The sequence below is a fragment of the Pygocentrus nattereri genome, chromosome 17, assembly GCF_015220715.1.
Source record: "Pygocentrus nattereri isolate fPygNat1 chromosome 17, fPygNat1.pri, whole genome shotgun sequence".
NCBI classification, from domain to species: domain Eukaryota; kingdom Metazoa; phylum Chordata; class Actinopteri; order Characiformes; family Serrasalmidae; genus Pygocentrus; species Pygocentrus nattereri.
This window is the reverse complement of record NC_051227.1, coordinates 15,290,882-15,424,312: the sequence shown is the minus strand read 5'-3', so window position 1 is coordinate 15,424,312 and position 133,431 is coordinate 15,290,882. Positions and strand designations below refer to the sequence as shown.

General features: G+C 40.4%; 3 protein-coding genes across 5 annotated transcripts; 1 reads left to right on the top strand and 2 right to left on the bottom strand.

Moving 5' to 3' along the window:
- Positions 1-55,345: 55,345 nt before the first annotated feature.
- LOC108416649 lies at positions 55,346-69,250 on the bottom strand. Its single transcript, XM_037546516.1, has 11 exons — positions 69,239-69,250; positions 68,914-68,978; positions 67,327-67,677; positions 59,950-60,165; positions 59,539-59,874; positions 57,759-57,974; positions 56,479-56,621; positions 56,304-56,381; positions 56,128-56,205; positions 55,616-55,678; positions 55,346-55,517 (listed from the first exon to the last, which is right to left on the bottom strand). Exons 2-10 carry the CDS (start codon positions 68,963-68,965, stop codon positions 55,646-55,648), a joined length of 1,503 nt encoding a protein of 500 aa, XP_037402413.1. The 5' UTR covers positions 68,966-68,978; positions 69,239-69,250; the 3' UTR covers positions 55,346-55,517; positions 55,616-55,645.
- Positions 69,251-90,920: 21,670 nt separating this feature from the next.
- LOC108417295 lies at positions 90,921-108,981 on the bottom strand. The gene is made up of 13 exons (XM_037546608.1): positions 108,895-108,981; positions 107,954-108,044; positions 107,647-107,773; positions 101,640-101,704; positions 100,057-100,407; positions 95,810-96,025; positions 95,399-95,734; positions 93,630-93,845; positions 92,303-92,445; positions 92,128-92,205; positions 91,944-92,021; positions 91,432-91,494; positions 90,921-91,333 (listed from the first exon to the last, which is right to left on the bottom strand). The coding sequence occupies exons 3-12, from the start codon at positions 107,709-107,711 to the stop codon at positions 91,462-91,464; spliced, it is 1,581 nt and encodes a 526-aa protein (XP_037402505.1). The 5' UTR covers positions 107,712-107,773; positions 107,954-108,044; positions 108,895-108,981; the 3' UTR covers positions 90,921-91,333; positions 91,432-91,461.
- Positions 108,982-109,449: 468 nt separating this feature from the next.
- On the top strand, positions 109,450-128,958 carry LOC108432513. 3 transcript variants are annotated; one of them, XM_017706385.2, is made up of 10 exons: positions 109,450-109,513; positions 117,123-117,187; positions 119,204-119,554; positions 120,542-120,757; positions 120,833-121,168; positions 122,743-122,958; positions 123,422-123,506; positions 124,460-124,514; positions 124,640-124,809; positions 127,984-128,958. In XM_017706385.2, exons 2-10 carry the CDS (start codon positions 117,136-117,138, stop codon positions 128,051-128,053), a joined length of 1,551 nt encoding a protein of 516 aa, XP_017561874.1. In that variant the 5' UTR covers positions 109,450-109,513; positions 117,123-117,135; the 3' UTR covers positions 128,054-128,958. The 3 variants fall into 3 exon arrangements, with proteins under 3 accessions (XP_017561874.1, XP_017561873.1, XP_017561872.1); XM_017706384.2 differs by lacking the exon at positions 109,450-109,513 and adding an exon at positions 114,295-114,371 and having other exon boundaries at positions 123,425-123,506; XM_017706383.2 differs by lacking the exon at positions 109,450-109,513 and adding an exon at positions 114,295-114,371.
- Positions 128,959-133,431: the final 4,473 nt, after the last annotated feature.

Here is a 133,431-nt window from a genome sequence, read left to right as displayed (position 1 = left end):
TTTGCATTTTGCCAAAATCCCCCATTTTGGCACAGCTAGATATTTATCAGAGGTTTCGCATTTCGGTTCTGGCTAACAATATTGTGGTGAGAATAAAGAAGCTGTCCATGAAGACTGTCAGCTAGCTTGCCAATCATTAACAGTAAAAACACAAACATGACAATAGTGATCCCATCTAATCTAGCCTTCTAACTTACTATGTATCATTCTGCATTTCTATTATGCATCCATTTATAACCAGAAAAGTAGGAATTATATTGAATGTTATGCCTAGACTTTGCAGCCAAGCTTGCTGGAAAAGCCATCATATACCAGGATATGTTGTGTTTTGGATGCTGATCTGCTGGTCAACCACCACAACGATACTGAGTGACCAGTGAAGCCAGCACTAGACCAGCATAAACCAGCATACTGTTTGTTTTTCAGCAGGGAAACACGCCATGCTTTTTGTCAACTATGTATGTTTTTCTATATATCGCTGCTTTCAGAACAAACCCTCGCCATTTTTTTTTGTTTTTCAGTTTTTGACATAATTTGAAAACGTCTGTTGCCCATTATGGTGTGTGTAAAGTTCATGATGAATAAAGCAAATGAAACGGCCCAAAATGACTTACAAAAAAGTCTAGTTCCATTGACTTGCATCAAAAGTAAAGTAGGTTTTTTCCTTCTCCTGTAAAGTTATACATTTGGAAATACGAGGTTTTCTTCAGACAACAGCAATACACACACACACACACACACACACACACACACACATAAGTACACTATGTTTCTAAAAGTATTCACTCGTCTGTCTTCACACACATATGAAATTGAGTGACATCCCATTCTTAATTCATATGGTTCAATATTATGTCGGCCCACCCTTTGCAGCTATAACAGCTTCAACTCTTCTGGGAAGGCTTTCCACAAGGTTAGGAGTGTGTTTATGGGAATTCTTGACCATTCTTCCAGAAGCACATTTGTGAGTTCAGACACTGATGTTGGACGAGAAGGCCTGGCTCGCAGTCTCCGCTCTAATTCATCCCAAAGGTGTTCTATCGGGTTGACGTCAGGACTCTGTGCAGGCCAGTCACCTTCTTCCACACCAAACTGGCACATCCATGTCTTTATGGACCTTTCTTTGTGCACTGGTGGGCAGTCATGTTGGAACAGGAAGGGACCAGTTCTAAACTGTTCCCACAAAGTTGGGAGTATGAAATTGTCCAAAATCTCTTGGTGCTGAAGCTTTAAGAGTTCCTTTCACTGGAACTAAGGGGCCAAGCCAAACTCCTGAAAAACAACCCCACACCATAATCCCCCCTCCACCAAACTTTACATTTGGCACAATGCAGTCAGGCAAGAACCATTCTCCTGGCAACCGCCAAACCCAGACTCGTCTATTGGATTTCCAGATGGAGAAGCGTGATTGGTCACTCCAGAGAACACATCTCCACTGCTCTAGAGTCCAGTGGCAGCGCTTTACACCACTGCATTCCACGCTTTGCATTGTGCTTGGTGATGTGAGGCTTGGATGCAGCTGCTCGGCCATGGAAACCCATTCCATGAAGCTCTCTACGCTGTTCTTGAGCTGATCTGAAGACCACATGAAGTTTGGAGGTCTGTAGTGATTGACTCTGCAAAAAGTTGGTGACCTCTGTGCACTATGCCACTCAGCATCCGCTGACCCCGCTCTGTCATTTTACATGGCCGACCACTTCGCGGCTGAGCTGCTGTCGTTCCCAGTCGCTTCCACTTTGTTATAATACCACAATGACAGTTGACTGTAGAATATTTAGTAGTGAGGAAATTTCACGACTGCACTTGTTCCACAGGTGGCGTCCGATCACGGTACCACGCTGGAATTCACTGAGCTCCTGAGAGCGACCCATTCTTTCATTAATGTTTGTAGAAGCAGTCTGCAGGCCTAGGGGCTTGGTTTTATACACCTTTATAAACACAAATATTAAAGTGTTTTTATTGCTATTTTTTATTGTCGTACAGGATTGTTTGATATTCAGAAAACTGCAGTTGCCTGTTTAATCTCACTACCTTTGGAGAAGTGTGAATTTTTTTTACAGCAGGGGGATCTGACCCCTCCACTTCACCCCTCATTGCTCACTAGCAGCTCAGTACACACACAAAAAACAACAGATCAGCTCTACAGGGACGAAATATTTTATTTGATTATATTATATTCCGTCTCCTGCTTCCGTCTCCTGCTTCCAAAACTCAGCATTCGTTTCTACTGATAACAGTGTATCGTCCTCCTGGACCATATTCAGAGTTTATTAGTGAATTTGCTGATTTTTTAGTAGCAGTAACTCTTTCCTCTGATAGGATCGTTATTGCAGGCGACTTCAATATTCAATTTGAAAAGGATCAGGACCCACTAAAAATTGCTTTTAAATCAATTATAGATGCTCTAGGCCTCAATCAAAATATTATAGGCCCCACTCACCGATGTAGCCATACATTAGACTTAGTTCTGACAATGGGTATTGAAGCAGAGAATATAGTCAGTTTTTCACAAAATGACTCAATATCCGACCATTATTTAATCATGTTTGAAGTTGTTCTTAGTCAAGAAATCCTTCAGCCTCCCCGCTACAGTAACAAGCGTAAAATAACAACCTCAACAGCCAATTCGTTTATAAATAACCTCCCAGACTTAAACAGCTCCTCTCCGTCTAATGAAATAGATCTCGAACGCATAACTGAACATTTTCAATCTGTGCTCCGCTTTAACCTAGATAGTGTTGCGCCGATGAAAATAAAACCGATCAGGGATAAAAAGCTAGCCCCGTGGTATAATGACCACACGCGCACATTAAAACAAACAGCTCGTAACTTTGAACGTAAATGGCGACTCACTAAACTAGAATCCTTCCGACTTGAGTGGCAGCATAGTATGACGAACTATAAAAAAGCGCTAATTAAAACTAAATCACAGTACATCTCAGCTCTCATTGAAAAAAACAGAGACAACCCGAGATTTCTGTTCAGTACTGTGGCTAAACTTACTAAAAATCAAAAACAAACTAGCTCCGTTATCCCTGACACCATTAATAGTAACGATTTCATGAAGTTCTTAGATGATAAAATTAATAATATTAGACTAGAAATTCAGTCTCACTCACATAACATACCTATAGACATAGATGAATGCTGCACCAGCTCTGAGCCACACCTAGAGAATTTTATCCCAGTTATAGAAAAGGATTTGCTTAATATAATTAGCTCATTAAAATCGACGTCATGCTTATTAGATCCTGTACCTACACATCTATTTAAACAGGCACTGCCTAAGGTTGGGAACTCATTACTAGATATAGTCAATTCATCTCTCAGCTTGGGCTATGTACCTAATTCTCTCAAATTGGCAGTCATTAAGCCCATCATAAAAAAGCCAAATCTGGATCCCTGTGAGCTGGCTAATTATAGACCGATTTCCAATCTCCCCTTCATAGCCAAAATTCTTGAAAAAATAGTGTTTAAGCAGCTGTGCTCTTATTTACAAAACAATAGCATTCATGAAGTTTTCCAATCAGGATTCAGACAAAATCACAGCACAGAAACCGCCTTGCTAAGAGTAACAAATGACCTACTTTCTGCACTCGATAGGGGCAGCACTGCCATTCTTGTGCTCCTTGATCTCAGTGCTGCCTTTGACACTATAGATCACGCTATTTTGCTGAATAGATTAGAAAATCTTATAGGAATTAAAGGATCCGCCCTCACCTGGTTCAAATCCTATCTTAGTGATCGCTACCAGTGTGTTCATTTAAAGAATAAATGCTCTTATCAGTCTAGAGTTAAATATGGTGTCCCACAAGGGTCTATTCTGGGCCCAATACTCTTTACACTCTACATGCTACCGCTGGGTAAAATAATCCGTAGGCACGGTATTAACTTTCACTGTTATGCAGATGACACCCAACTTTACATATCAGCTAAACCCAATGAGGACCTCTGTCTAAACCAAATAACTGACTGTATTAGAGAAATAAGAAAGTGGATGACACTTAATTTTCTCCTACTAAATTCAGATAAAACTGAGGTCCTCCTACTAGGTCCCAAACTTGATAAAATCGATAATATTGTAGTAGAAATAGATGGTCACCAAATCATACCAGGAAAAACGGTGCGAAACTTAGGAGTCATTTTTGACTCAGTTCTTTCATTCGATGTGCATATATGCAGCATAGTTAAAACCGCATTCTTCCATCTACGTAATATAGCTAAACTCCGCAACATACTCTCTCATGCAGATGCTGAGAAGCTGGTGCATGCATTCATAACCTCTAGACTGGACTACTGCAATGCTTTGTTGGCTGGAAGTTCATGTAAATCTTTGAATAAGCTCCAGCTGGTTCAAAATGCAGCTGCTAGGGTGCTCACCAGAGCTAGAAAATTTGATCATATTACACCAATCCTCTCATCCCTACATTGGTTACCTGTTAAATTCCGTATAGACTATAAAATACTCCTTTTGACGTATAAATCTCTTAAAGGGCTGGCCCCGCAATATCTGGCGGAACTCCTTATCCCTTATAACCCGCCACGTACACTCCGCTCGCAAGAGGCCGGCTTATTATCAGTCCCGCGTATTAGAAAAAACAACGCATTAGGTAAAGCTTTCTCTTATAAAGCTCCGCAACTTTGGAATAATCTCCCTATTAATATACGGGACTCAGACACACTCTCAGTCTTTAAATCCAGACTCAAAACATTTCTTTTCGAACAAGCTTTTAGATAAATTTATCATAGCGGTTCTCTCTAGCTGTAGCCTGCAGCTATTCTACTATTGTCCAGTGCACACAAACTTAGTCTGTACTGTTGGTCTCCCTTTAACGATTTCTCTTACAGCTCACACACCAAACACAAACCCTGTTCTAATCATTATCTTTCTCTTTTTCCCCTCATGTCCTGAGCTGCTGTCTGGAGGTGTCCATCTAGGGTCCCTGTGCTTTTTCACAGGCGTGCCCCGCTCTTCAGCAAAGTATAAAACCATTCTAACCTCTTTTTCTTCCCTCCCACTCTGTTCTCTCTCTCTGTCTCTCTCGCATGCGTCGAGATGTTCGGTTGGCCTGTCTGGAGGTGCCGATTCGTGTTTGCAGCACTCTGGAATCGGCCCTGTCCCGCTCAACAGAGATTAACACAACTCTTCTAACCTATCTTTCTTCCCTCCCACTCCGTTCTCTCTCTCTATCTCTCTCACATGTGTCGAGATGCCCCGTTGGCCTGTCTGGAGGTGCCCCATTCGTGGTTCCAGCGTTCCAGCCATCTTTTTGCACTCTCTTTGTACTGTTGTTCTTGTTTCTGTTCTGTTTCTTCTGTGCGGGTCGACCCACGGGGGTTGGGTTCCTCGGACTGAGCCTTGGTCCCTTCTAAGGTTTCTTCCTCTTAAAGGGAGTTTTTCCTTACCACTGTAGTCACCACAAAATTGGCTTCACTGTGGTGATGCTCATAAGAGGCGTGGACCTGTTTTTCTGTAAAGCTGCTTTGTGACAACCTTGTTGTAAAAAGCGCTATATAAATAAACTTGAATTGAATTGAATTGAATATTTAATAAAAATATCTTGATTTCCATTCCATCAACAGAATAGCCACTAGGGGGCCTACAGAAAGAGACTAAAGTTTATCAAAGCTGAATTCGAGGTTATGATTCACACACAAATTTCCTCTGCAATTCAAAATTCCTGATTGCAGGTCTTTTCATTCATACTCTGTCAGAAACCAAGTGTGACTGAGGCTTTTCCTCTTCTAAGTAGGAAATAAGGACAGATAAAACTTCTCTAAATGTGTGTTTCATCGAGATTCGACCAAATGCAAGTACCTGCCATGTCTCTGACCTTATAGCCCCCACTCATTCGTCTGCTTGTGTATTTGCTTTGGCCACAGATTGCAGCAAAAAAAAAACTTTTAAGGCCGTGGAGAAAAATAAGCTGTCAGAACACTTCCAAAAATCTGTTGCAGTGTTTTATTACCTGATGATGGACTCCTTGGTATTGCACGGCAAACTCCCAATCCTTCAGACCGTCTGCGAGGCCATGGCTGTTAAATTTTTTGTTGAGCAGGAATGTTTACTTTCAAAACACGGTGTTTATGGCACGGGAAGCACTCGCTCCAGTTTAAGTGGCCGCAGGGTGTTTTCTGAACGCTCCACAAAGGCCTGTTTATGGGCCTGACAGCCCCCCTTGGCCTGCTGATTGCATGTGACCTCGGGTGACCTCAGAGACAGTAAGAGAAGTTGGGTTAGGACCTCACTGGAGGATCTTCTGGCTCTGTTATAGAGAAATTCTGGGTCATGACAATGATCAAGAATGAAAAACTCTGCTAATTGAGACAGATTCAATACACTGCTGTCAATATTTAATCACTGTCAACTTCAGAACTTTTAACATAATTTAACTTTTTTTTTACATTTCATAATGAATGGATCAACATAAATGACCCAAAAATAAGTGCAATGAAATCTTATGTATGCTAATTTACATTCATAGTTAAGATGATAGAAAGATTTTTCCTACTCCTGAAAAATTTACCAAAATGCTGAAAAGCTATAAGGTGTTGTAATGACAGTAACAATATATTAGTTTTATTGACACCTTCATACAGGTGTGGTCACAAAGCAGCTTTACAGAAATCCAGGTCTAAGACCCAGATGAGCCAGCTAAGGGCAACAGTGGGAAGAAAGCCTTGAAAGGAACCAAGACTCAAGGAACCCATCCCCTCTGTTTGACACTGATTAGTAAAACAATAATAAATGCAATATGAATAAAGAAAAAAAACAGCCTGTCATTTGAGTCTTTAGATTAACCATTGAAAACCCAATGACTACTGTTAGAGGCCTATTAGAGAAATTAGATGAGCATATTGGCACAGTGGGCATGATGAATTAATGAAAGACCATTTATGTTTTACCTTTGATGACTCGATGTATTGATGTAGACAATGCTTTGACTTTTGACAACTTGTTTTTGCTTTCATGATAAAAGAGCATCATAAGTACCACTGACGACAAAGATAGTTGTTTTACATTCTGGGGTCCATAAACATGCCTGTACTTCAAATATGTTGTTTTTGTATATGTTTCTATATCTTTGCAATAATACAACAGAGAAATACAGTTCAAACATTTCCTCACTCTGTAGAGTTGCCCTTTCCATTACATCTTGTCAGGTCATATGTGACTCACATCTGAAGTTATGAAGCAAAACGAGGGGCTGGCATGCATGTCATATGCCTCCCACCATATTTAAGTTTGAATAGGAAGAAAATTATTTAATCCACTCTATCAAGGACACGACCTCACTTACATACGTGCCCCAGTTACATCTTTTGACCACCACTGGTGCTTCAATTTCAAACACTGGCATGCATTTAATGAACTGAATGCTTGAAGCAATGTCAGATAGCAAGAGCCACTAAGCAGTGGTCAGAAGCTGGGAAAATTAGGCTGTGGGCATAATGTTTGACTGACAATAATAAAGCAACAGCAGAAAACAACTCAAATTTCATTTATCATAAATGTTCCATCTCCAGTGGACAAATCCATGGTGGTAGAACTGGTTCCAAAGAGCAGGTGAGCAGGAATACCTGACTGAGGCAGACTGCAACAGCTTGCACGGGCAGCAATCTCATGATGAGTGTTGGAGTCACTCAGGCAAGGCTGACTGGCACGCGTCATGGTACTACACCTATTAAGGTTTTTCCTAGAACCGTACATCTAAGCCAAGTATAACAGCCTTATTTTTTTATAATACAAACTGTCTATTCAAGTGCCAAACAAGCAATTGCACCAGAATCAGCCATGAAACTAATGAAACTAAGCTAATTTGTGAACCTCCAATCCATCATTCGTCCTGGCCATATGACCAAACGGACAACTGAACTGTTTCCACTAAGACGGGTGTTTCCCAACGAGCCCCATCTGATCCTCGCACTTAAATCATTTGTCCATATTAAAATTCCAGTCATTATTCTAATAATGGATGCCTTTCATGTGGCCTCTCCCCTCGAGCTAGGCCTGTTCCCTCCAATTTGCGATGGAACCTTTACGATCCAAACGGGTTTCTGAGTCAGACCTTTTCCAAATACTGCCATCCTCTAAGGACTCCTCTAAAAAGCTGGATGTTCACTTTGGAGCAGGAGCCGTTTCCTTTTCCAACAGCTATTTTTTGACACAACCTCCTTTGGACATTTATATTCAGGTCAATGGGCCTTGAAGGCTTTTCACTCAGCAGTGTAAGTCACTTGTTGGAGGTTCTCTAACGACACGTGCAGAAAGTTGGACTGATGGAATCCACTGCTCTGCATCAAAACATCCTTTTGACTTAGAAGTGAGTCAACATTTCTCATTAATTCTTAAAACGCTGCAGTCACGTGCTATGGTCACCAAGCACTGGAGATCTGCCATCCTGCAGGGTTCGGTTCAAACAAGTTCAAACCACTGAGACAAGTTTGGTGTCAAACGTTTGCTTCTTTAGTTTTGCACTGTAGCTATGAGGCTAACAGGTATTGGAACCTAACACTCCATTAATTCGCATTGGCAGAATTCAGACTCCCAGACAGCTGATACTAAAAACAGTGTTAAACGGTGTCTGAAACCACATAAGCAAGTCTCACTTGCTTAACAACCTGCAGTTTTATTCAAGTGGGTGATGAATTAGGCATGCAGCTAGCACTATGCTAATTATGTTTCCATGAAAAGATCTCTAGAAGGAAGTTCGGTGACAACTGCACTAGCCATATCAGCAATGTTCTTATTAAATCTGTTCATGCATCTGATCTATCCATACACCGTAAAACCTAATAACTCATTCTTTCGGGGTTTATTTGTTAATATTACTAATATACATCTAGTAATGTTGCTGCTGTTGGAACAAAACCTCATATCTCCAAAATGGTAATTATAAAGTCCAACAGACATTTTCTCATTATGTCAAAAACTGAAAAACAGCAAAAAGGAAATATGAGGTTTTGTTCCAATACCAGTGATGTAGTATTACTTGTACATTCCTAAGTTACTGAGGTAAATCTAGTTAAGATCAGTCCTAAAGGTTGAAGAGTCTGTTTCCCCAAAAACTTTCTCATTTATAAACATAATTCTCTTTGCAAATGTTATTTTTATTCTGGAATGTTCTCTCATGTTAAATGTGAAGTTTGGATGCATTTCACATGTTGTTATTCTCACCATGATTTTGTGTTCAGGTTTATCAGTTTAGCATGTAGCCGTGAATGCTAACAGAGCAGCAAACATGCTTTAAGCTACTAGAGTCCTATGTCAACATAAATGATGAACTAACCTAACTTTGTGTAAATAGAGCACAATATAGAAATATGTCCACATATGCAGTCGTGACTGACGCAGCTTTTTTCTGAATTTCTACAAACACCATTTCATTTTATAGTAAATTAGTCTGGGCTGGTTTATGTTTATGAACAGAGGCCTAAAGATCAACATAGTAAAGGAGCTCATCTGTGATCCTGAGTTTAAAACCAGTTTTTATTAAACTTAAACTTGGAACTAAGTTGTAAATAAATCTTAAACTGAAACTTTGCTTGTGTGTAAAAGTGATTTCAGAGCCACTCGGTTCTCCCTGATGGAAACTGTTTACCTTCAGTGTTTTGTGTTCATGATCATTTTAATAGACGTCAGCGTCACTAATTAATGACGTTCTATTAAAAGACTGGTTTACCAAGAGAGACGCTGGAGGACTTTCACCTGAAATGAGTTCATGAAGCGAGTCTTGTTATAAAAATGATAACAGGACATCAGAGCCATAATTACTCTTTTAGTACTTTTACTTTTGATTCTTAAGTACATTTGATTGTAAATACTTTAGTACTTTTACTAAAGTGGAGGTCTAAAGGGAGGAACTTATACTTTTACTGGAGTGATATTTTACCTTGAGTGTCTCTACTTTAACTCAAGTACATGATTTGTGTACTTTGTCCATGACTGATTTTCTTCAGTAATGCAGATGGAACATATTCCAATGGAAATGTATGCGTTTGTAGTTTAGCAAAGTGGTTTTATTGCGTTAGAAAGCTATTTTTGTACACATTGTACAACTTTCTTGACATGAATAAAGGTGCAGTCTGTTTTATCTCGGTATCTCATCTTTAGGGAAAGGTATGTATTGTTTTTCACAGCAGGGGGATCTCAACCCTCCCCTTTCATCCTTCATTGCTCACTAGCAGCTCAACACACAGTCACAAGAGTAGCGTCCTACTTCAACTGATAACAGAGTCATGGCAATCAAATATTTAAGTTTGTTAATTATTCCGTTTTGGTGCAATGGCCACTAGGGGGGGGCTGCAGAAAGAGGCTTTATAAAGTGAGCGACACTTTCTTATTAGGTTATGAAAGGACACATAGGACCTTAACCGAGCTCAGTGTTGGGGAAAGGGGAGCGACACTGCAGTCACTGTAAAAGCCCCCATGGTGTCTTTTTTGCCCTGCCCACTAAACTCCCCCCAACCCCCCATGGCTCTGCATCCATCTCACCTTTCAGCTCACTGACCCCAAGTGCTTCCAGATGTCCTCCGGCTGTGACCTGCACCCCTCCAACCACACCACCCACCACCCCCCCACCCCTCCCTCCGTAGCGCACTGACAGGGTCTCCCTGTGGACGGACAGCTCTACGGATGACAAGCAAGCACCTCACCCCATCAACCCCACATCTGGAGCACATTAGAGAGGAGACAGTCAGAGAGAGAGAGAGAGAGAGAGAGAGAGAGAAGGAGAGCGAGCAAAAAAACTGGTAAAAGCCCAGAATTGTTTTTATCTACTCTGAAGGCTACTTTTAAAAATGTTGATTATTGTTGACTTGAGTAATTTTTCATTGAGATTTTTTGCCCCTACATGGTCACATACTTTTCTCCTACATTTGAACATCCACATGCATTTAATACACTTGAAACAATTACTACACTGCACTGTGTTCAAGAAAACTTTATATACATTTCATAACACCCAAAGTTATTTACACAAGAATTCTCCTTAGTAAAGCATTGACCTACAGAATGTGGCCTTCTGAAGCAGCAGCACATGAGCCTAAGGCCACCATGTCCAATGGAACTGTGTTCTCTACAGTGGTGGAGCTCCATCCAGGACCTTTGGAATGAGTTGGAGATCCAGAACTGATCATCCAACATCAGTACCTAGCCCAATCCTCAATCAAATCCTCACAGCAATGTTCCAACATCTAGTGTAAAGCCTTCCCAGAAAAGTAAAGCAAAGGGGAACAAACTCTCCATTAAGACCCCTCATTTCAGAGGAAAGCCTGGATGAGTAGATGTCTGAAACCTCTGGACGTGTAAAGTGTATCAGTACAGTTAGGAAATCATCAGATGTTGGTTGCAGGTCATGCACAACGCTGCTTGCAGATTTTCTCATGATTTCATTCTTACGAAATCCAGCCGACTCCACAAATTTCATGAAGTCAGGCACTGGAGGCCAACGCCAAAGAGCATACCTGTGTTGATAGTTGCAGTCCTGTGGAACTCATCTACAATCGTTCCTCATCTACAGTCGAAGTCTTTCTCTCCACAGTCTGTCTTATCTCGGTATGGCCATCTTTGGGGAAAGGTATGTTTTGTTTTTCACAGCAGGGGGATCTCAATCTTCCTCTTTCACGCCTCATTGCTCACTACCAGCTCAACACACCGCCACAAGAGCAGCATCCTACTTCAACTGATAAAAGAGTCACGACGATCAAATATTTAAGTTACGTTAATTATTCCATTTTGGTGCAATGGCCACTTAGCAGTTCTTCATGAAGTCAGGCACAGGCCAACGCTGAAGAGCATAACTGTGTTGGGCCCTGTGCCAGCCCTGACCATGTAATGGGTTCATTTCTAATTAGATTTTTAATTGAATGATCTTCTCCTTTCATTCAAATCATCCTCCCTGTAACGTGGAGCAAGGAGGGGATGCATACGTTGAGATAAGTGAGTTTTATTTTTGGGCAAATCCAGGGTCATGGTCAAGACAGTCCAGGTTCAGATATCCTATTCGGAGAGCAGAAATGACAGACATAATGAAAAAGAAACACCGGAAAAACAGAGTACGAAGGCCAGAGGAACAAAGACCAAACAAAACAATTCAGATCATATATCAAACATACAAACAATCAAACTTCAAACATGAATCATATCAAACAAAGACCAGCAAGAAACTCAGGAAAACACAGGGCTTAAATACAAGGGTTAATGAGGGACAGGCGAAAACACAGGAGGGAACAATCAGGGGCGGATTCACAAAACAAGAGGCCGGTTTAAAAACCAAAACGAAGAAGCACATGGACAGGACTGGGAAGTAAACACAACACGAGCACATGGACAGGACAGTTAGGGGCCAATCATGACACTCACACAGTCATACAGGACAACCCTAAACTCGGTCAGTATCTCTCAGTGTTGCACAGATACTGATACCATATCAGCATCAACACCGATAATCAGTACTGAAATCAGTGGTGGAGACCACCAGTACCATGAAACATGTTCTGATGGGCTTGTATGCTGCTCAGTGATGAGGGGCAAATTAGCTAAAATTGTCAATACCAACACATTCAGTAATGTTTCGGAAGTGACCGTGTCAGTAGTGACCATTTCGGTAGTGGGGATTGTAGCTCATTTTGAGGAGAACTCAAAACGCAGCCAGTACATGACCAGCAAACACAGCTTTGAACAGCTGTACACACATAAAATCATAACATTGCGGCATCGGCATAGAAGAAAACATGGGAAACATATTGCTTTGAAAAATGCTCTTTTATTTACACAGCAGCAGGGAAGATCCAACCCTCAGCCCTGCTGAACAGCCTTGAAGCAGTGTAGACCACCTTCAGTCACACATATGCAGTCCATGGTGACCACTAAACCTACCCAAACAGACCCACAGTCTGGAACAGAACCTCACACACAATATATGTACACGTCTCCAAGCCCACAACAACAACTACTTACAGATTTAGGTCTCTCTCACCACTGCCACAGTGGTACCCATGGTGCTCTGCTCTCACTTTTCCTCATGGCCATGCCTCCCTCCTGTAAATGGCCAAACAAGCCAGTAGAGGAATCTTACAATATTTTTCCTTAAAACACAAAAAAGGTCATTTGATTCCAGAAAATGTTTCAGTAGTGACAATTCTTAATGTTCCACACTGACTTTCAGACTTTCATAAGACAGTATATTTTGGCATAAGACTGAATACTTTTGCATAAGACTGCACATTTTTTTGCATAAGACGGTATATTTTTTGGCATAAGACTGTAAACTTTTGCATAAGACAGTATTTTTTGGCATAATACTTTTGCAAAAGGCAGTATGTTTTGGCATAAGACTGTATACTTTCGCATAAGACTATGTTTTGGCATAAGACTGAATATTTTTGCATAAGACAGTATGTTTTGGCATAAGACTGTATATTTCTTGGCATAAGACTATATTTTTGCATAAGATAGTATTTTTTGGCGTAAGACGGTATAATTTTGGGTATAAGACAGTATTTTTTGGCATAAAACGGTATAATTTTGGGTATAAGACAGTATTTTTTGGCATAAGACGGTATAATTTTGGGTATAAGACAATATTTCTTGGTATAAGATTATATGTACATTCAGTCCTTTAGCGACATCACTGCAGTGTTTACTAACGCAGCGCTCCAGTTATTTGGCAGCTAAGACCCCTTTAGTTACCCCAGACAGAAACACACGAGAAGCTGAGGATCGGCGTCTCAATCTGTCCTCAGACAACCTCGCGCTTTCTCCGCGTTTTCCAAACTGCTGGCAGAGAGTGATGTTGAAGCTGACATCTCCAGCTAATCACGCCTTCTGGAACAGTTCTGCACAAATCTGAGAGACTCTGCATCAAAGCAAAGAAACTGGCTCAGGCTGGAGTATCCCAGAATGCACTGAGAGCAGGAAACAGCCTGGACTGGCAACCCCCACCGGCACAGGACTTTAATATTCTCACTGAAAACTTACAGCAGTGTGGCTGTCACGTTAGAGAGCCTGTCACGGCTCAGCGTATGTAAATGTGCTATAGAACATCGAGCAATCAGTCAGTGACGCTTAGGCTGAGCGGTGTGTTGAGAAAAGTGTGTTTCTAACGGGGAACAAAAGCAGCACTATTCATTATCAGAGAGGTTTATCACCTTGGAAATGTTGAAAAAGTGTAAAAAGATGGTTCTTCAAGGCTTCTTTCATGAAGAAAATGGTTCTCTATAGAACAATGAACTCTCAGAGAACCCCCTGCATGATTTAAGGGTTCTTTGCATTGTTAAATGGCTCTTCAGTTTAATCGAGAATGTGCTGTATATGGTTCTATATAGAGCCTTTTTTGAAAAGGGCTCTGTATGGCACCAGAAAGGGTTCTTCTATTCTTACAGGCTTGATATCGTCTTTTTGGTGCTATACAGAAGCCTTCTCAAAAAGGTTCTATATAGAACCATCTACAGCACATTCTCCACCAATCTGGAGAATGCTTTAGCAATGCAAAGGACCCTTTAATCAGGCAAAGGATTCCCTGAGTGTTCATCTCTATAGAACCATTTTCTTTACTGAAGAACCATCTTTTTTAAGAGTGTAGTTTAGAAACCAACAGGGGCAATTTGTGCAAAAGTTTCAGTAACACTTTCTGTAAATACCATATCTACATAACAACCTATGTATGAACACGTTCATAACATGCTATAATGCATTCATAAGGCATCAAAAACATGGCTATAAATATTCATAAAAGTGCATTAAACTTTTAAAAATATTCAATTCAATTCAAGTTTATTTGTATAGCGCTTTTTACAACGATGTTGTCACAAAGCAGCTTTACAGAAGTTTGAAAACACACAGTTACAACATATATCCCCCAGTGAGGAAGCCAGAGGCGACGGTGGCAAGGAAAAACTCCCTCAGTCTGGAGGAAGAAACCTTGGGAGGAACCAAGACTCACAAGGGGAGACCCGTCCTCCTCTGGTCAAACAGTGTTTACAATTTAATAAGCTAAATACCAGATAAAAGCTAAGAGGATCTCTGTTTGAAGTCTGGATGGTCAAGCTTTAGAAACTGCACTGGTAGAGGCAGTCTCTGACTGAGGCGGTCTCTGACTGAGGCGGTCTCTGACTGAGGCGGTCTCTGACTGAGGCGGTCTCTGACTGAGTCTTTATGAAAAGTGGGAGTGAGCTGAAACAGTCTCATCCCATCTCAGTGCCGGTACATCTGGATGGTACAGTGATGTAATTGAGGGTGTTGCAGTTGGCACAAATCAACAGGAGAGTGGGCTGGTGATGGTGAGGAGGAGGCCCTGATGATATAGTCTGCTCGTTATTATGTATTATGAATTGTTAACATACTCTGTTAGAAATAAAGGTACTATGCAGGTACATGATTCATTCATCAAGGTACAAACAATGTAAGTGTACCTTCAAAGGTACAACAGTGGTTTTAAGGTCCAATGGTATACCTTACATGAGTTTTTCCTAGTTGAAAAGTAGATATTTGTACCTTTTCATAGCCAAACGTTTTAAATCAGAACAATAAAATAAAAGTCCTGGAGGCGAGACGGGGTGTGTGGAGTCAGTACAGTTTAGAAAATATAACTTCAATGGATTCTGGTACAGTTCAGGTATATTCCCTGATTAAAGGTACTGAGATGTAGCACTGAGGGTACCACCACAGTGACAAGAGGGGTACTGCCCCAGTGACAGTGTCATACCTTTTTTTTTGAGAGTGTAGTGCATTATAAGTAGAGTTTATAACATGTTATAAAAGCTTGTTGTTTGTATTTATCAGCTCTATGTAAAGTGAAGCATGTTTAAGGCTCAATCCCAGTTCACCCCTCGCCCCTACCACGTAGCCCTAACCCTCCGTTCACATCTATGGTGTAGGGTGACCCGATTCTTGTTGAGATAGAGGGGCAGGGTGAAGTGTTGGGGCTATGTGACCCTCCAAACGAAGGTTTTTCAGAGGCTCCAAACAGAAAGTTATGAGAAAAAAAGGAAAAACCAGTTAGATGGCTGAACAAGAGACCAAAGAAAGCCACAAATCTGAGAATTTTCTCTGTTAAAATATTACAATAACCACTGTTTTATCTTAGTTTAATGTAGTTTCAATGTATTATGGTCCTTTTCTTTTCATGACTGCTGCACTATTTAAGGTGAAACCATTCCTATTGGTCATTTGCCATAAATTGTCAATAATACATAAATGATAGCTGGTGTTGTGAGTTTTTGATCTGGCAGTGAAGGCCTGCTATTTTAAAGCTGGATTTAAGCTCCAGACAGTAATGTTTTACCCAAAAAATGTGTTTCCAATTGGTTTCACTTCATTATTATAAACCAGATAAAGTGCTGTTTTAGGCCTGATCACAGCTCTGAACAGTCAAACTCCTAACAGCCCTCACTCTTAAAGACCCGGCCTTCACTCTTTCTACCTCACCCCGAGTAGAGGAAACAACACAACACTAAAACTCCAGGAGAAGGAAAACAGGTTGAGGCTGAACAGGGCCATGAGAGAGTTTTTCTAACAAAGTAGCCACACCATAAATCCGCACCACGAGCCAGTGGAAGGAAGCAGCGATATTATGCATCTGTCCCCGAGGCCCTACACCTTCCTCCCAGCGCTGATTAAGAAAACTCATTCATAAAGCTGGGGAACAGGGCCTGCCATTGTGAGGCCTTATCATAACTCAACATTTTCAATACAATCAGCGCCAAGGGCTAAACTCACTGATTTACTGATTTACACCTCAAAGCCAGACGCTCAGCACCACTGCAAGGGTGCCTAGCAGCTCACGCTACGATTGTCCTTTGAAAAAGTTAATTTAGCTGCTAAATCTGAGTCACTTCACACATAGATAGATAGATAGATAGATAGATAGATAGATAGATAGATAGATAGATAGATAGATAGATAGATAGATAGATAGATAGACAGACAGACAGACAGACAGATAGATAGATAGATAGATAGATAGATAGACTGACACTGAGATAGATAGATAGATAGATAGATAGATAGACAGACAGACAGACAGACAGACAGACAGACAGACAGATAGATAGATAGATAGATAGATAGATAGATAGATAGATAGATAGATAGATAGATAGACTGACACTGAGATAGATAGATAGATAGATAGATAGATAGATAGATAGATAGATAGATAGATAGATAGATAGACTGACACTGAGATAGATAGATAGATAGATAGATAGATAGATAGATAGATAGATAGATAGATAGACTGACACTGAGATAGATAGATAGATAGATAGATAGATAGATAGATAGATAGATAGATAGATAGATAGATAGACTGACACTGAGATAGATAGATAGATAGATAGATAGATAGATAGATAGATAGATAGATAGATAGATAGATAGATAGACTGACACTGAGATAGATAGATAGATAGATAGATAGATAGATAGATAGATAGATAGATAGATAGATAGATAGATAGATAGACAGACTGACACTGAGATAGATAGATAGATAGATAGATAGATAGATAGATAGATAGATAGATAGATAGATAGATAGACTGACACTGAGATAGATAGATAGATAGATAGATAGATAGATAGATAGATAGATAGATAGATAGATAGATAGATAGATAGATAGACAGATAACTATAAATGCTAAAATGAAAGTGAGTGTTTATACATGATCCTCAGAACTGTTGAAATATTGAAATGTGATGTTAAATTTGTTTCAGGTGTATTTACAATGCAAAATAAAATAAAGTAAAACTGCCAGTGTCTGTTTCTCACTTTAGACCCTGCACACAGTTATTATAACATGTCTCTGCGTTTGGTGCAAAGTGCAAATATTTTCATTGTATTATGATAAATTTGCCCTTTTAGAAACTGCAGTCATATTTAGTAAAATAGCTTCATTTTCTATAAATATAACATTTCATTTGATGTCCAGTGAGCAGGACAGAGAACAGGCTTGGCTTGTCAAATGTAAACTGGGACATGAAAGGCTAATGTAATGATTGTTTTAAATTAGTCGTGCTGATAAGAGAAGCAGTCCTGTGTTAGAGAGTGGTGGGTCAACCCCGAGCTCACCGACACAATCTGCCTTCAATTTTCTCTGCCTGTGGAAGTGGACCCTGGAGTTTACTTTCCCAATTAGCCATTAGCAGCAGTAAAAGGCCAGGAGATTCCTGCTGATAGAGGGGGCCACTTTACACTGAGAACGCCGGAAAAAAAAGAGTTTTCACGTGTCTAACTGTCTGGCAGATTCCGAGATGAACATGTTTGGGAATTGGTATTAGTACTCATACAAACAAATAAACTTCATATTTTCATATCGCTGTTTTCAGAAGAAAAGCTTGTACCTCCAAAATGATAACTTTACAGGAGAAGGAAAAAAAACTACTTTACTCATGTAAGTCAATGGAACCAGACATCCTACCAAGTCATTTTGGGCCGTTTCTTTTGGTGCATTCATCAGGAAATTTACACACAATGTAAAGAACAACATGCATTTTCAAATGATGTCAAAAACTGAAAAACTGCAAAAATGGAGATCTGAGGTTTTGTTCCGACTGTGGCGGTATATTTGTCCTGAATTTTATAAACGGATGACTAATTAGCATTACTACAAATTCAGTAACACTACAAACGTCAACACAAGTCTTATTCCCAAATCTGGAGCACAGATATTGCATCCAAAAGTAAAAACACTGAATAAATGCATTAATTACTCTGATCTGGCCTCTGGAGCAAAAACTCAGCAGAGGAAAAAACATCTGAATCATCTGTTTCGAATATGCTGGCCATGGCACTGAATAGTATTTTTATGACTCTCTCTCTCTCTCTCTCTCTCTCTCTCTCTCTCTGTCTCTCTCTCTGTCTCTCTCTCTCTCTCTCTGTCTCTCTCTCTCTCTCTCTCTCTCTCTGTCTCTCTCTCTCTCTCTCTCTCTCTGTCTCTCTCTCTCTCTGTCTCTCTCTCTGTCTCTCTCTCTCTCTCTCTGTCTGACTCTCTCTCTCTGTCTCTCTCTCTCTGTCTCTCTCTCTGTCTCTCTCTCTGTCTCTCTCTCTCTGTCTCTCTGTCTCTCTCTCTCTGTCTCTCTCTCTGTCTCTCTCTCTCTCTCTCTCTCTCTCTGTCTCTCTCTCTCTCTCTCTCTCTCTGTCTCTCTCTCTCTCTCTCTGTCTCTCTCTCTCTCTCTCTCTCTCTGTCTCTCTCTCTCTCTCTGTCTCTCTCTCTGTCTCTCTCTCTCTGTCTCTCTCTCTGTCTCTCTCTCTGTCTCTCTCTCTCTGTCTCTCTGTCTCTATCTCTCTCTGTCTCTCTCTCTCTCTCTCTGTCTCTCTCTCTGTCTCTCTCTCTCTCTCTCTCTGGTTTTGATTAGGCCTGATTAAAGGACCTGCCAGCACGCTTCACAAACACGCTGGCCAACAGTGCTGCCAAATCATCCAACTGGATTCCACTGCGCATGTGTGTTTTATTTACATGCTAGATTTACAAGATTCCCTAATTCATATTCCAGTCTGCCCTAATTAAGACGAGGGCTCTGGGCTCTGAAAGGCCGCGCAGGGGACGGCAGCGTCAGAGCGGCTCTGACTGATTGTGAGCTGAAGTTGCGCTCGGCTGCATGCGACTCTGAAGAGTTTATGAGAAACGGCCTGACTGAGTGAATATAGCTTCAGCAGCCGGGATCCACACGGCCAAATAGCTTTTAATGGTTATTTAATCTTTTCTTTTGGTTTTATGATGAAGTATATAGAATGACATTTCTGGCCTTCACTGGAGTTGACTGGGGGCTTGAGAAAGCATGGTAAACGCTAGCAAATGGTAAATTTGGCACCCCCAGGACATGAAATCCATAACGTACAATTCATAACTCAGTGTGTTTTTAATCTTTTATATGGTTTTATGATTGAGTTTCACTCTAGTCATTCTGGCATGTTGGACAAATGGGATATATGGGGCTTATTTTGTCAGAAAACATGCTAAATGTTCTCTGTACAGTAAAAAAATAGAATTTATAATTCATACTTTGGCGTTACTTCATCTTTTCAGTAGTTTTATGATTATGTTTCGGATGATATTTCTGTCATGTTGAAAAATGGATCTAGGGAGCTTCATTAGCCTCAGAAGAAGCTAAATATTAGCATATGGCAAATTCTGCATCTGAGGGACATGAAAGGAATCATGACAATGGGATTCATAATTGAATGTGATTTCATTTTTACATGGTTTTATTATTGAGTTTCATTTCGTCCATTCCGGCATGTTGAAAGAAAGGGAATTATGGGGGGCTTCGTCTGCCTCAGGAGAGATGCTAAATGCTAGAAAATGGAAAGTGTTGTTTCTCTAAGAAGTGAACATTTTTGTTCCTAATTCATAATTTTGTGTTATTTAGTTTTTTTTTAGTAGTTTTGTGACTAAATTTAGAATGACTGTTCACAACTGGCATGTTGAACAAAAAAAATGGAACACAGGGGGGCTTCATTTGTCACAAAAGGTGTGGGGGGGGGGGGGGGGGGGTGTTAATATCTCCAGCTGTCTAATTGATTTCTGCAGATTCTGAGAGAGGAAAGAACAAGATAACTACACTTTTGCACATGTTTGAAAATTATCCTCACTATATATATATATATATATATATGTGTGGGTGTGTGTGTGTGTGGGTGTGTGTGTGTGTGTGTGGGGGTGTGTGTGTGTGTGTGTGTGTGTGTGTAGCACTATTGTCGGAAGAAAACTACAACTCCAAAGTGGTAACTTTACAGGAGAAGGAAAAACATACTGTAATTTTAACGTAAGTCAATGGAACTTTGCACACAATGTAAAGAGCAACAGGTGCTTTGAAATTATGTCAAAAACGGAAAAATGTCAAAAATGGTATAGTACATATGTAGAACACTATATGTATATCGCTGTTGTCGGAAGAAATCTCCAAAATGGTAACTTTACAGGAGAAGCAAAAAACAGCCATTACTCTTAATGTAAGTCAATGGAACCAGACATTTTTCCAAGTGGCTTTGGGTTAGTTTGTTTAGTCCATTCATCACAAAATGTACAGACAAAAGAGGCAACTTTACAGGAGAACATTCACAACTTTAATGTAAGGTAATGTAAAGAGATTGTATTGACAGCAATATTGTTTAAAAATGCAAATATGTGGTGGCATCTTTGGATTGAGAATATACTAAGTGGTCACTTTATATCACTTCTGAATGTCTGGAACATGAAAATAACTGTCACAATTGGCCCCTCCCAGTCATCCATGTGCTTTTGTTTTGCTTCTTTGTTTTTCCCTGTCCTGCCCCCTTGTTTTCAGACCATGCCCTTGATTGCAGCACTTGTGTTTATCACCTGTGTCGTATTAACCCTTGTTGTCTCTCTATTTAAGGACTGTGTTTTTCCCTAGTTGTTTGCTGGTCTTTGTACTGTATGTATTGTATTGTTGGGTGTTTGTTCTGCTGGTCTCCATTGTGTGCTTAGTCTGTGTTTCTTTTTGTCATGTCTGTTCCCCGGTCGGTGTTGGCTCTCTGACCCTGGAATGTTTTGCCCCTAATAAATCTCTCTTCTCTTTGCATATGTGTCCGCCTCATCATTACTCCCCGGCATTACAATGTCATTCATAATTCATAACTTAACATTTAAAAAAATTTTTATTTGGTTTCATGAGAAGGTTCAGAATGACTGTACTGGCATGTTGAAAAATGGAAATATGAAGACTTAGAATATTTACATTTATTTTTACAGCATTTAGCAGACGCTCTTATCCGGAAGTGCTTTGTCTATCTAGAGAAATTATCTGTGCTAGTTTCCAGTAGGTTAGAGAGAAAGTTAGTCCTGAGCTCAGACACTGTTAGAAACAAAAAGTTACTGTTTCTCTAGAATGTGGCCTCATAAGACTCTGAATGATTGCAACTTGTGAATTCTGCTTGTCTGGAACCTCACAATCATATAATCATCATAGTATAATCATCATTTATTCATCATTTACTTCATAGTTTCATCTTTTCTTTCACTTTAATGATTAGAATGAATGTTCTGGTATGTTGAAAAAAGAAAGAATAAATGTGGGGCTTGTTCTGCCTGAGAATATACTAGCTGTTAGCAAACAGCTCATTCTTTATGAAAGTGTAATTCAGTGTGATGGTTTGGCCTGGCTGTTGCTATGACAGCGCATCCCCCTCTTTCTCCTTACCTCGCTGGGTTTTCGGCCGAAAGTGCTGATGGAGTCGAACGGGCTTGCCTTGCAGTGGAAAGAATTCCCCCCTTAAATCTGGAAACTCTGACTACCATGTAAGTGGAATAGCTGCAAGACCACTTAAAGGGTGGGGAGTGGGGGCTCAGGTTTTTGTTTTTCATTATGTTGCTAGTTCACTGAATGACTAAAGAGTCGTCCCAGCTCAGCCTCGCCACCGCAGAGGAAGAGGATGCGAGGGCAGCGCGTTTTCCCACGCCGAAAACACTCACCAGCGAGCTGGAGTGACCTCATCGAGGCCTTATGTTGAGGTTTACTGTAGGTTTATCTGATGTTCCGCTGCAGCTGGTTCAGACAAAACAGTCTGATTGGCTGAAATGCACATATTGTTGTATCTGATAACATCACCATAACTTCATTTTTATTTGATCATAATTCAAATCTGCACATCATCAGTTGCTAAGCAACAACATCCTTTGCTTTACTCTGATATTTAAAGTATATATTTAAAATAGTCAACGTCTCTTTGCTATTTTATTAAATATTTTGGCAAAAATTCTGTGTAAAAACAATAGAGCTCGACATCATGTGTTATGGACTATAACATCACAGCTGTGATCATCTGCTGCAAACAAAGCACAATATGTCACAATGTGTCTTACTTTGTGCTGATGCCACAATATTGCAACATTGATTGAAGAGCCCACTTTGAAAGTATAACCCTGCTACTGAAATTATAGACAAAATGATTCATTAAAAAATAAGTTGAAGTAAATCAGTAGAATGCCCTTAACGTCCTTGTGCCATTAGCATGGATGCTAACTAACCACAAGTTGTGTATTTGCTACTTTTGTACTTTTAGCTTTTAGTTACTCATCTGAGCCACCACCAGAAAACAAATCTTGTGGAAAATGATCTATTATATAAAAAATCGAGTATATGTTTTAGGAGTTACGAGTGCAAATGGCATCCTAATGGCAAGATTAGGTGGGGGGGAGGGGGGTGTTGGGGGTGGGGGAATTGTGGTGAATTTGTTTTTTGTTTTTTTTGCTGAGCTGTTTCTTTAAGAGAGCAGCAGTTTGGCCTTGGCGCCGGCTGCCATGCTGTTCAGTGGAGATCAGCGCTATCATCTTTCAGGCTGCCCTCAGTGGGGATGGATGAGGAATGCCGTGCATTTCCCCTCTCGGCTGGCTCGGCCTGCATCCCGCTGCCATATGCAGCTCTCCTCAGCCTCCGTACACCTCACCCATCATGCCAGGTCGTTCGACTGCACTGAAATAAATGATGCACTGAACTTATTTACTTCAAGCTGATTTCTTAGCATAAACAAAATGACCTGCCAATACAGTGAGATTCACTCGATTAAACAGCTCCCATATGCAAAAGTCAAGAAAGGTCTATGAATACGTGAAACAATTGTATAATATTCTTACAACAGTTTCAAAATGAGAAAGATTAGGTATGAACTTGGTTTAAGACGATTGCATAAGCTTTTTTATACAGTATATACCCAGTTAGCAAAATGTATCTGGCCCATTCTAATATCTTAACCTAATATGTCTAATATCTATCAACCAACACTCACGGATGTAAGCCAGAATCGGCCCAGAACTGTCTGCTATCTGGGAACTGCATTGATGTGGAAATGAACGCAGTCATTGAAATCAATAAATTCCAGGCATCTCTTTTTCCATTTGGGCTCCACTGCACATGGTGTTTATTTACATGCTAGATTACAAGATTCCTGAATTTAGATTGCAGCCTGCCCTAATTAAAGGGACACTCCAGCCAAAATGACAAATTTAGCTACATCTGCTGTACACTTCCTCACCTCCTACAGAAGTGCCACAGCTTTTGGGTTGAGATTTTCAGGTTTAAAGACCATGGAAATCCCCCTTTCAAGATGTGAGAACTTCTTTGGGTGGACTTTTGAAATGGATTCCGTTTGTTTTCATTAGTTGGCTAATGCAGGAAGGAGATAGATAGCTAATGTTACTGCTAGGAAGTAGACGACCTCACTAATAACAGTAGTAAAATGATTACAGTGGAGAGAATTGATTAATTAAACGACAGAATTAACTTATGAGATGCACAACAAGGTAAAAGCTAAAGTAGCCTGGCGTTCTAGACACCTGGGGTAACATGTTGTGACTCTGTGTTGAACTGCTAGTGAGCATTAGTCCATTTTGTGCTGAATGTTGATAGAATCTCTGAGGTCAGAGTTACACTAATGCTAGCCTGGATGTATTTTAATCGCCTATAGATCAGCAACTAGGCTAGCAGTCAGGATTGATTGACACTCTAGAGATTCCCAAAGGTTGTATATTTGCACAATGCATGCTGGGTATTGTAGTGAGAGAATGCTGATTAACAGAAGCATGAAAACATTATTATAAATTCAGTCGAACTGATGAGGCTGTGGGATATTATTTTGCAAGTCAAAGCTCGAGAACGATGGTTCTTTAAAGGAATGGTTCTATTTAAGATCATTTCACATCATAACATTGTGTGCTGGAGGTTGGGGAACCGGCCCTGTGACTGGAAGGCTGCCGGTTTGATCCCCAGTGCCAACAGTACATGACTGAAGTGCCCTTGAGCAAGACACCTAACCCCCAACTGCTCCCCGGGCGACATGGATAGGGCTGCCCCCGCTCCGGACAAGTGTTCTCACTATCCCCTAGTGTGTGAGCTCACTAGTGTGCAAGTATGTGGGTGTTTCACTGCACGGATGGGTTAAATGCGGAGGTCCAATTCCTCTGTGTGCAAACACAATTGGCTAATGGTTCTGAATTCAGATTGATGGGGAATTTTTGAAAATGGTTCTATATAGCACCAAAAATCATTCTGCTATTGTTACAAGCTTAACATACCCTAAATAAAGAAAATAGTTCGATATAGCACCTTGAACACTTACAGAACCCTTTGCATGATAAAAGGATCCTTTTGGACTCGGAAACGGTTCTTCAGATTGATGGAGGACGTGTTGTATATGGTTCTGTATAGAACCTTTTTTAAATGAGTTTTATATAGCACCAATACAGGTTCTTCTTTCACAAAGCAAAGTGTTCTTTTTAATGTTCATGGTTCTACACAGAACAGAAGAAACTTCTTGTTTAATTCTGTGGACAATTAAAAATTCTTTGGGCTACGTTTTCAAATAAGTTCTACATAGAATAAGACACAGCACATTATCTGTCAATCTGAGGAACCATTTCGCATGCAGAGACCAATTAAGAGTGAATGGTTCTACCCAGAACACTCTAAACAGAACCATTCATGTTACTAAAGAGCCCTTTTTTGACAGTGTAGGTTTAAGACAAAAACAGTCCTTTCAAGCTGAGGCTCTGAAAGGCCGTGCAGGGGAATCCAGTGTCAGAGCGGCTCTGAGTGATTGTGAGCTGAAGCTGTTTGCGTGTAACTCAGAATAGTTTGAGAGAAATAGCCTTACTGAAATAATACAGCTTTAGTAAGGAAACCCACACAGCCAAATAGCTTTTTAGGGTTACTTAATCTGTTCTTTTGGTTTTATGATTAAGTATAGAATCGCTCTGGTGTTCTAAGAACAGGGAAGCCTTGGGGGTTTCTTTTGCCTCAGATCATGCTAAATGTGAAATACTGTTGTTTTGGGAAGGAGAAGGTACACCGGCCAGCTTTCAGGCAACGTTTTTTTTTTTTTGGTGACTTGGCAGAGATGCTAATGAGGAGAGTATAAAATATTGACTTAAAGAGTACATGAAGGATTATGGGGGTGCAGAGTTAGACACAGGGTTATGCTTTTCACTTTGAGGAGACTTTGAATGTCTGGAGCTCTATAGAGCAAGTATTAGGAAACTGCCATTGAGTTTTTCATAGGCCTATAGCAGGGGTCAGCCACATGCAGCGCCCAATCTTTTACTGCCTTGTTGTGGCTCCACAGAACCAGATTTTTAAATACAAATAAAATAATTATAGTAAAAATAAAGCTCTGCTGATTGTTCAACACAGTTTAACAATAAATGGTCTTAAACGCTGGAGTTCATGTAGAACTGCTAATTCACCCCTTTAACAATGAAGGTTGGCGCACAGATTGCTGGTCACCATAGCAACACAGACAAGAATTTCACTGAGCTGGTAGATAATTGAACGTCAAAGAGAAAGATCTTAGACAAACCTCGATCATTTGTAGACGAATGGACTTATTTGCATTTATAATCACTCCAGCTGGTTTCCTGATATATTTGATCTGCAACGAGAAACTGTCAAACACTAAAAAGTCCCAGGGCTGAAGTCAGTTTCTTGTTCAAATTTGCATTCTGGCGCTTCAGGCACCATTTAAGGTAGAATGGGAAAGTCTGAACAAGAAGCTGGTGAATGAAAAGATGACTTGGCCTCGTAAAAACTCAAACATTGAGAGATATTTTACAAGAAACTGTTCTACTTTTAAGGAAAAGTTTCCTGCCAGAGATGTGAGAAACACAGCTATAGCTGAGCTACAGCTTAAAGCAAAATAAGTCTGCATTTTTATATTATACTTTTTAGACTATACTAGGACATCAGCACCTACTGAGACATATTTATAGCCAAGATTACTTTAATAAAATGGACGTAAAATGTTGTGGCTCTCAAGGTGGTTTGATTTTTGTTAAAAGAACAAAATGGCCCTTCTCAACGTTTGGGTTGCCTATCCCTGACCTATAGTCACAGGACAAGGAGTTTCCTTAGTCTACAGGTAACTGAAGTTACCACTCTCTTCACGTCTAACACCCACCTACTCCAACACCACCACATTGAACCCTCCCAGGTCTCCCTCGCTGTTAGGCCTTGAATTTAGAATTTTCTTACATGTTGTTTAATGATTTCTCACTCGCAGCCAGGCCTGTTTTTAAATGCTTCTCTGTCCTGAAAAAAGACAAACCTGTTCACTTCAATATGCTGAATATGTCCAGGTTTTTCTGCTGGAAATACTTGGCGCTGGTTTAACCCACTTCTTGCTAAAACAACAGCAATCACAACAGCAGCAGAGTCCAAGAATAAGAGCTTCTGCAGTGAATCTAAGCGTTTGAGCTTGAAGCTAAGCAGCTTTACTTTAGATGGTTTCTCAGCTGAAGAGAAGCAGAGGGTGGAGGGTTTGTGCGATTAAGAGGGATGAAGGAATAAACTTTGTCATATGGAGGGGAAGAATCTTTGTGCCAGCGTCTCACTGCTGCTGAATAATGTTACACTGAAGGCAGTTCATGCTTTAAAGTTGGTGCTGCAGCCACTTTCAGTGGAAGATTTTTCATGCTTCTCCTCGAAAGCTGTCAGCATCTGAGAAAACCGCTCGTTCAGTGGAGCTGGTCATTATGGATCTACAATGGTGCTACTGCTCAGACACCCCCTGCTGGTTGTGTGCATGTTTACATTTTTGCCAGCTAGTTTATTGTTAGCATGCTGTTACCACCTCCAGCTGACATGGCTCATCTAGCTTTTTGGTTATAGTTATTTTTACATATCTCTGTTCTTTCTCTCCGTAGACGTTGATTTTTATTGTACTCTGATAACTGTGAAGGAATTCTTAGATGAAGAATATTGATTTTACTCAGCTTGGACTAAGAATTGTTGGTGTGTTTGGTGCTCTCCAAAATTCTGGACACATCCTCCACATCCTCCTTGGCAGCTATGATAAAGATGAAGTGACACACCTTTCCACAGTTTTTTTGAGGATAATAATTGTCTGCAAGGCAATAGCAGAATTTCTTTTACCTGGCATTTATGTATTTCCGTTTCTTGTGAAATTTTATAATTACATGTTTGTTCAAAACAGCTGTTTTTTCTAGATTATCATTAATATCAGCCAAAGGTATTTTCAAATGTATTTGTAAAATAATCTGTATACTTTGTTCTTTACCCATCTATTGACTGAATTCAGCAACTGCCCAATCACCGCCATTATAAGTGAGCTTAGAGTCAATATATTATATCTTTTTCTAAATAAATATTGATTTTCTAAATCAGTATTGTCAGTATTGATGAATTATACAGACATAGCAGTTAGGGACTGTGTAGTGATTTCATGCCTTTATTGTTTGGTGCAGACCAATCAAGCTTCTTTAGTTCAATCTATTTTGACAGGTGTGAACACTTCACCCGTACTCAGGTCTGCACGAAACAACTGAACCACTGTCCAGCTAAAATCCCAAGTCTTGGTCCTGGTTCAGGTTGTTGCTGGTGGGAACACATTTTTGTGATGGCTAAGGAGGGATTTCAACATCAGAGCATGTTTTCCATTTGGCAATGGCGCTGCACTGTTCACATAATCTGCTTGTTTTAATGTTTGACTTTTTACAGACACTCATTCTCACAGCACGCAATTACACAACAGCGAAGATATGCGTTTGATTTTGGCATATGGAGCACGGAATGCATTTCTGACCAAACAGCGACCTGATTGGTTAAACTGGAGTTCAAAAAGAAGCAGAGATCAGATAAGATTTATTTTAATTTTATTTTTAATAATATTTATTGTTATTGCTTTGATTGTAATACAGATAGACATCAAGTGTCTCTATTTACTATTTTACTAGTGGCAAATTGACTCAGCTTGTGTATCACTTCTACGTTTTTGACCACTAAACAAACATCCGCATGCATAATTTGCTACATTCGGCTGTTGAAACAACGTGAAACCAACCAAACCAAGCGAAAAAGACACAACGTCACAAAAACCCAAACTCTGGTTTGGACTTTAGCAAACAAACAAAGGGTGAAAACAGCCTGAAAAGCCCTGAAAATGCAGAGTTAGAACCAGAGGATTGTGTGTGATATGCAGGGTCTGTTAAATACAGGACTGGAGTTAACGATGAACAGACTGTGTGGTCAGCTGCACGAAATAAAGAACACATTTTTTATTGATCACAGTCACACAGTGATGAACATTTTAGAGGATGGTCATTTTTAAGCCCTTTGCGGATACGTTTATGAGCACATCTTCATAAAAGAGATTTAGTGCTGTGTGGAGGCCGTAGGCTGGTGATTTGAGCAGCAGCTGTCTAAACACAGCGGAGAGAGGAAGGTGTGAGTGACTCAATGCTACGATTCTCCACACTGCGCTGTAGAGCTACTGCAGCAGCAGCAGGTGCAGCTCCAGGGCGCTGTCTCAGCGAGGATACAGTCCCAATTTAAAGCCTTTTTAGAGAGGTTTATTAGTGTTGCGGTAACACTTTCTATGAATGTCACGTTTGTAAGCATCTATAAACACATTTACAGCATATTAAAATGCATTCATAAGGCATTCATTAGTGAACATACACACTAGGGGGCAGTGAGCACACTTGCCTGGAGTGGTGGGCAGCCCTATCCACCCAGGGAGCAGTTAAGGGGTTAGGTGTCTTGCTCAAGGGCACGTCAGTCGTGGACTTTCAGCCAAGGGGATCGAACCAGCAACCTTCCGGTCACAAGGCTGGTTCCCTAACCTCCAGCCCACGACTGCCCCCATAACCATACATTATGAATTGTTTATACATGTTATACTGTCAGTGCCTGTGGTGTTGTAGCTGTAGTAATCAGAACTGGGGAGGCTGTAGACATCAACAAATTTACTACCATGCTAACATGAACACATAATTAACATTACACAACAAAAGGAACTATACTCACTCCATCCTAATAGTGCAGCCATTCCAAAATGCACAAAATAAATCATCTGAGATTAATAAGACTCTGGAGTTGGTACTTTGATATTATCTTGTGAGCCAGACTAAGGTCCTTTCAGTTCAATGAGATTTTTTATGTGCATTAGGTAAAGCTTCTCCAGCCTGGCAACAGTTGCTACAAAAGAAGAGATATTTCTGGTCGCAGAATGGCTGGCTGTATAATAATCAATGGGAAATGAATACATGGCTTATTTTAATATTTAATTATCTTCATTATTTCATTATTATTACTCGATCTGTCCTCCATGGCAGTGATTCAGCCAGAGTCTGTTCATTCACACTGATCATAACAGCAAAGACTCTTTTCACAGGATAAATTCCCAATTCGTTCCAATCTCGGCCTTTGAAGACCATTTGAACACTGAGAGTAGAATTGTGCCTTCCGCTCCAGCCATATGGCACCAACATGGTCTGAAGAGTGTCCTCGTGCTGCGCATTGGAAATATGACCACGTATGGCGACGCAGCCTGAGCCTCGGGCCTCAGGAATGCTCCACCATGTCCTGTTGAGGTAAACACCCTGGAGCTGGTGTTTTTCCCAGGCTCTGCTGCATGAAGAGATGTGTGTTAGGGGAAAGAACTGCCAGTTTTCATCACATCACCTCCACCACGGACAGTTGGCTGGACATACATGCTTGTCTTGGGCAGTCACGCTGTAGGAGTACCAAGTCAGACAGTCAGTACAGACTAGTTGATACTGATACTGATTCAGCACTGCAGGGTTCTGAGGATCTGGTGGGACTGTTATGTAGCTGATGATCTATGTATATTTCTATCTATCTATCTATATAGGCAAAACTATTGGGATGCCCCTCTTAATTATTGAGTTCAGGTGTTTCAGCCTCACCCCCTGATAACAGGTGGATAAAAATAAAGCTCATAGCCTTGCAATAGGCACACACTGGCAATAGACTGGATCATACTGAAGAGCTCGGTGACTTTAAACATGGCACTATCATAGGATGCCACCTCTGCCACAAGTCAGTTTGTAAAGTTTCTGTGCTGATAGATCTGCCCCTGTCAACTGTAAGTGTTATTGTTGTAAAATGGAAGCGTGTAAGAGCAACAACAGCTCAGCAACGAAGTGGTAGACAACATGAAATTGCAGAGTGGGGCCGTCAAGTGCTGAAGCACAGTGTCTATCCTCTGTTGAATCACTCATTAAAGAGTTCCAAATAGCATCTGGAAGCACATCAGCAAAAGAACTGCATATTAGGAGCTTCACAAAATGGGTTGTTATGGCTGAGCAGCTACACACAAGCCTAAGATCAAAATGCACAATGCAAAACGTTCGGTGGGGGGAGGGTGGGGTGGGGCGCGTAGGGGGTCTGTCAGTCTGATGGACGAGTCTGGATTTGGTGAACAGTGCCTGACAGTCAATTGTGTGCTTCCAAATTTGTGTGAACAGTAAGGGAAACAATCTTTTCTGTTCCAGCCTGACTGAGCCCCAGTGCGCAAAGCAGCTCCATAAAGGCCTGACTGAGTGAGTTTGGTGTGGAAGAACTTCACCGACCCTCACAGAGTCCTGACCTCAATCCGACAGATGACCTAGAATGGAGAATGTGAGCCAGGCCCTCTCATCCAACATCAGTGCCTGACCTCACAAGTGCTCTTATGGATGAATGGAAAAACTCCCTGACTCTCCAAAATCTTGTAGAAGCTTCCCAGAAGAGTGGAAGCTATTATAACTGCAAAGCAGGACCAACTTCATATTAATGCCTATGAAATTAGAGTGGGATTCATAGAAGCTATTGTAGGTGTAACGTGTAGGTGCCTCAATACTTTTGTCTATCTCTCTATCTATCTATCTATCTATCTATCTATCTATCTATCTATCTATCTATCTATCTATCTATCTATCTATCTATCTCAAGAGCACACAGGATAAAACTGCTTTGTGAGTGCTAAACATTAAGCATGGCAAAAATATGGCCTGAAGATGTGGGCTCTACGTTGTTTTTTGAAAGCGTTTGCATAACTCCTCAGATGATCTCGCTCTCCTTCTGTTCTTAATCATGTGTAATGAGTTTATGCTGTAAATGTTTAGGGCCTGTAAGATGCTTGATTGCTGCCAGTGTGGCTGTGATTGTGCCCTGTGGGACTGCCCTCAAATAAAAACCACAGCATCATTATCATCTCCCACAGGTTTTACCCAATCCCTTCTACCCCTCCACCCTGTCCCAAGGGATTCCCCCTTCCTTTTCACACTCATGCACTGCTTGCCTTTTTTCCTAACAAGAGTTCAAATGTGTCTCATAATGTGTGTTAAGCAAAAGCCAATAGTCAAACATTTCTCCTCATCTCTGAGGTTTTGCTCTGGTCAGGCTGCAACCAAGCAAAAGATACCACACTAAGGAGAGGAACATTTATCAGTTCATCCCTAAAGGCCGCTGGAATCATACACATTTACTAAAAGTCCAAGAGTGCATGCTGATGCAGTTTTTCTTCTGAAACTAAGGAAACTGACAGGGAGCTGGTCCAACCCTTTGTCTCTACTCTTCTACTCTTTGAAATTGAGTGCTATATATATCTAAGTGTTATATTATATACTCAAATTATCCTAGTGCTTTGCTGTGAGCATTTGGCTGAATTCAGCAACAATAGTTCTGGCTTACAAACACAACTCCAACTCACCCACAAGGTGTTCAATGGAGCTCCATCACTCGCTGAAGGTGTTCCATCACTCCCACTCATCCCCAAAGGTGTTCAGTGGTGCTCCATCACTCCAACTCATCCTCAAAGGTGTTAAATGGAGCTCCATTACTCCAACTCATCCTCACAGGTGCTCATTGGAGCTCCATCCCTCCAACTCATCCTTAAAGATGTTGAATGGAGCTCCATCTCTCCAAATCATCCTCAAAGGTGCTCAATGGAGATGAATCATTCTAACTCATCCTCAAAAGTGTTCAAATGGCACTGAGCTTACTGGAGTTGACTCTAATTCAACTCCTGCTGCTTTAGTTGATGCAATCGCCATGGATACAAGGATGTGACAATTAAAGCATCCTAAATGTAAACAAACCCAAATTTTTCTTGCCAGCTAATGTCATGTGTGCGTCACTGTACATTCCTTTTGATAAATCGTAAAACATGAAGTCACATCAATTCCTGTGTGTTTGCTAATTCAGCAAGACATCAGACTATCAGAGTCATTGGCCAAGACTCAACTCCAACTCCCAGATGAAGTTGACTCTCCATCATTAATTTACTGGAGCTCCAACACTCCAGTTCATCGCAAAGGTGGTCAATAGTGCTTCATAACATGTTTCTGCTGCTCCACAGTCATGCGAAGACATTACGGCAATGCCATTCTGCTGTAGCTCACAGGAGCATCAGTGATCAATCCAATGCAAAATAACAAGCCTTTCATTTCAGAAAAATCTTCAGTTTGAAGGACAGAATGAAGTGCTACATGTATGAAGTGTGGTGTTTGAAGGAGAGCTAGCATGGTTGGCTAGCATGTAGTTTCAACAGCAAGTATACACCTAACATTCTAGCTATTACAGCTGAAGTTCCCAGCTAAGCTAGATAACGTTTAACAAGTTTAGTAAATGACATTCCTGTAAATCTTACTAAAGCCTCATCCCGATCATCTGGATCAGATAACGCGCTACAGGCTAGCCAACTTACTTAGTCTCTTTCCTTTAAACACCTCATTTGCTGTGTGTGGCGCCTTGTTCTGTCCAGTCTAAAGGTTTTTCGCGATTAAGAGCCTGTTATTTGATGCTGAGCTGAACCTTACAGGTTTTTAGTGGAGGTTACTTTGTGCAATGCAATCTCTTCTGAAGACCTCGGACACCAGAGGCTCAAGACAAGGCCATGAAGTGCCCTTTCACTGCTCGGTTTTGGGGTCTTCTGATCTAGCACACTAATTCGACTCACAAGCGGGTTGTTAATGGACTAACGAATTTAATGAGGTGTAAATTATGGCGTGCAGAAGGAAGCCTAATGAAACATCTCAATGTAAAGGCAACTTTATTTTAGTTTCTTGTTACTTTTCTCTTGCCAAAGTGACCCATTCTCTTTGCCATGTAAGGGTTTAACCAGCCCACTATGTACTGACCAAGCTAGGTGGAGAAGGCAGGCATGCAGCTGATATAAAAATTTTTTTCATTTTGGTCTAAATTCCTCTCTCAAACCTCAATTACAATTTGGCATGTGAGTAACACATGTTCCAACTAAACTGTAGTCCATTTCAGTACAGAAGAGGTGCGGGCAGCTGTCCAGCACAACAAGCCAAAACCTGAAAAAGTAAGTATAATAACGCTAGCGCCACCCACTGTTTTACTGTAGGTGATGAGGACATCAAAAGATAATTCAAACAATGGAGCTGGCTTGACTTCAGGTACCATTAATCCTCAGCTATAACCACAGAGTGCAGGCAGAATGGGACAATTATGATTGAACAAATGGCAATTGGCAAAAGCCTGATGGCATTTGGGACTATATAAATGGAAAATGCTTGCAGGGTGTATGAGTTGTTTTAACAACTTTCATGGTGTGTGCTGCCCCAAATTGCTCTGAAATATAACTCAGGTGTCTTGAGGAAAGAAGTAAAAGAGCAGCTGATTTAATAAAAAAGCAGGGCTGACTCTGAAAATGTAGCTGCTGCCAAATATCAGACTAACAGATGCAGAAGGGCCAACACTATATTGAATTATTCTGACAATAAAGAAAACTGGGACTAATGGCTTCATTAGTGGCGCATGGTTTACTTTAGTGAGCGGGCCAGGCCTTCAGGGGCTGTCCAGTATTATTTCACAAAGCACATTAGAAATACTGACCTGCAGCACTGCATGCTAATACAGCTAACAGGATTCTTCCTGTACTGTCCTCATTATAAACAGATCAGACCTACTGAGGAGCGAATCAGAATTCTGGTTTGATCTTTTAAACCGAAACACTCTGTTCTAAAGAAACTGAGCCACAATTGTTCACAGTGGTGGTGATAGGAACCAGACGTCCACCTCTAAAAGCTCCCTCACAGAAAAATTATACGAAATGGTTATGCATATGCTGCCCAATGCCTGAGACGTTGTTATATGGTAGGTTTGCAAGAAGTTTTGGCCGACAGTGGAGGTGGAGGGATACATGCAGGTGGAAGGATGCATGCAGGGTGTTGTGAGGCAAAATAAACCCCAAATAAACTCACTTCTTAGATTTAGCACTATTTTTCCATGATCAACATTGCACATAAAACTCAGGTTCACTGGTGGTTTTGGATAGTAAATAAAATGAATATAATTATGCAGCAATCTCTGGTTCCTATCACCACCACTGTAAAGAAAATTTGAGTTGGTATTTTTCTGTTATGAACCAATCCACATCAAACCACTCTGAATAACTTTGTTTACATCCCAAAGATTAAATTATTTAGGAATTGAGACAAATTGTTGGAATGCCTCTTTAAAGTACAGTAGTTATTATTACGGTACACAATTGCTGTCAGGATGTCATGCAATTACAAGTTATGAAGCTTTATGAGTTAAATTGGTGGTCATAATTTTGAGAACATCTTTATCTTTTAGAGCTTCTTAGCCACGCTATGTGAACTGCAGTGGGAACTTCTAGCCCTGGGGTTGGTAACATGCTCCAGAGCAGCATGTGACTCTTTTACTGCCCTGTTGTGGCTCCACAGAATCAGATTAGTAGGTAATAATAAAATAATCCTCCTTTACAGTAAAATAAAGCTCTGCTGATCGTTCAGCACAGTTTAACAATAAATGACCTCAAACGCTGGAGTTAATGAAGAACTGCTGATTCCCCCTTTAACCATGAAGATCAGTGCAGACTGCTGGTCACCATAGCAACACAGACAACAATCTCACCCAGCTAGCGGCTACGAAACGGCAAAAAGAGAGATTTAAGACAAACATGGATAATTTGGAGAGAAATGGACTTATTTGTGTTTTTGAGCACTCAACTGGTTTCCTGAGAAACTGTTAAACACTACAAAGCCACAAGGCTGAAGTTTCTCATTTGCCAGCTTCTTGTTTGAATTCACCAGTTCCACCTTAAATAGGGCAACAGTTACATTCTGGCACTCAACAAGAAGCTGGTGAATGAGAAGTGACTTCAGCCTTGAAAAAAATCAAACATTGAAAGACATTTTACAAGAAACTGTTCTACTTTTGCAAAAAAAGTTTCCTGCCAGAGATGCAAGATAAGTGGCTTTAGCTAAGCTTAAAGCAGAGCAAAGTGAGTCTGTGCTTTAATTTATATTATATTGTTTAATCTTCACTAGTGCATCAGCACATACTCAGACATATTTACCGTCAAGATGTTAAAATAGACATAAAATGTGGCTGCCAAGGCAGTATGATTTTTGTAGAAGGGACAAAATCTCTTAACATTTGGGTTGCCGACCCCTGTTCTGGTGAGTATTTTTTGGAGTATAAAATAAACACAAGTTTAAAATCCCCTGGTCTTTCATAAAAACAGAATCCCTCAGTTTTTTTACAGTGCTCACCACATTACAGTTAACCTTAAACAATCCATTTTGCTGAATCCAATCAGAAATAGCTAACAGTGGTTTTTCTAAATGCTGTTCCAATTAGTGGTAATTGCTCCGTAATAGGACGCAGATGAGCATATGTTTTCCATTTGATTTTCTAAGCTTTAAGACAAAGGTGTTATTAATAAATAAATTGGTGGGATTTTCCCATGGGTACATGCTCGCGATGTTGTACATGACAGAGCGAAGGAGGAGATGGATGGATATGAAATATGTTTCAAATTAAACGCTGAGTCTGTTCCAGCTTAGAGTAAATAACCACAGGATGCATTAGCCCATTAGCTCTCTGCGCTCAGGTTTGACCACCACCAGTGCCAGAAATTCCACCCATGACCACATGCAACTGCCGAGAGTGAAACGCAATTACACTCATAGAATATATGTGATTAAATTAACAGAGAATACTTTAAAAAACAAAATGAAGGACACATTTTTAACATTGCAGTTCTAGATATGAAGGTAGAAAACTGACCAACGGCAAGATTTTTACCCCAAAAACATCTTTTGACTATTACAAAACTAAGGGTGAAAAAGTTCTGTTATAACTGAGTAAGAACAATAGGCCACATTCTTTATTGTAAACGCAAGACTCTTCTGCATCTGATGGCCTGTTCTTGCCACCTTGTGGGCAAAAGATGTGCAGCAAGCATGACTTCATTAAACATTCACCAGTCTTGACTAAAGTCAACCTGAAACTATACGTTGTTAGTTTGTGTCCCTCGTCATGTTAAGCACAATTCATCAGATCATTTACAAGACTAGTTTTCTGTAATCTTCCATCAAAATATAATAACTACAATATAATGAACCTCCACATGTCTTATGAGTTTTATATGGAATGTTGATGATGGTAAAACTTACCATCATAAATCTTTGGGGTCATTGTTGTTTTACAATGTCCTGCATGAACCACACAACTATAAATTAATTTTAAAAGACATATTTTAGGCCAAAAACTTCTCAAAACTATCGTAAAACAGCGTCTCAGTCATCAGGCAGTGAATTCGTAACCATTTCATGTAGGAACTTTCTGTGAGGATCTTTTAGAGGGGGGCGTCTGGTTCCTATCACCACCACTGTGAGCAGTTCTGACTTGGTGAGTTTCTCTAGAACAGAACGTTTCACACCAAACCGGTCTAAATGAGTTTTGTTTATAAGATCATTTACTGATGCAGAAATTTTGAAACATCAGTGGAATTGCCCTTTAACAGTGCACCTCATGTCTCTCTGTAATATGGAGGATGTGCTGTAGCTTTGGTTCTGTATAAAAAAAAAGGGTTCTTCCATTGTTAATGAAGTTTAATATTTGTTTAATTGTTGTTTAAATAGAGCCATATAGAACACATTCCCATTCATTTGAAAAACACTTTCATGATGCAAAGAACCTTATAACCATGCAAAGGGTTTTTAACTGTTTATGGTTCTATATAGAACCATTTTCTTTACTAAAAACCCTCGAAGAACTCTCTTCTTTAAGTGTGTACAGCACATATTTCTGGACCACTCCAACTTCTCCCAAAGGTGCTTGATGGAGCTCCATCAGTCTAGAGAACATCATTTCCACTGCTCCACAGCTTAGTGCTTCTAGCCCATGCTTGGCATGGTGCATGGTGACCCCAGGCTCATGTGTGGCTGCTCCAGAGCATTTGCAGGACACCATGAACTTTTGACTCGCAAAGATTCGCAAATCTCCCGGCTCTTGGCAAAGAACTGACTGCCTCGCTTCCACACTAACATGCATCCAGGCCACATAAATGTTTGCAAAATGACTTTTGACTAGAGGCTGGCCTCACATCAGGAGCATGAAGGCTCCCTTTGAAAGCAGCACTACCTGATCTGTCCTGAATTTGGACCTGAATCCTCAACTTAATGTTGTTATTTATCTTCTGATCTCTTTAAGTACCCAATAGTTGACATTTTAACTTGGCCAGATTAGCCTCATTACACAAATACAAGCCTTCCTTATAAAGTCCTGGAGCACAAACATTGAAGCCAGAGGCAAGTCTCATTTATTAGGGTTTGACTGATAGCCTCCAATCATCCAGAGTCTTGAATCTTCACTGGGCCTCTTTTAACATGTTGGATGTAACTGGTGCCTACATAACACTAACATATTCATCGACTGCCAGTGAGACAGCTCGCAGTCAGCTCAGGTTTTGGGCCCAGCGAGGCCTGAGCACAGTGATAAATAGCAGTATTTAGGGGTCACACATGCAGCTACATCATAAGAGACAAGGTAAGGAAAATGCATTAAACTCTTATACATGATATTCCATTGTTTTCTATGGAACGGCAACGGAAAATTCTGCCAATAGGCTGCAGAACGTTCCATCAAGATTTTCAATTTCCCATCCCAACAACAGCAGTGGAACAAACAGGATGTTTTTTGGGAGCCATGGACAGAGCTAGTTTAACACCAAAAAAACTGCAAAAACTCTGGAGGGCACCCACGAGTGAGTCCTCGTTGAATGGGCATACATGGAGCTAAATGGATAAAAATAAAAATCAAGCATTTCTTGCCATTCATGTGGGAACATACATTCATTCTGGAAAAGGAAAATGAAACATTCCATTAAAAATCTATGAAAACTTACCAGTTTCTCTGACTATTTGTTGCCATCGAAGCATCAGCACCACTATGGTAAGTGAGTTAGCAGTCAGCCAACACTGCAGCAGCCAGCCAAATATGGGACCCCCAAATACCCGGAGATATTTCACCCACTGGCATTTCTTAACCAGCCATGAACCTTATAATGTTAACATTACACAGGTTTCACCATTGAAACAATTACACATCACTCTCATCATCCATGCTTTCATTCAGGGCATTCACCACTCGGAGAGAGGGAGTGAGAGTGAGAGAGTGAGAGAGTGAAAATGCATGCATGTCTCAAATAGCAGAAAAAAGGCAAATCTACTACACTGTAAAACAACGATCGTTTAACTCACTGGAGAAAGTACACTGTGTGAACTCATTATTAAGTGTCACGCCTTGTACAAACTTTCAGAAAGAAACGGACTACATCACCCAGACTCCCAGACTTCTTAACCTCCTTCTGGCTTGGACTTGGATAAAGACTACAATGCCGACAACACTAACGGGGATCACATGACGGATGACGAGCATAGGCCGACGTATCACCGCTCACAGTCCCCTGATTACTAAACACTGTCACCTGTGTGTGATTGTCACATGTTGTGTTTAGGTAGCTTATAAGCCCGGGCTTTAGACTCAGTCAGTGCGAGGTATTGCTTCCCAAAGAACCTACTGAGCGGTTTATTCTGAATGTGTTTGATGCTTTTGACCATTTGCCTGTTTACTCACTCTCCGATTTTTGCTTATCCCTTTTGTACCTTTGCCCTGGACTTTTGCTCTGTGTGTTTGGACCATTTTGCCTGCCTTTCTGACTATGTTTTCAGCCTTGCCCTATTGTTACGGTCGTCTTGTGTTATGATCACTATTGTGATCCTGCTTCGCCTTCTGGTTTTGACCCACGCCTGTTATTCAACAACGTTTACCTTCCATGATAATAAATCCAATACTTTGGGTTTTCACTGCCCACGTCTGATATCTGCTGATTCGTTACATTAAGGTACAGTAACATTAAAACTAAAGGAAGCCACGTTACTTCCTTTAAGCAAAAACTCCAAATTAGTTTTTACAGAGCTCATAAACAATCACTTATTGTTTCTGTGTTAGCAGAAGGTGTGGAAGAGCTGTGTCACGATTGGCCCCTCCCAGTTATCCATGTGCTTGTGTTTTGATTTCAGTCTTCCATGTGCTTTTGTTTACTTGTCCATGTGCTTTAGTTTTTCTTCCCAGTCCGGGCCCCTTGTTTTCGGACTCTACCCTTGATTGTAACCACCTGTTTACCCATGTGTTCATTTTTCCCTGTTCGATCTGTGTTGGCTCTATGACCCTGGACTGTGTTGAACCGGAATTTGGATTTGCCCATGATAAATCTTGCTTGTCTTCGCACAAGCATGACTGCCTCCTCATCACTCCTACACATTACAAGCTGACTGGTTAAACATCTGTGTTCATTTGTTTGTTTTCTTTATTTTTGTAACAGTGTTTTCACTCTTCTTTTATTTCTGATTTTGTTTACAAGACATGCTAATCAACATTCTTAAATTGCTGCATATTTTACCTATGTGTAAATTTGCATATTAAATTTGAGAAGTAGCAACTGCACATTTGGCCGGTATACTATATATAATACTGGCCGGTGATTTCTAGACTGAGCCCCTGATCTTTATGTGCCCAGGTAACGCACCTAGCTGGTGCTAAAACAATAGGGCTCAGTTTCCCAAAAGCTGTTAGCATTAATTGCACTGGGAGACAGAGTGTTCAGTGCAGTGCTCGCTCTACCATTTAAGAATCATCTTTGTGAAACCAAGCCAAGATAAGGATTTTCTGCACAGTAATTCTGATTCCGCACAAGGGGGCACTATTGGCTCTCAGGCAGCATTTTTGCTATAACAGAGAGGAAAGCACCCTAAACCAGCAGAAGCTTGCAAATGCGCATTAGAGCTAGTTCATGAGGAGCATGGCCACTTCCTATTTCTCCCATTATATCAAAAACTGGATTTCACAAAAAAAAAATTAATAAATCTTACCAGTATATTTTTGATTTTCTACAGCAAACGGGTTTTGGGCAGCAGAACACGGGCTTTACTGCTACTGAGCGCTGATTGGTTGGTGAGCCGAGCAGCTTATTGGCTATTCACACTCACTGATGTCATGGATGTACATGAGGTGCCCTTTTAAACTCCTATAGCTCAAGTTTCAAAGCTGTAAAAATATAACAGCAGTGTTGAAATGTTTTATGCTTTTCTGTGTTCAGGAAATGATTTCATTCTTTTAGATTAAAAATGTTTAAGCATTTATAAACTATGATTTTGGTCAAATGCTCCTGTTTAACCCTTGTTTGGACTCGCTTGGGTGCGCCCTCTAGTGTCTGAGAAACCCGGAAGACATTACATAGCAGCAATTTTCTGTGCACATATGGTTACAGTCACAAATTTCAAAATGGGTGGAGAAATACTTTCTAAGCTAAAGGCAAAGCTTAGAGTTATTTAATATATGATTCAGGCTAAAGCTGGCAAGAGCAGTAAGACCACCGCAGGAGGAGCCTCTGAATCCAAAGGCATCTTTGAGCTGATGTTTTTCTGCTTTAAGCAGGCAAACTGTATAATCCTAAATCATTGCTGGCTTAATGTGCTGCACTGGAGCCCCAAACTAAACAGCATCTGGGCATTTTGTGCTTCTGAGGCCCTTATTTAAGTTGGGAAATGTATTCAATCTTGCACACACCACACACCAAGGACTGTTCATGAAATTTTGAAGAGAACTATCAGGACCACGAGGACTTTACGACACATTTGAATGGAGAAATGTACACTACAGTAGTATCACACTACAGAAACTTCCAGGTAACATTAAATATCTGCACTTAATCTGCACTGCTATAGTTTAGACAAATAAATAGCAAATAAATGCTAAGCATGATTTATAAAGCAATCACAGGCATATTACAGAATTTACTAACTAATTAATTGCAAATATTAAGTAAAAGGCTACTTACAGCCAACTGACCATCTCATGCCTCCACAAAAAGTCCTCCACAGTGATACAAAACTCTTAGTGGCTGTACAAAAACGTCTAGATCAAAAGACTCTGATCTCTCTGTGTGCTTTACAAGTCAATTAAAACAGCTTGATGCTACTTTTAAACATTACAGTTTAAAGCTCATTAACTTCTCAATTTTTCAACTTGTTTAATCCAAGGACTCATATTATTATTACATGTAGTCAAATCGACAATCTATTCATTAGAATGTGACAAAATCATTATGCAACTATTCTGTTTGTTGATTGTCGAATGTAATTCAATCTTGACTATGCTGTTACACTTTTTGCAAAAGCAGAAAAAAGTTAAAGAGGTGTTTTAAAAAACTGCATTGGTTTTACTGAGTAAAAAAAACACATGGGCTGAAATGTTTTCCTCATAAACTGGACTGAAAGCAGAAACCTGAAAGATCCCTCAAGATTTATCACACCAGGGTCATCAGAAGGGCACAAAACATCATCAGGGACAGTATACACCCCCAGCACAGACTCTTCACACTCCTACCTTCAGGCAGACGTTACGGGAGTGTGAAGTCCAGGACAACTAGACTGACCAACAGTTTCTATTCACAGGCCATCAGGCTGGTGAACACCTCACTAACTACCTCTTCCCCCCTCCCAATCTGACCTGATTTAACCTTGCACTCAACAACTGCACCTTACCTGCACTGTACTGCTGCTGTTAGAACAATACTGTTTACATCTATTACTGTACAGAGTAATATTGTTTACTGTTTACTGTTTACATCTGTTTTCATCTGTCACTTGATGCACTTTATGAACAGCTGCTACACTTATTTGCACATACACACGTGTAACTTTAATTTTATTTCAACTTTGCACATACTGTACACTTTTTGCTTTTACCTTTTACTACGTTTTTTTAGAGTTATTCTTATATTTTCTTTTTTTTAATTCTCTTAAGTGTATATATGGTGAATGGAGGAACAGCAAAGTAAGAATTTCATTGTACAGTGCAACTGCCTGTTCTGCTGTGCACATGACAATAAAACTCTTGAGTCTTGAATGGACACACTTTAAACTGAACAATATCGCCCCCCACTGGACATTAAGACACTTGCACTGATCTGGAGAGACAGGCTGCTGAGCTAAGCTGAGCTGAGGAAATCAGGTGCAGATTCAGAGACAGATCCCTGCCACATGAACTGAAAGAAAAGCAAAAGAAGAATCCACAAACCAATACATACACCCAAAACTGAAGAGGATTTCCTTCTGCTTACACGCTGTTCACTCAATGTTACACAATCATCGCAACCAGCAGAGACGTTGGCCTGATCCCACTTCACCCCTCACCCCTGCCACTTAGACCTACCCCTCTATTTTGCATGTTCATGTCTAGGGGGTAGGGTGTCCCGGTTCTTGTTGAAATAGAGGGGTAGGGTAATGTGCTGAGGCTACATGACCCTCCAAATTACAGTAATCATTGTACTGTCTTAGTTTGATGCTGTTTCAATGTATTATGGCCTTTTTCTTTATAAAAAGCTTAGAAGATGCTTATTGTATGCTGATGTCTTGGTAGCGAACTAGCTAACTTTCCTGTTCCGCATAAAATTATATTTTTAAGGTAGAAAGGCTTCATATCACTAAAGAATTAGGGGTGGGTGGTAATAAATAACTGCCCCCCTCTTTGAAGGCGTAGGATGCCCTAAATGTAACTAAAGCCCAGCAGTGAGGAGCTGAACTTTCCCCTCCTCTGCTGTCACTGCAGACGGGCAGGGTCGCCTACAGAGCAGCGCTGGTAGCTGTTAATGAAGTGATGCTCTTTTTATTTGAGGCTCCCATTTCATAGAGAAGATTTTATTATCTATTTAGTATTATTGTATTATTCTTGGACTTGCAAACTGGCCATGTTGTTCTTAGATTATAAAAGTGTGTACTAAAACTTTGGGCTTGCTGGTGGACACTTGTCATTTAAGGGGTTAGGCTATATTCAGTATCTGTTAACACAAATTACAGGCCCAAGGTTACTTATGTTGGGCAATAGTGTGTAATAAAACTTTGGGACCACTGGTAAACCCTGGGCATTCAAGGGGTTAACCACTTTATTTACTTTATTTATTTAACTGTTGTATTAAAGTAGTAGAACAATCGAGGAGTGTGTTATCACCAATACCATCACGCCTGTGATGATCTACAGCCACCAAATCACAGCCATGATGTTATTTCACAATCAAACACTCCCTCTCGGGTTCTGCTGCTTAAACAGTCAATCAGCACTTTTCTCTTTGACTGTCATCATTTGTTCTTTGGGTTCTGTATTTGTGGACGTTTATTGGTGGCTTTAAGCTTCACTAATTAAAGCCTTCAACAGTTCCTGTACTGGCAGATTATAATTAATATTAGAATAATAGACGCTTTAAAAAATCAATCACGTAAAGCCTGTACTGTTCTGGTACCAAGCTCCTACATTTCTGAAGTCATACACTCTTGTTTTAAAAAGTGTTATGTGTGTAATAATACCTATTTAAATGTTCATAGATGTTTATGCCTGGTGTTATAAGATGTTATGTAGATCATACGGCACCTTATAAATGCATTTTGGGTACATTATGATTACAGGACTCATTGGAAGATTTACCAAAGCAGCTTAGAAAGCAGTGCTTAAGACATTCGCATCATGCATGAGAAGGGGTTGGGCAGGGCTTTGCAGATGGTTGAGAATATTCTGGAAAGACGTTTCCTTCTTCTTGAAGGGCATCACTGTCGATTCTCTCCATAGAGCTGGAACAGAAAACGTGATCAGAACATCAGAACCGCAGCAACTTAACATAAACAAAACATTTAGAAGAACAAAAAGTGAGATTATGAGGCACGTTTGAACTTTAAGCTAATGAAATACTTGGTCATGACTGTGTCCAGGTGGGTGACGCACCAGTGGACTTGACATCATGTGTAGAGATGTCATCAGTGCTATGAGACTCAGCTTGTTCAGCGTTCTTGAGCAATGCCAGAGGATCCTCTGGTTCTCAAGAGGTTCTGAAGGGTACACTCAAACACTTGTTTGAGCTGCTCTCCTGGGCTTCAAAACTCGTACTTGTTTCTGGCATATCTTGATCAAGGACTGTCAGTGAAGCTGATAGAGCAGTTCTATCTGAGGATCCTGGTTTGAGACTCAAAACATGTTGGAACATCATTTTCATAAATTCATCCATAAAATCATTCACCTGCCCTGATGGGACCTGGATAAGATCCCGCTGTCGATTGTTCCTGTACCAGGAAGTTTTTAGAACTGAGTCTAAGGAACTCTTGCAAACCTGCGATGGTCCAATCATGGTTCGTACAAAGGTGAATGTTGAATTGTCATGTCCAAGAAAGCATCTCATCTTATCAGATATGAGATGTTGCTGCTGAGATTGAGGCTGGGTGACTGCTCCAATGTGAGAAGCGGAACCAACCTCCAAAATGTTTGTCCTATTTAAGGTGGGGAGTCAGAGTAGCCATGTGTCTTTTTGTTCCTTTTGTTTCTAGGTTTAGTTTTTCATCATTAGTAGTTTTGTGCTCTTCTCTGAAGATCACCACCTCAATTTGTTTCAGCTTTTTTTTTCATATGAATTTTGAACATTTTTTCTATGGGAAACCTGATTTGGTCAGTTAGTCTGGCACTTGTTAGTAGGGTTTTTCATAAGGAACACCTGATTTGGTCAGTTAGTCTGGCACTTGTTAGTAGGGTTTTTTGTATGAGACGCCTGATTTGGTCAGTTACTCTGGCACTTGTTAGTAGGGTTTTTCGTAAGGGACACCTGATTTGGTCAGTTAGTCTGGCACTTAGTAGGGTTTTTTGTATGAGACGCCTGATTCGGTCAGTTACTCTGGCACTTGTTAGTAGGGTTTTTCGTAAGGGACACCTGATTTGGTCAGTTAGTCTGGCACTTGTTAGTAGGGTTTTCTGTATGAGACGCCTGATTCGGTCAGTTACTCTGGCACTTGTTAGTAGGGTTTTTCGTAAGGGACACCTGATTTGGTCAGTTAGTCTGGTACTTGTTAGTAGGGTTTTTTGTATGAGACGCCTGATTCGGTCAGTTACTCTGGCACTTGTTAGTAGGGTTTTTCGTAAGGGACACCTGATTCAGTCAGTTACTCTGGCACTTGTTAGTAGGGTTTTTTGTAAGGGCCAGCTGATTCAGTCAGTTACTCTGGCACTTGTTAGTAGGGTTTTCCATAAGGGACACCTGATTTGGTCAGTTACTCTGGCACTTGTTAGTAGGGTTTTTAATATGGGACACCTGATTCAGTCAGTTACTCTGGCACTTGTTAGTAGGGTTTTTCGTAAGGGACACCTGATTTGGTCAGTTAGTCTGGCACTTGTTAGTAGGGTTTTTTTGTATGAGATGCCTCATTCGGTCAGTTACTCTGGCACTTGTTAGTAGGGTTTTTCGTAAGGGACACCTGATTTGGTCAGTTAGTCTGGTACTTGTTAGTAGGGTTTTTTGTATGAGACGCCTGATTCGGTCAGTTACTCTGGCACTTGTTAGTAGGGTTTTTTGTAAGGGACACCTGATTCAGTCAGTTACTCTGGCACTTAGTAGGGTTTTCCGTAAGGGACACCTGATTTGGTCAGTTAGTCTGGCACTTGTTAGTAGGGTTTTTAATATGGGACACCTGATTCAGTCAGTTACTCTGGCACTTGTTAGTAGGGTTTTTCGTAAGGGACACCTGATTTGGTCAGTTAGTCTGGCACTTGTTAGTAGGGTTTTTCGTAAGGGACACCTGATTTGGTCAGTTAGTCTGGCACTTGTTAGTAGGGTTTTTTGTATGAGATGCCTGATTCGGTCAGTTAGTCTGGCACATGCTGTGGGATTTGCTTTTATATCAGGTAGGTCTGATTTGGTCAGATGACATTATTTTTGTAGGGTCCTTCATCTGATTCGGTCATCTGACATTTGTTTGTGTGTGTCATTGTTGGCCTTCATAGGATCAATACCCACTTCATTCTTAATTTGTATGTACTCCTTGTTTGCGCTTGTGGAGACCAGCTTTGTTCCCACAGTTGAATAAAAATGCATTCAGTGATCATAATTTTCACACAGTAGTTACTGAATTGTAATCTTTAGTTTATAAATCTGAGATTTTAAGGGTTCAACCAAAGTATATTTCTGTAGCTCAGACGGCAAATGTTTTCATACACTATTATAAAACTGTTACACTGAAAATATACAGCACATCGGGTTACTAAATCATAAATATTAGAACTGACCACAAATACAGAACCCAAAGAACAAATGATAACAATTAAAGAGAAAAGTGTTGATTGACTGTATGTACATAGCCATTAGCAGGGGATTCTTATCAGAACTGAAGGCCCCCACCATCTAAAACACTTTTTAAAGTGTTGTTTACATGATCTGTCAAAGAAAAAATAAAGTAATTACAATGCAAAATAAAACTACAAACCAAGTAATCTCTTATTTGCATACATGTATATATTATGGTGCCTCTGCATTAACGCTGACCATTGTTAGTCCTGACCTTCTAAAACACTTTTTGTTTAACATGATCAGTCAAAAAATAACAATACAGTTAATATACAGAACTATAGAGCCAATCATTCTGAGTTAATCTTCATTAATGTACACAGAGTAGTGGATCTGCAGTGCTTCTAACTGAATCACTGATGTTTGAAGAAATGAGAAAACCCTGAAGGACACATTTTATGAAAGAACCTTTTGAGGTCCTGCACTGTAAAAAGTGGGACTGAGGTTAGTTAATATTTATTAAATAACTAATAGTATCCGATACATAATAAAAAAGATTATGGTCAGTCAGAAATCAAACTGAGCTGAATCCAATACATTTGAATGACTTATTAATTAGCTGTGATGCATTGAGCAGAATTTACTTATGTTTAATCAGGAACAACAACAATGCAGAAAATCGATAGATTTCACTCATTGGGAGGTCATTGGTTTTAATCACCTCAAACTTCTGCCCAGCACATTTTGTGTCTCATGGACACCCAGGACTACACGTTTCAGGGGTCAGTCCTCCAACGTCCTGAAGGTAAGACCTTTTTAATTATTGCTAGGAAACAAACAATTTCCAAGTAGGTCGCTGTAGCAGTTGCCATTTCTTTTAAGTTACTGCAGCTACCAACCATCAAACTTCCTGTGCTGTAAGTCTGATTTTGCTCTAACAGTTATAGTATAAAACATTTCACTATTCAGTAAAATCATAGCATCGTTTCCAACAGAAACAAGATGTTAAAATATGGTGTATGTTTGTTAACTAATGTTTATTTCAAGGTAAAACATCTATGTTTAATTATACTGTCATTTACTGTAATTTTATGTACCATCCTTGTAAATCTGACTCTTAATGTGCTGCATGCAATGGAAAACTAAAACTACTAGAAAGATGCATTTCTTGAAGAAAGTCAAACGACTGCTGTGCAGCAATGTTAGCAATCATTTGTGAATGCCAGTGTTTATTAGGTCAGTGTAAGGGTGTTTTAGATGGTTGCTAGGGTTCTTAAGTGGTTGGTCTAGGTGGTATCTACAATAATCTAACTTGCTAAACATTAGGACAACTCAAAAAATACAGTTGGTCCAACTTTCTCATGATGATTTAATGGACTCGTCAACCTTTACTGTGTTAATGCTGCCTCACTGCATCGCAGCGGACATGGCAAAGAGTCAGCACTGGCATATTGGAATCAGCCTGGGTACAGATGTGGGTGAGGCTCTGTAATTGAAAGCAAAAAATCATAGGAAGATTCCACCCATATTGAGGTGAGCAGATCACACCCGTATTGAGCTCTGAGCCGTCACCAACGTTTCACCATGGAGGCGGGAACTGCGTGCCTAGAGGCATTTCTTGTAACTTCAGAGGATTTAAAATGCATTTGGGTGAGCAAATGATTGGTTTATTTGACGTAGCAGTAGTTTTTCACAGTGACATGAGCAACGGTGGGAGGAGGAGGAGGATGACGGTGCTGGTGTTGTGCCGAATTCCAACTCACCCGGCAGAAACCGAATCCCCCTCGTGTGCACGCGCTTCACGTAAACATGTGGACGTTATGGACTGCCCACCTGCACACATTTCTCAGGTTATTTCTATGTGCAAATAATGCTTTATATTTAATTTCCCTTACAACAAGCAACACAACAGGATCTAAAGCCAAACTGCCAGCTGGGGGCGGTGACGGGGAGGCCGAGCAGCAAGCTCTCGTTCCCTCTCTGCTCCAGCGCGTTTTAAAAAGAGCTGAGCGGGAAAAAGGGAGAGAGAGAGAGAGAGAGAGAGAGAGAGAGAGAGAGAGAGAGAGAGAGAAAGAGAGAGAGAGAGAAAGAGAGGGACCAGAACAGAAACAGAGACAGAGTAAAAAGACTGAAAAGTCGAGCTGTTTGATCCATCCCAGAAAAAGGATTTTTCCAAATATGGTAGGATTTTAATGTTCAGTGAATTTATTAAGATATTAATTTATTGATGTTAATTCTATCCTCAGTTTCTCAAAACTACAAAGAATTCATATAAAACCTTAAAATTCTAAGCCCACAGTGCACAAAAAACCCAGGTAAGGAGAGGTACCTGTAACTTTCAGAATGACTCCAGGTTTACCAAAGAATCCTTCAGTGTTGGAAGCAAATCTAAAGTGATATTCTTCTTTCTCACGTCTCTCATTCTCAGACTGCAGTTTCCCTGTTTGTCCCCGAGAAACTCTACTCGACCAGCAAACCGCTCGTCCAGACTCAGATCCTTCGGGTTCCCTCCAGACTCGTAATGCCAGAAAGCTTCATAAACTGTGAGACGACTGGGATGTGAGTAAGTGCAGAGAAAGTCCACTGATGATCCCTCCACAGCACACAGTCTTCTGTCTGAGTAGCTCACATTCCAACAGTTCTCACCAAAAACGCCTATAAAAGTAAATCATTACTTTTTTATTTGAATCAGATCATAAATATAAAGATATAAACAGCTCTCATACTCATACGGTGCTGAAATAGATTTCATGGCTTCCTGTGACAACAGAGCAGGATGAAGCCCAAGTGCTCTGGCTGGTTTTCCATTCGATTCCTCCTCCAGTTTTATGCCAGTTGTAATGGGGTTCAGAAGTCAAATCGTAGGACGTGATACAGGTCAGTTCTCTCTGATTTACAGGGACAGGACGCACCATCACCTGCAGGTCTGAGCATAAATAATATTATAGATACAGAAAACAAACATGAAGATCCCTAGATCACACAAGCCCTTCCGCCACAAAAAGGGCTTTGTCGTAACGGAAGGGCTTGTGTGGTCTAGGGATCTTCAGAGCTAAGTCGTCGTGAGCAATATGCTCCTGGTAGGGTCTCCCAGGGCGAACAGGTCTGGACCCAGACTAACACGATCCAAAAACCCACCATGAAAAACGAGCACAGAAAACCATGTACCCTGCCCGGGAGAGCGTCACCAGGACCTACCCCTGGAGCCAGGCCTGGGGGTAGTGTCCCCCGGTGAGCACCTGGTGGGCGGGCAGCCCACATAACCCAGCCAGGCTCAGCCCGAAGAGGCAACGTGGGGGGACCATGTGGGCCCACCACCTGTAAGGTCCAGCATGGGGAGCGGTGCAGTGCTAAACAGGCAGTGGGAGATTGCAGGGGGGCCCTTGGCGGCCTAGGCCCTAGCGGCAGAAACTGGCTCTTGGCATGTGGAATGTAACCTCACTGGGGGGGGTAGGAGCCGGAGCTTGTGTGGGAGGTTGAGAGGTACCAAATAGATATAGTTGGGCTCATCTCCACCCACAGTGTTGGCTCTGGAACCAAACTCCTTGATAGGGGTTGGTCCTTCTCCTACTCAGGGGGTGCACAGGGGGAGATGCGCCGGGCAAGAGTAGGGATACTCACAAGTCCCCAGCTGGCGGCTGTGCTGTTGGAGTTTGTCCTAGTGTATGAGAGGGTCGCCTCAATGCAAATTAAAATCACAGAGAGGAAAACTCTGACTGTTGTGTGTGCTTATGCACCAAATAACAGGTCAGAGTATTTGGCCTTCTTGGAGTGAGTGGGTGGGGTTCTGGAAAGGGTCCCGCCTACAGACTCCATAGTCTTACTGGGGGACTTCAATGCTCATGTTGGCAATGACTGGGAGACCTGGAGAGGCGTGTTTGGGAAGGCCTGTGCGTTCTAAACCCGAATGGTGAATTGTTATTGGACTTCTGTGCCAGGCATGGATTGTCCATAACGAACACCAGGATGTTCATAAGTGTACATGGTACCAGAGCTCCTTGGGTCTGAGGTCAATGATTGACTTTGTTGTCATTTCATCTGACTTGGGGCCATATGTTCTGGACACTAGGGTGAAGAGAGGTGCTGAGCTGTCAACTGATCACCATCTGGTGGTGAGTTTGATCAGATGGCAAAGAAGACTGATGGTCAGACCCGGCAGGCCCAAACGAATAGCACAAGCACATTAGTGAGGTCAGGTACTGATGTTGGTTGATCAGCTCTGGATCACAACTCACTCCAAAGGTATTTGACTTCATCACTCCAGAGCACGCAGCTCCACTGCTCCACAGCCCATTGCTGAGGGGCTTTATACCCCTTCAGCCCACGCTTGGCATTGGGCATGGTGACCTTAGACCTTTCCTATAACTTTTGGCACATCAGTTTAAAATAAAATTTGCTTTTGTCTTCCCTGGAAACCATTCTTTATAGAAATAAATACTTTCTTAATACATTACTGCCACCTTTTTAGATGATTTTAGATGCTTTTTTAGACTTTGAATATCTTTGTAGAAACATTTATTAAAGTATAAAATAGATAAAAAATAAATAAAAAAATAAAATAAATAAAATACATTTCTAATATAATGCTCTAACATAAAGCTATATAAAGGTATTTAAAACAGTTCTGAAAACACTCTCATAACATTCCAATAAATACTGGTTCATTTATTAGGAGCTAAAATGGATAAAGAGAAAATAAATAAATAACTAGAATAAAGAGTTCTTTCCCTTCCAGAACTTTACCTTCCAGAAAGAGAGAGAGAAAGGAAGATAGAGAGAGAGAGAGAGAGAGAGAGAGAGAGAGAGAGAACTACCCACATAACTTAATGTAAAACATAATATACATCAATGTAAAATTCACACTTGCTGTAGTAAGAAGCAAACTCACTTGAGTTCACTTTGTAGACCTTCATGGTGTAGATAAGAGATGCAACCTTTCTGATGAAAACAAAATAATGTGCAACATGTGACTTCATGTAATGCATTTTGATATTATATAAATATGTAAACATAACTACTGCATTAAGTGAGGAGGACTTGGCAGGTAAGGTTTTTGTACCTCTACATTATGCCCTCACACACAAGTATTAGAAGGAGTTTCATGACTGGTTTTTACCTCGGGGCTCTTAAAACACACACACACACACACACACACACACACACACACACACACATCTTATAAACTGTTTCTCCCTCAGGGTCGTGGGGGGAGCTGGAGCCTATCCCAGCTGTCATCGGACAGAAGGCAGGATACACCCTGGAGAGGTCACTGGGCCATCACAGGGCGCTTTTAAAATAGTGCTTAAAAAATAAAAGGAAATAATTGGCCTAATTAGTCTGGGAGGTTTTCATCATTTCTGTTCTATCCAATCATCCATCCATCCATCCAATCAACCTTAGTCAATAATCTTTACACCAGCCTCTTAGGCACCTAAGCAAGTAATGTTAAGCTAACTACACAAAATAATTACTGAATTCCTAAACAGCCAGGAAGGTAAAACCGTGTTCAAAACTAAAGCTAGTGTACTTTTGTCACGATTGGCCCCTCCCAGTCCTGTCCATGTGTATTTGTTTTGGTTTTCTAGTCCTAGCCCCTTGTTTCACGACTCCAACCCTGATTGTCTCCACCTGTGTTTGCACCTGTCCCTTGTTACCCTTATGTATTGAAGCCCTGTGTTTTCCCCGGTCTGGTGACTGGTCTTTGTTTGATTGTATTGTTTTCTTTGTTTGCTTTGTTTGAATCTCTGTCTGTGCTGTTGGTTGTACTGGTGTTTGTTTGATTCTGGTTTATTTCATGTCTGGTCCCCGATCTATCCATGTTGGCTCTATGACCCTGGACTGTCTTGACCCTGATTTTGGATTTGTCCTTAACAAATCTCGCCTATCTCAGCAGGTTCGTCCACCTCCTTGCTCCCCGTTACAACTTTACATCAGCTTGGAGTCCATCTGAAGCTGCCACATGAAGAGACGACTGTCTTTGCTCAGAAGTGAGGGCATCAAAATAACAACAAAATCTATAATATGAGGTGATCAGTAGTAAGTACTGGTTGATGTGCTAATTCAATGGTTCTTAACCCTGGTCCTAGAGGCCCTTTGTCCTACACTTTTGAATGTTTTGCCTGCTCCCACACCTGATCCAACTAATCCGCTCATTAACAGCGCATTATTGAGTAAAAGTGGGTGTTAAAGCAGGAGAAGTACTAAAATGTGCAGGCAGGGAACTACCAGGACCATTCTTGAGAGACATTGTACTGGTCTATCCTATCAGTAGTATTCACACCAGCCTTGGAAACATCTAATTAAATAAATTACAGTAAATTTTCATTGGCCTTTCAATCACCCTGGAAGGCAATGGTGTTATCTGTCAGTCTCCAATCAAACCTCCAAACTTTCTAATCAGCCTATGAGGCGGCAATTCTTCCCATCAGCTTTGCAACATGGCACCTTTTACATCATCCTTGAAATGAATCACATAATGATGTTAAGCAACAATGTGAGATGATAACTGGCCATCTGATCATCCTTGGAGGCATCTTCCGTGAACCACGTTATCAGTTTGATTAGTTTATTAACCAAAAATCCACCCAGAGAACCAGAATGAACTTGTCTGCAAGTTGCACAAATACACTATAAGCACTAATGTATAAGATTATTTTGGCTGGTTTAAATTTTTTTATAGAATTACAAGAATATAGAACTATTGGCTGTTCTTTAGATTACACAAAGGTTGTAGGAAATGAACTGAACAATATAAACCTTTAAAATGTATGAAAAGCAGAAAATACATTCTTCTTTGTTGTTTCATGAATGCAGTTCAATATGATGTTCAGAAAAACAGAATCAAACATTCAGCACTGAAACAGAAGAATATGTCAAAAGCTAAATGGAATATAGAAGGAAATATTCATGTTTATTAATGGAAAAACTTTCAGTCTACAATATGTGGTCAAAAGCATGTGGACACCTGACCATAGACATAGATGAGCATCTTGGACATCCTATTCCAAAACTGTGGGAATTAATATGACCCTTTGTGACTATAAGATTTTGCAGTGTGTTTGTGGGATTTTGTGCCCATTCAGTCAAAAGAGCATTTGTGAGGTCAGACACTGATGATAAACAAGAAGATCTGGCTTCAGAGGATAGGAGATTTTTATGTGCTACTCGCTTCAACACTCGGCAGCCCCACTCTGTGAGTTTGCATGGTCTAGCACTTCATAGCTTAGCTGTTGTTTTTCCTGTTCCATTTCGCAATAACAGGACTTACAGTAGTCTGGGGCAGATCTAGCAGAGCAGAAATGTCACAGACTGACTTGTGGCAAAGGTGGCATCTTATAACAGTGCCATGTTTAAAGTCACTGAACTCATCAGTTTGATCCATTCTACTGCCAGTGTTTGTCTATGGAGACTGCATGACTATGTGCTTTAATTTATACACTTGTTAGGAATGAGTGTTCCTGAAATACCTGAACTCATTAATTGGGAGTGCCCACATACTTTTGGCTGTATAGTGTGAATTTATGTAAAGATGTTTTGAGTAATTTTGTAGCATTTCTGTTGGTCCATTTGTCATAAAATGTTCACACAACATAAAGGACAGCTATTATTTTCAAATTACAAATATTTTAAAATAAAAAAATAAACATTTATAAAAATAAGATGAAATGGTTTGTTCCAAAAATAACAATATGCTGAATTGGCAAATGTTGCACAGCTTATGTTCTTTGCTCATAAACATGGCAGCTGAAATTAAGACAATGGAAAAAAAAATAGCAAATAATAACAATATAAGAGACATTATGAAACAAGAAAGACAAAGGAAAAAGAAAACTCACTAAAAAGAACAGAAAATGAAACCATTACATTCAGCAAAGCTAAAATGTACAGCTGTATTTTAAACACTGAATACTGCACACTGTGGCTTAGTCTTTCAGGCACCACCTCATGGTTTGATTAACATTCCAGTTGGAATATAATTTATTTCAGCTAAAACAAAACTGTATGAATGAATTCAATGAAAACCCAAATGGCTGCCTGCAGATTTTAGCAATCAGGGCTCTGAGATGTGTTTATGGTGAGATTTTAGTAATTGTGATGAGATTATTTCATACATATATGAAATGTCATCTGCAGAGCTTTTATCATTATCATATATCAATTATATATTTAAATGTATTTATTTAGAAGACACTCTTATCAATGGTGGCTTATAAAATGCACACAATGGAATCCAAAGTGATACAAAGTACCCAGAATATCTGTAATGATCTTCTTAATAAATACAAATGCAGACTTGATGTACAGTCTCTGCTGAGTCTGTCTGTCAATAAAGAAAGGAAAAGAGTGTTGATTTAATGAGCGCTCCAGTTAAAAAGTTAACAAAAGTCTGAGTAATGCATATACACCATGTACACTTACCCTGAGAGTCTCATAATAACAATGTAGGATTCAACGCCAATTATTACGAGAGCCAGTACAATGCTGAAAAATAAAAGAACATTAGAGCTTAGAGAGATAATGAATGCTCACTATATATATATATAATTGTAAAAAATGAAGTCTTAAAACTTAAAAAACAGTTATTAACAATATGTTATTAATAGGCTATAAACATTAAACTCAGATCTGCCAAACCAAGGATGAAGTTAGTTTTTCTAGATTTAATAATATGTTGCACACAATCTTAAAAGCGTATGAGGCACTGTCTGGCTTTTTATTAGCACATTCTGCAGAATAGAAAACACAATTAGCTCCATTTAAAACCTTATGCAGCCTTTCAGTCACATCATTTCAGACTCAGTGTGAACAATGTCATTACTATTTATGTGTACTTTAAAAAAATGTATTCATGAATAAAAACTGCAAATAATGAAATCAAGCCTCTAAAATGAGCAAAATAAACACCCCTTTTAAGACCGCTGCAGACTTACTGTCAGGGTGTCATAATCAGACTCCAGGGTTGCAGGGTTGAGGGTTGAGTATGTGTCACTGGGAGCGCCTGTAACATTCTACAGAAGAAAACATGGATCTGAACACTCTGCATATTAATAGTTACACACACACACACACACACACACACACACACACACACACACTGCAGACTTACTGTCAGAGTGTCGTAATCTGAGGAGGACATGGTAACCGGGTTCAGAGCTGTGTATGTATCGTCTCCAGGCTTCGGAGTCTTTCAGATAGAGATCAGGAGAACAGTTTCAGTCTTTATTCACAGGCCTTACTTTATCTTTATGTTCATAAACGTAGAAAGTAAAATATATCAGTACCTGGACAGCCATGTCTCGCTCTGCGGTTCTCCTCCTCCTGACCACAAAACACTTCCACACTGATCCAATGATTATTACAATGACTATTACGGCCACAATGGTCACAGCGATGAGCATCAGCATTATACTGCGTTCTAGACCTGCTGAAACCCAATCAATTACAGTGGGTGAAAAGCTGAGGATAAACAAATGTTATTGGCTTTGCATTGTGAGTGAAAATACATTATTGAACAATGCAATAATTTTTTTTAAAGTTTTTGCAAAGTATAGTAATTCTAGTCTTTCATCGTTCAGTATTCTCACCCTGTTTGCCTTATGATTATGGATTTGCATGGATTTGCATAGTTTTGCTGTGGTATTGCATTTGCCAGAACAGAGTAAAAACTGATCATCCATAACATTAAACTGCTTCATTTAAATGACATATTTTTGCTGTACCTTTTAATGGATTGTCACATATGCACACGTATAGACACACAATGCATACTAATACATCTATTGTGAATAAATACATATATGTGCATACAGTATCTATGAGACCCAATGCTGTTGCCAAACAGTGGATTCTCTTGCAGTCTACAAATTGAAGAGTCTTTGTGAAGCCACTAAGTGAGCACTAATCTAAGTACTAGTATTGAAATTCATTAACTTTGTATCTTTCTTTGTACATATCAGCAATGGCTTTTGTGTCTGGAAGTGTCTGAGCTGAAGGGTAGTTTGGACTTATTTGTACAAAGCACTCAACCCAGTGTGATGCAAGTGAAGTAAGCATTAAGTGACAAAGCAATCGTGATTTTTTGATTCCACTCTGCGTTATTTCACGATCCAAAAAAAAAAAAGAATAGTTTGCTTACATGGTCACTAAATAAGTGAACGCAGTACACATTTACATCCCTCAATAGATTTTCATCCATCTAACAACTGATAAATGTTAAACGGTGCTACTAACTAGGAGGGAGGAGCTGATTAGCATTAGCTTAGCTAGCATGAAGCAGGTAAAGAGAGTGAAAAAAAGTTGAGAACTTCTAAACTTCTCAAATGATAAGCAGATATTTTACATATTAACAGTTTAAATAAAAATGACATGAAGAAAACTACTTACCAGTAATGTGGTAGGTACAGTGGAACAGAGTGAATTCAATCAGATTTACTTTTTTTACTTTTATACTAATATAATAAATATAAACTATAATATTTCATAGTATATATACATATATAAAACTTTATAGATAATACTTTTTATAGTATTCTGCCCAACTCTTGAGTACATGTTGACCTACCTCTGCTTCCTAAAGCACAAGAATACTGGCGTATATCTTCACTGCTCGCTGACTCCAGGTAGAGCTTGTTGTATTTGGTGGGTTTGTTGGTTACAGGCTCTCTGTTCTTGGACCAGATGTAAGTGGGGTTGTTGGGCACAGTGCAGGTGGAGCTACAGGACAGTGTTATGGTCTGACTTTGTGATGGACTGCTTGGACCTGAACTCACCTGAAGGTCTGAAAATAGAGAAATATTTTTCACATTTTTCAAACTTCATATTCTGACATATTGTGGGTTTAGAATTTCTAGCTTCCATGTGACAGAGTTATTGGGTTATGCACATGTAATCAATTGATGCCAATTATTGTTGATGTGGTGAAAATTTTGATCAGGTTTAATAAATGTCCTCTTTTATTTCTCATTTCTTTTTGAGCATTTTAATGTTTTTGTTATTCCTGTTCTCAATTATTTATGTACTGTATTTATATACATTATGTAATACACTATGAAACCTCAGTTTGAAGTGCTTTTCTCTCAATAATTCTCATCTGAAATTTTTTCAATTTTGTAGATTCGACTCAGAAAATATTTGTAAATACTTATAAATTAAATGTATATGATGTGTGGTGCTACACTGTAGTAGGTATTCTGAATTAGTCCTTTATATGTATCTACTTTTCAAACATTTTAAGCATTAATGAGAAGAGAGTTTGCATCTGAAACAGTTTGGTGAGGTTCTATTGCAGTTTGGGTTTGTTAGCAGAAGCAACTTTAATTCTCAACACAATCAAGGCTAATTTACATCAAAGGCATTTCTGAAGTCTTTTTAGTGTTTCACCTGATGAAACAGACACGCTTCGATTTTAATCAGTGGAAAAGTTTCCATCCAAATGATTTTTTAGAATGGAAAATGTTTTAACGCTTTAAATAGTTTGTCGATGTAGGTTATGGTCACATAAGTTGCAGGTAATATTTTATTTTAGTGTCATGTGACAGATTTTCCCTCTTAAAACAAACTCATAGAGCATGCAGGAGAGGCAGAGCTGCACTGAGGAGGAGACAAGCGCTTTTAAAAGGAAGAGAGAGAGCAGAACAGACTACAGCCTTTCTGAATGGAGAGCTGAAACAGAGAAACAGGATCTGTCACATAAAAATAATAAAATAAGCAGAATGTGCTTGTCAGTTGGTCAGTAGGTATGACAAAGTCAGAACAAGAGTTTCACAAGTTGATGGAAATGCATGTCTAACATCCAAAAAACCCCACAAAACCTAATGTCCTGCTTATTTTTCACTCACAGTTTCAATAGTGTTCACAACTCTATTTAAAATCTTAACCTGCTAAAATGTGTTGATTGTGGTGGTCTGGTATTTGCAGAGCAGTGAAGGCTACATTCTCTCTGATACTGTTCAATTAGAGAAAAATGAGAAAATAGCTGATATTCCTGCCTGAAGCTGTGACGCGGCGGTGCTGAGTTGGAGGCGGTGTAGATTGGACGCCCAGTATTTGGCTTTACTTATGCTGCGCTTACACGATGCCGGTGTGTTTTATCTGGTGTACATTCAAATTAAGAGCCCTCAAAATTAAATGGCACCATCTGTGTTTGTTCCATCCCAGAAAATGGATTTTTACAAATAAGGTAGGATTTTAATGTTCAGTGACTTTATCAAGATAGGAAACTTAATTCTATCCTCAGTTTCTCAAAATTCCAATGAATTCATATAAAACCTTAAAATTCTAAGCCCACAGTGCACACATAGCCCACAACCCACCAAAAATCTAACTTGGACAAGGAGAGGTACCTGTAACATTCAGAATGACTCCAGGTTTACCAAAGAATCCGTCAGTGTTGGTAATAAATCTAAAGTGATATTCTCCAGAGTCGTTCTTTCTCACGTCTCTCATTCTCAGACTGCAGTTTCCCTGTTTGTCCCCGAGAAACTCTACTCGACCAGCAAACCGCTCGTCCAGACTCAGATCCTTCGGGTTCGTTCCAGGCTCGTAATGCCAGAAAGCTTCATTAACTGTGAGACGACTGGGATGTGAGTAAGTGCAGAGAAAGTCCACTGATGATCCCTCCACAGCACACAGTCTTCTGTCTGAGTAGCTCACATTCCAACAGTTCTCACCAAAAACGCCTGTAAACATAAAACATTACCGTTTTATTTGAATCAGATCATAAATATGAAGTTATAAACAGCTCTCGTACTCACACACACTGCTGGAGTAGATTTCATGGCTTCCTGTGACAACAGAGCAGGAGTAACTGCCAGGATCACTGGATGAAACCCAAGTGCTCTGGCTGGTTTTCCCACTGATTCTTCCTCCATTTTTAGACCAGTAATAAGATGCAGAAGTCAAAGTGCAGGACGTGATACAGGTCAGTTTTCTCGGCTGTACAGTGTCAGGATCCACCCTCACCTGCAGGTCTGAGCAGAAATCATATTATAGATACAGAAGAACAAACATGTACATTTCTGTGTAAAAGTCAGAGACCGCTCTTCATTCATTTAACCTCCAGTCAAAACACCCAGCGAGTACAAATGATTCACTTTTCAGCATCAGGAAAAAAGCAGAAAACATCTATTTAACAAAACATTAAACAGAAGCTCCAAACTGAAAATAAAGTACATTTTTCCAGTATTTACTGTGTCCACTCTTGACCTTTCTTTATTTCCATGCTTGGTGTAAAGCTGAGAGTTCAGTCTTAGAAGTTAGCTGCACTTTCTGTGACTCTCAGTAACACCAGCTACAAACTTAAACTCTCATCAGTGCATTTCACACCTCAGATGTCCAGTTTTCATGTTTAGGGTGTAGATTTGGTCTGTCCAGTCGGGGAGACGAATGTTGGAAGGCTTGAAATAAAAAACTGCACATTTTAATGCACATTTTAATTTTAACATTGTGGGGGAAAAGAAAGCAAAACAAATATATGTCCTATTTTATTTTATTGGCCCCACTTTGTTAAGTGTCTGTAATAACCATGTAGCTACATGTGAATAACATATGCAGCAGCAATGTAACTACTAATGATTTAGTCATTGTTACAGAAGTACACTTTATGTAATTACACACATGGATCAACTTATGATTACACAAGTATATCTTAATAGTTGTTACAGCCAATTCTCTTTCATGTAATTACACAAGGGTAATAACACAAATATAACATTATTACAACAACATGGAACAGCAGCTTTTTTAGAAGTTCCTTTTTCCCAGCAGTAAAAGGAAGTGTGTAATAACTTATATTAAAACACTGGATCTGCCAGCTTTCCTAACATTTAGACAGCATTTATGTTGCTAGTGCTGTGACACTGTAAGCAGTTTCAGCTTTAAACCATTATGTAATGTGACAAAACAGCAGACGCGCCCTCATCTTAAAATGTATTTCACTTTTAGGACATTTATTAAATGTGTTGCATTTGCCCAGTAAAGCAGTGTCTATATTACCACTCCATTATTACACAGTACCTATATATCAACTACACAGGAACTGTCCACTTATTATAAAGTGTAACTTTAACACTGCACTACAGGAAAGTTCCTGAGTAGAAGATACACTTGTGTAATTACATGAGGCTGTACTTCTGTAATCCATAACACTGTAACATTGACTAAATCACCAGTAGTTACAGTGTTGTTGCATATGTTATCCATGTGAAACTACACAGTTATTAGAGACACTCAATATAAAGTTTTTCCAATATGTTAAACTCAGCAAGTAAATACAAACTGTGCATTAACATTTGCAGAAAATTGTAATTTTTAAATGCATATTTAAGTCCCTGCAGAGGACTTAATGCATTTATTTATATTCAGTTAGAAAATCAACAACAACTTGGAATTTCACTAGAGGTGTTCAAATGTTCGCATACAGCTCTTTTTACAAAAATGCTTTCGTATTGATAAATGATAAATTATTATAATCGTGTAAGTCAACAAGTGACTGCAGCACAGAAAATAAGTGTTGCAAACAGTGTCGTTTATAAAAAGGCAGGTCAGTGCTTGATTTATGGATTCGGTTGCACTTTTGCAAATTTGCAAACCTAGGCTCCAAGTGTGATTTTAGAGGTGTTTCACACACACTAATAGTAATAATATAATAATAATAATCTTTATTTGTATAGCACCTTTCATACATACATGCAACTCAAAGTGCTTTACAGAATAAATAAAAAGAAAACAAAGATAAGCAAAACACATTAAAAGAAATAAAGATAGAAGGAAACAAAATAAAATAATGAAATAAACTGAAAAAGATAAAATGAAAAAGATAGAACAGACAAAAGTTTCTTAACTAAAAGCAGATCTAAACAGGAAGGTTTTAAGATTACTCTTGAAGCTGTACAGGGATGTAATGCCTCTTAGCTCCTCAGGAAGAGATTTCCAAAGCTTTGGGCCATAGTGGCTAAAAGCACCCTCGCCAATCTTTAACCGGGTTTTAGGAATCACCAGTAGATTACTGTTTGAAGACCTGAGAGACCTGACAGTTACATATCTCACCATCATTTCACTGAGGTAAAGAGGAGCAAGACTATGAAGACATTTAAAAACCATCACCAGAACCTTAAAATCTATTCTAAAACTGACAGGTAACCAGTGCAGTGAGTGGAGTGCAGGTGTAATATGATCTCTCTTTCTTCTCCGGGTCAAGACCCTTGCAGCAGCATTCTGAACTCGCTGTAGGTGAGAGATAGAGCTCTTTGGGAGAGCAGATAAAACAGCATTGCAATAATCTATCCTTGATGTGATAAATGCATGGACAAGTTTTTCACTATCAGCAGGAGAGAGCATATCTCGGACCTTAGCGATGTTTCTAAGGTGAAAATAAGCTGTCTTGCATGTAGTCATGATGTGTGATTTAAAGCTGAGCTCATTATCAAAAGTGACACCCAAGTTCTTAACACATTGTTTGGCCTTCAGATTCATTTGATTTAAATAAGTCTGAACATCATGCTTTTGTGAATCACTGCCAATAACAAGAACCTCTGTCTTCTCTCTATTTAATTGCAGAAAATTGTCGGACATCCATGTCTGTATATCACCTATGCACTCAAACAGTGAGCTAATTGATTTTAGGGCTTTAGGTTCTAAAGAAATATTGATGATAACTAATACCATGTTTGTTAATGATATGCGGTTATGGAAGCATATATAGGTTGAACAGTAAAGGCCCAAGAATTGATCCTTGGGGGACGCCACAAGTTATTTTTTGACGTGTGGAGGAAGAGGTACCTAATGCAACATAGTAATCGCGCCCAGTTAGATACGATCTAAACCAGTCTAAGACTAAGCCACTAAGGCCTACCCAGCTCTGTAGTCGATCAATAAGTATTTCATGATCAACAGTGTCAAAAGCAGCACTTAAATCTAGGAGAAAAAGGACTGAGAGTTTGCCTGCATCTTTATTCAATCTAAGGTCATTTACTACCCTAACTAGTGCTGTTTCAGTGCTATGGAGAGCTCTGAAACCGGACTGAAAAGTGTCATTTATTTGGTTTACTTTAACATAATCATTCAACTGGGTTGACACAACTTTTTCAATGATTTTGCTAAGAAAAGGAAGGTTAGATATAAGTCGATAATTATTGAGAAATGTGGAATCAAGATTTCTGTTCTTTAGTAGTGGTTTAACCATTGCAGTTTTAAGAATATTAGGGAATTCTCCCAGTTGCAGAGACTGATTAACAATCATTAGAACTTCATTAGATAATGAGCTCAGAACCTGCTTGAAAAAGTATGTTGGTAAAGGGTCCAGTTCACATGTAGACGATTTAAGTGATGAAATCACGTCAAATAGTGTTACCATGTCAATTTCCTTGAAATAAGACATATTACAGTTAGGATGACTAACTGATATCAGGGCTGGTAGTCTATTAGTGCTTGTTGCTATATTCTGCCTTAAATTAGTAATCTTGTCCCTAAAAAAATATGCAAACTCATCACATTTTTCAACTGAAACGGATTCAGGGAAGACATGGGAGGTGGGGTTTACTAGCCGATCTATACTTCTGAACAGGGCAGCTGAGTTATTACTGGTTGAGTCGATTAAGGTAGAGTAATAGTTTTTCCGTGCTGATTTCACTTCACTGTTGTAAATCTGCAATGTTGTTTTAGATATCAAAATGTACTACCAATTTTGACCTTCGCCAACGTCTCTCAGCCTGCCTGCAGTCTTGCCTGAGTTTTATAATACATGTAGTGTTTCTCCAGGGCATTTTAATTCTTCCAAAAATTGTTTTAGTTACTTTTGGTGCCACAACATCAATACAGCTCCTAACTCTGTGTGTGAATGTTTCAACTAACTCATTCCCATTTTCTGAGAGGGGAGGGAGGGACTGTATCATGTCTGTGAAGGCCACGGCACTGCCAGCACTGAGATAACGCTTGGTTATTGTGCGCTTTTCACGGAGTGTTCTAATAGATAATAACATATTGAAAAATACACCAAAATGATCAGAGATTGCAACATCAGTAATTTCACTATTATTAACATCTATGCGTTTAGAGATGATCAAATCCTAGGTGTGGCCGTGCCTATGAGTTGGACCTGATACATGTTGTGTGAGACCAAAAGAGTTAAGCATCCTCATGAATTCTGAAGTGACTGGATTTGTGGGTATATCCATGTGAATATTAAAATCCCCAGTAATTAAAACATAATCAAAATCAATTAAAATCCTAGAAAGCATTTCTGCAAAATCTTCAAGAAAGTCTGTATGTAGTCTGGGAGGATGGTATATAACAATCAATAGAACTGGATAAGTACTGTTCAGTTGTACTGCTAGATATTCAAACGTAGATTGTTCCCCTAGTGAGATCTGCTTACAGCAGAATGCTTTATGGTAAAAACAAGCAACACCACCACCTCTCTTATTTACTCTAGAGACATTAAAATAGTTAAAATTGGAAGGAGAAGCTTCATTTAGTACTATTGCTCCGTTACCATCAAGCCAAGTCTCTGTTAGAAAAAGGAAGTCCAGACAGTAATCTTCAATTAATTTAGCTATGATAAAAGACTTGTTTGTGAGTGAGCAGACATTTAATAAGGAGACTTTCAGGACTTGATGTGGTTGGTCAACAAAGCTTACATTACTTGTGCATTTCACCGGGATCAGATTTTGTTTGTTACAATGTCTTGTACTACTACGTTTTCTTCTGACTACATTTTTATTCCGAATCTGAGAGCCATGCAACCGGCTATTTACAAGAACTGGAATGTAGCACTGACTAGGAGCATGGACTCCAGAGTGTCAGACCTGCGAATTCACTGAGTGTGCAGGAGAAGTAGGTGAGTTCCTACAAGACTGCAGACTGTAGTGTTGCAGAGATTCTCTGACAGGAGATGGTGAACTCCTGTAACTGACATTACTGCTGGCGGTTGGGTGCAGGTTCCGCATGTGAGTGATGCCATACAGTAGATTATCCACAAGCATTTGAGTCCCAGCCTTTAGTGTGTGCTCACTGCCCCCTACACTAGGGGGCAGTGAACACACACTTGCCCAGAGCGGTGGGCAGCCCTATCCACGGCGCCCAGGGAGCAGTTGGGGGATAGGTGTCTTGCTCAAGGACACCTCAGTCATGGACTGTCGGCCCTGGGGATCGAACCAGCAGGATCCCTAACAGGGCCAGATCCCTAACCTCCAGCCCACGAATGCCTCAGTTTAGCTGTCTGCATGCCATGCCCATGGCTGTGTTGTCTCAGACATGACATTTTATTAAGTTTATTAAATTAATCTGTTTGCCACTTATGTTTGCATGACTTACAGTTACATTACCAGCCCACTAATTACTGCCTCCCTCTGAGTACAGGCCCACATATGCTTCTGTCCAATAAATTACATTAGTTACTAGGGCTGTCATTGAATGTTCTAAATTCAGTTATGTAATTGAATTTTTAAAAATAAACACATTTAATTATGAAAATTATTATTCAAGTGTGAAACAAAGCAGTATCACATGGGTCTGGGTCGCTGAGCTGAACAGGTCACAAAACATCTTTCATGATTTAAGATGAAATGTAGGCCCAGTTGAAAGTAATGCATACTTCATAATTGATGGCTGAGAGTTCACAACCCAACTCAGCCAGAGTGAGTGATCTGCACTCAGAGCGATCTAAAATCTTTCTTTGTTTGAAAATCGTCCACTTCAAAGAAGAACATAAAGACCAGTAGATGGCAGAATTGTGGAACCTTGAGATCAAGTTATATGTGAGCTGTTTGAGTTAGTTAGCCTCACATTCCAGCGCTCAAACATTAAGCAAAATGGGTGAAAAAGTCTAATGCCTGAGTTTAACGATCCAGTCAAAAGCAAAGATTTACATCTTTATTGAACCTTTTTCCCTTTCCATGGTTGCAGTGTTGTTTGGGGTTGATGAATGTCGCTCTCGAGGACTTGATTTGTGAAATCATGTTGCCAGCATCAAATTCAAAATGGGCATATATTTTTCAAAAAACAATACAGTTTCTCACTTTCAACATTTGATATGTGTCTTTGTGCTATTTTTAATCAAACAGGGTTTAAAAGAGCGTTTACATGATTTGTACGCTATTGCATTCTGTTTTTATTTACACTTTGCACAATGTCTCAGCTTTTTTGGAAACAGGGTTGTAGATCTGTAACTCAAATGAGTTTGTCATAAGCCATTTTTACATGCAGCCTAATAATTGGTGAATAATCTGGCTAACAGCTCAATCAGAATAGAATATGTCCATGCTTGGAATTCAATTTACATCCAGTTGAACAAGGTGGGCAATCCTGTAAATAATCAGTTAAATAGAAGAATAATATCCGTGTAAACGCCTGTATCTGATTACATTCCCCATCGGAAAGTTTAGTCCGTTCTGTATAGTAAAAAGTTTATGGCCTTCAACACGGCGGAGCAGAAACTGGTCTGTAGAGGAGACGAAGTTTATGCTCTGATCTTTTAAGACGGCGGTGGGACGGACGTCCAGCTTATGTCTCTCAGAACACGATGTCTTCCTCTCGGCCTTCTTTAATAAGGACATGTGAAGGATGTTTTCCTGAGTCTGACATTATTTTAAAGCTATTAAGAACACAAGCACTGCTCACTGCTGCTCATCGTTTAAGGTAGAAAGGAAGAACAAGGGAAGAGAAAATGAAATGAAAAGGTGAGTAATGTAATAATTATGCATAGGTAAAAAATAGCAATGAGTTGGTGAAATAAATACATGAAAAACAAAAGGATAATTTAACAGTTGATGTAATACATAATTATTTCACTGTGATGAATAAGTGATGTAGGTCATTTTGATGCTAGTAACGGTACTGTATTTAAATATTTCTGTAAATGTTTCTGTTTATTTAGAGTTTCTGTTTATTTAGAGTTTAACATAAATAAAACATAAAATGTAAAATGTGTCTTAACATTTGCACAGGCCACATTTTAAATTCAGTAAATAAACAATGTGTGTATTAAAATGTACAAAAAAAAACATCATTTGAACTGTGCACACGACTCTATATGCTATATGCCACTATGATGTCTTATCACTTCAATTTCAAAAAATATTCTATCAAATCCGCTGTATAAATAATTCAACATTAAAACTAAATTAGTTAATTACCTGTAACTGTCAGTCTGAATGCCGAGCTGTTAGATCTCTCTCCTCCTCCTGTGATGACCATGAGCTGATATTCTCCTGAGTCTCTCTCTCTCAGGTCTGTTATTGTGAGAGTGGAGCTGGACTGAGTCTCAGTGTATCTCACTCGTCCTGCGTAGTCTGAGTCTAAAGCTAAATCCTCTGGATCGTCCTCATTCCTCCATTTAGCCCTTTCTTTGGGGCTGAACCAGAAGATCTGCTGAGGTTTGATGGTGGTTGAATAAGAGCAGATCAGGTGCACTGCTGATTCTCTCAGAGCGCAGACAGTCTGAGGCCTGCAGGACATGGTCACTCTCTGACCCAGAGAACCTGAAACTGAAACACATATCTCACCAATCTGAGCTCCTCACAGACTTACACTGTAGAACTGACTCTAATTCTGATTATTTCTACTCTCAGTAACTGCAGCCCTTCATCTTGATGAAGCTCTTCTGTCTCTGCTACATACGAATGGGTCTGAACCTTCAATCACAAGAACTAGTAAAACTGTCACATTGGCCTTTGATAAATATGTGTGTAAAATCACATTTCACTGCAATTATAATACATCTAGTCTTATTAGCATCTGAAGTTTGTTAGGCCATGTTCTGCTGTTTTTAAAGTAACTGCAAATAAATATTAACTGTACAACTGTAAAAAGCTTTAGCTATTAACTGCCTTTGATCTTGTTTTATTAATAATTTAAACCATTCTGACAGGAGGTGACTAAAAAAGTAAGAGGAGAGCCACATTTACAGCAAATATGCATAACTCTACCCATTTAAGAAATCAGCTGTTTCTACATCATACAGCGCATCCCTGAAATGCAGCCAACACAGCATGATGCATTCAAACCCTGCAGCAAATGCAGCGCGCACGAAGTTTAGTTTCACGTTGGTCGTTTTTTTTTCGCCTGCCCCATAGATGCATGTAAAATAATAATGGGTTTAGTGGGGCATTGCCTCTGACACCAGGCCTGCACTCAGTGCTGTTGCCAGATTGGGCAAGATCCCCGGTTGAGCATTTCAGTGCATCTTGTTTTGAAAATAATTATTTGTTATATGATGTTTGCCCTGTACCTTATTAAGAAAAAATCATTTATGCTACGACTATTAATAATAATCCAAAGAATAACAGGCAGCTGGGTGGCACAGTGAGTAGCGCCGACATGCAGTCAGGTGAACTGGGGATACTAAATTGCCCTTAGGTGTGTGTGTGTGTGCGTGTGTGATTGTACACTTGTGTGTCTGCCCTGTGATAGACTAACGACCTGCCCAGGGTTTATCCTGCCTTCCGCCCACAGAGTCCAGAGATAGGCTCCATGACCCATGAGGATAAGCGGCTTAGGTGGTGAGTGAGTAATAATGACACCACATTAACAATAATAAAGTACTTAAATATTTAAATATGCTTATGTATGTGATATAAAGCAGGAAGCATAGGACTTTATAAAGGCAGGTTACACAGCACATGTGTTACTAAGAATGTAGTAAATGTAATCTTTGTTAAACATTAAACACACTGGACTCAGCAAAATTACACAGCAGTTCAGTGAAAGCAGAATAATCCTACCTGGAATAAACAGCAGAATGATCAGTGACAGGACTCCACATCTGAAGCACATGATTCCACCTGACCTGATCAGTACAAACAGAAAATGGACTTTTATGTTCTGTGTTGGGGACAAAGGAGTCAAGATAGCAGGAGACAAGTATGAGCTGTGTGTTTTAATGTAGTTCATGATGAAGAGATGGACACAGAAAAACAGAAACAAACAAAAGATAAACAGGAAACTAATCTGAGACTGGAAGAAACTACTAAACAAACAACACAGCAGTGCTGCTGGAGTTTTTAAACACTGTGTCCACTCACTGTCCACTCTATTAGACACTCCTACCTTGTCGGTCCACCTTGTAGATGTAAAGTCAGAGACGACAGCTCATCTGCTGCTGCACAGTTTGTGCTGGTCATCCTCTAGTCATTCATCAGTGGTCACAGGACGCCGCCCACAGGACGCTGTTGGCTGGATATTTTTGGTTAGTGGACTATTCTCAGTCCAGCAGCGACACTGAGGTGTTTAAAAACTCCAGCAGCACTGCTGTGTCTGATCCACTCAGACCAGCACAACACACACAAACACACCACCACCACGTCAGTGTTACTGCAGTGCTGAGAATGACCCACCACCCAAATAGTACCTGCTCTGTGAGGGTCCATGGGGGTCCTGACCACTGAAGAAAAGGGTAACTCTTATGCTCCTATATAGTAAGTGGAGCTGATAAAATGGACAGTGAGTGTTAAAATGTAATGAAGTGGCTGGTCAGTGTACAACTCTGAACATACTTTATAATTCTAAGCTACGCACTCATCTAGGCAACTTCTACAAAAGTGGCTAATGCTACAAACCCGTCTGAACACTTCCAGTTAACAGAGCAAAACCACAAACCATCACACAACACTGTGCAGAAACGTTTCCGTTTCAGCCCAAATTCACAGCTCTACTGTATTTACCACACAGCAACATGAACTACAGGTCAGAGCAGCTAAAAACACTGAGACTGAAGGTGGATTACACCAACAAAGATTAAACAGGCCTTAGAGCTTATCAATGATTTATTAATTTAGGTTTTATTTTAAATTAAGTTGCACCATTTAATTTTAAACAAATCTGTCATTAAAGCCTTAAACATCCATTCATTTTAGTTGTATGCCATGATGGATCCGGCAGTATAAACAAACAGCAACTACATTACTCTGCACACTAATTATTGTCTATGTTTCATGGGGGCCGCCCGATGACTGCTGGGATAGGCTCCTGCACCCCCCGCGACCCTGACGGAGAAGCAGCTTAGAAAATGGATGGATGGATGGGTCCTGTATGTTATTCTACAGTTATTCTGCGGTTTTACTGTAAACATTTTTCTTAACCCCTTTAAAGTCTCAAACTAATTACATACTATGGCTTATTATTCAGTAACTACAGGGCCTTCAATGCAAACTGGCTGAGCTGCTCTTGGGTTACAGAAGGCCTCTTTTTCACTGCAGCGCTGAACGGTTTTGAGCACAGAGGTTAACTGTTCCAGTGGCGTTTCTAAACGAACACAGTTTGACGTGGAACTCTTTAAAACCAGGCTGAGCCCGTTTTTTTCTCAGCACAGTTAGCTAAACATACTCTGGGCCGCAGAACTGTCCAGTGGGATGAGGTAATGACGTAGCTATTCGCTGATTGGGTCTATGTTTGTCAGTAATGTGGCACAGCATCATTCTGCATCATTTCAAACTTCAGAACGATCAAATAAGTTCAGTTTCCTCACATGGACGGCAAATAAATGAAAGCAGTTCATGATTTTGAAACCCACCATTCAATAAACTCACCACAGAACGGGTTCGATTCTGACTAACAGAATCTTTGCTGGTACAAATTTAGAAAGTACTGACTCAACTCTGAGGAAGGGAAGTTGAGCGACCAATGTTAGAGGAACAGAAAGCCAAAACTAAACCTCTTCTCTGGTGTCTGGAGCTGGAACCTCCTAATTAGCTATGCTAATGTTAGCCAGCTCCTCTCTCCTAGTTAACTTGGCATAGCTGAAGAGATTCAAACACCCAGTGCAGGTTTGGTTCCACCAATTGGTGCTCTGCTATCATTAAACATAGATGATAAACTATATCTATAAACGAACCTGTTCTGTAGAGCTTCAAGCTGTAGCCTGCTAGGCTAAGCTAACACTGTGCATGGTACCTCCCATTGCAGTATGTGCTCATTTCTAGCAAACTGCTGATCACAAACACCTGTGAGGATAAAGACTCACCTCAGAGCACAAAATCGATTAATGCTGCTGCTGAAGTGAAAATAAAATGTTCTGTGGTGCTTTGAGTGGGACCCTGCCAGATGGTGCTAATGCTAATGTAGTTAGTTATCCGGCTACAGGTGAAGCCCACCGCAGTACAGGCTGTTCCAGTAACAGATGCTCAAATACCACCTGTTTAGAGTATAAAGAAGATGAGAGCATGTTGAGAGAACAGATGGAAACCGAAACTGTAACTGGTCTCACAAGTCCAGGCCAGTGCGGAACGGCCCAGTACCACTCTGAAAACCATTTAGCTCAATGGTGGAAAAGCAGCCAAAGTGTGCAGTGAAACTTTGGGCCCACTGGTGGGCTCTGGCCATTTAAGGGGTAAAATCTAAAGCCTAGCGCTGAATATTATTAGAGCAGCCTGTTAGCCTGTTAGATAGCTGCCAACAGTTCAGCCTAAATTAACTAGTTCAACACTACCACATTGTCACCTGCATATTTAGTCTGTTAAACACATTTTGTAAAATTAAACCATCTAAACTGGAAGTTTAATCCCTGAATAAAGTTTAATTCTGAAGTTAGAGTATTGGGGCAACAGGATTAAATTGAATCTAGATTTACTATTAAAATAATACAGCACTTAGTTTTTTGTTTAAATGTAATCCTGATTATTTTTAAACTAGGTTTAAAGAAACAGGATTAATAGAAAAGCTTTGGTTTGATCTTAATTCTTGTTCTATGTGGAAATCCTTTATCAAAGACCTGCAGTTTTAACACTGTTGGTTTCATTATGTATCAATAATAACAGAAAGAAAAGCATTTTGCATTTTACTGAACTCAATTCATCTTGACCACTGCCACCAACCACCAATCAACTCATACATACACTGACCCCAGTGGCCAAACGGTTGCATTGAGCTGTGTTTAGAACATTAAAGTCAAGAATATTCGGGTTCAACACAGTTCCTCACAGTTTTAAAGCAGAATGCAGACAGTAAAGAAAATGTTACTTACATTCAAACTTTCATCACTTTCCTGAGCTGAGCTGTGAAGATGTCTGTGAGCATATTCTCTGTCTAGTGTTATTATGGGGGAGCGCCTTGACGTCCAGCTCTGACTTCCTTCCTTTCTATTAAGAAAAAAAACTTCCCTCCAGTTACAGTTTCTTTATTGCTGCCATAAAATTAATCAGCCTAATTTATACTAGCGATTCTAGACTTATATAAAAACAATACGTGAAGAATGCAAAGCCTGCATGTTTGTCTAATCATATGTTAAAATTGGAAATGAGGTCATAGCATGTTTTTACCAGAGTGTAACAGCCAGTGGGTTTGATGCAGAATCCTCTGCTATGTCCAGTCAATGTATTAGTCTAATCTGAGACACATCCACCTGAAGAGCTAAATAAGAGAAGAAATGTTCATTTTTACATCTCATAGTCAGTCGTAGTTGTGGTAGTAGTCATAGTAGTAGTAATAATAGTAGTAGTAGTATTGGTGGTGGTGGCAGTAGTAGTAGAAGTAGTAATAATAGTAGTAGTAGTAGTAGTGGTACAAGTGGTAGTAGTGGTGGGAGTAATGGTAGTAGTAGTAGTAGTGGTTGTAGTGGTAGTAGTAGTGGTGGTAGTAGTGGTAGTGGTGGTAGTAGTGGTAGTGGTAGTAGTGGTGGTAGTAGTGGTGGTAGTAGTGGTAGTGGTAGTAGTGGTGGTAGTAGTGGTGGTAGTAGTGGTGGTGGTAGTGGTAGTAGTGGTAGTAGTAGTAGTAGTAGTAGTGGTAGTAGTGGTGGTAGTGGTAGTAGTGGTAGTAGTAGTGGTGGTAGTAGTGGTAGTAGTGGTGGTAGTAGTAGCAGTAGCAGTAGCAGTAGTAGTGGTAGTAGTGGTAGTGGTGGTAGTAGTGGTAGTAGTGGTAATGGTAGTAGTAATAGTAATGGTAGTGGTGGTAGTGGTGGTAGTAGTAGTGGTAGTGGTAGTAGTGGTGGTACTGAGACATTTTATGCACCAAACATTGGAGAATTGGTGTTTTTTGTTAAAAATTATAATAAATCACAATATGCATTATACATGCATTTAAATATAAATAATATATGCATTAATAAATTAGTGGTTTAATGCAGAGGGATTGGATGAGTCTAACACACTAGTGCTTATTGATCTCCATTCCAGCTCCAGATGATTTTCACTGGGGCTGCAGGCGGATCAGGTCAATTATACCTCTCAGTGCTGAAGTCTCAGGATCCACCCTCTCCTGAATTTCTGCATCACATCATGTCATAAATTCCAGCAAACCCCAGATCTGATATGTGTAAAAAGCCAAAAGTTTGTTTTTATTTATCTGCAAGAGTCATGTTAGCTCACATGCGGCTGAAAGAATGGTTCACATGCTGATACAAATAGTTTGACCACAGTGTTGACCACACTGCTGCTGCTTCTGTTACAGAAACATGACCCTAGAGGTATGAAGAGGGTGAAGTGTTGTGAAGCATAATTGTTGTGAAGTGATGTCACTTTTTAAGTGATGGTTCAGTAAAATTGAGTAAATTTAATACATGTTTACATGTGGTTTTGCGATCTAGACTGTGTTCATTATTTCTGCTCTTTCTTTTTATTAATAACTGTTAAATAATAACTGATTTATTAATAACTGCAAAAAGGGCAAATGTAAATAGGGCATTTTTCATAAAATGTGCCATAATTATTTTTTTTTCCAGTTCGTTAGAAACAGTAGGGAAGTGTGGGGGCGATTGCAACAAAGCTTATTCCTCCAGTCAGAAACTTGTTAGAGTGATGACACTCATACAGGACATGCTCACCACCCTCCTACCACCAGAAAGACAGAAGACACCATCTTCATCTGCTGCTGCTTCATTGAAAGAAACTTGTTTGGAGGTAAGAAAGCGATTTTTTTCATGAGCTGTACTTTTGCCGTTGTGCCCCGAGCTTTTAGATGGATCAATCTAAACTTACTTAGCTTGAATCATTGTTTTGTTGACTTTTAAAGTGACAAGGTGTCAGAATACATGCTCCATGTTGCAGCCGTTTCCTGGGTTGGGGTCGGTTGCAACATCTGACTTATTACATTCAAATAAAAATTGTGATTGATATGTCATACGTAATCATCTTTAAATGGTATACCTAAATAAAAGATAGATGCAGGTTTAATTTACAGCCCCATTGCTTTGCAGAATGTAAATAAAAATAGGACGCTATGATGTGCAAATTATATGTACCATATTTTAAAGTACAATACTACAAACACAACATATCAAATGTTGAACTTTTTTTTTTTGAAATGTTGAATTTTTTAGTTTTTTGAAAAATATTTGCCCATTTTGAATTTGATGCCAACAACACGTTTCAAAAAAGTTGGGACGGGGGCCTGTTTACCGCTGTGTTTCATCACCTCTTCTTTAACAACACTCTGTGTTTGGGAGCTCAAGAGAATTTAAATGAAAGAAATGAAAATGTTGATTCGTTGGACTGCAGGACACTTTTCCACTTCCCCAGAGTCCATTTTAAATGGAAGAGAGGAGGTGGCAGCATTTCTGGATCCTGTTTATATTTGGCCTCATCTTTGCATTTTAGAGCTTTAACTTGTGTTTGTGGATGCAGTGATGAACTGTGTTCACAGACAGTGGTTTTCTGAAGTGTTTCTGGGTCCATGCAGTGATTTCCACTACAGAATCATGTCTGTTTTTAATGCAGTGTTGTCTGAGGGCCCAAAGATCATGGGCAACAAATGCTGGTTTTTGGCCTCGTCCCTTACATACAGAGATTTCTCTGAATTCACTGAATCTTTCGATGTTATTATGTACCGTAGGAGATGAAAAGCAGAAGTTCTTTGATATTTTACATTGAGTCACATTCTTCTTGAATTGTTGCACAATTTGATCTTCACAGAGTGGTGAACCCCCCCTCATCTTTACTTCTGAAAGACTCCGGCTCTCTGAGATGTTCTTGTTACTGACTTGTTGACAATTAACCACCAGTTGTTTCTTTTAGCATTACACACCTTTACCAGCCTTTTGTTGCCCCATCCCACCTTTTTTAGAGTGTGTTGTTGGCATCAAATTCAAACAGGGCAAATATTTGATAATAAACAATAAAAATGTTCAGTTTTGAACTTTGTACTTTGTACTATTTTCAATTAAATATAGGATTTAAATGATTTGCACATCATTGCATTTTGTTTTTATTTACATTTTTGCACAGCGCCCCAACTTTTTTGGAAATATTGCATAAAAATTTCATTAAAATTATGTTTGTCTAGTCCAAATAGTTCTGAGTAACTGAGAGGAATGCAAAAAGTTTTGCGGCTGTCCAGAGTGTCCCCTGATTGTCTATTAAAATGTGAAAAGGTGTGTTTTCAGCAGAGGGTGTGTTAACTTAAACTGATCAGGCATAACATTCTGTCCATGTTTCTACGCTTATTGTCCATTTTATCAGCTCCACTTACTGTATAGCTGCACTTTGTAGTTCTACAGTTACAGACTGTAGTCCATCTGTTTCTCTGATACTTTGTTACCCCCTTTTACCCTGTTCTTCAGTGGTCAGGACCCCCATGGACCCTCACAGAGAGGGTACTATCTGGGTGGTGGATCATTCTCAGCACTGCAGTAACACTGATGTGGTGGTGGTGTGTTAGTGTTTGTTGTGCTGGTCTGAGTGGATCAGACACAACAGTGCTGCTGGAGTTTTTAAACACTGTGTCCACTCACTGTCCACTCTATTAGACACTCCTACCTTGTCAGTCCACCTTGTAGATGTAAAGTCAGAGATGATATCTCATCTGCTGCTGTACAGTTTGTGTTGGTCATCCTCTAGTCTGTCATCAGTGGTCACAGGACGCTGCCCACAGGACGCTGTTGGCTGGATATTTTTGATTGGTGGACTATTCTCTGTCCATGCTTTCAAGGTGAAGGTAGGGTTACATCAGGGATCAGCTTTGAGCCCCTTCTTGTTTGCAATGGTGATGGACAGGTTGACAGATGAGGTCAGGCAGGAGGCTCTATGGACCATGATGTTTGCAGATGACATTGTAATCTGTGGTGAGAGTAGAGAGCAGGTGGAAGAGAATCTGGAGAGGTAGATGTTTGCACTGGAGAGGAGAGGAATGAAGGTCAGTAGAGACAAGACGGTATACATGTGTGTGAATGAGAGGGAGGCAGGTGGAAAGGTGAAGATGCAAGGAGTAGAGGTCGTAAAGGTGGATGACTTCAAATATCTTGGGTCAACCATCCAGAGCAATGGACAGTGTAGAAAAGAGGTGAAGAAGAGGGTGCAGGCAGGATGGAGTGGGTGGAGACGGGTGTCAGGGCTGATGTGTGACAGAAGGATAGCAGCAAGAGTGAAAGGGAAGGTTTACAAGACAGTAGTGCGTCCTGCTATGATGTATGGTTTGGAGACTGTGGCTCTGTCTAAAAGACAGGAGGCTGAGCTGGAGGTGGCGGAGATGAAGATGCTGAGATTTTCGTTGGGAGTGACAAGGATGAACAAGATTAGAAATGAGCAGATCAGAGGGACAGTGAAGGTGGAGCAGTTTGGAGATAAAGCCAGAGAGGCCAGGAAGAAGAAGAAGAGGACTATTCTCTGTCCAGCAGCGACAGGGAGGTCTACAGCATGCTTGGTTATGATCTCCCATCCTCTATTGTTCACATGCTGCAGTCATGGATACTAGAAGGAAGCAGCTAAAGCTTATTGAAAGTTTCACTCTATAAAGTCAGTGTTTAAAGCATTAAATAGAATCTGAACAGTAAAACTAGTCAGCCCTTATTTACAGTGTGCACACCTAAGAAGTTAGAAGTTAGTTATTGAGCTATAGCCGTAGAGTTATAAACAATAAAGGTCTAAACAATTAACTTTATATACACAGCTCAAAAAATAAAGGGAACACTTAAACAACACAATATAACTCCAAGTAAATCAAACTTCTGTGAAATCAAACTGTCCACTTAGGAAGCAACACTGATTGACAATCAATTTCACAGCTGTTGTGCAAATGGAACAGACAACAGGTGGAAATTGTTGGCAATTAGCAAGACACACTCAAACTCAGTCAGAAATCAAACTGAGCTGAATCCAATACATTTGAATGACTTATTAATTAGCTGTGATGCATTGAGCAGAATTTACTTCTGTTTAATCAGGAACAACAGCAATGCAGAAAATCGATAGATTTCACTCATTGGGAGGTCATTGGTTTTAATCACCTCAAACTTCTGCCCAGCACATTTTGTGTCTCATGGACACCCAGGACTACACGTTTCAGGGGTCAGTCCTCCAACGTCCTGAAGGTAAGACCTTTTTAATTATTGCTAGGAAACAAACAATTTCCAAGTAGGTCGCTGTAGCAGTTGCCATTTCTTTTAAGTTACTGCAGCTACCAACCATCAAACTTCCTGTGCTGTAAGTCTGATTTTGCTCTAACATTTATAGTATAAAACATTTCACTATTCAGTAAAATCATAGCATCGTTTCCAACAGAAACAAGATGTTAAAATATGGTGTATGTTTGTTAACTAATGTTTATTTCAAGGTAAAACATCTATGTTTAATTATACTGTACTTTACTGTAATTTTATGTACCATCCTTGTAAATCTGACTCTTAATGTGCTGCATGCAATGGAAAACTAAAACTACTAGAAAGATGCATTTCTTGAAGAAAGTCAAACGACTGCTGTGCAGCAATGTTAGCAATCATTTGTGAATGCCAGTGTTTATTAGGTCAGTGTAAGGGTGTTTTAGATGGTTGCTAGGGTTCTTAAGTGGTTGGTCTAGGTGGTATCTACAATAATCTAACTTGCTAAACATTAGGACAACTCAAAAAATACAGTTGGTCCAACTTTCTCATGATGATATAATGGACTCGTCAACCTTTACTGTGTTAATGCTGTCTCACTGCATCGCAGCGGACATGGCAAAGAGTCAGCACTGGCACATTGGAATCAGCCTGGGTACAGATGTGGGTGAGGCTCTGTAATTGAAAGCAAAAAATCATAGGAAGATTCCACCCATATTGAGGTGAGCAGATCACACCTGTATTGAGCTCTGAGCCGTCACCAACGTTTCACCGTGGAGGCGGGAACTGCGTGCCTAGAGGCATTTCTTGTAACTTCAAAGGATTTAAAATGCATTTGGGTGAGCAAATGATTGGTTTATTTGACGTAGCAGTAGTTTTTTTCAATCAGATATTTTTGAAACATGAACCTAGAATTTGTGAATGTTGAACTCGTATGTCAAAACAAAAATAAGCTGTGACGTGGTGGTGCTGAGTGGGAGGCAGTGTGGATTGGACAGAGCATATTTGGCTTTGCTTACTGTGGCCTGCGCCCACCCAGAACATCAAGTGACGGTGAACCGTGTCAAGGACAGCGGGGAGAGAGCAGGATTTACAGGATCTAAAGCCAAACTGCCAGCTGGGGGGCGGTGACGGGGAGGCCGAGCAGCAAGCTCTCGTTCCCTCTCTGCTCCAGCGCGTTTTAAAAAGATCTGAGCGGGAACAGGGAGAGAGAGAGAGAGAGAGAGAGAGAGAGAGAGAGAGAGTGAAAGGGTTAACTCTGCTCTAACTCTGCTCTAAGCAGACTTTGCAGCAAGCATAGCTACTGTCCTTGGCAGTTTGCACAAACAACTTGCTCTTCTTATCGGGACAACATTCTGTCCAGAACCATTTGTTCTCTTTTGTAGGTAAGATTGTCGTACACAGAGCAGAAGCCCCCCTCCTTTGGGCAGTTCCGGTGGTCCGTGAGTGTCAGCTTAGCATTTCATGACTGTTAGACAACTTATTTGGGTCCACCCTGTTTGCTTGTACGCAACAGGGCAGGACGTGTTTGTATAACAGAAGGAGTGCCCTTCTTTCTTTGTGCAGAAGACTTAATAAACTCTTTGATTGATTACGAGAGTCGTTCTGTCTTCCTGCACCGAGCGCGCTCGCTGCGACTGAGACTTTCCACAGGACAGGTGATCCACTCTCTGGTTCCTCTTCATAAACGGACCAAAAATGGCCGGTCCTTTCAAATGGTGACCTCCGACGTGTTCTCTTCACCCAGGTAAGTCCAATTAATCTTTTTCGGACCTCTGCCTGGTTGTCGAGATCACCTGAGTGTTCAGAGCGAACCGACCCAGCCCTGTCAGGTGGGCAGGAGTACAAGAGTGAGAGTATAGAGGGTACATTTAAACCTAAGCGCTTAGTGGGAGACAGGGAACGTCCTATAGTGGAAACTCTCAGTACAGCTCTCACTGTATTTTTCCATACTGGGCACGTCGTTCCAACCAGAGCCGGAAGAGACACCGGCTGCATGGATGCGTAGATGTAATTTGGGCTATTATGTTGATCCATTTTTGTCCAACCTAGCTGGTTGGACCGAAAGTAATCCGCAAATACCCGCATACCCCAGGGAGGGCACTTTCGATGCGTGCTATTTGGGTTCCGCACATCGCATGATTAATGAGGGTATAGGGGATCCCGGATGAGACCTATCTTACATGAATGAAAGCTATAAATCGTGGTATGACATGAAAAAGGTGTGGGATGAACTGAAGAAACTCTCTTTATGTATGTGAAGTTTGGTTTTACGCCATCTGCGCTCAGCCTTTCTGCATTCTCTCTTTTGGGTCTGTGCTGCTACAGTGATGATATCAGCGGTACTTGTTTCCAAAACAAGCATGGACCCTGTGTCCCAATTATCTCTCCCATTCCAGTTCGTATCAGAAGCAGAAAGAACAAGGAGTTTAGGTCAGATATTGTGAATACATCCAACCTGCAGTATGTTGGAGGTAACTCACAGTCTTTGAAACAAAGTGCACAGGTTATTAAGTTAGCTCTACTGAATATCAGATCTCTTACAAATAAGTCTTATATAATTAATGATTTAATTACAACTCACAGGCTTGATTTCATGCTTTTAACAGAGACATTAAACTCATATAGTGCTGATATTGTGTTAACTGAGACGGCTCCACCAAACTTTAACTTTTTAAATGTTTCATGCACCGGCAAGAAAGGTGGAGGTGTAGCAATGCTGTTTAATGATACTTTCCAATGCAAGCAGTTACCACTTGGTGATTTCACATCTTTTGAATATTTAGGTGCGATTTTAAAAGGGGCACAAAGAATATTATTAGTAACTGTCTACGGACCTCCAAGGTACAATGCTAATTTTATTGATGACTTCACAGATATGTTATCTTTTATTTCTACTGAATTTGATCATTTTGTTGGTGATTTTAACATTCATATTGATAATCACAAGGATAATTACGCCAAAGAACTCTATGATGTACTTGAATCTTTTGAACTTTCTCAGCATGCGACTGGAAGCACACATTGCCATGGTCACACTTTGGATGTGGTTATCTCAAAGGGTCTTAACATTTCAGCCTCTATTAAGGATGTTGCATTGTCTGATCACTACTGTGTATTTTTTGAAATATGGACTTCAATCCACAGCAGTGCCAGGCAAGTTAGGTTTAAGAAAAGACAGATAAATGACAGCACAGCTGCACTTTTTGTTACCAAAATGTGCTCTTCACCTTGCCAATCATCTGGCTCATGACCTTCCTGTTGTGTCTCTCAATGTATCTGGTGTTGATTATAATTTTCTTATTGATACCGGCGCCACGCTCTCTTCGCTCGGACCCAGTTACGAGGGGCCTTTATCATCTAGAATCACTAGCTCTGTGGGTATTGCAGGACAGCCCTTCTCATCTCCGTATACACCCCCTCTTCAGGTTGTGTGCGATGCAGTGCGATTTACTCATTCTTTCGTGTTCATGCCAGATTGTCCCTTTAATCTTATGGGGCGGGATTTAATGAGTAAACTTGGTCTATCCCTGTCCTTTTCTGGTTCGCGCATGACCGTGTCCACGGGAGATTTCAATCGCGATCTCAACATAGCCAATAAATCCTTTAAATCACCCGTGTCCGCTCTGTTGTCTGTCTCACACCCCCCAGAGGTTCCTGAGCCTCTGCGTTCCATACCACACACTGTTTGGGCTGCACATAAGGATGATGTTGGCAGGGTTGATTGTAAACCATATGAGGCTACTCTAAAAAGCCCCACTCCTGTTTATGTTAAACAATACCCTTTGCCCGAGCACAAACTGTGTGGTATAGACTCTATTCTACAGAAACTTCTTTCTCTAGGTGCTGTCCTCCCATGTCAAAGTGCGTATAACACACCGATTAACTCAGTCCCCAGGCCGGACGGTTCTTGGCGATTCACTCAAGATTTTCTACGCCTTAATGACGCCGTCGTGCCTATCGCCCCAATTGTGCCTGACGTCTCTTCGATATTGACCTCGATTCCGTGTCAACACACATTTTTTACTGTTTTAGACGTTAGTTCTGCTTTTTTCAGCATTCCTGTTGAACCCGACACCCAGCCGATTTTCGCTTTCACTCATCGCCAACGCCAATACACGTGGTCTCGTTTGCCGCAAGGTTTCTGCGACTCGCCTGCGGCGTTCGCCACGTCACTCCGAGACCTCATTTCTGACCTTTCCCTCCCCGGGGGTGCTGTGCTCCTGCAGTATGCAGATGACCTTCTGATTTCGGCCCCTGACAGCTCCACGTGCACTGAGGCATCTAAACTGGTCCTCATGCGCTTGGCTACCCTGGGCTTCAAGGTTTCACTAAAGAAACTGCAGTTCTGCCTGGGTCCAATATCTGGGTCATGAACTATCTCAAGGTCAACGCCTCCTCTCCGCTGACCGAGTGTCATACATCACGCAGCTTCCCAAGCCCGCCACCAAGCAGACTATGATGTCTTTCCTCGGCCTCATCAATTACTGCAGACAGTGGATTCCTGACTGCTCCGCGCATGACAAAACACTGCGTGCCTCCTTCACTCACGAACAGGCCATGACTCATCGCTTCACATGGACTACAGCAATGAACTGTGCATATTCTGCTCTACTGTCCTCACTGCAGTCTGCACCAGCCTTGGGCCTGCCCAACTACGCTCTGCCATTTCACCTGTGGGTGTCGGAGTCGGGGGGCACTGCTGCTGCGGTTCTGGCTCAGCCCCACGGGGGAGGTTTGCGCCCTTGCGCATATTATTCTAAAACATTAGACGTTACGGCCCGAGGCCTTCCGTCCTGTCTCCGAGCGGTCGCGGCATGCGCGCTAATGGTACAGGATGCTGAAAAAATCGTTTTAGGTCATGACTTGAACTTACACACCTCTCATCAGGTCTGTCAGCTCCTAAATAACTGTTCTACACAGCACTTGTCTGCTCAGTGACGTGCAGGCTATGAGAACATTTTGTTGAACACCGAAAACCTCACTGTGCGTCCGCACTCCTCATTAGATTCTGTCTCTTCCGCTTTAATGCGTTTACTTCTGTTACCACACGACGCCTCCAGTCCCACTCTAGACGTGCATGACTGCGAGACCCGTCTGGCCGGTGAAACCTCTATTCGCCCTGACGTGTCTTCCACCCCGTTGCCTTCTGGCCTTGCATTTTATGTTGATGGATCATGTTCCAAGCCATCATCGGATGGCTCAAGACCAAGATGTCACTATATACATGGACAGCCGTTATGCTTTCGCCGTAGTTCATCATTTTGGGAGAATCTGGCATCAACGCGGTTTCGTTACTACTGATAACAAACCCATTTCCCATGCGTCGCTTATCGAGGACCTGATCAGGGCTAGCTTCCTGCCCTCCCGACTGGCCATTGTTAAAGTTCGCGCTCACCAGCGTAGTAGCGACCCCGACTCTGTTGGTAACAATACCGCCGACTCTGCCGCGAAACGCAGAGCTCTTCATGGCCCCCCTTGCCCTTTTATGAACTCGGCTTCCTTCTCCTGTGCTGCACTCACGGTTGACTTACTTCCTGGTCTTGATTTTGACTGTATTCAGGCCACCGCCTCGGACTCTGATATCAAGCATTGGCTGTCATCGGGCTACGATCCAGCCGTCAAACCGCTGCGCGACGCCCGCACATTGTGTTCCGTTCCTCGTTCCCGATTTTCATGGTATTTCGCATCGGGAACGAAGAGGGCTAAAGCATGACATGTCCGAATTGTTTTGCATTCACAATTTGAACTCTGCTGTTGATCGCATATTAGACCGTTGTCTTACATGTGTCTTACAGAATAACCCAAAACTGGCCGGACCGCACCAAGATCTTCCTAAACCGGAAACACCTTTCCAAGAATGGCAAATCGATTTCACACACATGACGATTGTAGGGCCGTACAAATATTTACTGGTCTTAGTAGATAAATTTTTCGTTGGACAGAGGCGTTCCCATGCAGTAAAGAAAATGCAAATACAGTTGTGACAAAACTATGCCAAGAAATCATACCGCGTTACGGTGTCCCCTTAGGAATAGACTCCGACAAAGGCACACCGTTCACCTCCAAAGTCACACAGATGCTCGCGAAGCACCTGAGCATAGACTGGGCTTTCCACATCCCCTATCACCCTCAATCCTCGGGTATGGTCGAAAAGTTACGAAAAGCCATGCAGACGCAGAATATCACCAATTGGGTGAAGGTTTTACCTGTAGTTTTGGCCAAACTGCGGATGGCGCGCACAGACACTCTGGGTGGTCTGTCGCCGTATGAAATTGTCATGGGACGTCCGTTCCCCCTCCCATGGCGTCAGAAAACGGCTCTGGGGGGAACGGCGGACTTGGATGTGCGTCGCAGCGAGTACACCGCAGGGTTGTTAACTGTTCTGAATGAATACTGGGAGAGGGACAACCAAACTATCACAGACCCTCCCAAGGTCCCAACTCATGCTTTTAAGCCGGGCGATCAGGTATTGGTCAAGAAATTTGAGAGAAAGGGTTTTTCAGACTCCCCTTTCTCTGAACCCACTCCTGTACTCGCTGTCACACGCACGGGGGTATTAACCGATCTTTTTCCACAGTGGATTCATGCCTCCAGATGTCAGTCAGCCCCGCAGTGATGTATATACATGGTAGACGTCTAAATATTTTTGTTTCCTATCTCTAACCTGTCCTGTGTTACAGAAGCATGTTGCAGCTAATATTAATCCTGTGCCTGGTGGAACGTGCTGGCGTATCCCCCATGGATAACGTTTTCTGGCAGTATGCTAACTGGACAGCCAAGCGGTACACCAATGATTCCTGCTACGTGTGTCACCTGATGCCTTCCAGTGTGAACAAGCACTCCATGACCACGGCCCCTCTGGATCTCTCTACTACTCTGCAGGCTGTAGCACACACCTGTCTGTCTCCTGACTGTTTGAATGTTACTCATTATGATTACCCTCACATTAATTATTCTCTTTATTTATCACAGGATTTTTGTTCTAAAACTTGCAACACTACAGATCTTGCTACATGTTTGCAGTACACTCTTAAATATGTCCTTACTAACTCCTTACTAACTGCTTATTAACTACTTACTCCTTATTTTGCCATGGCTGTCCCTTTTATCTGTATGGTTTTGCTGTTGCTGTGTTTGGGTCCTTGTTTTTTCAGATGCCTCATGGAAAGGGTCTACGCGCTGGCCTCTGCGATGCGACCCCCGCGGCCCGTATACCAGCCTCTCGTCTCCAGCACCAACAATATGTATGTGTGTTCTCACGCACCACAGTAACTTGCCATGTTATGCCCCACCAGTTGGTGAGGCATAAAAGAGGGGAATGAAAGGGTTAACTCTGCTCTAACTCTGCTCTAAGCAGACTTTGCAGCAAGCATAGCTACTGTCCTTGGCAGTTTGCACAAACAACTTGCTCTTCTTATCGGGACAACATTCTGTCCAGAACCATTTGTTCTCTTTTGTAGGTAAGATTGTCGTACACAGAGCAGAAGCCCCCCTCCTTTGGGCAGTTCCGGTGGTCCGTGAGTGTCAGCTTAGCATTTCATGACTGTTAGACAACTTATTTGGGTCCACCCTGTTTGCTTGTACGCAACAGGGCAGGACGTGTTTGTATAAAAGAAGGAGTGCCCTTCTTTCTTTGTGCAGAAGACTTAATAAACTCTTTGATTGATTACGAGAGTCGTTCTGTCTTCCTGCACCGAGCGCGCTCGCTGCGACTGAGACTTTCCACAGGACAGGTGATCCACTCTCTGGTTCCTCTTCATAAACGGACCAAAACGGCCGGTCCTTTCAGAGAGAGAGAGAGAGAGAGAGAGAGAGAGAGGGACCAGAACAGAAACAGAGACAGAGTGAAGAGCTGAAAAGCTTGAGTAAAAAGACTGAAAAGTCTAGCTGTTTGATCCATCCCAGAAAAAGGATTTTTCCAAATATGGTAGGATTTTAATGTTCAGTGAATTTATTAAGATAATAATTTATTAAGATGTTAATTCTATCCTCAGTTTCTCAAAACTACAAAGAATTCATATAAAACCTTAAAATTAAAAATAAAAAATAAAAGCCCACAGTGCACAAAAAACCCAGCAAAAATCAAACATGGACACAGGTAAGGAGAGGTACCTGTAACTGTCAGAATGACTCCAGGTTTACCAAAGAATCCTTCAGTGTTGGTAACAAATCTAAAGTGATATTCTCCAGAGTCGTTCTTTCTCACGTCTCTCATTCTCAGACTGCAGTTTCCCTGTTTGTCCCCGAGAAACTCTACTCGACCAGCAAACCGCTCGTCCAGACTCAGATCCTTCAGGTTCCCTCCAGACTCGTAATGCCAGAAAGCTTCATTAACTGTGAGACGACTGGGATGTGAGTAAGTGCAGAGAAAGTCCACTGATGATCCCTCCACTGCACACAGTCTTCTGTCTGAGTAGCTCACATTCCAACAGTTCTCACCAAAAACGCCTATAAAAGTAAATCATTACTTTTTTATTTTAATCAGATCATAAATATAAAGATATAAACAGCTCTCATACTCATACGGTGCTGAAATAGATTTCATGGCTTCCTGTGACAACAGAACAGGATGAAGTCCAAGTGCTCTGGCTGGTTTTCCATTCGATTCCTCCTCCAGTTTTATGCCAGTTGTAATGGGGTTCAGAAGTCAAATCGTAGGACGTGATACAGGTCAGTTCTCTCTGATTTACAAGGACAGGACGCACCATCACCTGCAGGTCTGAGCATAAATAATATTATAGATAAAACAGTAAACAAACATGAAGATTCCTAGATCACACAAGCCCTTCCGCCACAACATGGGCTTTGTCGTGACGGAAGGGCTTGTATGGTCTAGGGATCTTCAGAGCTAAGTCGTCGGGAGCAAAATGCTCCTGGTAGGGTCTCCCAGGGCGAACAGGTCTGGACCCAGACTAACACAATCCAAAAACCCACCATGAAAAACGAGCACAGAAAACCATGTACCCTGCCCAGGAGAGCGTCACCAGGACCCACCCCTTGAGCCAGGCCTGGGGGTAGTGTCCCCCGGTGAGCACCTGGTGGGCGGGCAGCCCACATAACCCAGCCAGGCTCAGCCCGAAGAGGCAACGTGGGGGACCATGTGGGCCCACCACCCGTAAGGTCCAGCATGGGGGAGCGGTACAGTGCTGAACAGGCAGTGGGAGATTGCAGGGGGGCCCTTGGCGGCCTAGGCCCTAGCGGCAGAAACTGGCTCTTGGCATGTGGAATGTAACCTCACTGGGGGGGTAGGAGCCGGAGCTTGTGTGGGAGGTTGAGAGGTACCAAATAGATATAGTTGGGCTCATCACCCACAGTGTTGGCTCTGGAACCAAACTCCTTGATAGGGGTTGGTCCTTCTCCTACTCAGGGGTTGCACAGGTGGAGATGCGCCGGGCAAGAGTGGGGATACTCACAAGTCCCCAGCTGGCGGCTGTGCTGTTGGAGTTTGTCCTAGTGTACGAGAGGGTCGCCTCAATGCAAATTTAAATCGCAGAGAGGAAAACTCTGACTGTTGTGTGTGCTTATGCACCAAATAACAGGTCAGAGTATTCGGCCTTCTTGGAGCGAGTGGGTGGGGTTCTGGAAAGGGTCCCGCCTACAGACTCCATAGTCTTACTGGGGGACTTCAATGCTCATGTTGGCAATGACTGGGAGACCTGGAGAGGCGTGTTTGGGAAGAACGGCCTGCCCGATCTAAACCCGAATGGTGAATTGTTATTGGACTTCTGTGCCAGGCATGAATTGTCCATAACGAACACCAGGATGTTCATAAGTGTACATGGTACCAGAGCTCCTTGGGGCTCCTGAGGTCAATGATTGACTTTGTTGTCATTTCATCTGACTTGGGGCCATATGTTCTGGACACTAGGGTGAAGAGAGGTGCTGAGCTGTCAACTGATCACCATCTGGTGGTGAGTTTGATCAGATGGCAAGGAAGACTGATGGTCAGACCCGGCAGGCCCAAACGAATAGCACAAGCACATTAGTGAGGTCAGGTACTGATGTTGGTTGATCAGCTCTGGATCACAACTCACTCCAAAGGTATTTGACTTCATCACTCCAGAGCATGCAGCTCCACTGCTCCACAGCCCAATGCTGAGGGGCTTTATACCCCTTCAGCCCACGCTTGGCATTGGGCATGGTGACCTTAGACCTTTCCTATAACTTTTGGCACATCAGTTTAAAATAAAATTTGCTTTTGTCTTCCCTGGAAACCATTCTTTATAGAAATAAATACTTTCTTGCTACATTACTGCCACCTTTTTAGATGATTTTAGATGCTTTTCAGACTTTGAATATCTTTGTAGAAACATTTATTAAAGTATAAAATAGATAAAATAAATAAAATAATAAAATAAATAAAATAAAATTCTAATATATTGCTCTAACATAAAGCTATATAAAGGTATTTAAAACAGTTCTGAAAACACTCTCATAACATTCCAATAAATACAGGTTCATTAATTAGGAGCTAAAATGGATAAAGAGAAAATAAATAAATAAATAGAATAAAGAGTTCTTTCCCTTCCAGAACTTTACCTTCCAGAAAGAGAGAGAGAAAGGAAGAGAGAGAGAGAGAGAGAGAGAGAGAGAGAGAACTACCCACATAACTTAATGTAAAACATAATATACATCAATGTAAAATTCACACTTGCTGTAGTAAGAAGCAAACTCACTTGAGTTCACTTTGTAGACCTTCATGGTGTAGATAAGAGATGCAACCTTTCTGATGAAAACAAAATAATGTGCAACATGTGACTTCATGTAATGCATTTTGATATTATATAAATATGTAAACATAACTACTGCATTAAGTGAGGAGGACTTGGCAGGTAAGGTTTTTGTACCTCTACATTATGCCCTCACACACAAGTATTAGAAGGAGTTTCATGACTGGTTTTTACCTCGGGGCTCTTAAAACACACACACACACACACACACACACACACACACACACACACACACACACACACACACACATCTTATAAACTGGAGCTGGAGCCTATCCCAGCTGTCATTGGACAGAAGGCAGGATACACCCTGGACAGGTCACTGGGCCATCACAGGGGACTTTTAAAATGAAAAAAGCTTAAAAAATAAAAGCAAATAATTGGCCTAATCAGTCTGGGAGGTGTTCATTATTTCTGTTCTGTCCATCCATCCATCCATCCATCCATCCATCCATCCATCCATCCATCCATCCAATCAACCTTAGTCAATAATCTTTACACCAGCCTCTTAGGCACCTAAGCAAGTAATGTTAAGCTAACTACACAAAATAATTACTGAATTCCTAAACAGCCAGGAAGGTAAAACCGTGTTCAAAACTAAAGCTAGTGTACTTTTGTCACGATTGGCCCCTCCCAGTCCTGTCCATGTGTATTTGTTTTGGCTTTCTAGTCCTAGCCCCTTGTTTCACGACTCCACCCCTGATTGTCTCCACCTGTGTTTGCACCTGTCCCTTGTTACCCTTATGTATTGAAGCCCTGTGTTTTCCCCGGTCTGGTGACTGGTCTTTGTTTGATTGTATTGTTTTCTTTGTTTGCTTTGTTTGAATCTCTGTCTGTGTTGTTGGTTGTACTGGTGTTTGTTTGATTCTGGTTTATGTCATGTCTGGTCCCTGATCTATCCATGTTGGCTCTATGACCCTGGACTGTCTTGACCCTGATTTTGGATTTGTCCTTAATAAATCTCGCTTATCTCAGCAGGTGCGTCCACCTCCTCGCTCCCCGTTACAACTTTACATCAGCTTGGAGTCCATCTGAAGCTGCCACATGAAGAGGCGACTGTCTTTCCTCAGAAGTGAGGGCATCAAAATAACAACAAAATCTATAATATGAGGTGATCAGTAGTAAGTACTGGTTGATGTGCTAATTCAATGGTTCTTAACCCTGGTCCTAGAGGCCCTTTGTCCTACACTTTTGAATGTTTTGCCTGCTCCCAGCACACCTGATCCAACTAATCCACTCATTAACAGCGCATTATTGAGTAAAAGTGGGTGTTAAAGCAGGAGAAGTACTAAAATGTGCAGGCAGGGAACTACCAGGACCATTCTTGAGAGACATTGTACTGGTCTATCCTATCAGTAGTATTCACACCAGCCTTGGAAACATCTAATTAAATAAATTACAGTAAATTTTCATTGGCCTTTCAATCACCCTGGAAGGCAATGGTGTTTTCTGTCAGTCTCCAATCAAATCTCCAAACTTTCTAATCAGCCTGTGAGGCGGCAATACTTCCCGTCAGCTTTGCAACATGGCACCTTTTACATCAGCCTTGAAATGAATTACATAATGATGTTAAGCAACAATGTGAGATGGCCAACTGGCCATCTAATCATCCTTGGAGGCATCTTCCGTGAACCATGTTATCAGTTTGATTAGTTTATTAACCAAAAATCCACCCAGAGAACCAGAATGAACTTGTCTGCAAGTTGCACAAATACACTATAAGCACTAATGTATAAGATTATTTTGGCTGGTTTACATTTTTTTATAGAATTACAAGAATATAGAACTATTGGCTGTTCTTTAGATTACACAAAGGTTATAGAAAATGAACTGAACAATATAAACCTTTAAAATGTATGAAAAGCAGAAAATACATTCCTCTTTATTGTTTCATGAATGCAGTTCAATATGATGTTCAGAAAAACAGAATCAAACATTCAGCACTGAAACAGAAGAATATATCAAAAGCTAAATGGAATATAGAAGGAAATATTCATGTTTATTAATGGAAAAACTTTCAGTCTACAACATGTGGTCAAAAGCATGTGGACACCTGACCATAGACATAGATGAACATCTTGGACATCCTATTCCAAAACTGTGGGAATTAATATGACCCTTTGTGACTAGAAGATTTTGCAGTGTGTTTGTGGGAATTTGTGCCCATTCAGTCAAAAGAGCATTTGTGAGGTCAGACACTGATGATAAACAAGAAGACCTGGCTTCAGAGGATAGGAGATTTTTATGTGCTACTCGCTTCAACACTCGGCAGCCCCACTCTGTGAGTTTGCATGGTCTAGCACTTCATAGCTTAGCTGTTGTTTTTCCTGTTCCATTTCGCAATAACAGGACTTACAGTAGTCTGGGGCAGATCTAGCAGAGCAGAAATGTCACAGACTGACTTGTGGCAAAGGTGGCATCTTATAACAGTGCCATGTTTAAAGTCACTGAACTCATCAGTTTGATCCATTCTACTGCCAGTGTTTGTCTATGGAGACTGCATGACTATGTGCTTTAATTTATACACTTGTTAGGAATGAGTGTTCCTGAAATACCTGAACTCAGTAATTAGGAGTGCCCACATACTTTTGGCTGTATAGTGTGAATTTATGTAAAGATGTTATGAGTAATTTTGTAGCATTTCTATTGGTCCATTTGTCATAAAATGTTCACACAACATAAAGGACAGCTATTATTTTCAAATGACAAATATTTTAAAATAAAAAATAAACATTTATAAAAATAAGATGAAATGGTTTGTTCCAAAAATAACAATATGCTGAATTGGCAAATGTTGCACAGCTTATGTTCTTTGCTCATAAACATGGCAGCTGAAATTGTATGAAAACTGTATGAATGAATTCAATGAAAACCCAAATGGCTGCCTGCAGATTTTAGCAATCAGGGCTCTGAGATGTGTTTATGGTGAGATTTTAGTAATTGTGATGAGATTATTTCATACATATATGAAATGTTATCTGCAGAGCTTTTATCATTATCATATATCAATTATATATTTAAATGTATTTATTTAGAAGACACTCTTATCAATGGTGGCTTATAAAATGCACACAATGGAATCCAAAGTGATACAAAGTACCCAGAATATCTGTAATGATCTTCTTAATAAATACAAATGCAGACGTGATGTACAGTCTCTGCTGAGTTTGTCTGTCAATAAAGAAAGGAAAAGAGTGTTGATTTAATGAGCGCTCCAGTTAAAAAGTTAACAAAAGTCTGAGTAATGCATATACACCATGTACACTTACCCTGAGAGTCTCATAATAACAATGTAGGATTCAACGCCAATTATTACGAGAGCCAGTACAATGCTGAAAAATAAAAGAACATTAGAGCTTAGAGAGATAATGAATGCTCACTATATATATATATAATTGTAAAAAATGAAGTCTTAAAACTTAAAAAACAGTTATTAACAATATGTTATTAATAGGCTATAAACATTAAACTCAGATCTGCCAAACCAAGGATGAAGTTAGTTTTTCTAGATTTAATAATATGTTGCACACAATCTTAAAAGCGTATGAGGCACTGTCTGGCTTTTTATTAGCACATTCTGCAGAATAGAAAACACAATTAGCTCCATTTAAAACCTTATGCAGCCTTTCAGTCACATCATTTCAGACTCAGTGTGAACAATGTCATTACTATTTATGTGTACTTTAAAAAAATGTATTCATGAATAAAAACTGCAAATAATGAAATCAAGCCTCTAAAATGAGCAAAATAAACACCCCTTTTAAGACCGCTGCAGACTTACTGTCAGGGTGTCATAATCAGACGCCAGGGTTGCAGGGTTGAGGGTTGAGTATGTGTCACTGGGAGCGCCTGTAACATTCTACAGAAGAAAACATGGATCTGAACACTCTGCATATTAATAGTTACACACACACACATGCACACACACACACACACACACACACACACACACACACCAAACTTACTGTCAGAGTGTCGTAATCTGAGGAGGACATGGTAACCGGGTTCAGAGCTGTGTATGTATCGTCTCCAGGCTTCGGAGTCTTTCAGATAGAGATCAGGAGAACAGTTTCAGTCTTTATTCACAAGCCTTACTTTATCTTTATGTTCATAAACGTAGAAAGTAAAATATATCAGTACCTGGACAGCCATGTCTCGCTCTGCGGTTCTCCTCCTCCTGACCACAAAACACTTCCACACTGATCCAATGATTATTACAATGACTATTACGGCCACAATGGTCACAGCGATGAGCATCAGCATTTCACTGCGTTCTAGACCTTCTGAAACCCAATCAATTACAGTGGGTGAAAAGCTGAGGATAAACAAATGTTATTGGCTTTACATTGTGAGTGAAAATACATTATTGAACAATGCAATAATTTTTTTTAAAGTTTTTGCAAAGTATAGTAATTCTAGTCTTTCATCGTTCAGTATTCTCACCCTGTTTGCCTTATGATTATGGATTTGCATGGATTTGCATAGTTTTGCTGTGGTATTGCATTTGCCAGAACAGAGTAAAAACTGATCATCCATAACATTAAACTGCTTCATTTAAATGACATATTTTTGCTGTACCTTTTAATGGATTGTCAAGAACAACAAAAGTCAGAGAGCAGAACACAGAATACTATGCTTGGCACATATGCACACGAATAGACACACAATGCATACTAATACATCTATTGTGAATAAATACATATATGTGCATACAGTATCTATGAGACCCAATGCTGTTGCCAAACAGTGGATTCTCTTGCAGTCTACAAATTGAAGAGTCTTTGTGAAGCCACTAAGTGAGCACTAATCTAAGTACTAGTATTGAAATTCATTAACTTTGTATCTTTCTTTGTACATATCAGCAATGGCTTTTGTGTCTGGAGGTGTCTGAGCTGAAGGGTAGTTTGGACTTATTTGTACAAAGCACTCAACCCAGTGTGATGCAAGTGAAGTAAGCATTAAGTGACAAAGCAATCGTGATTTTTTGATTCCACTCTGCATTATTTCACAATCAAAAAATAAAAAAGAATAGTTTGCTTACATGGTCACTAAATAAGTGAACACAGTACACATTTACATCCCTCAATAGATTTTCATCCATCTAACAACTGATAAATGTTAAACGGTGCTACTAACTAGGAGGGAGGAGCTGATTAGCATTAGCTTAGCTAGCATGAAGCAGGTAAAGAGAGTGAAAAAAAGTTGAGAACTTCTAAACTTCTCAAATGATAAGCAGATATTTTACATATTAACAGTTTAAATAAAAATGACATGAAGAAAACTACTTACCAGTAATGTGGTAGGTACAGTGGAACAGAGTGAATTCAATCAGATTTACTTTTTTTACTTTTATACTAATATAATAAATATAAACTATAATATTTCATAGTATATATACATATATAAAACTTTATAGATAATACTTTTTATAGTATTCTGCCCAACTCTTGAGTACATGTTGACCTACCTCTGCTTCCTAAAGCACAAGAATACTGGCGTATATCTTCACTGCTCGCTGACTCCAGGTAGAGCTTGTTGTATTTGGTGGGTTTGTTGGTTACAGGCTCTCTGTTCTTGGACCAGATGTAAGTGGGGTTGTTGGGCACAGTGCAGGTGGAGCTACAGGACAGTGTTATGGTCTGACTTTGTGATGGACTGCTTGGACCTGAACTCACCTGAAGGTCTGAAAATAGAGAAATATTTTTCACATTTTTCAAACTTCATATTCTGACATATTGTGGGTTTAGAATTTCTAGCTTCCATGTGACAGAGTTATTGGGTTATGCACATGTAATCAATTGATGCCAATTATTGTTGATGTGGTGAAAATTTTGATCAGGTTTAATAAATGTCCTCTTTTATTTCTCATTTCTTTTTGAGCATTTTAATGTTTTTGTTATTCCTGTTCTCAATTATTTATGTACTGTATTTATATACATTATGTAATACACTATGAAACCTCAGTTTGAAGTGCTTTTCTCTCAATAATTCTCATCTGAAATTTTTTCAATTTTGTAGATTCGACTCAGAAAATATTTGTAAATACTTATAAATTAAATGTATATGATGTGTGGTGCTACACTGTAGTAGGTATTCTGAATTAGTCCTTTATATGTATCTACTTTTCAAACATTTTAAGCATTAATGAGAAGAGAGTTTGCATCTGAAACAGTTTGGTGAGGTTCTATTGCAGTTTGGGTTTGTTAGCAGAAGCAACTTTAATTCTCAACACAATCAAGGCTAATTTACATCAAAGGCATTTCTGAAGTCTTTTTAGTGTTTCACCTGATGAAACAGACACGCTTCGATTTTAATCAGTAGAAAAGTTTCCATCCAAATGATTTTTTAGAATGGAAAATGTTTTAACGCTTTAAATAGTTTGTCGATGTAGGCTATGGTCACATAAGTTGCAGGTAATATTTTATTTTAGTGTCATGTGACAGATTTTCCCTCTTAAAACAAACTCATAGAGCATGCAGGAGAGGCAGAGCTGCACTGAGGAGGAGACAAGCGCTTTTAAAAGGAAGAGAGAGAGCAGAACAGACTACAGCCTTTCTGAATGGAGAGCTGAAACAGAGAAACAGGATCTGTCACATAAAAATAATAAAATAAGCAGAATGTGCTTGTCAGTTGGTCAGTAGGTATAACAAAGTCAGAACAAGAGTTTCACAAGTTGATGGAAATGCATGTCTAACATCCAAAAAACCCCCACAAATCCTAATGTCCTGCTTATTTTTCACTCACAGTTTCAATAGTGTTCACAACTCTATTTAAAATCTTAATCTGCTAAAATGTGTTGATTGTGGTGGTCTGGTATTTGCAGAGCAGTGAAGGCTACATTCTCTCTGATACTGTTCAATTAGAGAAAAATGAGAAAATAGCTGATATTCCTGCCTGAAGCTGTGACGTGGCGGTGCTGAGTTGGAGGCAGTGTAGATTGGACGCCCAGTATTTGGCTTTACTTATGCTGCACTTACACGATGCCAGTGTGTCGAATCTGGTGTACATTCAAATTAAGAGCCCTCAAAATTAAAGGGCGCCATCTGTGTTTGTTCCATCCCAGAAAATGGATTTTTACAAATAAGGTAGGATTTTAATGTTCAGTGACTTTATCAAGATAGGAAACTTAATTCTATCCTCAGTTTCTCAAAATTCCAATGAATTCATATAAAATATTAAAATTCTAAGCCCACAGTGCACACATAGCCCACAACCCACCAAAAAAAGGAGAAGTACCTGTAACATTCAGAATGACTCCAGGTTTACCAAAGAATGCTTCAGTGTTGGTAACAAATCTAAAGTGATATTCTCCAGAGTCGTTCTTTCTCACGTCTCTCATTCTCAGACTGCAGTTTCCCTGTTTGTCCCCGAGAAACTCTACTCGACCAGCAAACCGCTCGTCCAGACTCAGATCCTTCGGGTTCGTTCCAGGCTCGTAATGCCAGAAAGCTTCATTAACTGTGAGATGACTGGGATGTGAGTAAGTGCAGAGAAAGTCCACTGATGATCCCTCCACAGCACACAGTCTTCTGTCTGAGTAGCTCACATTCCAACAGTTCTCACCAAAAATGCCTGTAAACATAAAATATTACCATATTATTTGAATCAGGTCATAAATATGAAGTTATAAACAGCTCTCGTACTCACACACACTGCTGGAGTAGATTTCATGGCTTCCTGTGACAACAGAGCAGGAGTAACTGCCAGGATCACTGGATGAAACCCTAGTGCTCTGGTTGGTTTTCCCACTGATTCTTCCTCCATTTTTAGACCAGTAATAAGATGCAGAAGTCAAAGCGCAGGACGTGATACAGGTCAGTTTTCTCGGCTGTACAGTGTCAGGATCCACCCTCACCTGCAGGTCTGAGCAGAAATCATATTATAGATACAGAAGAACAAACATGTACATTTCTGTGTAAAAGTCAGAGACCGCTCTTCATTAATTTAACCTGCAGTCAAAACACCCAGCGAGTACAAATGATTCACTTTTCAGCATCAGGAAAAAAGCAGAAAACATCTATTTAACAAAACATTAAACAGAAGCTCCAAACTGAAAATAAAGTACATTTTTCCAGTAATTACTGTGTCCACTCTTGACCTTTCTTTATTTCCATGCTTGGTGTAAAGCTGAGAGTTCAGTCTTAGAAGTTAGCTGCACTTTCTGTGACTCTCAGTAACACCAGCTACAAACTTAAACTCTCATCAGTGCATTTCACACCTCAGATGTCCAGTTTTCATGTTTAGGGTGTAAAGTTGGTCTGTCCAGTCGGGGAGACGAATGTTGGAAGGCTTGAAATAAAAAACTGCACATTTTAATGCACAGTTACTGTTTATTTGGTCATTTTAACATTGTGGGGGAAAAGAAAGCAAAACAAATATATGTCCTGTTTTATTTTATTGGCCCCACTTTGTTAAGTGTCTATAATAACCATGTAGCTACATGTGAATAACATATGCAGCAGCAATGTAACTACTAATGATTTAGTCATTGTTACAGAAGTACACTTTATGTAATTACACACGTGGATCAACTTATGATTACACAAGTATATCTTAATAGTTGTTACAGCCAATTCTCTTTCATGTAATTACACAAGGGTAATAACACAAATATAACATTATTACAACAACATGGAACAGCAGCTTTTTTAGAAGTTTCTTTTTTCCAGCAGTAAAAGGAAGTGTGTAATAACTTATATTAAAACACTGGATCTGCCAGCTTTCCTAACATTTAGACAGCATTTATGTTGCTAGTGCTGTGACACTGTAAGCAGTTTCAGCTTTAAACCATTATGTAATGTGACAAAACAGCAGAGGCGCCCTCATCTTAAAATGTATTTCACTTTTAGGACATTTATTAAATGTGTTGCATTTGCCCAGTAAAGCAGTGTCTATATTACCACTCCATTATTACACAGTACCTATATATCAACTACACAGGAACTGTCCACTTATTATAAAGTGTAACTTTAACACTGCACTACAGGAAAGTTCCTGTGTAGAAGATACACTTGTGTAATTACATGAGGCTGTACTTCTGTAATCCATAACACTGTAACATTGACTAAATCACCAGTAGTTACAGTGTTGTTGCATATGTTATCCATGTGAAACTACACAGTTATTAGAGACACTCAATATAAGGTTTTCCAATATGTTAAACTCAGCAAGTAAATACAAACTGTGCATTAACATTTGCAGAAAATTGTAATTTTTAAATGCATATTTAAGTCCCTGCAGAGGACTTAATGCATTTATTTATATTCAGTTAGAAAATCAACAACAACTTGGAATTTCACTAGAGGTGTTCAAATGTTCGAATACAGCTCTTTTTACAAAAATGCTTTCGTATTGATAAATGATAAATTATTATAATCGTGTAAGTCAACAAGTGACTGCAGCACAGAAAATAAGTGTTGCAAACAGTGTCATTTATAAAAAGGCAGGTCAGTGCTTGATTTATGGATTCGGTTGCACTTAAAAGTATTTAGTGCAAATTTGCAAACCTAGGCTCCAAGTGTGATTTTAGAGGTGTTTCACACACACTAGGCGGGCAGTGAGCACACACTTGCCCAGAGCGGTGGGCAGCCCTATCCACCACAGTCATGGACTGTCGGCCCTGGGGATCGAATCAAGATCCCTAACAGGGCCAGATCCCTAACCTCCAGCCCACGAATGCCCCAGTTTAGCTGTCTGCATGCCATGCCCATGGCTGTGTTGTCTCAGACATGACATTTTATTAAGTTTATTAAATTAATCTGTTTGCCACTTATGTTTGCATGACTTACAGTTACATTACCAGCCCACTAATTACTGCCTCCCTCTGAGTACAGGCCCACATATGCTTCTGTCCAATATATTACATTAGTTACTAGGGCTGTCATTGAATGTTCTAAATTCAGTTATGTAATTGAATTGTTAAAAATGAACACATTTAATTATGAAAATTATTATTCAAGTGCGAAACAAAGCAGTATCACATGGGTCTGGGCCGCTGGGCTGAACAACGTCACAAAACATCTTTATGATTTAAGATTAACTTTAGGCCCAGTTGAAAGTAATGCATACTTCATAATTGATGGCAGAGAGTTCACAACCCAACTCAGCCAGAGTGAATGATCTGCACTCAGAGCGATCTAAAATCTTTCTTTGTTTGAAAATCGTCCACTTCAAAGAAGAACATAAAGACCAGTAGATGGCAGAATTGTGGAACCTTGAGATCAAGTTATATGTGAGCTGTTTGAGTTACAGTTAGCCTCACATTCCAGCGCTCAAACATTAAGCAAAATGGGTGAAAACGTCTAATGCCTGAGTTTAACGATCCAGTCAAAAGCAAAGATTTACATCTCTATTGAACCTTTTTCCCTTTCCATGGTTGCAGTGTTGTTTGGTGTTGATGAATGTGGCTCTCGAGGACTTGATTTGTGAAATCATGTTGCCAGCATCAAATTCAAAATGGGCATATATTTTTTAAAAAACAATACAGTTTCTAACTTTCCACATTTGATATGTGTCTTTGTGCTATTTTTAATCAAACAGGGTTTAAAAGAGCGTTTACATGATTTGTACGCTATTGCATTCTGTTTTTATTTACACTTTGCACAATGTCTCAGCTTTTTTGGAAACAGGGTTGTAGATCTGTAACTCAAATGAGTTTGTCATAAGCCATTTTTACATGCAGCCTAATAATTGGTGAATAATCTGGCTAACAGCTCAATCAGAATAGGATATGTCCATGCTTGGAATTCAATTTACATCCAGTTGAACAAGGTGGGTAATCCTGTAAATAATCAGTTAAATAGAAGAATAATATCTGTGTAAACGCCTGTATCTGATTACATTCCCCATCGGAAAGTTTAGTCCGTTCTGTATAGTAAAAAGTTTATGGCCTTCAACACGGCGGAGCAGAAACTGGTCTGCAGAGGAGACGAAGTTTATGCTTTGATCTTTTAAGACGGCGGTGGGACGGACGTCCAGCTTATGTCTCTCAGAACACAATGTCTTCCTCTCGGCCTTCTTTAATAAGGACATGTGAAGGACGTTTTCCTGAGTCTGACATTATTTTAAAGCTATTAAAAACACAAGCACTGCTCACTGCTGCTCATCTCACTCTGACTGGACTGGTAATGTTGGATCAAATTACTTGTAGTGAGCATGAAAACAGATTTTCTATCAGATTGTGAGAATAAAACACCTCAGTCTTAATCTATAATCAGAATGCATTCAATCAGATTTGCAGAAATCTTTGACTGTAAATACAGCCACTGTAGTATTTAACTGTTTTTTTTTCTTTTCTTACTCTTAACAATCGTCATCAAGCATTAGAATATTTTCTGTTAACTAGCATATTCATTACAATGCATCATGTAATATAAGGGAACAGTAATAGCAGTTTAAGGTAGAAAGGAAGAACAAGGGAAGAGAAAATGAAATGAAAAGGTAAGTAATGTAATAATTATGCATAGGTAAAAAATAGCAATGAGTTGGTGAAATAAATACATGAAAAACAAAAGGATAATTTAACAGTTGATGTAATACATAATTATTTCACTGTGATGAATAAGTGATGTAGGTCATTTTGATGCTAGTAACGGTACTGCATTTAAATATTTCTGTAAATGTTTCTGTTTATTTAGAGTTTCTGTTTATTTAGAGTTTAACATAAATAAAACATAAAATGTAAAATGTGTCTTAACATTTGTACAGGCCACATTTTAAATTCAGTAAATAAACAATGTGTGTATTAAAATGTGCAAAAAAAACATCATTTGAACTGTGCACACGACTCTATATGCTATATGTCACTATGATGTCTTATCACTTCAATTTCAAGGAATATTCTATCAAATCCGCTGTATAAATAATTCAACATTAAAACTAAATTAGTTAATTACCTGTAACTGTCAGTCTGAATGCCGAGCTCTTAGATCTCTCTCCTCCTCCTGTGATGACCATGAGCTGATATTCTCCTGAGTCTCTCTCTCTCAGGTCTGTTATTGTGAGAGTGGAGCCGGACTGAGTGTCAGTGTATCTCACTCGTCCTGCGTAGTCTGAGTCTAAAGCTAAATCCTCTGGATCGTCCTCATTCCTCCATTTAGCCCTTTCTTTGGGGCTGAACCAGAAGATCTGCTGAGGTTTGATGGTGGGTGAATAAGAGCAGATCAGGTGCACTGCTGATTCTCTCAGAGCGCAGACAGTCTGAGGCCTGCAGGACATGGTCACTCTCTGACCCAGAGAACCTGAAACTGAAACACATATCTCACCAATCTGAGCTCCTCACAGACTTACACTGTAGAACTGACTCTAATTCTGATTATTTCTACTCTCAGTAACTGCAGCCCTTCATCTTGATGAAGCTCTTCTGTCTCTGCTACATACGAATGGGTCTGAACCTTCAATCACAAGAACTGGTAAAACTGTCACATTGGCCTTATATGATAAATATGTGTGTAAAATCACATTTCACTGCAATTATAATACATCTAGTCTTATTAGCATCTGAAGTTTGTTAGGCCATGTTCTGCTGTTTTTAAAGTAACTGTAAATAAATATTAACTGTATAACTGTAAAAAGCTTTAGCTATTAACTGCCTTTGATCTTGTTTTTATTAATAATTTAAACCATTCTGACAGGAGGTGACAAAAAGTAAGAGGAGAGCCACATTTACAGCAAATATGCATAACTCTACCCATTTAAGAAATCAGCTGTTTCTACATCATACAGCGCATCCCTGAAATGCAGCCAACACAGCATGATGCATTCAAACCCTGCAGCAAAAGCAGCGCGCACGAAGTTTAGTTTCACGTTGGTCTTTTTTTTTTCGCCTGCCCCATAGATGCATGTAAAATAATAAAGGGTTTACTGGGGCATTGCGTCTGACACCAGGCCTGCACTCAGTGCTGTTGCCAGATTGGGCAAGATCCCCGGTTGAGCATTTCAATGCATCTTGTTTTGAAAATAATTATTTGTTATATGATGTTTGCCCTGTACCTTATTAAGAAAAAATCATTTATGCTACGACTATTAATAATAATCCAAAGAATAACAGGCAGCTGGGTGGCACAGTGAGTAGCGCCGACATGCAGTCAGGTGGACTGGGGATACTAAATTGCCCTTAGGTGTGTGTGTGTGTGTGTGTGTGTGTGTGTGTGTGTGTGTGTATATGCGTGTGTGACCTGCCCAGGGTTTATCCTGCCTTCCGCCCACAGAGTCCAGAGATAGGCTCCATGACCCATGAGGATAAGCGGCTTAGGTGGTGAATGAGTAATAATGACACCACATTAACAATAATAAAGTACTTAAATATTTAAATATGCTTATGTATGTGATATAAAGCAGGAAGCATAGGACTTTATAAAGGCAGGTTACACAGCACATGTGTTACTAAGAATGTAGTAAATGTAATCTTTGTTAAACATTAAACACACTGGACTCAGCAAAATTACACAGCAGTTCAGTGAAAGCAGAATAATTCTACCTGGAATAAACAGCAGAATGATCAGTGACAGGACTCCACATCTGAAGCACATGATTCCACCTGACCTGATCAGTACAAACAGAAAATTGACTTTTATGTTCTGTGTTGGGGACAAAGGAGTCAAGATAGCAGGAGACAAGTATGAGCTGTGTGTTTTAATGTAGTTCATGATGAAGAGATGGACACAGAAAAACAGAAACAAACAAAAGATAAACAGGAAACTAATGTACTAGACCTTCATCAGTGGTCACAGGACGCTGCCCACAGGAAGCTGTTGGCTGGATATTTTTGGTTAGTGGACTATTCTCAGTCCAGCAGCGACACTGAGGTGTTTAAAAACTCCAGCAGCACTGCTGTGTCTGATCCACTCAGACCAGCACAACACACACAAACACACCACCACCACGTCAGTGTTACTGCAATGCTGAGAATGATCCACCACCCAAATAGTACCTGCCCTGTGAGGGTCCATGGGGGTCCTGACCACTGAAGAACAGGGTAACTCTTATGCTCCTATATAGTGAGTGGAGCTGATCAAATGGACAGTGAGTGTTAAAATGTAATGAAGTGGCTGGTCAGTGTACAACTCTGAACATACTTTATAATTCTAAGCTACGCACTCATCTAGGCAACTTCTACAAAAGTGGCTAATGCTACAAACCTGTCTGAACACTTCCAGTTAACAGAGCAAAACCACAAACCATCACACAGCACTGTGCAGAAACGTTTCAGTTTCAGCCAAAATTTACACCTCTACCTCTACAGCAACATGAGCTACAGTTCAGAGCAGCTAAAACACTGAGACTGAAGGTGGATTACACCAACAAAGATTAAACAGGCTTTAGAGCTTATCAATGATTTATTAATCTAGGTTTTATTTTAAATTATGTTGCACCATTTAATTTTAAACAAATCTGTCATTAAAGCCTTAAACATCCATTCATTTTAGTTGTATGCCATGATGGATCCGGCAGTATAAACAAACAGCAACTACATTACTCTGCACACTAATTATTGTCTATGTTTCATGGGGGCCGCCCGATGACCGCTGGGATAGGCTCCTGCACCCCCCGCGACCCTGACTGAGAAGCGGCTTAGAAAATGGATGGATGGATGGGTTCTGTATGTTATTCTACAGTTATTCTGCGGTTTTACTGTAAACATTTTTCTTAACCCCTTTAAAGTCTCAAACTAATTACATACTATGGCTTATTATTCCTCTCCTTGGATCACCACCTTATCGTGGTGGAGGGGTTTGCGTGCTTGAATGATCTTAGGAACTATGTTGTCTGGAGCAAAAGCTCCTGGTAGGGTCTCCCATGGCAAACTGGTCCTAGGTGACAGGTCAGACAAAGTGTGATCCATAATAACCCCTATGAAGACACAAAAACAGGACTTGTGTACCCTGCCAGGAACAGGGTTACCGGGGCCCCACCCTGGAGCCAGGCCTGGGGGAGGGGCTCGCCAGCGATCGTCTGGTGGCCGGGCATTTACTCATGGTGCCCAGCCGGGCCCAGCCCGAAGGAGTTACATGAGTCCCCCCTCCCATCGACCCACCACCAATGGGAGGGGCAGTAGTAGGGGTTCGGTGCGTTGTGGATCGGGCAGTGTCCGAAGGCGTGGGCCTTGGCGTTCTGATCCTCGGTTGCTGAAACTGGCTTTTGGAACTTGGAACGTTACCTCACTGGCGGGGAAAGAGCCTGAGTTGGTGCGCGAGGTTGAGAGATACCGGCTAGATATAGTCGGGCTCACCTCAACACACAGCTTGGGCTCTGGGTCCAATCTCCTTGAGAGGGGCTGGACTTTATTCTTTTCTGGAGTTGCCCATGGTGAGAGGCGGCGGGCAGGTGTGGGCCTTCTCATAGCCCCTCGACTCGGTGCCTGTATGTTGGCGTTTTCTCCGGTGGACGAGAGGGTAGCTTCCCTACGCCTTCGGGTTGGGGAACGGGTCCTGACTGTTGTCTGTGCTTATGCACCGAACAGCAGTTCAGAGTACCCAGCCTTCTTAGAGTCCTTGGGAAGGGTGCTTGAAAGTGCTCCTCCTGGAGACTCTATTGTCCTACTGGGGGACTTCAACGCTCACGTGGGCAATGACAGTGAGACCTGGAGGGGTGTGATTGGGAGGAATGGCCTCTCTGATCTGAACCCGAGTGGTGTTCAGTTTTTGGACTTCTGCGCAAACCACAGTTTGTCCATCACGAACACCATGTTCGAACACAAGGATGTCCATAAGTGCACATGGCACCAGGACACCCTAGGCCGCAGTTCAATGATTGACTTTGTAGTCGTGTCATCGGACTTGCGGCCATGTGTTTTGGACACTCGGGTAAAGAGAGGAGCTGAGCTGTCAACTGATCACCACCTGGTGGTGAGTTGGATCAGGTGGTGGGGGAAGATGCCGGTCAGACCAGGCAAGCCCAAACGTATAGTGAGGGTTTGCTGGGAACGTCTAGCAGAAGAACCTGTCAGACTGATCTTCAACTCACACCTCCGTCAGAACTTTGACCAGATATCGGGGGAGGTGGGGGACATTGACTCAGAATGGGCCATGTTCCGTTCCTCCATTGCTGAAGCGGCTGACTGTAGCTGTGGCCGTAAGGTAGTTGGTGCCTGTCGGGGCGGTAATCCTCGAACCCGGTGGTGGACACCCCAGGTGAGAGATGCCATCAAGCTGAAGAAGGAGTCCTACCGGACATGGTTGGCCTGTGGGACACCAGAGGCAGCTGGCAGGTATCGACAGGCCAAGCGATCTGCGGCTTCAGTTGTCGCCAAGGCAAAAACCCGTGTATGGGAGGAGTTTGGTGAGGCCTTGGAAAGTGACTTTAAGTCGGCTCCGAAAAGATTCTGGCAAACCGTCAGGCGACTCAGAAGGGGAAAGCAGTGTGCCACTAGCACTGAATATAGTGGAGATGGTGTGCTGCTGACTTCGACTGAAGACGTCATTGGGCGGTGGAAGGAATACTTTGAGGACCTTCTCAATCCCACCGACACGTTCTCCAGTGAGGAGGCTGAGTCTGGGGACATGGGAATAGGCTTGTCCATTACTGAGGCCGAAGTCGCTAAGGTAGTTAAGAAGCTCCTTGGTGGCAAGGCTCCAGGGGTGGATGAGATCCGCCCTGAGTTCCTCAAGGCTCTGGATGTTGTGGGGCTGTCTTGGCTGACACGCCTTTTCAACATTGCGTGGACATCGGGGGCGGTGCCACTGGATTGGCAGACTGGGGTGGTGGTGCCTCTTTTTAAAAAAGGGGACCGGAGGGTGTGTTCCAACTACAGGGGAATCACACTCCTCAGCCTCCCTGGCAAGGTCTATGCAGGGGTACTGGAGAAGAGAGTCCGGCTTATAGTCGAACCTCGGATCCAGGAGGAACAGTGCGGGTTCCGCCCTGGTCGTGGAACACTGGACCAACTCTTCACCCTCTCCAGGATTCTGGAGGGTTCATGGGAGTTTGCCCAACCAGTCCACATGTGCTTTGTGGATCTGGAGAAGGCATTCGACTGTGTTCCCCGGGGTATTCTGTGGGAGGTGCTTCGGGAGTACGGGGTACATGGCTCTTTGCTACGAGCCATTCAGGCCCTGTACAAACAAAGCTGGAGTTTGGTTCGCATAGCCGGCAGTAAGTCAGACTCTTTCCCAGTGAGAGTTGGACTCCGTCAGGGCTGCCCTTTGTCACCGATTCTATTCATAATTTTTATGGATAGAATTTCTAGGCGCAGTCAAGGGATGGAGGGTGTCCGGTTTGGTGACCTCAGGGTCACATCGCTGCTGTTTGCAGATGATGTGGTCCTATTGGGGACATCAGGCCGCGAACTTCAGCTTTCGCTGGATCGGTTTGCAGCCGAGTGTGAAGCGGCTGGGATGAGAATCAGTACCTCTAAATCCGAGACCATGTTTCTCAGGCGGAAAAGGGTGGAGAGCCCTCTCTGGGTCGGGGATAGGCTCTTGCCTCAAGTGGAGGAGTTCAAGTATCTCGGGGTCTTGTTCACGAGTGATGGTACAAGGGAGCGGGAGATTGACAGGAGGATTGGTGCTGGGTCAGCAGTGATGCGGGCTCTTTACCGGTCTGTTGTGGTAAAGAAAGAGCTGAGCCATAAGGCAAGGCTCTCGATTTACCGGTCGATCTACGTTCCCACCCTCACCTATGGTCATGAGCTTTGGGTAATGACCGAAAGAATACGATCGCGAATACAAGCGGCCGAAATGAGTTTCCTCCGCAGGGTGTCTGGACTCTCCCTTAGAGATAGGGTGAGAAGTTCAGTCATCCGGGAGGGACTCGGAGTAGAGCCGCTGCTTCTTCACGTCGAGAGGAGCCAGCTGAGGTGGTTCGGGCATCTGGTTAGGATGCCTCCTGGACGCCTCCCTCGGGAGGTGTCACAGGCGAGTCCACCTGGGAGGAGACCCCGGGGAAGACCCAGGACACGCTGGCGCGACTATATCGCCCAGCTGGCCTGGGAGCGCCTCGGAATCCCCCTTGGAGAGCTGGTGGAAGTGGCTGGGGAAAGGGAGGTCTGGGCTTCATTGCTTAGGATGCTGCCCCCGCGACCCGAACCCCGGAGAAGCGGAAGATAATGGATGGATGGATGGATGGATGGATGGATGGGCTTATTATTCAGTAACTACAGGGCCTTCAATGCAAACTGGCTGAGCTGCTCTTAGGTTACAGAAGGCCTCTTTTTCACTGCAACGCAGTGAAATTAAACCTCTTCTCTGGTGTCTGGAGCTGGAACCGCCTAATTAGCTAAGCTAATGTTAGCCAGCTCCTCTCTCCTAGTTAACTTGGCATAGCTGAAGAGATTCAAACACCCAGTGCAGGTTTGGTTCCACCAATTGGTGCTCTGCTATCATTAAACATAGATGATAAACTATATCTATAAACGAACCTGTTCTGTAGAGCTTCAAGCTGTAGCCTGCTAGGCTAAGCTAACACCGTGCATGGTACCTCCCATTGCAGTATGTGCTCATTTCTAGCAAACCGCTGATCACAAACACCCGTTTAGAGGATAAAGACTCACCTCAGAGCACAAAATCGATTAATGCTGCTGCTGAAGTGACAAAAAGATAGAATGTTCTGTGGTGCTTTGAGTGGGACCCTGCCAGGTGGTGCTAATGCTAATGTTAGTTATCCGGCTACAGGTGAAGCCCACCGCAGTACAGGCTGTTCCAGTAACAGATGCTCAAATACCACCTGTTTAGAGTATAAAGAAGATGAGAGCATGTTGAGAGAACAGATGGAAACCGAAACTGTAACTGGTCTCACAAGTCCAGACCAGTGCGGAACGGCCCAGTACGACTCTGAAAACCATTTAGCTCAATGGTGGAAAAGCAGCCAAAGTGTGCAGTGAAACTTTGGGCCCACTGGTGGGCTCTGGTCATTCAAGGGGTAAAATCTAAAGCCTAGCGCTGAATATTATTAGATCAGCCTGTTAGCCTGTTAGATAGCTGCCAACAGTTCAGCCTAAATTAACTAGTTCAACACTACCACATTGTCACCTGCATATTTAGTCTGTTAAACACATTTTGTAAAATTAAACCATCTAAACTGGAAGTTTAATCCCTGAATAAAGTTTAATTCTGAAGTTAGAGTATTGGGGCAACAGGATTAAATTGAATCTAGATTTACTATTAAAATAATACAGCACTTAGTTTTTTGTTTAAATGTAATCCTGATAATTTTTAAACTAGGTTTAAAGAAACAGGATTAAAAGAAAAGCTTTGGTTTGATCTTAATTCTTGTTGTGGAAATCCCTTATCAAAGACCTGCAGTTTTGACACTGTTGGTTTCATTATGTATCAATAATAACAGAAAGAAAAGCATTTTGCATTTTACTGAACTCAATTCATCTTGACCACTGCCACCAACCACCAATCAACTCATATATACACTGACCCCAGTGACCAAATGGTTGCATTGAGCTGTGTTTAGACCATTAAAATCAAGAATATTCGGGTTCAACACAGTTCCTCACAGTTTTAAAGCAGAATGCAGACAGTAAAGAAAATGTTACTTACATTCTGGGGATTTTCAAACTTTCATCACTTTCCTGGAGCTGAGCTGTGAAGATGTCTGTGAGCATATTCTCTGTCTAGTGTGATTATGGGGGAGCGCCTTAACGTCCAGCTCTGACTTCCTTCCTTTCTATTAAGAAAAAAAACCTCCCTCCAGTTACAGTTTCTTTATTGCTGCCATAAAATTAATCAGCCTAATTTATACTAACGATTCTAGACTTATATAAAAACAATACGTGAAGAATGCAAAGCCTGCATGTTTGTCTAATCATATGTTAAAATTGGAAATGAGGTCATAGCATGTTTTTACCAGAGTGTAACAGCCAGTGGGTTTGATGCAGAATCCTCTGCTATGTCCAGTCAATGTGTTAGTCTAATCTGAGACGCATCCACCTGAAGAGCTAAATAAGAGAAGAAATGTTCATTTTTACATCTCTTAGTCAGTCGTAGTTGTGGTAGTAGTCATAGTAGTAGTAATAATAGTAGTAGTAGTATTGGTGGTGGTGGCAGTAGTAGTAGAAGTAGTAATAATACTAGTAGTAGTAGTAGTCATAGTGGTGGTAGTGGTAGTAGTGGTGGGAGTAATGGTAGTAGTAGTAGTAGCAGCAGTAGCTGTAGTAGTAGTAGTGGTGGTAGTGGTAGTAGTGGTTGTAGTGGTAGTAGTGGTAGTAGTAGTAGTAGTAGTAGTGGTTGTAGTGGTAGTAGTGGTGGTGGTAGTGGTAGAAGTAGTAGTGGTGGTAGTAGTAGTAGTAGTAGTAGAGGTGGTAGTACTAGTGGTTGTAGTGGCAGTAGTGGTAGTAGTAGTAGTAGTAGTAGTGGTGGTAGTGGTAGTAGTGGTAGTAGTAGTAGTGGTGGTAGTGGTAGTAGTAGGAGTGGTAGTAGTGGTAGTAGTGGTAGTAGTAGTAGTGGTGGTAGTGGTAGTAGTAGTGGTGGTAGTGGTGGTAGTAGTGGTAGTAGTGGTAATGGTAGTAGTAATAGTAGTGGTAGTGGTGGTAGTAGTGGTAGTAGTGATGGTGCTGAGACATTTTATGCACCAAACATTGGAGAATTGGTGTTTTTTGTTAAAAATTATAATAAATTACAATATGCATTATACATGCATTTAAATATAAATAATATATGCATTAATAAATTAGTGGTTTAATGCAGAGGGATTGGATGACGCTAACACACTAGTGTTTATTGATCTCCATTCCAGCTCCAAAACTGATGATTTTCACTGGGGCTGCAGGCGGATCAGGTCAATTATACCTCTCAGTGCTGAAGTCTCAGGATCCACCCTCTCCTGAATTTCTGCATCACATCATGTCATAAATTCCAGCAAATCCCAGATCTGATATGTGTAAAAAGCCAAAAGTTTGTTTTTATTTATCTGCAAGAGTCATGTTAGCTCACATGCGGCTGAAAGAATGGTTCACATGCTGATACAAATAGTTTGACCACAGTATTCACTGCTGCTGCTTCTGTTACAGAAACATGACCCTAGAGGTATGAAGAGGGTGAAGTGTTGTGAAGCATAATTGTTGTGAAGTTCAGTAAAATTGAGTAAATGTAATAAATGTTTACACGTGGTTTTGCGATCTAGACTGTGTTCACTATTTCTGCTCTTTCTTTTTATTAATAACTGTTAAATAATAACTGATTTATTAATAACTGCAAAAAGGGCAAATGTAAATAATTTTTTTTTTCCAGTTCGTTAGAAACAGTAGGGAAGTGTGGGGGCGATTGCAACAAAGCTTATTCCTCCAGTCAGAAACTTGTTAGAGTGATGACACTCATACAGGACATGCTCACCACCCTCCTACCACCAGAAAGACAGAAGACACCATCTTCATCTGCTGCTGCTTCATTGAAAGAAACTTGTTTGGAGGTAAGAAAGCGATTTTTTTCATGAGCTGTACTTTTGCCGTTGTGCCCCGAGCTTTTAGATGGATCAATCTAAACTTACTTAGCTTGAATCATTGTTTTGTTGACTTTTAAAGTGACAAGGTGTCAGAATACATGCTCCATGTTGCAGCCGTTTCCTGGGTTGGGGTCGGTTGCAACATCTGACTTATTACATTCAAATAAAAATTGTGATTGATATGTCATACGTAATCATCTTTAAATGGTATACCTAAATAAAAGATAGATGCAGGTTTAATTTACAGCCCCATTGCTTTGCAGAATGTAAATAAAAATAGGACGCTATGATGTGCAAATTATATGTACCATATTTTAGAGTACAATACTACAAACACAACATATCAAATGTTGAACTTTTTTTTTTTAAATGTTGACTTTTTTAGTTTTTTTTTAAATATTTGCCCATTTTGAATTTGATGCCAACAACATGTTTCAAAAAAGTTGGGACGGGGGCAATGCAGTGTTGTCTGAGGGCTCAAAGATCACAGCCAGCAAATACTGGTTTTTGGCCTCGTCCCTTACATACAGAGATTTCTCTGAATTCACTGAATCTTTCGATGTTATTATGTACCGTAGGAGATGAAAAGCAGAAGTTCTTTGATATTTTACATTGAGTCACATTCTTCTTGAATTGTTGCACAATTTAATCTTCACAGAGTGGTGAACCCCCCCTCATCTTTACTTCTGAAAGACTCCGGCTCTCTGAGATGTTCTTGTTACTGACTTGTTGACAATTAACCACCAGTTGTTTCTTTTAGCATTACACACCTTTACCAGCCTTTTGTTGCCCCATCCCACCTTTTTTAGAGTGTGTTGTTGGCATCAAATTCAAACTGGGCAAATATTTAAATAAACAATAAAAATATTCAGTTTTGAACTTTGTACTTTGTACAATTTTCAATTACATATAAGATTTAAATGATTTGCACATCACTGCATTTTGTTTTTATTTACATTTCTGCACAGCGCCCCAACTTTTTTGGAAATATTGCATAAAAATTTCATTAAAATTGTTTGTCTAGTCCAAATAGTTCTGAGTAACTGAGAGGAATGCAAAAAGTTTTGCGGCTGTCCAGAGTGTCCCCTGATTGTCTATTAAAATGTGAAAAGGTGTGTTTTCAGCAGAGGGTGTGTTAACTTAAACTGATCAGGCATAACATTCTGTCCATGTTTCTACGCTTATTGTCCATTTTATCAGCTCCACTTACTGTATAGCTGCACTTTGTATTTCTACAGTTACAGACTGTAGTCCATCTGTTTCTCTGATACTTTGTTACCCCCTTTTACCCTGTTCTTCAATGGTCAGGACCCCATGGACCCTCACAGAGAGGGTACTATCTGGGTGGTAGATCATTCTCAGCACTGCAGTAACACTGACGTGGTGGTGGTGTGTTAGTGTTTGTTGTGCTGCTCTGAGTGGATCAGACACAGCAGTGCTGCTGGAGTTTTTAAGCACTGTGTCCACTCACTGTCCACTCTATTAGACACTCCTACCTTGTCAGTCCACCTTGTAGATGGAAAGTCAGAGATGATATCTCATCTGCTGCTGTACAGTTTGTGTTGGTCATCCTCTAGTCTGTCATCAGTGGTCACAGGACGCTGTCCACAGGACGCTGTTGGCTGGATATTTTTGATTGGTGGACTTTCCATGGTTTCCATGGTTTCAAGGTGAAGGTAGGGTTACATCAGGGATCAGCTTTGAGCCCTTTCTTTGTTTGCAATGGTGATGGACAGGTTGACAGATGAGGTCAGGCAGGAGGCTCTATGGACCATGATGTTTGCAGATGACATTGTAATCTGTGGTGAGAGTAGAGAGCAGGTGGAAGAGAATCTGGAGAGGTGGAGGTTTGCACTGGAGAGGAGAGGAATGAAGGTCAGTAGAGACAAGACAGAATACATGTGTGTGAATGAGAGGGAGGCAGATGGAAAGGTGAAGATGCAAGGAGTAGAGGTCGTAAAGGTGGATGACAAAAATCTTGGGTCAACCATCCAGAGCAATGGACAGTGTAGAAAAGAGGTGAAGAAGAGGCTGCAGGCAGGATGGAGTGGGTGGAGACGGGTGTCAGGGCTGATGTTTGGCAGATGTTTGGCAGTGGGTCAGTAATGGTGTGGGGGGCATTTCTTTGGAGGGCTTCACAGTGCACACAATGCTAGACCTCATGTGGCTGGAGTGTGTCAGTAGTTCCTGCAAGATGAAGACATAGTAGCCATGGACTGGCCCGCCCGTTCCCCAGACACTTTAATTTTGTGTGTCACTCCAAATCCAGGCCTCCATTGGTTAATAAATTAGATTTCCATTGATGATTTTTCTGTGATTTTGTTGTCGGCACATTCAACTTTGTACAGAACAAAGTATTCAATGAGAATATTTCATTCATTCAGATCTAGGATGTGTTATTTGAGTGTTCCCTTTATTTTTTTGAGCAGTGTGTATATGAACAGGTGGCAGTATAAAAACCATAATGTACAGTAATACCCAAAATTTAGGCAGTAATACTGAGTTAAACAACTCTAAAAGGATTGAACCAAGGACATTATGTTTAATGTTTTCCAAGGAGAATAACTTTTCATCAGTCTTATTAGGCCACAGCATACAGAACAATTTCTCTCTTTCATCTGCCATGGCCTAAAAACCTGACTTATAAGACAAAATCTTGAGCAACACAGATCCAGAACATTAAAAAAGTTCTGAGATTAACGTTTTGATGTAATGTTGCTCTATAATGATAAAACTGCACTTGTCTTCATGGATTACAGTTGTATTTGACTAGACCAAGCTATAATGGGACTTTTATTTTAGATTACAGACCTATTACAGATTTGTTTTCATATTTTGTGAGTTACTCTGCCGAATGTACATGTAATACTGAGGACTTACGTGTGTGATGCCAGAGATGGACGTAGACTACAGTGTCGGAAAAATGTCGTATTTTGACACAAGACTGCTCTCCTTCAGGGATCTTAGTAAAAATGTAGATTTAAATCTATTCAGGACGGAGGGGTGCATGAAAGGGGTTATAAGGCAAAGCAGTCCCACAGAAAACTTATTTTCTCAGATTTTCCACTATTTTACACCATCAACAATCAATACAAAAGCTCAGAGTCATGTGAAGAGATAAGAAGGCACGAGTACAGTCGTAGCCAAATGTTTTGAGACTGACACCAGTTTTGGTTTTCAGAAAGTTCTCTGCTTCAGCAGTTTCTATATATTCTGTCAGATGTTTCTGTGGTATACTGAAGTACAATTCTCAAGTTTTTTTTACTTTTATTGAAAAATACAGTAAGGTTATGCAAAGACTCAACATTTACATTGTTCGCCCTTCTTTTTCAGTAGTTCTGCAGTTCACCCTGGCATGCTGGGTATTAGCTTCTGGGCCAAATCCTGACTGATGGCAACCCATTCTTGCCTAATCTGTGCTTTGAGTGGATCACAGTCTCTGGGTTTTTGTTTGTCCACCTGATTTTTGAGGACTGACCACAGGTTCTCAATGGGATTGAGATCTGGGCAGTTTCCTGGTCACGGACCAAAGATTTCAATGTGTTGTTCACTGAGTCACTTAGCTATAATTTTTGCGTCCATCATGCTGGAAAAAGCATCATATATCACCAGATTCCTCCTGCATTGTTGGGAGAAGTTGCTCTTTCAGCAAAGTGGCTTCTTTGCTGCCCTTCTTGACACCAAGCCATCTTCCAAAAGCCTTCGCGTCACTGCACATGCGTTCACACCTGCCTGCTGCCATTCCTGTGGAATTTCTACATTTCTGGCATTTGGCTGACGCTCTTATCCAGAACGACAATTTGAACATTTTTCACAGGGAGGCCAAGGCGGTGTTAGGAGTCTTGCCCAAAGACTCTTACTGGTATAGTGTAGGGTGTTTGCATCAGGTGGGGATTGAACCCCAGTCTACAGCATAGAAGGCAGAGGTGTTAACCACTACACTATCCCAGTGTAAGCTCTGCACTGGTGGTGACTTGATCGCTGAGTCAACTTCATGAGATGGTCCAGGCATTTGCTGGACTTTCTTGGTCATCCTGAAACCTTCTTCACAGCAATTGAAACTCTCTCCTTCAAATTCTTGACTGATTTTGGTGCAGTTTTACAAGCAGCAGTGTCGCTGCCTGTGAAGTACTTTTGATGCAAAGCAATGATGTCAGCACATGTATGGTAACCATGGTTAATAGAAGAAGACAATGATTTCAAGCACCACCCCACGTTAAAGCAACAAGTGTGCTCTTCTAATTCAATCAGCATGCCAGTGATATCAGCTGCCTTGTCCTGGTTAACACTTTCTCCTGAGCTAAGAAGAAGTGATGTTAGCAGGTCAATTTGCGGCAGGGCTGATATGCAGTGTACATTTTTGTGATTAAGTTCATTTCCATGCCATTGGATGACTTTGCAATTAATTGCAATTCATCTGATGACTCTCCATCAGAATCTAGAGTTAATAGAAACTACCACCATAAAATCTGAAGCAGCAAACTTTTTGAAACATGTATAAGTTTATAAAAAACGTATACGTATCTGTTTTGTAGTCATGGCGACACCTGTTTCACCACCACTGTAAAGAAATCTGAATGACTCTGAATCTCAACCACTGAATCATGCAGAATCGAGGTGGAATTCCATTGTAAAATGAAAATAAAAGGTTTTCTCAAATTCAACCCCTGAATCAAGTTTCTGGGTTCTGAGCTTTTTTTAGTACTTAAAAGGGGAAGGAAGTTAGAGCTGGGTGTTGAGAAATAAATGTTCTCACTAGACACAAAATGTGCACTCGCCCTTCACATTTCTCATAAGCACATGTGAGACGTCCTCGCAACAGAATGTAAGTACGGTTTTCTCACCATAACTTTTCTGGGTGAAACCTGTTGTTATCTGTCATTTAACACTGTGAGGAATGTAATAATCTAAATACCGTTGAATATAAAAACTTTGGAGATTCTGGTCAGTGTGGGTGTCTGCCAACTTACAGTACTGTCCAAAAATGGACCACAGTTTATTCATTTAATTTTCAGTCTAAAAATGTCTAATTACAAGAAAAAATCTGCCTGACGTCTTGATGTTTGGTCCCTATATTATACACATTACAAACACTATAAAGGCTTTTAAAGCCTGCCTTGACCAAGCAGCTCTTCCATCTTGGCGGTCTGCTGCTTACACGATGTTCATACACTTCTCCTTTTTATCCTTCCCAGCTCCATCATTGGCTGTTGCCTTAATCGCTCATTTAGTTATCTAACCATCTCACACTTCAGGACTGAATGTTTTGCATTGTGGTTTTGAAACAAAATTTTCAGATGGCTTCCTGTCACTCCAGAGCTCGATCAGAAGGCTAAAGACTTTCTCACCATGCTTTCACGCCGTCCACACTGTCAATCACTTCTGACTGAAAATTTGTCTGAAGGGACAAATCGGGTCCAGCTTATTGAGTTTGTACCACCAGTGACAAAAGTGCAAGTTCTCTGAAGGGAAAACACTTTGATGAGGATTCTAACACAGAACTGTTCATCTTTCTCTGTGTTAGTCTGTAACTTTACTGGGTGGGCCGCTCTGATCTTACACAGCTGTACGGTAAATACTGTGGATCTTTCAGTACCTTCAGAGGTGTGGACACAAGTCATATGACTTGGACTCGAGTCTGACTCAAGTCACAAATTTGATGACTTGAGACTAAACTTGAGAAAATTATGTGACTTGACTTTGACTTGAACACCAATGACTCAGAATTTGACTTCAACTTTTACATTAAGGCTCAGAAAGAATGGAGAAAGTAGAAGAAACGTGGGGAGTCTGACTGCAGATGGCCACACAGTCGATTCACTTTCATGTGAATGGATTAGTTTCCTACCATAAACTGAATAAACAGCAATCTCGTCAAATGTCTGTCACTGTGTTTATGTTCGGAAGAAAAGCGAAGCGAACAGCATTTAAGGTAGAGTGGAAAATTAGACTCAGAAGCTGTTGCTGCAAAAACATCAACTTCAGCTTCATACATTCACCATCATTTTGCTGTCTTTTCTTTCAACTTTGTTGAGTTTGGTAGTTTTGGTTTCTGTTCTTGTTTAAATTTCATTCAAATGCTGTTGTTTTTAGTTGGCTCAGCTAGTTTGCGAACACTGTGTGTGCAGTGTTCCCAAAAATCACCAACAGGTATCTTCAAATATTTATATCTGTTTCTCTGATACTTTGTTATCCCCCTTTTACCCTGTTCTTCAGTGGTCAGGACCCCCATTGACCCCCATAAAGGGTGCAGTGCTGAGAATGATCCACCACCCAAATAGTACCTGCTCTGTGAGGGTCCATGGGGGTCCTGACCGCTGAAGAACAGGGTAAAAGGGGGTAACAAAGTATCATAGAAACAGATGGACTACAGTCTGTAACTGTAGAACTACAAAGTGCAGCTATACAGTAAGTGGAGCTGATAAAATGGACAATGAGTGTAGAAACAAGGAGGTGCTCATAATGTTATGCCTGATCAATGTACATACAATATCTCACAAAAGTGAGTGCACCCCTCACATTTCTGCAAATATTATGTCTTTTCATGGGACGACACTATAGAAATGAAACTTGGATATAACTTAAAGTAGTCAGTGTGCAGCTTGTATAGCAGTGCAGATTTACTGTCCTCTGAAAAGAACTTAATACACAGACATTAATGTCTAAATAAACACAGTGATGCAGCACAAGTGAGCAAATTTATTAAATGATAAACAATATATTTAATTTATCCATTTGCATCTGTTTGCATCTGTATATTCCACTTTTGAAATATAAATTCTAAATATTAAACACACACTGTGTAGTTTTTTTTGTTTGTTTGATTGTTTTTGGTTAGAACTGAAAGAAGTATCATTACTGAGATCGGGGAATAAAAACAGGTTAAAATATGACGAGCATGTCCTGCTGCAAGCCTGAAATAGTCATTTAAATGTCAGAGACTTTGGGTCAGGAGTTTTTCACACCACATCATACGTCTTTACATATTAGTGTCACATGCACAGACTTAAAAAGAAGGTCCAGCTCGATGTTTAATCCTCAAATGATCTCAAAATCAAAATTATACTGATGACGATATGATGACAACAGTGTATCAATGAATCTCATCCTCAGACGATGTGTCCTTCACCAAGTTTTGACAAAGTTCTCTTTGAATTTTCTTTCAGTTATCATATTCATCTGCTCGGGGAAGGGGTCCACAGCACAACCTATGTCATTTAATGTTCTTTTAAATGTTGCATGCAATTATACATTTCTACCAGAGAGGCCTCCAAATGCCCCAAAATGTGGCTTTAATTTTACTGCAACTTAATTTTTGATGTTATTCAGCATTATTGGTCACTTTAGAATTTTCTTCAGCTCTATTCATCATATTATAGATAAGAAGTTGCACTGACCAACCATATCAGACTAATTTTACTCTGCAACCAAAATTATATTATATTATTGAAAACATTGATTCCAAACTTTTGAATGGTAGCGTATGTTGTAATATTGTAATATTCATTATGCATAAAAATAGCAAAAAAGGCTCATTTGAAAAGAAAATATATGTTCTGCTTTCTGCTGTGATCAGGTCAGAAGGAACCATGTGCTCCAGGTGTGGCGTCCTGTCACTGATCATTCTGCTCTTTATTCCAGGTAGGATTATTCTGCTTTTACTGAACTGCTGAGTGTTGTCTACTGTGTATAGTGTAGGATAAGCCCCCCAGAGTAAGATGTCAAGATGAAAGAAGCACAAAGCCAGAGCACCAATCAGGGCACAGCGGTCAATTTGTTAAGAGCTGGTTTTGACCTGTTGGTCATCCGACCCAGTGCAGCACGCGGTTCAACGTCAGCGCAGCAGCGTAAAATTTTGGGAGAGTCTGTTCAACATAAATGATGAACTAACCTAACTTTGTGTAAATAGAGCACAATATAGAAATATGTCCACATATGCAGTCGTGACTGACGCGGCTTTTTTCTGAATTTCTACAAACTCCATTTCATTTTATAGTAAATTAGTCTGGGCTGGTTTATGTTTATGAACAGAGGCCTACAGATCAATATAGTAAAGGAGCTCATCTGTGATCCTGAGTTTAAAGCCAGTTTTTATTCAACTTAAACTTGGAACTAAGTTGTAAATAAATCTGAAACTGAAACTTTGCTTGTGTGTAAAAGTGATTTCAGAGCCACTCGGTTCTCCCTGATGGAAACTGTTTACCTTCAGTGTTTTGTGCTTATGATCATTTTAATAGACGTCAGCGTCACTAATTAATGACGTTCTATTAAAAGACTGGTTTACCAAGAGAGACACTGGAGGAGTTTCACCTGAAATGAGTTCATGAAGCCAGTCTTGTTATAAAAATGATAACAGGACATCAGAGCCAGAATTAACCTTTTAGTACTTTTACTTACGATACTTAAATACTTTAGTACTTTTACTCAAGTGGAGGTCTAAAGGGAGGAACTTCTACTTTTACTGGAGGAATATTTTACCTTGTCTCTACTTTAACTCAAGTACATGTTTTGTGTATTTCATCCACCACTGTTGTTCGTTGGCTTTGCTAAAATATTAACCTTGTATTCTATGTACTTAAATTAATGTGAGTAAAACTTCACTCATCAATGCTGGCTGGTCATCCATATAAACACAGGACACTTGCATCCTTTTCAGCCATTTATGTGGTAAACTGGTACTAAATTTCACAAACAAATGTGTGGCAATATTGATTTACAAACCTTTTTATCTAAACTGACCCTGCTGCTTCATGGTAGTAGCTTGCGATGCAGAGGCTTAAAGGAATTGAGGGAAACTTATACTGAAGCATCCACAGAATTTAGCCAGAAGAAAGCCGCATTTCTTGGCAGCATTTTAAGCTCATCAAGATGGACTGATGCAAATTTGAAACATGTGGCTTTGTAGCAAGAGAGCGCAGGTGCTCGACTGGTCTGCCTGCCTGACCTCTCTCCCACTAAAAATGTGTGACACATCATGAGCCCAGTATATGACAACAGAGACTCTCGGAATTTTGAGCAGCTTAAATATTATAACAAGCAAGAATAGAACTCAAGAATTCACAACTACAACAATCAGTGTCCTCAATTCCCAAACAATTACTGAGTGTTGTTAAAGGAAAAGGTGATGCTCCTGTCCTGACTTTTACATTTAACAGACGCTCTTATCCAGAGCGACTTACAAGAAGTGCTTTGTCTATCTAGAGAAAGTATCTTTACCAATAGGTTAGAGAGAAAGTTATTCCTGAGCTCAGATACTGTTAGAAACAAAAAGTCACTGTTGATACCCAGAGAAAAATGACTTTTCTGGACTTTTCTGGACCATACTGTAGGCATCAAACAAGATAAGCATATAGCTCTCAAATAAACATGAATTTGTATTACCTTAGTATTTACCTCCAACTTCCCAGATGTCTGTGGATCAACAGCATCTTCTGTGTTTTTATTCATATCATTAAATGAATGATTATATACACTAGGATTCTCAGAGCTGGCTGTAAATGACTGAAGGTGGTGCTGTCAGGTTCTGCCACTAAAGTACTTATATGAGTGTATCTGATAAAGTGTGCTGACCACAGAAGAAATCAGAAAACCAGAATTAGAGTCAGTTCTACAGTGTAAGTCTGTGAGGAGCTCAGATTGGTGAGATCTGTGTTTCAGTTTCAGGTTCTCTGGGTCAGAGAGTGACCATGTCCTGCAGGCCTCAGACTGTCTGCGCTCTGAGAGAATCAGCAGTGAACCTGATCTGCTCTTATTCAACCACCATCAAACCTCAGCAGATCTTCTGGTTCAGCCCCAAACTAAGGGCTAAATGGAGGAATGAGGACGATCCAGAGGATTTAGCTTTAGACTCAGACTACGCAGGACGAGTGAGATACACTGACACTCAGTCCGGCTCCACTCTTACAATAACAGACCTGAGAGAGAGAGACTCAGGAGAATATCAGCTCATGGTCATCACAGGAGGAGGAGAGAGATCTAACAGCTCGGCATTCAGACTGACAGTTACAGGTAATACAGCTCAACTATAACATACAACACCATAATCTGCTGCTCAGTCACTCAAACACTTATTTGAGCAAAAAACATTTTAATTAATAAAAAAATAACAATCCATAGTGAGTGTTCTGTATGTGAGTTAAGCATCATCTCCAGATCTCTCCAGGAGGACATTCAGTATATCCAGTTACCATCCAACACCTAGTTTATCTAATCAATCCTTCAATAAATTAAATCAGGTGCTGCTGACGGAACTGAAGAATCCATGTGACAGCTGGAGATCAGTGAGAAGACAGGAACCAAACCTATGTCTTTCTAATATATCACTGCTGTCAGAACAAAACCTTGTATCTCCAAAATGGTAACTTTAGAGGAGAAGGAAAAAAAAAACTAATTTACTTTTAATGTAAATCAATGTACCTACAGTTTCATTCATATGAAATTTACACACAATGTAAAGGGAAACATCCATCCATCCATTTTCTAAGCCGCTTCTCCGTCAGGGTCGCGGGAGGGTGCTGGAGCCTATCCCAGCAGTCTTTGGGCAAAGGCAGGATACACCCTGGACAGGTCTAAAGGGAAACAGGTATTTTGAATTTAAGTCAAAAGACACAGCAGTGAAAACACATTCTTCTAACATTTTCTTGTATTTATTTTTTATTTATTTGAAATTATTTTCATATCGTGTAGTGTTTTTACTGGCAAACGTACACCAGATAAATAGTTTTAAAAGATTTTTATGGGTGCCTAGATTTTTATATATACTATATATAGAACTATATATCAGCACTGCTGGAAGAAACTCCCTGTTCTGACTTTAGCTGCTCTTTACATTGTGTGAACATTTCATAACAAATGGACCAACAGAAATGATCCAAATTTACTTAAAATGAAATATTATTACATTAACAGACACTGAAGGTGAGAACCTTTTTTTCCTTCTCCCATCTCGCTCATATATATATATATTTCTTTATCTATAATATGATTTCTGCTTAGACCTGCAGGTGAGGGTGGATCCTGACACTGTAAATCAGAGAAAACTGACCTGTATCACGTCCTGCACTTTGACTTCTGCATCTTATTACTGGTCTAAAAATGGAGGAAGAATCAGTGGGAAAACCAGCCAGAGCACTTGGGTTTCATCCAGTGATCCTGGCAGTTACTCCTGCTCTGTTGTCACAGGAAGCCATGAAATCTACTCCAACAGCGTGTGTGAGTACGAGAGCTGTTTATAACTTCAGATTTATGACCTGATTAAAATAAAACGGTAATGTTTTATGTTTACAGGTGTTTTTGGTGAGAACTGTTGGAATGTGAGCTACTCAGACAGAAGACTGTGTGCTGTGGAGGGATCATCAGTGGACTTTCTCTGCACTTACTCACATCCCAGTCGTCTCACAGTTAATGAAGCTTTCTGGCATTACCAGTCTGGATGGGACCCGAAGGATCTGAGTCTGGACGAGCGGTTTGCTGGTCGAGTAGTGTTTCTCGGGGACAAACAGGGAGTCTGCAGTCTGAGAATGAGAGACGTGAGAAAGAACGACTCTGGAGAATATCACTTTAGATTTGTTACCAACACTGACGGATTCTTTGGTAAACCTGGAGTCATTCTGAATGTTACAGGTACCTCTCCACACCAAATCAGTCTATCCAGGCTCTGCCCTCTAGTACATTCTTTCATAGCTACTGTTGCTGAGATGGACAAGCTTTATATAACAAAAAAAGTCAACACCTGAGTTCTTCCCAACAACCTCTGTTCAGTGGGATATTTGCCAGTGTTCTCTAAAGCCTGTCCAGCCCAGTAACAGTAGCGACAATGCAACACATTAGTGGGCGGAGCCTGGACAGTTCAATTATGTCTGTTTGTTTCTTATTAAATTCATTTATTACAGTCTGAAGGAATGATATGCTCTGCTGTCATGTGCTCCAGACACGTCTGGCCTCCTGATGAAGAGGGTTTGAATTCATTAGTCATGTGCACAAGTCTGCGCACATCTGTACAGTTGATGTTCAGTGAAAATAAGTTAACAGTCCTCCCCGGAGATCACACTCCTGCACGTTTTAATACACAATTGCTGTTCATTTGCTGAATTTAACACATTGGGGGAAAAAACAAAAAGCATAGAATGCGGTATATGCAAATGTTTTGGCACCGTTTATATTGTATTGTGCTGCCATGGGTGCACTGCTTGAGGAGTTTAGGGGGTGTGGCTATGCAAAGTGACTCCTGGGAGGTGCCACACTCCCCATTGAAAATGGACTGTTGTTTCTGTGTGGTCTAGTTGTGTTTATTGGTGTAATTGCGTCTGAGGAAGGTGGGCTTTGTAGAGAACTAGTGGTTAGAAGTGTCTGCCCTCCTTGTATGTCTTGTCTTCCTGTGTTTTGTGTTGGGGTTGGGCTGGGCAGTTCCAGTCTTTATAAAGACCCGCCGTTGAATTGCCTTTTCATTAAAGAGCATTTGCTGAATTAAAGGTGCAGTATAAGATTCTGGAGAATGATTGTTTATATTTGAACTCAAAAACAAAATAAAAGCCCACTAGTGCTCCTTCAGAAACTCCAAATTCAGGGTCATTGCCAAGGCAAACAACACTGGGCTGGCAAATCCATTTTTTTAGACTTACATGCTCATATAACTGTTCGCAAACATTGTACAGTGAAATACCATAATATAACATTACAAACAACACACAGCAAGCAATAAAACTAACTATAGCTGGGTTGTGTTTGAACTGTTTCTACAATTGCTGCTACAAAGCTAACCAGTTGCTTTAAACACAATACAGTCCTAGTGCTCAGATTAAAATACAGTCTTAATTATGGGACTTTTTTCTCTGCTCAGGACACTATTATTCCACTATATTTTAAAATTGAAAATAGTTGTTTGCTGCTATATTCACATTGAAAATACACGTAGAACCTTTGACATGTAGAAAAAAAAACATGCTATAGCATTGGTACAGAAGAAGAAAACATTACACATCTTCTGCACTGACGCTACCCCAATACATTAAACTCAGCAAATAAATAGATAGAAACAGAAAAAGAAATAGAAACTGTGCACTAAAAATGGCATATTTAACTTCTCTGTAGAGGACGCGTTAACTAACTTTCACTTTAAAAATCTACTACATATGTGATTTATCCAACAGCGTTTAAAATTTGCATATGATTATAAACAAAAAATGCTGTTTTTTCAGACCTTCAGGTGAGTTCAGGTCCCAGCAGTCCATCACAAAGTCAGACCATAACACTGTCCTGTAGCTCCACCTGCACTGTGCCCAACAACCCCACTTACATCTGGTCCACGAACAAAGAACCTGTAACCAGCAAAACCACCAAATACAACAAGCTCTACCTGGAGTCAGCGAGCAGTGAAGATATACGCCAGTATTCTTGTGCTTTAGGAAGCAGAGGTAGGTCGACATGTATTCAGAACTAAATGAAAAGTTATACTTTTACACAAATATAAGTATACTATAATGATGGCTGAATACTGAGTACACTGATATAAATGTATTCATTAATACATTCTAGTACAGTACATATAAAAGCAATATCAGGGCTGAAGTGTTGCAGCTCAGAGCTGCTCTGTTTTTCTGTGCTTCAGTTGTTTTTCAGAACTGAATCTTTAAAATGTAACTGCCTTTTCTTCTAATTGGTTCTTGAGCTAATATACTCGTTATTTATTTTTACTTTATAAAGTTGAGGGGAAAATGCAACACGTAATCTGAAATGGGGTTTCAAACTTTTGCATACAACTGTATGAGCATTCATCGCATAACAACTGCTCTATTTAGAAGAAAAAAAAAGTCACAGAAATAACATTTCTCAGCCTTTCATCTGCTGTAGTTTAAAAGGTTTGTTTTGTTGGTCCAGAAGAAAGCGGCGTGTCAAAGTTCGTCATCGCAGCAGCAGCAGTCTGTCTGACTCTGATACTCATCACTGTATCAGTGTGGATCTGGTTTGTGAACTTTATACTTTCTTATGGTTTTGGTGATTCTGTAAGGCAAGCTGGGGGAAAAAATAGGTATTTCTCTTTACAGCACTGTGCAAAGGTTAGAGATAACTGTTTATATTCAATTCCAATCAAAACAGCCATTATGTACATGTTATTTATTTTTTAACCTCAGAAAAAAAAAACAGAATACATATTTGACATAAAATTGCACAAAAGCCTCAAACTCTAAATCGAATATCAAAGTTTTTAGTATTCAGTGAGGTCTGGACTCCGGGGTGGTCAGTCCACTGTTCAGCTTCTTTGTTTGGTGTGTCCGTCTCCTTTTCTCAGTCAGGTTGTTCCTCCTTTCAGACCCACAGCGCTGAGTGGTCTTCTCACAGTGGAAGGATGGACAGAAACACCTGTGGATGTTCTCAGATCTGAAGCAGTTTGATTTTCTCCTCTCTCTCAGAGACGAAAGCTTTCAGTGCTGTTTATCTAATGGGGCCAGTTTTGGTGTCGACCAGGTCTTCCAGGTGGTTGTTAGGAGTTTCGTTTTCTCTGGGGCTTTTAATGATTTTTGAACTCCAGTTCTGAATTGCTCCTTTTTCTCCTTGAAAATGAATAACTTGTCCTTAATGGCTTTTTTGGCTGGAAATAAACAAATGTCTTCATTTTATTGTTATCTCATATCTTGTCATTTAACTTAAGAACTTATGTCTACTTAATATCTTATTTCAGGTTATTAGCTCTTATCTTATTATTTTCACATTTTATCTTATTATGTAGCTCAAGATGAGATATTAACTCAAATTATGTTCCTAATTTGAGAGTGAGATATGAATTCAAAATATTTTTAATTGAAATAATGAGAAGATGTTAAGCTTTAGCTGAGTTGCTGATTCAAAATAATAAGTTACACTCATGTATGACTGTCACATACAGTTTTTCATTTTATCCCATCATTTATTACTCAGGAGGAGAAAATCCAGCCCAGCTGAAGGCCACAGGAGCTCACAGCAAAGTGGACAGGTGAACATGTTGGAGAGGAGGGACTGTGATTATGTTATCTGGTCAAATATGATATAATTCTAACGCTGCTTTCTCTCTCTCTCTCTCTCTCTGTCTCTCTCTCTCTCTCTCTCTCTCTCTCTCAGCATCAAGAAGCTTCAAATGATCAGGATGACGTTCACTACTCCAGCGTTCATTTCAGATCCTCTAACTCACCAGTCAAGTCTCCATCCACTGCTTCCACACTTCCTCCGGACATTATAGAGGATGTTCAGTATGCTGATGTGAAGTTCAGCACACGTGCTGCTGCCACCCAGTGAGCAAAACCTTTCATTACATCCACACTGACTGTAAAGAGCTTCGTTTGTCTGGAGAAAAAACACATTAAAGGAGCAGGCCAATCTCTGTCTATAGCATCTACAGCCTCAAATTCCAAAAAAGTTGCACACGCTGTGTGAAATGCAATAAAAGTAAAGAAAAACAAAATGCAGTGATTTGCAAATCTCATAGACCCATATGTTATTCAGAATAGAACATAGAACAGAAGAACAGAATAGGTTGAATGCTGAAAATGAGACATTTTACCATTTCATGAAAAACATTAACTCATTTAGAACTTTATGGCAGCAACGCATCTCAAAAAAATTGGGACAGCGCCGTGTTCACCATTGTGTAGCATCCCGTCTTCTTTTAACAACCGTCTATAAATGTCTGGGAAGTGAGAAGACCAGTTGCTGGAGTTTTGGGAGAGGAATGTTGCCCCATTCTTGTCTTCTTTGCTGGATTTTTCTTTTGTGCCAAATATTTTCAAGTGGTAAAAGTTCTGGACTGCAGACCAGTTCAGCACCTGGACTTTTCTTCTGTGGAGCCATGCTATTGTGATGGATGCAGTATATGCTTTGGCATTGTCGTTCTGAAATATTCAAGGCCTTTCCTGAAAGAGATGCTGTCTAGATGGGAGCATATGTTGTTTGAAAACCTCCATATACTGGTCAGCACTGATAGAGCTTTCCAGATGTGTAAGCTGCCCACACCATAGGCACTAATGCAACCCCATATTATCAGAGATGCAGGCTCTTGAACTGTGTGCTGATAACAAGCTGAATGGTCCCCCTCCTCTTGAGTCTGCAGGACACAGCTTTCTGGTTTCCAAAAAGAATGTGAAATTTTGATTCATCAGACCACAGAAACTTTTCCATTTTGCCTCAGTCCATTTTAAATGAGCTTTGGCCCAGAGAAGACGGCAGCGTTTCTGGATCGTGTTGACATATTGTTACTTCTTTGCATGATACAGCTTTAACTTGCATTTGTGGGATGCACTGTGAACTGTGTTCAAAGACAATGATTTCTCGAAGTGTTTCTGAGCCCATGCAGTGATTTCCAGTACAGAATCATGCCTGTTATCAATGCAGTGCTGCCTGAGGGCCCAAAGATCACGAGCATCCGATATTGACCTTCGGCCATGTTCCTTGTATTCAGGGATTTCTCCAGATTCTCTGAATCTTTTGATGATAGTACATACTGTAGATGGAGGGCTGTCCCACAATATTATGTTCAGGAACACTTTTCTGAAATTGTTCCACAATTTGTACATGCAGTTTTTCACAGATTGGGGAATATCTGCCCATCTTTGCTTCTATGAGACTCTAAAATGTTCTTTTTATACCCACCCATGTGAGTTAGCTGTTTTTATTAGTACGACTTACTTTTCCAGCCGATGGTTGCCGCTGTCCAGACTTTTTTGAGATGTGCTGCCGTCAAGCTCCAAATGAGTTAATGTTTTTCATGAAATGGTAAAATGTCTCACTTTCAGCATCTGATATATGTGGTCTATGTTCTATTAATATGAATAAAATATGCATCTGAGATTTGCAAATCATCCACTCTGTTTTTATTTACATTTATTTACACTTTACACAGCGTCCCAATGTTTTTGGAATTGGGGTCATAAAAATTTGTAGCATATGGTCCACTACTACAAATAATAACTCTGATGGGCTTCTTAAAAATGAGCTGGAAACCTGCTGACTCAAAACACTCATCTAATAGAAGCAGAAAACAATTACATGAAACATGTTTTGAAGGACGCTTGAATGTTTCAGTCAAATGTACAGTATATTTACTTTTACATGCAAAAGTTTGAACACTGCGGTCAGATTACAGGTTTTGTTGATTTTCTACGTGTAAATAAGTTAACACCTCCTCTACAGAGAATTGTTCTGCAATTTTGGTGCACAATTTGTATTGATTGGCAGAGATTAACATATTACCCACAACCACCAAACAGTATAGATATAATAAACAGTATATAAACAGTATTTTTTTTTCTATTATGTTAAATTCAGCAAATAACCAGTAATTGTAAATTAAAATGTGCTTAAGTGTGTTCTCTGTTGTGGATGTGTTCACTTATTTTCACTGTCTCTTATTTTCAACTCTACAAAACATAATTTAACTAGGGCTGTTTAAACTTTTACATAACACATACATATGGATTACGTATATATGTATGTATAGCTATGTGTATAATACGGATGTGCATAGGTAATCACTATTCGCTTATTCATTACATTTCATCCCTGGTGGTGGAAGAAAATCTACAGGCTAACAATTCTGTCAAATACCAGTTATGGACTGTAAAATGTAGTGTGTTTGCTCGTATTTTCAAATAGAATTTTATAGATTATTTTAGACTTTGCTTCTATGAATCTTGAGTCCTTCTTCATGAATGCTTTACCAAGCATGTGCTATTAAGGACGTGGCTGAGAAGGCAGTGATAGCACAGCCTGCACTAGTGTGGCTTTTTCGCTAACCAGGCTATTTAAAAAATATGACAATGTAAAGAAAGGAAAATATTTTCCTCTGATAATCAAGGAGACGATGTGTCCTCAGCAGCATCAAGCGTTGAACTGGTCAGTTACTCATCACAGAAACATCGTTAAAACGTTTTCAAGTGTTTTCTTCTGGGTGCTGCTAAATTTTTGTGTGCAAGACCAGTGCTATCACCTAAAAAAGTAAACCTCAGCTCTGTATTCATTTCCCCTGAAGTCTGTTTTGCTTTTGTTGTTTTTCCTTTCCATGCTTAACTGATTATTCCTTCATTAACCCCTGTAGATACTTGAACTTAACATTCGTTGGAACACACACCCATGAACACCTCTGGTGTTCAAAGGCTGGAAAAAACTTGATAAGAACAGTTTTGGTGAGATGTTGCGTCATCGCATCGTAACACCTGAACTGTTACAGTGTAATGGTTGTAGTTTTATTCTCAGAATTCAGCCTATTGGATCACATAATAAGTACGTTTTGAGTCAGCAGGCTTTCTGTACAGAGAAGAGTGTTTAAATCATTGACCACAGTCATTAATGATACAGTGCAGATAGAAAGGGGGAAAAAAATAGAGTTTAGGTTCGAAGACAATAAGCCCTCTTTTATTCATTCATATTCTGAGCAGCTCTGTTAGTGAGTTCTCTCTCTTCATGTTCCACAGGCCTCGGGATGTGAAAGCGACTGATGACCCATCTCAGATCTACAGCCAGATTCAAAAACGCAAAACATGAGCAGCGTAACACTCACTGTGGAGGTGTTCTAGATCTGGGACACAGATTTGGGTGCTCTGTTCTAGATCTCTGCAGCAGTAATCAGCACTGCATCCAAATCAAACGGGATTATTTCACAAAGCAGGATTTCTCTGTTAGCAGTTAAGCCAAAAAATGAGGATTGTCTAGTAGGAACATGTGTTACCTTTCCTCTGACTGGATAGGTCCAGATTAAGGGGGAATTCCACTGATTTTTCAAAATTTCCGTATAATTTCAGAATTACAGTGATGGTCATAGGAACCAGATGTCTGAAGAGTTTAATCACCCACAGTTATTACATGAATTGGTTATGAATGCACTATGAATGCACTGCCTGATGTCGGAGACAGATTTTTTGATATTTTTGTTTTCAGAATTTGCTGAATTGGCTGGATTCCACAAGATGCTGGATGTGGTGTAGATTTGTAAACATCAGCCTTGCATTGTATAAAATGTTCAAGGTGAAAATTACTTGGATAAAATCTTGTTACATTAAATATTTCATATTTCTTCCAGGAAAGTCAACATTTTGTAAATACAGGGGTCTGTTCTGACTGAGACGGTGGGCTTTTTCTGTGTAAATATCGTTACATGAAGTTGAAGACTTAAGAACCCTTTGATTTCTTCTGAAGTGAAGCTGTTAATAGTGAGTTTGCACTGCAGTAACAGCCTCTGCTTTTCTTGGAAGGCTTTACTAGATGTTGGAACGTTGCAGTGAGGAGTGGATTGAGCATTAGTGAGGTCAAGAACTGACTTACATTTTAGGGCATTTGGTAGACGCTCTTATCCAGAGCAACTTACAATTTGATTATTTTTACACTGCTATGCCAAGGTGGTGTTAGGAGTCTTGCCACCCTCTTATTGGTATATTGTAAGGTGCTTGCCCTGGTGGGGGATTGAACCCCAATCTACAGCGTAGAAGGCAGAGGTGTTATCCACTACACTAACCAACCACTGCCCACTACCCTACACTGATGTTGGATGGTCAGTTTTGGATCTCCAACACATCCCAAAGGTATTGGATGGAGCTCCATCACTCCAGAGAATGCAGCTCTACTGCTCCACAGCCCAATGCTGGGGGGCTTTATACCCCTCTAGCCCATGCTTGGCACTGGACTTGGTGACCTTAGGCTAATGGAGAGCTGCAGCTTAAACTAGCTAAATTGACTAATCACTGTATCAGACTATGTCTGGACACAGTTGGACACACAGTAAAGGTCAGTATCTGAGATGTACATAAATCATTTAAAGTGTTCCACTGAATAACTTGGATGTTCAGGAAGTATTAAGGCTCTTGAGTGAGGGAATGGGGAGGGGAGGGAGGGGAGGGGGGGAGAAGGGGCCTGAAGAAGGCGCCCTACATTCTGCAAATTTTGCAATACACCAGGGCAATGGTGTAGGTTTGAAGAACAGCTCGGAGAGAGTCTCTCAGTAAAGAGCTCAGACAGTAGACTAGACACAGAAGCAAAGCAGGAGAGATCAGGGAGAGGAGAGGGAGAAAGTGCGACCGCCTTCGTTGAGAGCCAAATCAGATTTACATGCGCTTTATACTTCAAACACGCTTTTCCATGTGTTCCATGGTGATTTTCTATGTAAATATGGAGTTCAGTCTAACAGCTGAAATAAAGTGTAAAAAATGCTTTTGTTTTCACAGGAAACCATTTTTTATAGAAATACTTTTTTAATAAATACTTTTTTAACAACCTTTTCAGATGACTGAAGCCTTGTTGCCACTTTAATCACATACAAAGAAACGTTTATTAAAGTATAAAATAGAAAATGTTCACTTTTGTTACTTTCTAATATAAAGCTTTCTTAAGGCTGCAAATAACGCCTGAAAACGCTCTCAGAACATTCCACTAAATAATGGCTTATTTATTAGGATATAAATGGATCAACAAATAAACAAACAAAAAAATAAATAATTTCCTATAGGCTACACAGAAAACTTTTTTGTATAGAAACATCATGTTAAAGGTACAAATAACAGCTCTGCTATTTGACTTACACTCACCGGCCACTTTATTAGGTACAATTGCTTGTAAACACAAATAGCTAGTCAGTCAATCACATGACCGTAACTCAATGCATTTAGGCATGTAGAGGTGGTCAAGACAACTTGCTGAAGAGCAGACCGAGCATCAGAACGGGGAAGAAAGGGGATTTAAGTGACTTTGAACGTGGCGTGGTTGTTGGTGCCAGACGGGCTGGTCTGAGTATCAGAAACTGCTGATCTACTGGGATTTTCACACACAACCATCTCTAGGGTTTACAGAGAACGGTCAGAAAAAGAGGAAATATCCAGTGAGCGGTCAGTTGTGTGGACGAAAATGCCTTGTTGGTGTGAGAGGTCAGAGGAGAATGGGCAGACTGGTTCCAGATGATAGAAAGGCAACAGTAACTCAAATAACCAACCAAAATCTCTGAGGAACGTTTCCAACACCTTGTTGAAAGTATGACACCAAGAATTAAGACAGTTCTGAAGGCAAAAGGGGGTCCAACCTTTTACTAGCAAAGTGTATCTAATAAAGTGGCCAGTGAGTGTAGATCTGGACACAGTGTCTCAGAAATGAACTGTCGTGAGAACAGAGCTGTAATTTCACATCATTTTAACATGAACAGCTTTTGATGTAAATAGCAGGAGGGAATCAGCTGTGAATATATGGATCCTTGAAATAAACTGTTCACCAAACAGCTCTGAATGTTACTGAACACATTATTGTATACAAACTGTGCAAACAGCAAACCATGTGCTGCACTACCATGTTAAACCACCAGAGGTCATAATGCATACAGAGTTAAAGGGCCCATATAGTGGAAAAAATTCATTTGCCTCACTTTTTTCTTGTGTGCTGTAGTTATAAATGTCCATTTTATTAAAGCGTTTGGTGCAGTATTGATGCAAACATTGTTAAAGTTTCAATATGTATTGTTCAATCTCCAGTCCTTCCAGCAGCAAAGCTCCAAGAATCAGCCCAATTTGAATTGACATCAGTTTTTGTGACATTATGACTCTGTATGACTCTGAAACCAAGACCAAAACCAAGAACCCCCCCCAACACCCCAGTCCCAACCTGCTGCCACAGACTGTTGAGCCCACATTACATTCCTCTTTTATATTGTAAACTGTGAAATGATCTTGTTCTTTTTAAAGTTAGGCCCAGCTGTAAACCACATTCCAAACTGTGGCAGAAATTTTTACCCACACTGCAGATTCAGAGAATCATTACAGCCCTCATACACACCCACCAGTCTTTTAGCCCCACCCATTTATCATGTAGTTATAAGGGGGATTTCAGCCTGGACCACTTTCTGAATGAAGCATAAGACAGAGCAGCCAATCGAAACATAAGCCATTTACATTACATACTGCAGCCCTACAGACAGTAATAACTGAACAAGACAGAACCATTTAAGCATTTGGATGGTTCTTTGAGTTGTCATGGTTCTAGACATAATCATTGTCTTCACTGAAAACCTCCTGAAAACCTTAACACAGCGCATGGATGGACAAGATTTAAAACTACTAAACTATCAATATTATTTTGACAAATTCTAGTATTTATAAACTAATAAGGGAACCACCTCAGGGGAGGGGAATTGGTGGTTTTTCTGGCACACCTCCCCCAACCTGATAACTAGCTGACAAGTAGATTTAGGCAGCTTGAGCAGGAAAATCACCAAACTGTGCAGGAATGTGGCCCTGCAGGCCTGGAGTTCCCCACCCCTGGCCTATAGCCACATGCAACAAAACCCCCAGCTGGATCCACTGGGAAGTTTTTTGATATTTGGCAACCTTTTTTATCTTTTATTGAAGATTTCGATGCAGATAGTGTGTTAATGTAACTTTTAGAATGATTATTTCATTAATGTATTAATTTATTTATCTATTGCATTTATTCATTTTATTTAATTTACCCTCTGTAACTACTATTATTATTATTTTTTAATTTTATTTATTTTCCCTTTTCTACAATTCTTTTTTTTTTTTTTCCCCTCTACGTATACGTGTTCTTTTGTGTATGTATGTATGTGTTATGTTAGTATGTCTGGTATTATGAGTGTTGGGGGGTGGGGAATACAGTGTGTTTTTCTTTTTTTCTGTGATGTAATATGAAAACAAAATAAATAAACCCTGATAAAAAAAAAAAAAAACCCAGCTGGACCAGCAGGCTATAATTCAAGGTTGCGATTTACTAAAGAACCCTGAAGAACCACTTTTTTAAGCAGCTAGATGGCGAAGCTAGGAGAGTTCGGGATAACACGGCCAAACTTTTTGATTTTGATTGAAACTGAAACAGCTACTGATTCGCTCAGTAAAGAAGCATCCAAAGGTTTGTTCTTATATCTTCATTTACTGGGATTTAATACAATCATTAAAATCACACATTTAAACATGAAACTGGACATTTAAATCCTCTTTAGCTTCTCGGTGCTGATTTCCCTTAAAATCTCTTACAAAGTGGTCTCAGTACTTCTCTTAATCTCATAGTAGCGAATCATACACAGTGCAATGAACACAGGCCCTCATCAAACCTGTGAGGTCATTTGTTTTTCCCTGAAAACAAAAGGTCAGTTTCCCTTTATCTCAATCAAGTTGTGTCCATCACCATGTACAGGGGAATTCCACCTGTTTTTCAAAATTTCCACATAATTTCATCTTTGGAATGTAAAGTGGTTAAACTAAACTAACCAAACTAAAATGGTTAAAGCAGTAAACAAATCTGCATATTCCTCCACAAGCATCTGAAACCAAACACCTTGAAAAAATAGTGCATAACAGCTGTTCCCTTGGTGAGTATCTGATCCCTTTATAACTGAAGACTTGCTAATGAATCCTGTTCACATTTACAGGTGTGTAGAGAAAAATGTAGGAAAAAATAGTGTATACAATGTAGGATTTATGACTGTCAGTCAAATCCAGATGCCGGTTAACTGCATTTAAAGCACTCACTTAAAGGAATAGTTCAACAAAAAAAATCTTATTTCTATCACTGTCCACTTAGCCCAGATGTAGCTGATCAGCCAAGACATGTTTGGTCCAAATTCTGCTTCTTTAATTTAGTTCTGAACCTAAAAGCCTTATGTTGCTAACAGACAGTACAAGTCAATAGTCACCCAAATCTTTTCTGTAAATGCATCCACAAAATTCCCTCAAAACACAACCAGGTCTTTATAAAGGTGGTACCGACTTGTAGGTGTGGTTTATGGCACAGTACGTCTTACCGTGAACTATAAAAATCAGCAAAACTTCACAGTGTAGCTGAACACAGCAGGCAGCCACTTCAGACAACAGGTGCTGTCCCGAGTCTTCACACAGAAGTCATACAGTCATACATAACTGCTAATGTTGAATGTT

Excerpts from the sequence above, each read along its gene's own strand:
- LOC108416649 (XM_037546516.1), bottom strand. The coding sequence starts at position 68,965 with ATGTGCTTCAGATGTGGAGTCCTGTCACTGATCATTCTGCTGTTTATT. Across the intron at positions 59,875-59,949 it reads AATCTACTCCAGCAGTGTGT|GCGTTTTTGGTGAGAACTGT; the intron begins GTGAGTACGAGA and ends TTATGTTTACAG. Across the intron at positions 57,975-59,538 it reads AGTCATTCTGAATGTTACAG|ACCTTCAGGTGAGTTCAGGT; the intron begins GTACCTCTCCTT and ends CTCTATTTTCAG.
- LOC108417295 (XM_037546608.1), bottom strand. The coding sequence starts at position 107,711 with ATGCTCACAGACATCTTCACAGCTCAGCTCCAGGAAAGTGATGAAAGT. Across the intron at positions 96,026-100,056 it reads ATTCAGACTGACAGTTACAG|ACCTGCAGGTGAGGGTGGAT; the intron begins GTAATTAACTAA and ends ATTTCTGCTCAG. Across the intron at positions 91,495-91,943 it reads CTGATTATGACACCCTGACA|CATTGTACTGGCTCTCGTAA; the intron begins GTAAGTCTGCAG and ends TTTATTTTTCAG.
- LOC108432513 (XM_017706383.2), top strand. Across the intron at positions 117,188-119,203 it reads CATTCTGCTCTTTATTCCAG|TTTCAGGTTCTCTGGGTCAG; the intron begins GTAGGATTATTC and ends TCTGTGTTTCAG. Across the intron at positions 124,515-124,639 it reads GCTCACAGCAAAGTGGACAG|CATCAAGAAGCTTCAAATGA; the intron begins GTGAACATGTTG and ends TCTCTCTCTCAG.